General features: G+C 57.2%; 10 protein-coding genes and 1 non-coding gene across 19 annotated transcripts in view; 5 read left to right on the forward strand and 6 right to left on the reverse strand.

The window, feature by feature from the left end:
• The first annotated feature begins 7 nt into the window (after positions 1–7).
• On the forward strand, positions 8–11,319 carry LOC121167996 (PRKR-interacting protein 1). Of its 2 annotated transcripts, XR_005885667.1 has the most exons (7): positions 8–166; positions 545–623; positions 1,576–1,676; positions 3,005–3,090; positions 5,657–5,724; positions 8,303–8,415; positions 10,207–10,275. XR_005885667.1 is itself a non-coding variant. In XM_040997743.1 (6 exons), exons 1-6 carry the CDS (start codon positions 41–43, stop codon positions 10,308–10,310), a joined length of 564 nt encoding a protein of 187 aa, XP_040853677.1. In that variant the 5' UTR covers positions 8–40; the 3' UTR covers positions 10,311–11,319. The 2 variants fall into 2 exon arrangements, 1 of the variants encoding a protein (XP_040853677.1); XM_040997743.1 differs by lacking the exon at positions 8,303–8,415 and having other exon boundaries at positions 10,207–11,319.
• LOC121168016 lies at positions 1,146–1,276 on the forward strand. The gene has a single exon (XR_005885668.1). It is a non-coding gene; the product is annotated as a small nucleolar RNA SNORA68 (small nucleolar RNA).
• A 1,668-nt stretch (positions 11,320–12,987) lies between the features above and the next one.
• LOC121167984 (protein orai-2) lies at positions 12,988–26,754 on the forward strand. Of its 2 annotated transcripts, none has more exons than XM_040997720.1 (3): positions 12,988–12,996; positions 19,758–20,000; positions 25,047–26,754. In XM_040997720.1, exons 2-3 carry the CDS (start codon positions 19,776–19,778, stop codon positions 25,584–25,586), a joined length of 765 nt encoding a protein of 254 aa, XP_040853654.1. In that variant the 5' UTR covers positions 12,988–12,996; positions 19,758–19,775; the 3' UTR covers positions 25,587–26,754. The 2 variants fall into 2 exon arrangements, with proteins under 2 accessions (XP_040853654.1, XP_040853653.1); XM_040997719.1 differs by lacking the exon at positions 12,988–12,996 and adding an exon at positions 16,865–16,941 and having other exon boundaries at positions 19,763–20,000.
• Positions 26,755–27,072: 318 nt separating this feature from the next.
• On the reverse strand, positions 27,073–30,313 carry LOC121167985 (alpha-ketoglutarate-dependent dioxygenase alkB homolog 4). Its single transcript, XM_040997721.1, has 3 exons — positions 30,242–30,313; positions 28,965–29,162; positions 27,073–28,530 (listed from the first exon to the last, which is right to left on the reverse strand). Exons 2-3 carry the CDS (start codon positions 29,022–29,024, stop codon positions 27,943–27,945), a joined length of 648 nt encoding a protein of 215 aa, XP_040853655.1. The 5' UTR covers positions 29,025–29,162; positions 30,242–30,313; the 3' UTR covers positions 27,073–27,942.
• Positions 30,314–30,452: 139 nt separating this feature from the next.
• Positions 30,453–35,748, forward strand: LOC121167997 (leucine-rich repeat and WD repeat-containing protein 1-like). Of its 2 annotated transcripts, none has more exons than XM_040997744.1 (15): positions 30,453–30,599; positions 31,004–31,238; positions 31,359–31,475; positions 31,634–31,774; positions 31,946–32,044; positions 32,231–32,350; positions 32,502–32,616; positions 33,008–33,117; positions 33,277–33,484; positions 33,726–33,798; positions 33,887–34,027; positions 34,894–34,985; positions 35,074–35,229; positions 35,302–35,414; positions 35,496–35,748. In XM_040997744.1, exons 1-15 carry the CDS (start codon positions 30,520–30,522, stop codon positions 35,634–35,636), a joined length of 1,941 nt encoding a protein of 646 aa, XP_040853678.1. In that variant the 5' UTR covers positions 30,453–30,519; the 3' UTR covers positions 35,637–35,748. The 2 variants fall into 2 exon arrangements, with proteins under 2 accessions (XP_040853678.1, XP_040853679.1); XM_040997745.1 differs by having other exon boundaries at positions 33,017–33,117.
• A 101-nt stretch (positions 35,749–35,849) lies between these two features.
• Positions 35,850–38,987, reverse strand: LOC121167998 (DNA-directed RNA polymerase II subunit RPB11-a). 3 transcript variants are annotated; one of them, XM_040997746.1, is made up of 4 exons: positions 38,704–38,911; positions 37,590–37,679; positions 36,345–36,549; positions 35,865–36,091 (listed from the first exon to the last, which is right to left on the reverse strand). In XM_040997746.1, the coding sequence occupies exons 1-4, from the start codon at positions 38,754–38,756 to the stop codon at positions 36,056–36,058; spliced, it is 384 nt and encodes a 127-aa protein (XP_040853680.1). In that variant the 5' UTR covers positions 38,757–38,911; the 3' UTR covers positions 35,865–36,055. The 3 variants fall into 3 exon arrangements, with proteins under 3 accessions (XP_040853683.1, XP_040853680.1, XP_040853681.1); XM_040997747.1 differs by having other exon boundaries at positions 35,870–36,091; positions 36,375–36,549; positions 38,704–38,878; XM_040997749.1 differs by lacking the exon at positions 37,590–37,679 and having other exon boundaries at positions 35,850–36,091; positions 36,375–36,549; positions 38,704–38,987.
• Positions 38,988–40,204: 1,217 nt separating this feature from the next.
• LOC121167999 (ras GTPase-activating protein 4-like) lies at positions 40,205–59,485 on the reverse strand. 3 transcript variants are annotated; one of them, XM_040997750.1, is made up of 21 exons: positions 59,349–59,485; positions 54,893–54,949; positions 53,709–53,822; positions 53,323–53,384; positions 52,597–52,729; positions 50,798–50,879; positions 50,286–50,417; positions 49,867–49,964; positions 48,831–48,948; positions 48,573–48,723; positions 48,244–48,308; positions 47,873–47,985; positions 47,569–47,761; positions 47,330–47,467; positions 46,822–46,966; positions 46,434–46,603; positions 45,379–45,516; positions 44,971–45,106; positions 43,506–43,626; positions 40,801–40,844; positions 40,205–40,706 (listed from the first exon to the last, which is right to left on the reverse strand). In XM_040997750.1, the coding sequence occupies exons 1-21, from the start codon at positions 59,411–59,413 to the stop codon at positions 40,585–40,587; spliced, it is 2,397 nt and encodes a 798-aa protein (XP_040853684.1). In that variant the 5' UTR covers positions 59,414–59,485; the 3' UTR covers positions 40,205–40,584. The 3 variants fall into 3 exon arrangements, with proteins under 3 accessions (XP_040853684.1, XP_040853685.1, XP_040853686.1); XM_040997751.1 differs by having other exon boundaries at positions 40,795–40,844; XM_040997752.1 differs by lacking the exon at positions 45,379–45,516 and having other exon boundaries at positions 40,795–40,844.
• Positions 59,486–71,410: 11,925 nt separating this feature from the next.
• On the reverse strand, positions 71,411–73,950 carry LOC121167993 (uroplakin-3b-like). The gene is made up of 6 exons (XM_040997736.1): positions 73,851–73,950; positions 73,518–73,667; positions 73,039–73,264; positions 72,355–72,434; positions 71,809–71,938; positions 71,411–71,671 (listed from the first exon to the last, which is right to left on the reverse strand). Exons 1-6 carry the CDS (start codon positions 73,948–73,950, stop codon positions 71,512–71,514), a joined length of 846 nt encoding a protein of 281 aa, XP_040853670.1. The 3' UTR covers positions 71,411–71,511.
• Positions 73,951–75,320: 1,370 nt separating this feature from the next.
• Positions 75,321–107,057, reverse strand: LOC121167986 (probable E3 ubiquitin-protein ligase DTX2). 2 transcript variants are annotated; one of them, XM_040997722.1, is made up of 10 exons: positions 106,932–107,057; positions 95,949–96,304; positions 92,899–93,541; positions 86,817–86,917; positions 82,510–82,650; positions 79,916–79,989; positions 79,097–79,255; positions 78,242–78,403; positions 77,150–77,239; positions 75,321–76,743 (listed from the first exon to the last, which is right to left on the reverse strand). In XM_040997722.1, the coding sequence occupies exons 2-10, from the start codon at positions 96,214–96,216 to the stop codon at positions 76,516–76,518; spliced, it is 1,866 nt and encodes a 621-aa protein (XP_040853656.1). In that variant the 5' UTR covers positions 96,217–96,304; positions 106,932–107,057; the 3' UTR covers positions 75,321–76,515. The 2 variants fall into 2 exon arrangements, with proteins under 2 accessions (XP_040853656.1, XP_040853657.1); XM_040997723.1 differs by lacking the exon at positions 82,510–82,650.
• Positions 107,058–115,023: 7,966 nt separating this feature from the next.
• Positions 115,024–121,770, reverse strand: LOC121168005 (zona pellucida sperm-binding protein 3-like). The gene is made up of 8 exons (XM_040997762.1): positions 121,459–121,770; positions 120,481–120,599; positions 119,008–119,111; positions 118,742–118,919; positions 118,526–118,643; positions 115,748–115,839; positions 115,508–115,644; positions 115,024–115,244 (listed from the first exon to the last, which is right to left on the reverse strand). Exons 1-8 carry the CDS (start codon positions 121,768–121,770, stop codon positions 115,024–115,026), a joined length of 1,281 nt encoding a protein of 426 aa, XP_040853696.1.
• A 10,116-nt stretch (positions 121,771–131,886) lies between these two features.
• The window catches only part of LOC121168006 (scavenger receptor cysteine-rich domain-containing group B protein-like), a 5,511-nt gene continuing 3,190 nt past the window's right edge, over positions 131,887–134,207 (forward strand). Inside the window, exons 1-5 of the mRNA XM_040997763.1 lie at positions 131,887–132,010; positions 132,705–132,740; positions 132,944–133,249; positions 133,450–133,530; positions 133,932–134,207. The exon at positions 133,932–134,207 is cut by the window's right edge and continues 39 nt beyond it. Coding sequence (XP_040853697.1) covers positions 131,887–132,010; positions 132,705–132,740; positions 132,944–133,249; positions 133,450–133,530; positions 133,932–134,207 — 823 coding nt within the window. The remainder of the gene's footprint in view (positions 132,011–132,704; positions 132,741–132,943; positions 133,250–133,449; positions 133,531–133,931) is intronic.

A 134,207-nucleotide genomic window follows, 5' to 3' on the forward strand; every position in this document is an offset into this window, starting at 1 on the left:
TAGCGTTCCTCCGGCTGAGGACTGCGAGGGAAGCGGCGTCATGGCGAGCTCGGCCGCGTCCTCCGTGCGCCCGCCGAGGCCCAAGAAAGAGCCCCAGACGCTGGTCATCCCTAAGAACGCGGCGGAGGAGCAGAAGCTCAAGCTGGAGCGACTCATGAAGAACCCGGTAAGACGAGGGGCGCCCGCCGTCTCCCGCCCCACTCCGCTGCGGCGGGCAGTGTCGGGAATCGGCGCCCGAGCTCTCGGGGCGACCCTGGGGAGCCGTGGAGGGGCCCCCGGGGACTGGGGGGACGTGGGGACCCCTGGGAGCCGGTGGGACGTGGGGGCCCCTGGGAGCTGGGGAGGAGGACGCGGGGACCCCCGGGAGCCGGGGGGCGTGGGAACCCCTGACAGAGGGGGACGACACTGGCACCCCACGTGGGCTCGTGGTCCACCTGCCCGCACGCTGCTGGCTTGGTGCTTGGTCATTATAGACGCCCCCCTGGGTGCACAGGGTGACCCCTCACCACTGCTCTTCTGTCCCCCCACCCCCACCGGGTCGCAGGACAAAGCTGTGCCAATTCCGGAAAAGATGAGCGAGTGGGCGCCGCGGCCACCCCCGGAATTTGTCCGAGACGTGATGGGTAATGTCCGTGTGTGTGTACATAAAAGCTCTTAGAGATAATAAGAGTTACATTCAATAATTTGTTAGGTAGGCTAAGGGGGAAAAAATGTTTACCCTTTTGATATGTAAGAAGGGTGTGGTTGCTGGAGGTGGAGGGTTAGCCTGTTGAGTGCCTGCCCACCCCCCCCCAGTTATTGTTAATGGTGGGTGGCTGTTTTTCCCTAATGGGGAATCCTTTATACTGCCTATTCTCCTTGCGTGACAAATCAAGACATGGTCATTGTCAAAGAGGTAAACGCAGAGACTAGTAGAAATGTGGACCCACCAAGCCCACTTGTGAAGTGTCTGATGAGTTACATCCCAATGTGCAGTGTCGTCCTGGGTGAAGGAGAATTCAGTTAGGACAGACCCGCCACAGCCCCTTCTGTGATGGGCGGCTCTGTAGCTGGGTGGGGTTGCTGTCTGAGGGTGCCCCGGGGCAGGGGGAAGGTCCTGGGCTGGGGTACAGGGCTTCTGACCCGGGAGCCACAGCATGCCCCTGCTGCACCTGAACCCCAAGAATCGCTGTTGCCTGTAACAGTGGTTTAAACACAGGTGCCACAGTGAGCGGACTGTGCTGCCTTCTGGGGCTGTGGCGGTGCCCCTGGAAGTGAACGTGGAGGTCCTACATTCCCCTGGCCCCCTGAGGGGGACCTGAGTTGACAGGCCATGCCCCTCTGACCGATGGCACCTGTGACCACTCCAGCCTCATCCTGGAGGTGGAGACTGCCCAGGGTGTGCTTTCAGACAGACCCGGCACTCCCAGGTTCCCACAGCAGCTGTCCACTCAGCCTTCCCGCCCGCAATAGGGTGGGCACCAGGGCTGGCACGCCAGGCTGAGGGGGGAGGCAGACACAGTCCCACCATTCGCAGTGTCGTGCTGGTCTGCCTTTGGGTTCAGGGCATCCTGTGCTGCTCTGTTCTGGCTGTAGGTTCCAGTGCTGGAGCCGGCAGCGGAGAGTTCCACGTGTATAGGCACCTGCGCCGCAGAGAGTACCAGCGGCAGGACTACATGGATGCCATGGCTGAGAAGGTCAGTGGGCCAGGTGGTCAGGCGGGGACCACAGGAACCAGCAAGCTTTGGGAGAGTGTGGTCCCAGTGCAGGGCTCAGGAGAACAGAAACAATCGGCGTGAGAGTCCCCAGGTCACACCCAGCTCACATGAGCGGTCCTGAGGGCCCAGGTCCCCACGGTGCGGCCTGTCCACCAGCATCAGGCCATTGCTGCCCTCTGTTCTCTGCCTGGATCTGGCTAGCCACCTCAGTGCTGCCCGTGGGGTCAGCTGGGTTTGCTGTGAGCAGTTGGGGTACACTCTTGCATTTGCTGCCTTGAGGTTTTGTGCTCTGTAGCTTTGGGGTGACCCTTCCTCATGGCTGGTGTCATGATGGAAGAGCCGGAGACTTGCTTAGCACATTTAACTAAAACCTGGGAAGCTTTTACCTGGCTGGGGGTTAGAATGGCTCTCTGAGGCTCTTAAAAATACTCCCTTCATTTCATTTGTTCCATGTTTCTGGTTAAATTTTGGGGAATATAATTCCCACTTCAGTTGAATTGAGTGGAATCTGTAATTTGAGTGGAAATGGCTGTTGTGGGACCAGTGTGGGGCATAGCAAACTGATCCCGTCTGTGTTGCCAGCATCCCGTGTGGCTGCTGGTTTGTGTCCCAGCTGCTCCATTTCCCATCCTGCTAGGCAAAGGTAGTAGAGGGTGACCCAGGTCTTTGAGTCCCTGTACCCATGTGGGACATCCAGAAGAAACTCCTGCTCCCAGCTTCAGAACAGCACAGCCCTGGCTATTGTGACTGTTTGGGGAGTGAACCAACAGATGGAAGATCTTTTTTTCCCCCATATCACCTTGAAGTAAAAATAAATATATCTTTTTGAAAAAGAGGTCCCAGCACAATAGCCTAGTGGCTAAATCCTGGCCTTGCATGCATTGGGATCCCATATGGGCACCAGTTTGTGTCCCGGCAGCCCCCATTTCTCATCCAGCTCCCTGCTTATGGTTTGGGAAAGCAGTTGAGGACGGCCCAAAGCCTTGGGAACCTGCACCTGCTTGGGAGACCCATAAGAATCTCCTGGCTCCTGGCTTCAGATTGACTCCGTTCCGACCATTGCAGCCACTTGGGGAGTGAACCAGCGGACAGAAGATCTTCCTTGCAGACTCTCTTCCTCTATGTCTGACTTTCCAATAAAAATGAATCTTAAATAAATAAATAAAATAAAGTGGCCTTGTGGGCCTCGTGGTGCCCACAGAACCCACAGTGGTGTGACTTCTAGAACTCCCACAGCCGGCCTGCATGCGGCCTCCTGCAGCCTACCCAGGCCCGAATCTGTCCAAATGATGGGTGTTTGTTTGCAGCAAAGGTTGGATGCAGAATTTCAGAAAAGGCTGGAAAAGAATAAGATCGCTGCCGAGGAGCAGACGGCCAAGCGGCGGAAGAAGCGGTGAGTCACGGCACCCCGGGCCAGGCAGGGACGTGGGTGTGGGTGGCCAGCGAGTGCACCCACTCTGCAGACCCACAGCCTTCTGTCGGGCAGCCCTTCCGGGGAGTCACTGTCCTCCCAGCGCCTGGCGAGAGCAGCTCTCAGCTCCCCTGCGTCTGCCCAACTCTACAAAGCTTAGAAGCCAGGACTTCGGGGAACATGTGGACCTCTGGGTCACCAATGCTTCTGTAGTGTGTTTGAAAAGTACAATAACAGAAAGAGGTAGAGACAAAAAAAGAAATCTTCCATCCACTGGTTCTCTTCCCCAGCTGTCCACCAAGGCTGGGGCTGGGCTGGACAGGACCAACGTTGGGAGCCTAGCGCTCTGGGCAGGCCTGGCCTTGGTGTGCCCGGGCCCCAAGCAGTGGCCTGGAGTGAAGCAGAGCTGTTGGGACTCAGACTGCCTCTCCAGTATGGGACGTTTGTATTGCTGGCTGCAGCTTCGCCCACTGCTGTCAGCCCCTCACATCTGTGTTTTAACATCAGAATTTTTGTTGTTTTGAAGTCTGGTTTATTTGTTTGAAACGCAGAGTTAGAGAGACCGAGAGAGAGAAAGACCATTCATTCACCAATTCTTTCCAAGTGCTATAACCAGACTTCCCGTTTAGCTTGTTCCTTAAATTAGCTTCTGTGACCTCCTCAAGTGACTGCACAGTGTACATGCTATGTTTATGTGTGTCTGTGTAGTGAGGAGAGAGTGAGTGTGTATTTGGTTTTTTGGCTTTTTTAAAATATTGTTTATTTTAAAGATTTATTTTTTATTTTTATTGAAAAGCCAGATAAAAGGAGAGACAGAAAGGAAGATCCTCCATCTGCTGATTCACTTCCCAAGTGGCCGCAACAGTCAGAGCTGAGCTGATCCAAAGCCAGAGGCCCGGAGCCTCTTCTGAGCTCCCAGTGGATGCAGGGTCCCAAGGCTTTGGGCCGTCCACAGCTGTTTTCCCAGGCCACAAGCAGGGAGGTGGATGGGAAGCAGGGCCACTGGTATATGAACCAGTGTCCATATGGGATCCCAGTGCATGCAAGGTGAGCACTTTAGCCACTAAGCTACTGTACTGCACCCGAGAGAGTGTTTAAATGGTCTCAGGTTTTAGAGAGCTGAGCATCTTGGGATGAAGCACGCCTCCAGGGTGTTGGAGATTACCCTAGTCCCCTCAGGACTTCCCCAGATCGGCTTTTGGCTCGTGATGTTGGCCATGCTGGACTGGCAGGGCCGTGAGGAGTGTGTGTTGCTGGCAGGTCTCTGATGCGGAGGAATGGCTGCTCAGTGCGCAGACAAGTCCTGCTCCAAGTCCTGCTGCTCTGCCATCAGCCCAGCTTCCTGCCTGCACACGCTGTGGGAGAAGACAGTTGGTTGGGTCCCTGCCACCTATGGAGGTGGGGGGAGAGCTGGAGAGAGTTCCAGGCTCCTGGCTCCTGAGAATCTGTGAAGAAGGCAGTAGATGTGAGAATGTTTCTGTTGCTGTGTTGCCATACTATTCAAATAAGGAGGGGAAAATAATTGGGGCCTGGTGTGATAGCCTAGTGGCTGAATCCTTGCATACACCTGGGAACAATATGGCACTGGTTTGTATCCTGGTTGCTCCACTTCCCTTCCAGCTCCCTGCTTTTGGCCTGGGAAAGCAGCAGAGGATGACCAAAAAGCCTTGGGACTCTGCACCCACGTGGGAGACCTGGCGGAAGCTCCTGGCTTCAGATTGGCTCAGCTCCGTCCATTGCTGCCATTTGACAAGTGAACCAGCAGACAGATCTTCCTCTCTCTCTCTCTCTCCTTCTCTGTGTATATCTGCCTTTCCAATCAAAATAAAATCTTTAAAATTAAAGAACAAAGGAGCTGACATTGTAGTGTGATGGGTTAAGCCTCTGGCATCCTGTATGGATGTGTTAGAATCCTGGCCTGTTGTGCTTCTGACCCAGCTGCCTGCTAGTGCCCCGGGCAAGCAGTGGGAGATGTCCTGAGTGCTTGGCTTCCTGCACCCACATGGAGACCCGGATGGAGTCCCTGGCTCCTGGCTTTGGATTGGCCCTTCTCTCGCCATGACAACCCTTTGGGGCATGAGCCAACAAATGGAAGATCTGTGTCTCTCTCTCTTTGTAACTGTCTTTGAAAGAAATCAATCTTTTATTATTATTTTTTAAAGATGATAAAATGTTTCTGCTGCAAGTTTTTAGATAGCATGACTGACTTTTTTCTTCGAAGATTTTCGGAAAGCAGTAAGATCCTCTGTCCACTGGCTCACTCCCCAAATGGCTGCAGTGGCCAGAAGTGAGCCAACTCAAAGACAGAGCCACGAGCTTCTTGTGGGTCTCCCACGCGGGTGCAGGGTCCCAAGGCTTTGGGCTGTCCTGTGCTGTTTTCCCAGGCCAGAAGCAGGCAGTTGGATGGGAAGTGGGGCTGCTGGGACGCAAACCAGCACCCCTATGGGATCCCAGCAGATGCAAGGCAAGGATTTGGCCCCTAGGCTGTTGGCTGGGCCTTACGTTTGTATTCTAAGCTACGGTTCATTTGTGTCTTTTACATTGACAGCCAGAAGTTGAAGGAGAAGAAATTATTGGCAAAGAAGATGAAACTTGAACAGAAGAAGCAGAAAGAAGGTGAGCAGCACTGCCTGTCATGGCTGTAGGCTCTGTCCAGTGTTGCCCATGGCCTGGAGGAAATGCCCACTTCCCTGTAGGAGCCTCAGCTCGCCTACAGGCCAGGGTGAGCAGGCCAAAGTGGCCCAGCAAGGACGCTGAACCCACAGGCAGTCCATAGGGGACCCCTATCTCTCTCTGCCCTAGCCACCTGTCCCCACACTGGCCCTTGCCTTCTGGCTAGGAGGGAGGCGCCTGCCGCCGCTGCTGCGTGTGCATCTGGCAGCATCCTTGTGCACAGGGAGCACTGCAGGGCCCTCCCAGTGTTCTTGTATCTCTCTGGTTCTGATGGACTCATCTGCTGAGTCAGCTTGCTCTGGCTTAGTGAGGAGTTGTCAGTTTCCTTTCCATGATGAGAAGCCTGCTGCTTCCGTAGCTGAATAGTAGCTGGTCCAGCGGGCCTGCAGTTCTCTTGGCTTTTACTGCCCCACCCCGGGTGTGAGATGGCTGCCACAACACTTGCCATTGTCATCATGTTCCCTGATTGCAGAGCAGGAATGAGGGAGAAAGTGGTGGTGCTTATTTGGAACCAAAAAGCCAAAGGTTCCCCCAGCAGTACACAGTAGGTGTCACCTTACATGCTGGGACTGTTGGATCTCCCTAGCTGCCCTCCGGATGGCTTCCTGAGTGTGGTCCCAGGGCGCCCTCTGGCGGGTAATGGGGGAGTCAGCCGCTCGCTGGCAGTGAGGTGTGCCATGCTCTGGGAGGTCTGAGTGCACATTGCCACCTTTTGCTACGTTAAGTGATTTTCCAGAAGGGACTGTGGCACTTGTATTGGTAACACTTGGTCAGCCTCATGAGTGGTCAGTGAAGGCTGAGTCCTTAACCATTTTTAATTAGTTATTTATTGATTTGAAAGGCTGGGTGACAGGGAGAGAGACAGATCCGTCTGCTGGTTCACTTCCCAGTAGCTGCAGTGGCTGAGCCACTGAGCCATTCCGGCAGGATTCCAGAACTCCACTTGGGTCTCCCAGGTGGGTGTAGGGCACAAGCACTGGGCCATCCTCCACTGCTTTCCCAGGCCACAAGCAGGGAGCTGGATGGGCAGTGGAGCAGCTGGGACTTGAACCAGCCCCCACAAAGGATGCTAGGGTTTTTTTTTCCTAAAGATTTATTTATTTTTTTTTAATTGGAAAGTCAGATATATATATAGAAAGAGAGGAGGAGAGACAGAAAGGAAGATCTTCCATCTGGTGATTCACTCCCCAAGTGACTGCAACGGCTGGCGTTGTGGCAATCCGAAGCCAGGAGGCAGGAACTTCTTCCAGGCCTCCCACACGGGTGCAGGGTCCAAGGGTTTGCACCTTTCCCTTAGTCGGGTCACCTGTGATCTGGATGTCCTAAGGCTCCTGTGAGTTGAGCTGTCCTTTTCCTTGGGTCAGGCCTCCTCTGCAGTGTCCTCACACTGGAATTCTCTGTTTCTCCCATGGTTAGACTGGGGCTGCGTGTTCTGGGAGGAGGCCCACCACTTCTCCAGCAGGAGTGTACCCTGGGAGGGCTGGCCAGGCAGCAGGATTCTTGGCTGTGAACACCCCTGTCCCCCCCGGCTTGCCAGCCTGAGGTCCCTGTGTCAGGTCCAGTCCAGTCCCCACCTCGGCCACCAGAAGCTCTTCCTGTGGACTCTTGCCTCCTTTGACAACGCCCCATCCCTGGGTGGATTTTTTTCTTTTCTCTGCTTCTCATTCTCTAGCACTCACAGACATCCTATTTTCTGTCCCAGACCTAGAAATGGCCATTTGTCTAAGAAACACTGGTTCCATTTGCAGGATGGATGATATTCGAAACCAGGATCTGTGCACTGGGGGTGCTGCTGGGTGTTGGTGTGTGGGGCTCCCGGCTGCCTGCACAGCCAAGCCTGTGTGTCCTGAGGGGGGATACATAGCCATCCGTCTCTGTTCACCAGCAGCGCCTCTGCAGCCCTGAGCCATCAGCTCAGCGATCACACTAGTCTTCCTGTCTCCCTGGTGTCTGTCTCCTGCATGAGGAATGCTGCCCCGCCGTCCATCTCCAGTGGGAGCTGTCCAGGTCTCGTACACAGGGACACTGCCCTGTGGGAAGGGACCTCGGCAAGCAGAGAGCAGCGCTGTGTGCGGCTCCCAGGGATGCAGCCCTGCAGGCTCTCTGCTCCTGGGGCCCCCGCCCTGCAGGCTCCACTCATGTGCAGAAGGTGCCCACACAGGGGCACACGTCTGTGATGTGCGTGGGTTCCTTTTGTCTCCAGTATCCTGTCCTGGGCCCCCTGACACCCTCGGGAAGTTTCCCTCATGTTACAGTTAGAGTTGGATTGTTGACACTGTGGGTGTCGTCACACTGCAGGATCACGGCATCACCCAGCATGGTGTCCTGGCCTGGGAGCATCTGTTGTGTTCCTCCCACTCTGCCTGACTCCATGCTGTCTCTGGTTTGGCCTTTTCCACAGGGTTGCTGGGTGAGGGGTATGGGGTGTGCTGCCTCTTCCAGGCTGGCTTCTTGCACTTGGCAGGACCCACTTGAGGTTCGCCCATGACTTTGAGTACCTCCGTCTTGTTTGTTGCTGAAGATTTGCATGTCATGGTGGCCAGTCACCTGCTTGAGGACGTCTGAGTTCCTGCAGGTCCTGGCAGTTAGGAATAAAGCTGCAGCAAACCTTGGCATGCACCATCCGAGTTTCAGGTGAATGAGCAGATGCCTGTGAGCCCGCCTGTGTGATGAAGTGCATGGTGTTCAGCTCTACGGGAGGCTGTCTGGCGGTGCCGTGTTTGGGCGCCAGCCAGCAGCAGGTCAAAGTCCTTGCTGTGCCAAGTCAGTGCCAGCATCTGGTGCTGCCCAGCCTTCTGAAAACAGTGCGGGCCATGCTAACCTGTGTGCTTGATGTCTCGTTCCGGCTGTGATTAGATTGGTGATTTTTACATCCGCTGCATTAAGCACAGTAGCTGGCTAGTTAATGATTTATTGCCGTTCACTTAGTTACTACATGAAAGAATGAGTTGGGTGACTTGTTACATTGCCAGGTGACCTGAACTTGTGCAGGTTCTAGTTTGCTGCTTTCCAGCTGCTGTTTCTGGACCCTTGGGCATGCTTCTCAGTGCGGATAACACCATGCTGTGTAAAGGGAGGGCTTGGCCACCACCGGAATGCCTTGGGTGGCCTGCCCCGTTCCCCCTGCCATGGCCAGCCAGGTTTGCCAGCGTGTTACCATCACTTGCAGAGCTTGGGCCTCTGCCCTTGTCCAGCTGTATCCGTGTGTGTGTGCGCACGCACCTCTTGCTTCACCCATGTATGTGCTGTCAATGTTGGGACAGAATCCAACTTCAGACCTAAACAGGTTTTTGCAAGTTTCAGCCTTGAAGCCCAGCTTCTAGAGTAGAGGCCCCCAGCTAGGGTGTGAGGACTGAGCTGCGGAGTGGGCTGCCTGGTGCCCTGGCCTTCAGGATGGAGGGCAGGATGCCCATCTGGTACCTTGCATGCCAGATTCCTTGCTTCCTTGGGCACTTATGGCAGACAAGGTGGGCCAGGGCCTGAGGGTTCCAGTCCTCTGAGCTTGACTCCTGGTCCTTGCCTTGACAATCATGGACCACGCTTGACTCAGCCGTCTGTCACACAGGCCCGTAACACTGATGTGGCCGTCAGGGACTCTTGCTAGAGCCAAGCAGATGCTGTGTGGGAAGACAGCACAGTGCAAGTCAGGAGCTAGCTCATCACCTGAGCTCTGCAAATGGCTCGTTCTGTTTGACATGGCGGTGCAGGGAAGAAGGGCTTCGCATCCTGAGACATCCCAGCTCTGTCCCCAGAAGGGACCCACCGTGAAACTCTCATCTGGGCCTGTGGTGATCGTGGGAGCCAAGCTCTGGCTGTGATGTTGGCGTTAGTCCTGTATGGTGACTTTGGAGGCTGCCGTGCCCGCAGGAGTTACCTGGAGTGGCTGAGCCCAGGCCACCTGCCTTGCCTCTTCCCAGCTCTTGCCCACTGCTCTGCTGGCATGGAGAAGTGAGAGAGAAGAGGAGAGCAGGATAAGTTGTCTTTGCTCTGCCTTTGCCCGTCTGCCAATCGCAGCAGGGAAAATACTGCACGTGGGTGTCAGGAAGGGGTCCCGGGCCTGTGGCTGGCAGGCTTGCTGAGGGCAGATTCCCTCTGCGTGTGATTCTGGAGGTCCTTTGCTGACTGCAGTGGGCACTGTAAGCCCAGTGCTCCCTGTTGCCTGGCCAGGGTCACAAGCTGTAGGGCCTGGTGTGGGAGGGGCCTGTTTGCTGCCACCCTGGCGGTGAGCATGAGGCCCACCTGTGCTGACCCCACTTCAGGGTACGGTGAGAGGCACTGTGGCCGGGGGGGGGGCCACTGCGGCTCCCCACCTGCGTGTGGGTACGGTAGTTCCTTGTTTTCCCCGTTAGCTCTCCCTTGTTTAAAAACACCCTTGATTCCGCCAGCAGATTGTACGTCTGTAATCTGAATGTCATGTGGTTACAGGAGCCGGTCAGGCCCCGGAGCCGCAGTCCAGTAGCTCTGAGGAGGCGTCTGGAACAGAGGAGGATGAAGAGGAAGAGCAGCCCAGCTTCATCATGGGGCGGTGATGACACAGCTGTCTGGAGCACGGCTCATGCGTGACCGGGGCGCAGAGCATCCTGGTGTGCCCAGCAGGGAGAGGAGGCCTTCCTTCAGCCCTCCTCCTAAGGACTCCCTGGGTGGGGAGCCCTGTGGCCTCCTGGGCGGGGCTCAGCCGTGTTCCTGTGGAAAGGAGAGAGGCTTTACGTGCTGCTGGCACAGTTCTCCCAGTAAACCACCATGACCCTGGGGTGGCACCCACTTGCGGAGCGCTTACATAGTAAAGCACAGAAAACCGCTGGGTTTCGTTGAGACATGCAAAATGTGCATTACAGAGGCTGTGGGATGACAGTGCAGACGGGCTGCAGGACGCAGCAGGCCCCGTCCTGGGGCGGGTGCTGAGCGCTTGTGTGGCTCTCCTGCCCTCAGCTCCCAGAACAGGCGGGGTGGGCCAAGACTCCAGCACGGGGACTGGTGACGCGAGCTGCTGGAAAAGTGAGGGGTAATGAGGAAAATAAGGGGGAAGCTGCTGCAGTGGGGCTGAGCTAGGGTGTGGAGCTCAGGGCAGTGCTGGCCACAGGCTGCATTTTTACTCAGAAGTGTAGAGATCTAAACAGGAAAGTGCACAGAGACGTGGCCTTCTCCCTGGATCTCCCAGAAGCTGCGGTCTGAGAGAAAGGGCTGGCACTGCTGCAGGCTCAGGCTGCCTCAGCACCCTGGGGTCTACCCTGAACCCTGGTGCTTTTAGACCTTTGGGGCACAGGGGGCTAGAGTCTGTGCTCCATTTTTGAACCATTTATCTCTGAGTACCTAGGTATGTTTTGTGGACTTACCAGGAACTGAAGGTGGTTTTGAGTGAAAGGAACCCGAGGCGTGTTTGCTGGTGTAGTCAGGTGCCCTCCCCTATCTCCCGCAAACTCTGGATCTGCCCGGCATCTGTGACCACACCTGGCCCTTGTGGTTCAGGTCACAGGCATTGCTCTTTGCCCAAAGCCGGGATGGGATGAAGCATCAGTCTAATAAACAAGCACCCCCCTGGCCGCGTGTTCGAAGCCTGTGTCTTCTCAGCGGGGCTGGCGGGCTGCCTTTGGTCAGGGCTGTGCCCTGGCTTAATCCTGTCTCTGCTGGCTCTGGATTCCACAGACACTCCCTGCTACCCGTGCTATTGGAGGTGCCAGAGCTTGGATCCTGAAGCCCCATCCCTGCGTGTGACCTGATAGACCCACGCACCATCTCCTCCTCCCTGGCCAGTTTTTGGCCACAGACTAAGAGGGAGCTGGGCTCAGTATGCGCAGGTGGAAACTGTACTTGGGGTTGCCGTTGCAGATCCCGGAAGCCAACGCCAGGGCAGGCAAAGCCCCCTGGCGGTTTCCGAGTCCTATGAGCCCTAGGTTGGGTGACTCAGTCTTGCTCAGGGTATCATTTGGTGAAGAATAGATGCTGTCATGGAGAGGGGAGCGGGTGATGGTTAGTGCTCCCACCACCCCACAGAAAGGGCTTCAATTAGGGGAGAGACGTGAAGTCACACCCTGGCTGGTTGCTAGCTCGGGGGGAGAGCCGTTCGGAGCTGGCCACGGAGATGTGTGTGGCATCATTGGCTGTCCAGGACACTCCGTGAGACTGTGACCATTTCTCTGCTCAGCTCATTAGGAGCTAGGCAGGCTTGGGAAGGAACACAAGCCCACATGCCCGAATTCTGAGCAACACATGAGGTAGGCCTTCATTCCTTTCTTCTCATCCCCTGCAAACACGGGCCGAGCTCCTGGTGTGCAGCCCCGAGCCTGGCTTACTGTGGGAGAGGACGTGGCCTGAGGTGGGTGTGGGCATGGGAAGCCTTGCTCAGTAGCTTCGGCCATTGCTTGGGGTTCCCCCATTCTGTGTTGGCAATGCCAAGGACAGATCCTGCCTCAGCTTCTAACCTGGTGGCCTGCTCATGTGTGCCATGCAAGAGGAGGCAGCAGGCAACGGCTCAGGTGCTTGGGTCCCCACCTCTCAGCGAGGAGATCTGGATGAAATTCCTGGCTCCTGCCTGCCTCCCGGAACAGCCCTGGCTGCTGTGGGCATTTGAAGGAGTCAACGAACAGATGGGAGCTCTCCCTCTCCATCTCAATGCCTCTCAAACAAAAAAATAAAGGAGTGCTCTGCCCCTCCACCAGCTTTCCTATAGGCTCTGCCAGGCAGAGCTCTGGGGAAATGGCCAGTATGCCCAGCCAGCAGGTGGCAGAGTTGGGATTTGACCCAGCCAGTGGCTGCAGTGTCCATCTGCTGTGTGAGCTGTCTGGAAACTGCAGCCCACACCTGAGGGGCAAAGGGGGCCAGGGTAGGGGTAGATTTGGTGTGTGTGGGGGTTGTTGCTGAATTGGCCACTGACTGCTGCTAGTGCCCGAGCACGCAGGAGAGCTGTGGTGCACCTTGTGGAGGACGCAGTGCTCGGCCAGCTCTGCTGTGAGCTCAGGGCAGCCAAGTCAGCCAGGTGTGTCAGCTGATGTGTCTGAAGAGAGACATGTGGTACGAGGCTCACAGGGACCCCACGCCACCCTTTCCCAGGAGCCTAGCTCCATGCCGGTGGTGACTTTGTGGGGCACAGCACCTGGACAGGAAGCATGCAGGAATTAGAAGTGCTCCCAAAGCTGAGTGCTCGACTCTTACTGCCCCATTATTGTGCTGTTTGGTGCCTGCACTTTAGCTTCACAAAGGCATGGGGACACACACAGGGCTGCGGCATCCCCTGGCATCCCCTGGGTCTTGGCAGTGGCCTTCCAATCCTCGAGAACCATTTCTAAAGGCAGCTTTCCTATGGCGTCTCCCCTTGACGGTCCCTGTCGCCCAGAGTCCAGGGAAGGCAGAAGCTCTCGGCCAAGGCCATGCCCCTGCCTGCCCGTTCCTGTCAGCCAGCAGCCACCAGGAAGTAGCCCGTATCCCATCTGGGTACCCCACCCGCATCTCTTCTTTCCATCCCAGCTCTTTCCAGCATCCTCTCCACTTCCATGCCTTCAGCTTTTTGTTGTTGTTCTTTTCTTTTTAAAGATTTATTTTACAGAGAAAGGAGAGACAGAAAAAGAACCATTACATCCACTAGTTCACTTTCCAAGTGGCCATAAATGGCAAGAGCTGATCCAAAATCAGGAGCTTCTTCTGGGTCTCCCACATGGGTGCAGGGTCCCAAGGCTTTGGGCCGTCCTCGACTGCTTTCCCAGGCCACAGGCAGGGAGCTGGATGGGCAGTGGGGCAGCTGGGACAGGAGCTGGCGCTGCAGGTAGAGGCTTGGCTTACTGTACCACCCCCTTCCACTTTATCCAACCCGATTTTTGCCTTGAGTGTCCACTGAAAACTTCTAGTCCTGCCAAGTCCAGTGTCACTGTTCACGTCCTGCCCCCCTTCACTGGCTTCTGTGCTTGGGCTCTTTTTGGGGTGAGTGGTACATAGTCTCCTGTGCTCCACTGCATGCAGCACCATGCCATGACTTGGAACACCACCCGCCCTGGCTCCTGATTGTCTGCGGGGTCTGGACTGCCCCATGCAGCTGCCTGCTTGACAGCCTGCCCTGTAGTTCCAGTGGGAACCTTGGGTTCAGGATGGGAAGACATGAACTTGAGCTGCAGGCCTGTTTTTTTCTGCATCTTCCCACCTTGCTCCTCTGGGCTGCCATCCTCACTGTTGCCTAGCCCATCCCCCTCCCTCAGAGCTATCTGTGAGCAGGTGGCCACTGATGCTCATTCGTGTGGCCTTTGCCTCAGCACCCCAGACCTGCATTCCCAGTGTCCTCCAGCTGGATGGTGCCTTCACTCCCCCATCCCACCCTGCTCAGGCCTACCCCCAGTCTGTCCTACACACAGCAGTGACCCTGTGAGGGCCAAGTCCCCAGTGACTTGCCCCACCCTTGGAACAAAGTAGCAGCTACAGTGGCCTGCGCCCTCCCTGGTGCCAGACCACCTTCATTCCTGGGTTACAGCTTGGATGCCCTGCCTTCAGGGAGCCTTCCCTCTGCCCCTGGGGTCCTGGCACCTGTCACACAGTCGCCACCTCATGCCACCCCAGCACCCACACCCTGCACAGAGCCTTAACTCCATGAAGATTGGACCTTGCTCATATTCCCTGGTACCTGCGCAGAGCCACTCTGCCACTGTCTCCCTGTGGTTGCGAATTCGGGTGACTAAGTGCCCACGGGGAAGTTCTAACAGTGTTTACAGCTCATTGTAAACACCCTCCATACCCACCGCCCAGGACGCACCGTGGTGATGCTACGTTTACTTCTCTGTTTTCAGGAGCAGGTGTGCGGGAGGGAGAGGACCCCCGGATTCCTCAGCGGGAGCTAGGCTAGCCCTGTCCGGTTCCTGGCCAGCTCTTTCTCTGCCTCCCCTCCGGTAGGTACTGTGTGTTTACTGTCCAGCAGACTTGGCTCCGGTGAGCTACAATCACACATGTTAACAGATTGCAGTAAAGCATGTGCTTTGGAAAACCGGCCTGCCACAGGCCCTGGGAGGCTGCTTGTGTAAAAGGTACTGGGCAGGTCTAAGTGCTGAACCCGTGGGAATCCCAAAGCCAGCACTGGTGGCCAGGGATGGTGGGGAGCAGGACTCAGTGGGGTGCACTCCATACATTGCCTGGACACTGATCCAGGCTTTGGGTGTGGGCAGGGTAGGGCCATGTGAGTAGCAGGATGGTGAGCTGCCACCAGCACAGCTGAAAGGGAGCAGCTGGGCATGGTGATGGCCTTGGTGAGGGGGCACTAGATTGATGTCGCCAGCCAGGTGGATGATGGGACATTGCCTCAGGGCGGGCTGACACACCCTTTGGGCTGAGCTGTGTGGTTGGGCTGATGGCAATGGACCACAGGCATGAAGGGGTAATGGAGCCAGGCTGTGCTCTGGAAGGATGAGTCAGAAGTAGGAGTCTCTTCAGGAGGTCTGGCTGTCAGGGGTAAGGGGGTCTCTGCAGAGTTGAGGAGGAGGAGTGGGGGAAAAGGGGCCAGAGGTGGGCTTTTCCCAGATGGGCTGCCGCTGGGGGATGGCAAGGGCTCAGTCCTGGGAGTGCAGGGCTGAGGGGATTGGCCTGGGGCAAAGAGGAAGCAGGGCAGCGAGGTGACTGCGCTCAGCAGACTTTCCACACATTGGTGGGGTTCAGAGGGTGCATAGCTGTGGCCTCCAGGGACGCCCTGCCTCCAGGGAGTCTTCACTCTACCCCTGGGGCCAGTCGGCATGCACGCTGACTACCCTGACCACTGTCCCATCTCCCTCCATCACAGCATGCCACAGTAGGAAACAGTTCATGTTAAGCATGTTTGGTTGGCACACTGGCTCTGGGCACTGTCTGGGCTTGTGGAACAATTGGCAGGGGCTGGAGGAGACACGCGCCAGCGCAGAGAGCCTTCTGAGCCGCCGGGTGGGAGACGGGAGCCAGCAAGCATTCTAGCCTGAGTCAGTGACCGGGGGGAGCACACACAGTGCTTCCTGCCCGTCCCTGGGCCGCCTTGCCGGGAGCCTGAGCTTTGGAAGGTAACAGCCTTCTGACAGACTCTGCCCCTGCAGCAGGAGTTAGGCTCCCATGGGGTGACCCGAAGGGGGGGAGGAGGGCCCCTGGATGAAAAGGTCCCCTTGGGTTCTTCCAGGTGTCAGAACCTGGACTGGCAGACACGAGCAGACTTGTTCTTCCACTTGATAAGTGTGTCACAGTCCGACGCTGTTGGGACAGATGGAAAAATGCTATGTAGGGCACACGGCAGCCTACCAGGCACTCAGGGAGGGCTCCATGGGGCCGTCTGGCACCGGCAGACTGACATGAACCCACAGCACTGCTGGGGGAATTATTCGTGTGCACTTCCTGTTGGAGTAGCTCACTGGTAAAACCGCAGAGTTCATCAAGGGTGACAGGTGCCTCGCAGCAGCAGCAACGGAAAAGGTACTGGGCTCCTCTGCCCAACCTGAGCTGCAAAGGAGTGGGGGGTGGGTGCTAGATGACACCCTTCGCCTCGCCAGCCACTTCCATACACACTGCGGCCGGGAGATGTGGTACGCCCTGGGCAAACTCGGGCGTGGTCAGCCAGGGCCTCTCCTTCCAGCCCTTTACCGGTTCTGACCCCCTCACGCCCTGCTCCACCTACGCACCTCCCACGTGGCCAAGAAGAGATGCTGGCATCCTCCGAGGCGAACCCCAGGAACCCCAGAGCTGTGCCGCACTCAGACCCACCTCAGGCGGAGCTGCCATGGCCCTGCTCTGCTGGCTGCTTGTCAGGGAAAACCCAGCTTGGGGTCTGTGGTGGCAGCCCGGGCTCAGGACTCAGGCTTGCCTCGTCCCCCCATGCACCACTGCGGAACCGGAATTGCTGTGCATCCGGGGGCGATGCACACTGCCAGGCCCGAGGAGGGTCCCAGTGAGGGGCAGGGACCCCCTCTTTAGGACCACAGATACCTTCCCTCCCCTCCTGGAGGTCACGTGGCCCGCCGCACCCCACGAGGCGGGTCACGTGGTGGCGCGCGCCGTTGCCTTGGCAGCCACTGCAGCGGCCTGGCCTGCGGGGGCGGGGCCGGCGCAGGCGGGGCCCGGGGGGACCCTGCGGGCCGGGCGGAAGGAGGGAGGGGGCCGCGCTCAGCGCCCCGGCCACAAGGCCACACGGCCGCGGAGCCACCCCACGGCCGCCTGCAGGGAGCCAGGGCCGCTCCGGTGAGTGCTAGCAGAGGGTGCGCGCCCACCCTCGGAGCGGAGGATTCGGGGAGGGGAAGCGCGGGGGTTGAAGGAAACAATCCACACGCAGTTAAGGTGGAATTGGAGCAAGGACCCTTGGCTGAGGGGATGGTGACTTCTCTCAGGAGCCGCCTCAAGATGGGCGGAAGGAGAAGAGGCTGGCTGCTGGGCAGGGTGATGGGGGTTGGACCAGGTAATCCTTGGTGGGGGATCCCTGGCGGGATGCCACCGAGAGGACTGGAGGCTGGGGGGTCCACCTGCGGTCCCTAGGGCTGCCTCAGAGGTGCGGGCGGACCCCCCCCCGCCCCCCGCCCCCCCTCCCCCCTGTGTGATGAGCCACTCGCTGTTGCCTGTGCCCCAGATGTTTAGAGGAAGTCAGACTCGGAAACCTGCCGGTGGAAACCCTCGGCAGGCCTGTATGTGTGGGCCGGCGCCCTGCCCGGCAGGCCACACACAGTGGCCCCGGGGCAGCCGGCTGGCCAGGGGCACATCTTTGGCACAGGTGCCACCTGGCAGAGATGTGGGTTCCATGGTGCCCTTCAGGCCCCAGCATTAGCTGCAGTGTGGGGGTCAGCCACTGCTCCCCAATAGGGCTCGGACCCAGGCCCCGCCCCGGCTGTGAATCCCATCCTGGAGGAAGTGGCTTCTTTATCTTCATTCCTGCCACCCCATCCCATCCTTAGACATCTACTGGGCCCTGGCCACTATGGGAGGCTGTCCTCAGACCTCCAGTTTCAGGTTGGCACCTGGCCTGGCTCCCTGCTGGTCTCTGAGCCACTCTCTCTGTCACCCCATGCATCCCCCGACTGTGGAAGCCACGGGTCCTTCTCTGCATTGGCCTGTGTCCCTTGGCCCAGCAAAACCCATTCTGCTCCCATGCACTCTTTCCTCATGCCTGCCTGGCACTGTGACCCTGTCTCTGAGGGGCTTCTATACACAGCTCCCCATGCCCTCTGGAATGCCATGGTGGCCATCCTACACCTGTGCCTGCAACTAGCTGCCTTTCTGCCCCTTGGGTTCCTCCACGTGGGTAGCCGCAGGCCTTTGAGGGTGATCTCGGCTCACCTAGTCTTCCCCAACTCTGTCCCTTATAGTACCTGCCCCCCTTCTGCCCTGGCCCATCACTGCAGCGCTCAGCTCCCCAGCTGCCAGTTGCCCCTTTGTCACTGTCCTCACTGGGCAGCGTCCATCTCAGGTGCCCCGTCCTGGGAGCCAGATGCCATGGAGACCCAGAAGGAGCCTCTGTCTGCCACATGCTGCCTCAGGTCTCTGTGATCCCTGCAGGCCCAGCTCCATCACACACCCAGGGAGAAGAGGGAGAATTAAGTGTCTTTCCTCCTTGGTGATGTTTCCAGTCATTTGGCACTAACCAGCTGACAGATTAGCTGTGTTTCTGTGACGTTTCTCCAAGGGCGGTTCCCGTGATGCAGTGTTTGCTGGCTGCAGGCGTGGGTGGGGAGATGCATCCAGGCACCCAAGTTGGCAGCCCTGGCGACTCTGTGGCCTGGCTGAGAGATCAGATAGTGCGTTGAGCTTCCCACCTACAGCATCCAGCGTCCTGTCTGGCCCTTCCAGAGTGGGCACCTCCCAGCTGCTGTCTTTAGCTACCCACTCACCCCCAGCCTTACTCCTTGGCACCAGAAACACCCAGTTAATCAGAAGCAGTGCCTCAAGTGGGCTCCCAGGGGACCCCTGAGGCCAAATGAACTGCAAGGTGCCTGTGCCTTTGGGCAGCTCTGTGGGTTAATTAGTCCTGAAGTGTGGCCACCCAGGCTGGCTCTGGGGGTCATAGGATGTGGCCCATCCCCACATGCATTGGTGGAGATGTAGGTCTGAATTCTCCCAAGTCCTGCTGACAATTGGTCAGTGCCGTTATCCACCCAGGTGTCTGCCAGCAGAGGACCCAGGAACCCCAAGCCCTTAGTCCCCTCAAGTGGACACATGCCAGTTGGTGGGTTTCCTTTCTGATTTTCTTTCTTTTTTTTTTTAAGATTTATTTATTTATTTATTGGAAAGTCAGATATACAGAGAGGAGGAGAGACAGAGAGGAAGATCTTCCATCCAATGATTCACTCCCCAAGTGAGCACAACAGCTGATGCTATGCTGGTCCAAAGCCAGGAGCCAGGAACTTCTTCCGGGTATCCCACACGGGTGCAGGGTCCCAAGGCTTTGGGCCATCCTCCACTGCTTTCCCAGGCCACAAGTAGGGAGCTGGATGGGAAGTGGAGCTGCCGGGATTAGAACCGGCACCCATATGGGATCCCGGTGTGTTCAAGGTGAGGACTTTAGCCGCTAAGCCATGCCGCCGGGCCCTCCTTTCTCATTTTCAACAGGTTTCCACTGCAGCTGACAAGGGGCTGGGCCTGAGTTGCATAAACTCAAGTGCTTAGCAGGAACTGTGCAGATTAGAATCTATGGGGCTGGAGCAGCTCTTTGCAAACGCCTGGGGCACGACCTGGGCCAGTGGTCCTGTGGGAAGCACTGCCCCCTTTCTGGAGAAGATCAGCATGAAATTTGGGGCTATGCTGTGAGTCATATGTTGGTTTTGTACCGTGAAGATCATCCCTCCAGCCCGCTCCTCCTGCAGGCAGGGCGGGCCTGAGGATTCCACTACACTCCCGCAGCCTCCCTGAGCAGCAGGTGGCAGATGCAAGATGGGCACAGGGAGAGCTTGGGGCCCACGGAAGGGAGCCATGCCACCTGTGACCCAGCCGTGTGCATAGCAGACCCCGCCTGCCCAAGGCCAGGTGGGCTGGATCCCCCTTCAGGCTGTCTGAACATGTCTCCCTCCCCTCACAGCCTGGCTCCCACCATGAGCGCTGAGCTCAGCGTGCCTGCGGACCCCTCCACCCCGGCCTGCTCTGAGCCCGGCCACAAGGGCATGGATTACCGGGACTGGGTCCGCCGCAGCTACCTGGAACTGGTCACCTCCAACCACCACTCAGTGCAGGCACTGTCCTGGAGGAAGCTGTACCTGAGCAGGGCCAAGTTGAAGGCCTCCAGCCGGACCTCAGCCCTCCTCTCTGGCTTTGCCATGGTGAGTACAGGAGCTGCCCTGCCAGCCATGCCAGCCCCATGACTGGTGTGCACTTCAGGGATGATCTTAGAAGACAGCTTTGTTCCTAAGAGGCTGGTGGGAGGGACCCCCGGGGCTCCAAGGCCCAGCGAGCCTCACTCTGCTCGGCCAGGAGCATGGGAGGGCCTACAGCTACCTGATCTCAGGGACACCCCATGTTTGGAATTTTGAGGGGTTTGAGCAGGAAATGAGGGGTCAGCTGGGATTAGTGGCCCTGCAGGGTGGCAGACTGGCATACCTGGCTGGCCCCCTAACTCCTGCCTTCCCTCTATGCTGTCCCCCAGGACAAGAGGCAGTGTGGGCCAGGGTTTATCTCCACATCCCTGGGTAGGAGGTGCAGGTGTCAGGACCGCCACTCCACCCTGGGATGGCGTGTTCAGAGGGGCCACACGGGCTTGCCTCTGCACCCTCATAGCACAGGTAGTGCAATTTAGGGACAGAGGCCACACCCTTGGGGCCCTCAGATCCTGCTGCGTCACCGGGATTGGCCGCCCTCAGAAAAATGAGGTTCTCTGTGGTCAGAGGGCAAGCCAGGACCGGCCGCATAAGCTGGAGGGCGGTGCATTTGCCTTTAGGTCTGTAGTTGAAAGCAAAGGCTTTTTTGTTTTAAATGTGATTACCACTGCATATAATCATGTGGTGCGTGACTTTGGTTCCACCTGTGGTCTGCACCATGTTCAAACGAACAGGGTGGGAGTTGAGCCCAGCAGCTAAGGCCCTAGTCCACGCCTGTGTCCCCTCCCAGAATCCTCAGGGGAGCCAAGGCCTGGTCCCAGCGTGGTCTTCTGACTGCAGCTCCCTGGCAGCAGCCATGACCAACCACACGGGAAGCCTCCCCCCCCCCCCCGCCTCAGAGGTCCTGCTTCCTGGGGCCCTCTGGCCCAGCCCTGCCCATCGTGGGCATGTGGGAGTGAACCAGGGGCTAGGGGCCCGCACTATCTCAGGTAAATAAATAAAATGGAACCTAAAAACCACAACAATGTTTTCCCCAGCAGCCTATTATATATATATTTAAATGTTTTTATTTTATTGGAAAGGCAGATTGTCAAAGAGAAGGAGAGACAGAACAAGATCTTCCTTCCATCCTTTGGTTCACTCCCCAAATGGCTTCAGTAGTCTGAGATGATCTGAAGCCAGGAGGCAGGAACTTCCTCTGGGTCTCCCACACAGATGCAGGGTCCTGAGGCTCTGGGCTGTCCTCAGCTGCTTTCTCAGGCCACAAGCAGGGAGCTGGAAGGAAAGTGGAGCAACCAGGACACAAACTGGTGCCCACATGGGATCCTGGTGCTTGAAAGGTGAGGATTTAGCTGCTGAGCCGTTGCACTGCACCCTGTCCAGGCTTATTCTTTCTTTTTTTTTCAATTGGAAAGGCAGATATACAGCAGAGAGGAGGAGAGAAACAGAAGATCTTCCATCCGATGGTTTGCTACCCAAGCGGCCGCAACAGCTGGAACTGAGCCAATCTGAAGCCAGGAGCCTCTTCCAGGTCTTCCACACGGGTGCAGGGTCCCAAGGCTTTGGGCTGTCCCCCACTGTTTTCATAGGCCACAAACAGGGAGCTGGATGGGAAGTGGAGCTTCCAGGATTAGAACCAGCATCCATAGGGATCCCGGTGTGTTCAAGGTGAGGACTTTAGCCAACATGCTATCGTGCCAGGCCCTCTTTTCTTTCCCGTGTTACTGGTGTATCCTTGGCACCAGCAGCTTGGAGAAGTCCCAGACCTCTTGCCCTCTTCTAGAAGCCAGCATATCTGCACCTGCTGTGTGAACAGTCCTTTGCCAACTCAGGTGTCATTCAGTCTGTGAATGGGGAACATTAGTGACAGATGCACATCATCAGACTGCTGCAGGCAAGGCTGCCAGCTGCAGCACCAGCATCCAACACAGGTCTCCTGTTCAAGTCTCGGCTGCTCCACTTCTCATCCAGCTCCCTGCTAATAACCTGGGAAAGCAACAGAGGCTGGCCCAAGGGCTTGGGGCCCTGTACCCCCATGGGAGACCTGGAAAAAGTTCCTGGCTCCTGGCTTCGGCCTGCTCCAACCTCAGCTTTTGCTGCCATTTGGGGAGAGAGCCAGCAGATGGATGGGAGATCCATCTCCAACTCTGTCTTTCAAATAAATGGTAAATACGTATTGACAAAAGGAAACCACTGCTGCGTGCTTGCAGGACTTTGGTCAGAGCATAGCCAGCCAGCTTGCCCTGCCGGGCCCCTCTTTGTGTCAGCTGGACAGTGAGTGTGGGCGCCAGCCCAGGGCACCACCCACCCCAGATCCTTCCCTTGCCACAGCAGCACAGTTCCTCCAGGGCCACCGGTCTGCGTGGGCACAGGCACACCCACCATCTGGCTGTGTGCCTCTACAGGCTCTCGCGTCCCTGCCTCTTGCCTTGTAATCCCAAAGTGCTGAGTAGCTGACAGCACCTTGCCTCGGGCCCCATCCATGGTGTGCCAGCCGGCACTGCAGGGCCCCGTGGGATCCGTGGAAGGACACCCACCCTTAGCCAGTGTCAGGCAGCTGCTCTTTGCTTTCTGCTGTTTTAGAGATTGAAATATTTATATGAAAGAGCAGAAGGGAGGAGCTTAGATAGTGAATGTGCTGGTTCCTCTTACAGATAGCTGCAGCAACAACCAGGGCTGGGCCATGTCCAGCTCCCCGACGTGGGTGGCAGCGGCCCAGACATGCGGGCTCTCATCTGCTGCCTCCCCAGGCAGAGGACAGGGAGCTGGATTGGAAGCAGATCTGCCAGGACTGAAACCAGTGCCATGTTATGGGGAGGCCGGCATCACAACGGGCAGCCTAGCCCACTGTGCTGCGAACATGACGCACCTGTGTGTTCTTGGCTTTTCTCTAAGGCCCCAGCCCTTATGGCTGCTGAGCTGTTTCTGGGGCTCTGGTCCCCCAAGAACACGATGTGCTTTGCCATTCACCAGTTTGGTCAGCAGCCCAGGCAAGGTGCGGGGCTGGGTCCCTCCCTCCCAGGAGGGTAATTGCTGAAGGAAGTTGTGAAGGAGTCACTTTGTCACTGACTCCTATTTTTTTAAGTAGATGGCAGCTTGTTCTATTCTAAATTTTTATGTATTTGAAAGGCAGAAAGAGACCAGAGCTCTCTCATCTGCTGTTTCACTCCCTAAATGCCTGCAACATCCAGGGCTACACCCTGCACAGGGAGGGGCGGTGGGCCAACAGGGAGCAGCAAGGCTTCTGCTGGGAGCCCGGGACCCACTCCAAGCCCCCTGAGAGTGGGACAAGGACCAAGTGCCTGGCCCCAGGTACACACTGGCAGAGAGCTGGCAGGCAGGTGCAGGCAGAATAGGGACTTGAACACAGGTACTCCGAGTTGGGGACACAGCAGCCTACACAGCGTTAACTGCTACGTTCAACACACACCCCTTCCTCAGTTTTTGTACAAAATCAGGGATGGGGCCCAATACGATAGCATATTGGCTAAAGTCCTTGCCTTGAACACACTGGGATCCCATATGGGCACCAGTTGTAATCCCAATAGCCCCGCTTCCCATCCAGCTCCCTGCTTGTGGCTTGGGAAAGCAGTGGGGGACAGCCCAAAGCCTTGGGACCCTGCACCCGTGTGGGAGACTCAGAAGAAATTCCTGGCTCCTGGCTTCAGATTGACTCAGCTCTAGCCATTGTGGCCACTTGTGGAGTGAATCAGTGGACAGAGATTCTTCCTTTGTCTCTCCTCCTCTCTGTATATCTGCCTTTCCAATAAAAATAAATATTCTTTTTTAAAAACCAGGGATGGGTCAGATCTGTTAGGCAAAAAAACAGTGGTAGAAATCCTCTACCTTCTTTTACAAAACAAAACAAAAAACTATTTAAGGATTAGAGAGAAAGAGAAATGAGAGAAGTTCTGTGTGCTGGTTCGCTCCCTACATGCCTGCAGTGGCCAGTATGGGACCGTGGGTGAAGTGGGAGCCAGGAGCACAGGTCAGGTTTGCCAGGTGGGTGGCAGGGACCCAAGGACTGGAGCCACTCCTGGCCTCCCGGGACCTGCTGGCGGGGGCCAGGGTCGGAGGTCAGAGGTAGTCCCATTCTCCCGCGTGGCCATGGCCCGATGCAGTGCGAGGCTGAGCAGCCGGCCTCTCCTGCGCCCTTGCTCGACCATTCTGGATCCTACCTTACGAGCACTAGGCAGTGGCTGCTGGAACATTCATGGGCCTGGTGTAGGCCCTCGTGGGGACAATCCCCGGTGCCAGGGTGGGGTGGTGGATTGGGAGGGCGCCATTGGGTTGATGAGAGGGTGGGATGTGGAGAGCCTGGGAGGGCTGGACGGAAATGTCTCATCTGCTGCAGCAGCCAGAGGCTGGGCTGAGGCCAGGAACCCCGAACTCCATCCTGGTCTCCGTGTGGGGAGACCACATCCCTGAGCCGTTAACCTGTTGCCCCCTAGGATGCACTCTGGGAGTACAGTGCAGAGTGGGACCAGAAGCACCCAGAAAGGAATGGTCTCCCATGTGAGTGCAGGGTCTCAAACCCTTGGGCCATCCTCTGCTGCGTCCGCAGCCCATTAGCAGGGAGCTGGATCACACGTGGAGTAGCCAGAACTCAAACCAGTACCCATTCAGTATACTGGCACTGCAGGCCGAAGTTTAACCTATTGCATCACAATGCTCACCCCTGAAACATTTGAACAGCCAGGGACTGGCAAGGTGGTACAATAGGCAAAGCTGGCAGCCCTCATCCCAATATCCCATGAGAATGCCAGGTTTGAGTCTTGCTGCTTCCCTGCCCCAGCTCCCTGCTTATGTGCCTGGAAGGTAGCAGGTCCCCTAGCACCCATGTGGGAGACCAGGTTCGAGCTCTTGTCTCCTGGCTTCGGCCTGGCCCTAACCTGGTTGAAGTGGCCACTTGGAATGTGAACTAGCAGGGGGACATTCTGTTTCTTTCCTCCCTCCCTGTTGCTATGCCTTTCAAATAAACACATCTTCTTAAAAAAAAAAAAGTAGTACCCTCTTGAGGCTTCAGCCCAGCCCAGCCCCTCTGTCCTGCAGGTGGCCATGGTGGAGGTGCAGCTGGAGACACAGTACCAGTACCCACGGCCGCTGCTCATCGCCTTCAGCGCCTGCACCACGGTGCTGGTGGCTGTGCACCTGTTCGCGCTGCTCATCAGCACCTGCATCCTGCCCAACGTGGAGGCCGTGAGTAACATCCACAACCTCAATTCCATCAGCGAGTCCCCGCACGAACGCATGCACCCCTACATTGAGCTGGCCTGGGGCTTCTCCACCGTGCTCGGCATCCTGCTCTTCCTGGCTGAGGTGGTGCTGCTGTGCTGGATCAAGTTCCTGCCTGTGGACGCGCGGCCCCAGGCCGGCCCCCTGCCGGGCCCCGGTGGCCACACTGGCTGGCAGGCGGCTCTGGTGTCCACCATCATCATGGTGCCTGTGGGCCTCATCTTCGTGGTCTTCACCATGCACTTCTACCGCTCGCTGGTGCGCCACAAGACAGAGCGCCACAACCGCGAGATCGAGGAACTGCACAAGCTCAAGGTGCAGCTGGACGGGCACGAACGCAGCCTGCAGGTGGTGTGACTGCTGGCAGGGCCCCGCCAGGCAGCCCAGGACCACAGCTGGCCTCCCACCCGAATACTGTGATCACCTGGTGCTGCCCTGGCAAAAGTGGAACTCCGGCAAGGTGCGAGACTGTGGCCAGTGCGCTCGGGCTGAATCAGGAGGTTCCAGTTTAGGCAGCTGTAGTTTGAGCCTCGCTCCCAGGTAGGTTTCCTGGCAGCATTGGTCAGGCAAGGGCATTGCAAAGACCCAGGAGCAGGGCTTGAGTGCAGAGGAGCTGCCCCAGCCAGGCTTGGCAGCTGATGGGCAGCGTGTCCAGTGGAACTACAGCAACATGACGGGACACAGGAACAACACGGCATGGTGCTACCCTCCCAGCCCTGGGAAGAGCCAGGTAACCTGGCTGATGGCATGAAGCCAGAGCCTGTATGGCATACGTCAGTGTGGCAAAGCAGCCCGAGGGACTGTCCCCAGGGCCAGGCAGGCATGTCTGGGCATCCACCATCAGATGTCCACCAGACACCTTGGCCACAGGGTGGGAAGGGTCCCACGGTGCAGTGGCTCTGTCTTGACCACACACAGTAGCGCCTGGACTGTGTCAGCCATGGCAAGGACCTGGGGGACCTGTGTGGAGGACCTGGGGCAGTGGGTCAGGGCCCAGGGTCTGTCTTGTGTGACCAGGTCCAGCTCTGCCTTCCCATGCCATGTCCCCTGCAGATATCTGCCAGCCACATGCTGGCTCCTTGCACGTACCTTCCTGATAAGGTGCATCTGAGTTAACGAGCTTGCCCTGCCAAGGCCTGGGCACAGCCAGAGCCTGGTGGGAGATGCGGGAGCCACCTGGCAAGTGGAGGTGGGGAGGAGCAGAGGGCAGCAAACCACAGCCTTCATAGTTGCTTCCTGGAGTCTAGCCTGGGTTAACAGTGTGCCAAGGTGCAGCAGGCCGAGGAAGGCCACAAGGAAAAGCTGCTGGCACTGTCAGAGCGTGCACCCTGCTACACTCACACGCCCTAGAAGGCATGGGTTTGTCTTTTAGAAACGGCCAAGTCAGAAGGCCGGCAGTGGACAGACCATGGAGGACCATCTGTGGCCACTGCCTGCACCAGCCATTCACACGACCCCTGTTGATCCCACAGGGTGGGCCTCTGAAACACCGGCCCTGGATGGAGCTGAATAAATTAGTGAAAGATACTTGGGGTTCTTTATGCTACTGGGACGCCACCAGGGCAGGGCAGGGCACGTGTGGCAGCCACTGGCCCTCCCCCTGGTGCGTGAGCCCATCACCTGTCGCTGCCCTGGTGGGGTGACGCAGGCTTCTCCCCAGCAGGGGCAGGTGGGCTCAGATGGGCTGTGAGCTGCCAGCATCAGCCCCCCCCACCGAGGGAATGGAGACACCCCTGGTGCAGGGCACAGCCAACAACACAGAACTGGAGCAGTAGCCACATGTGGGCAGTCCATCCGACACACTCAGAAGGTCCTGGAGGCCTCCGGGAGGGAAGGCACTCAAGCTCGGGTCCCTGTGGTCATGGGGCCAGTGTCCAGGCTGTCTACATGGCAGCCACCTCTAGGGCCACAAGGAAGCCCCTGCTGTGCCAGAGAGGAGCTGTCCGGCACGTCCAGCCTAGAGATTCCCAGGGGTCAGTGCACAAAGCAGCAGTTCCCATGGTATGGAGTGTGGGGTGCAGGGATACGGGGTGGCCTAGAGGCCTGGGGCTGCTACAGACCACAGTGACTCCCTCCACGTGTCCTGCAGGTCGCCGAGGGGCCAGTCGGCCCTACCTTGGCACAGCATTTCAACTGCTCACCAACCCTCCCCCATCCCGTACCCTATGCAGCAGGGAGAGACCCAGAGCCCTGGGAGCGGCCTGCCTCTGTCCTTAGGGTCCCACAGAGAGGTGGTGTCTGTCACCCAGCCACCAGAAACCCAGGCATCCTTCCCATCGGCAGCCCCCCAGATGCTCCCCACATCAAAGCCCCAAAGCTGGGTTGCAGCAACCCCCAGCCAGATCCCAGCGGCAGAGACCAGGCCCTGATCCCCCAGGGGGTGGTGAGCCCACCCTGGGGGCAGCCACAGGGAGGGCTGGCCAGCCACATCCCTTCAACCTCCCAGGCCTGCCCAGGCAAGCACCCCACAAAGTGGACAGCCTCGCAGTTTCCTGGGAGGGGAGGTTTCTTTTTCACAGCAAGCCGGTGAGGAGGGCGGCCCGACCCAGGCTAAGCTCCACAGTGTCAGCTCCTACAGCAGCTCGTGCGGCAGCAGGGGCGAATCCTGGATCAGGGCACGGAAGGGGCAGAGGAAGTGGAACCAACACTCTGTGAACTCAGGTGAGCACGGCCCTCCCAAACAGCGCTGATGCGGTAGCAGGGTGGCAGCGGCTCACACAGGCCTGCCCTGGAAGGACAGCGCGAGGCCCAGCAGTTCCTGGCCCAGTTCCTGCTGCCGCCCACCGGGCCGGAACTCGGCAGCCAGCTCCCTGAAGGTGGCACACACGCGGCGGGCCTCAATGTGCCTGCGGTGGATGGCGTGCTGCCACTGGTGCCGCGCAGCGCCCGTGAGCACCAGCAGGGAGCGGCGGGGCAGGGCCACGGCCACCTCCACCTCCTGGCACGGCACCGAGCGGCTGGGGGCAATGAGGCTGTCGGTGGGCGCCTCGGGGCCGGCGGCCGGGGCCGGGCCAAGCAGCAGGCTGCCGGGCGCCTCGCGGCACAGGGACAGCACGGTGGCCGAGAGCAGGTTGAGGCTCACCAGGCGCTCGCCCCAGAGCCAGGCGTCGTCCAGGTGCGGGTCTATGGCCGAGCCCCGCTCGGGGCAGTAGTCCAGGTTGCACTGCTCCACCGGCCGGAAGCTCTCCAGGCCCGGGTACAGGCCCATCCTGCGCACCACCTCGCGGCTGTAGTCCGGGAGGCCGCAGAAACCCGCAGGCTTGAGCTTCTGCTTCCGGAAGTTGACCTTGGGGCCGTAGTCCTGCAAGGGGGCGGGGGACAGAAAGGGGGCAGGCGGCTGAGTGTGGCAGAAGTCCCTGAATGGAGGGAGAAGGGCAGGGCTCAGCAAGGGACAGAGGTGGCCCAGGTGACCCAGACCGCGGGGCGAGTGGCCCTCCTGAGGAAGCCGCTGCACTGCAGGGTGGGCAGAAGCCCAGGCAGGCAGAGGTGGGGACAGCTGCTTGGGTCCCAGGACCCTGGAGCTCACTCCTGCTGCAGCAGCACCCCTAGCCTCGGCCCCCTGCCCCTTCCAGTGCTGACTGTGGCCCTTGCCCAGCCGTGGTATGAGTTGGCAGTGTGTGATAATGTGAGGGGCAGCCCAGTGTGTCTCAGGACCAGCCACGAGGGGCAGCAGGAGTGAGGGGCAGAGGTTCTCAGCACCCCCCAACACACACCACCCCCCGCCCCAGAGCGCACCTGTTTCCTGCGTCCCGACTGGGAGAGCTTCCAGGGGTCCCGGTCCATCAGCCGAACCATCTCGGCCTCCTCATCCCGGGTCACGAAGTCTTCAATGAGCGTCACCCCGGGGAAGGGGAAGGCCCAGCCCTCGAAGTCCGAGTCGGTGGCCCCCACGGCCCAGCCGGTGTCTGGGCAGTACAGGAACTGCTGTGTTCTCTGCAGGTGGGAGGTGGGAGTGGGGGGTCACAGGCCGTCTCCCCTCCTCCGGGTCTGGAAGCCCGGACAGTCCTGCCTCTCCATCCCGAGCCAAGTGCCTCCTGAAGGCCAGAGGCGGGCAGCCAGCCAGCCGGCCATGTGCTCGCTGTTGCCATGGCAGCACAGCCTCAGGAAGGCAGAAGGGGAGAGCAGCATCCTCTGCCTGCGCCGAGATGGCTCTTCCGGTTAGTGGTCCGCGCCCATCGCCTCCAGCGTTTGCTTCCAGGGAGCCCCAGGCTGCCCCCTCACCCCAAACCCCACCAGCCTCACGCCCCTCCAAGGATGTCTGGGGGAACCCTACTCTGTCAGATGGATGCTCGCTGGAGCCCCCCCATCCTGCCCAGGAGCCCCCTCTGCTCTGTCACCTGCACCGCCCCTCCCCACAGGCCGCACAGGTTCTCCCCGACTGGGAAGGGAAGAAGCTATGCCTGGCCCTGGACCCCGACTCACTCCGACCCCCGCCGAGGCCTTGAACCGCTCGCTGCGTCTTTTGGGCCCCAGCTCCTGTGCCACGACCCAAGGACCCAAGGTTCTCATGTTGCACCCGAGAGTCACAATGCTGGTCCTCCCTAAAGCTGACCACCCATGCCCCGCATGGAGCCCAGGACACCGCGCCTGGCCACGCCTCCTTGCTCGCACACCTGGGCTGACTTCCCTCTTCCTGACCTCGACACAGCGTCCTCCATGCTCCGGGGGTGTCTAGAGCCCAGGCTGGGGGCTGGGGGCTCACGGTGGCAGTCGCGCCACTTGTGCCCTGCTCATGGGGTGCAGTATTGTCCACCGGCTTCCCAGCCTCCCTTCCTTCATAAAGATCCACATTTGACCTCCAGGCGCGCTCTCCGTCCAGCGGTCAGGCTCTTGCCCCTCACCCGGGACATCACGGCGCCTTCCCCCGGGCGCGCGCACCTGTCCCCAGTCGGGCTTCCATCCCGGATAAATGGTGGCGGCCTCAGCCTCCCCATTACGCAGGGCGGGTTTGAGGGGCGCGGCTCCTCTCCCAGCCCCTACCTGCGGGAAGAGCTGCCAGGGCGGGAACCCACCGCGCTGCCGTTCGCAGATCAGACAGGTCCGGATGCCCTTGCAGCCGCATTCCCGCAGCGGCTCGGGGGCTTCGGCCGCCGCCGCCGCCGCGGTCGCCATCGCGCTGGCCAGGACGCAGGCGCGGAGCCCCGGGGGCCGCCGGGAGTTGTAGTCCGCGCGCTGGGGACACGAGGCTCTCGGCCGCGCTTCCTTCCGGTCGCGGCTGCCTGCGCCGCCTTAGGGAACTCGGTCGGCAACGCCTCCCGGGCTCTGGCTTTCTGGCTACCCCGGGAGCGTCATGGCGCCCCTCTCGACGCGCCTTCTCTTGCAGCGTGGAAGACCCAAGAGCGACCGACTGGGGAGGATCCGGAGCCTGGAGTGAGAAGGGGACCGAGGGCGGGTGGAGGCTGGTCGGGCCGAGGCTGTGGCCGCCGGAGGCGGGCCGGGTCCCCTGCTTGCCCTGGGTCGGGGTCTGCGAGCCGGAGGCGCCGGTTAGCTCCCCTGCTCCCGGGCGGAGGCGCTGGGCGGCCGTTCCCGCCAAACGGTTCCCGCGGCAGGGATGCGCGCGGCCGCAGCCCCGGAGAAAGCGGGCTGCGAGGGTTACTGTTTTGGTTGGAGCCACCTGTTGGGGCTCGCTAGAGCCCCTCGGGACATGGCGGGGAGACCCGTCCTGGAGCAGGGGGACAGCCCCGGGGAGCGCCATGTCGGCTGCGAGCTTAACGTACTGGGTGGGGAAGCTGTGCGCGCCCGAGCCAACGCCGCCTGCCCCCCGCCTTCCGCAGCCTGTCCGGGCTGCAGCTGCTCACCGAGCACCTAGACCCCAGGCTGCTGAGCCGCCTGCAGCAGCTGCAGGAGCTCGATCTGACCGACAACCAGCTGGAGACGCTGCCGCCCGAGCTGGGCCTGGTGCACCTGCGCGTGCTGCGCTGCGCCAACAACCAGCTGACCGACATCACGGCCTTCTGCCAGTTCCCGCTTCTGGAGGAGCTCTACGTGGAGGGCAACCCTTTCCTGACGGTGTGTAGAGGGGAAAAGCCCCCGGGGGGGACGCCCCCTCCCACCTCTCCCTATCCCCCCACCCCCGGCTGAGCAGGCTGCAGCCTCCTGAGAACGCCCTTCTGTCCGCCGCCCACCCAGGTCAGTGACAACTTCAAAGTGTGCTTTCTCCTGCCCACACTTCGCAAGCTCAATGGCAAGGACACCTCCTCGACTTGCACTCAGGTGCAGAGCCTGAACCGCGAGCTGACCAACAGGGTGAGGCTGGGGACCCTGGTGGGTGGCAGGCGGCCGTGTGCACGCTGCAGCTAACAGGGCTGCGGGCAGGGGGCAGCTGCCAGTAGGCAGTGGATAAAGTGGCCACACCTGGGAGGGCCCAGCCCGGTTCTGCCTTCATTTGGTCCCTCCCGCCCCAGGTCACAGCTCACTGGGAGAAGTTCAAGGAGACCCTGGGCCCAGGCAAGGAGACCAAGAAGGTACAGGCTGACTTTGTGAAGTCTGCGGTCAGGGATGTCCGCTACGGGCCCCAGTCCCTCAGCGCCTTCACCCAGTGGCGGGTACGTCCTCCCTTCTCCGAGCTGGCCCCTGGCCCAGTCTCCTTGCTGGCTCGCATGGCGTGCGGCTGCCCCACACAGGGCTGTGGGCACTGGGGTGGGACAGGGAAGACGGCCCTGTTGGTTGGTGTGTGGCTTTGGGAGCTTCTTGGTGACCTCCCCCTCCAACACCAGGTGCGGATCATCTCCGAGGACCTGGTGGCCGCCTGGGGGGCACAGGGGGACAGCGTCCCAGAAAAGCCCCCACAAGCTGCAGCTGCTGGCAAGGCCAAGGTACATGTGTCCAGCACACGGGAGGTCTCCAGAACCCCGGCCCTTCCTGCCGTGGAGAGATACGGAAAGGGGGTCAGCTCTGTCCCCCTGCAACCTTGAGCCATCCTTCGGCTCCTGCACCCATGGGAGAGCACAGGCCACCCTGCCACAGGCAGGCACTCCTGGGTCACCAGGCCCCCTCCGTAGGCCAAGCTGACGGCCTTGAAGCGGCCAGATGACGTCCCAGCAGGCCCGCCTACCCCCAAGCGGGTACGCGCCTCCCAGTCTGCCCAGAGGGAGGGAAGCCCCGCAGGTTCGGACAGCGAGGTATGCTGGACAAGGGATCAGAGTCGGGAGCAGGGTGGGGCACAGGAGCCAGGGCCTGGTGGGGATGGAGGATGGAGAGCGAGACAGTGGGGGAGGAGGGAGGAGGAAGGCCCTGGAGGGGGACAGTCCCTGATGCCCTCTGCCCCTGCAGCCTGCCCTGAAGCTGGAGCCGCTGCACTTCCTGCAGTGCCACAGCAAGAACAACAGTCCTGGAGACCTGCAGACCCAGCTGTGGGCCTGCGCCTTCGAGCCGGCCCCAGAGGACGGTGCGTCCAGGGCGCGAGTGGTGCTGGGATGTATGCTTTTTATTATTGCTGACTGTCCCGATGCTGCCAGCAACCCCTGCTGAGGCCAGGCCAGGGACCCTGCAGCTCTCCTGCAGGAAATGTAGGGCCCAGTCACATGGGCTGCCACCCCAGGGTGTGCCTTAGCAGGAAGCTGGCCTCAGGATCAGAGCTGGGACTTGAACCCAGGTGCCCCAACTATGGGTTTCTTTAACTGTCAGACCCGGACACCTGTCCCAGAACACGGTTCTTTTGACTAGGAGGGTATACTGCCCAGTGAGGGGACAGAATTGAGAACGTGGCCTCAGGCCAGGAGGGCATCGGAGGCGGGAGCTGCCAGAGGTTTCCGCTCAGCTTGAGCCCCTCGCCACAGGGCCCTCAGGGGCCATGTCCCAGACCGTGGCCACCTGCGGCGGGGAGGCCGTGTGCGTGATGGACTGCCAGACGGGCATCGTGCTGCACAAGTACAAGGTGCCAGGCGAGGTGAGCGCCAGGCCCAGCCCTGCAGAGCAGACGGGTGCCCTGGAATGGAGGGTGCGGGCTGGGTCACAGCAGGCCCCTCTGCTTCCAGCCTTAGAATGTGTGTGGTCCTCCCCGTGGCCGAGCCCCTGTGACCCTCCCCTGTTGTGCCCTGCTCCCCAGGAGTTCTTCTCAGTGGCCTGGACAACCTTGACAGTGGTCACACAGGCAGGCCATAAGAAGCGCTGGAGTGTGCTGGCGGCCGCGGGCCTGCGGGGCCTGGTGCGGCTGCTACACGTGCGTGCCGGCTTTTGCTGCGGGGTCATCCGGGCCCACAAGAAGGCCATCGCTACACTCTGCTTCAGCCCAACTCACGAGAGCCACCTCTTCAGTAAGGCCCGCTCTGCCCTGGTGCCCCGCCCATCTCCCCTGCAGGCTGGGCAGGGCTTCGGCCTGTTCTGGGGTCACCCAGTTCTGTCAGTGATCTGGGCAGACACCCCCGACCCTCCAGGGTGGTTACCCCACAAGGTAGCTTGTGGTACTGGCAGTGGTACCAGTGTGGGGCTGCAGCAGGCCTTGGGGCTGACTGCCAGACAGCGGAGGGCCACCTATCCTTTTGTCTCCTCCCTCAGCCGCTTCCTATGACAAACGGATTATCCTCTGGGACATCGGGGCTCTTGACGATAACCAAGACTTCCAGGCGAGGTGACGCTGGGGGCAGCAGGGTTGGGGAAAGGAGCACCCCCTCCCCTGCAGACGCACAGCTTAACACTGTCCCCTGCCCTGGCCACAGGCAGCTGCTCACACTGGACGCCACCTCCATTCCCCTGCGCCTGTGCCCTGTCGCTTCGTGCCCGGATAACCACCTGCTGGCCGGCTGTGAAGGAGGCTGTTGCTGCTGGGACGTGCGGTTAGACCAGCCCCAGAAGCGGCGGTGAGGATTGCAGGGGGAGGGGGAGAGAGCCAGGCAAAGGTGGGCCCATCAGGCCATACAACCACCTCACTTATTTTTTAAAGATTTTTTTTTTTATTGGAAAGTCATATAAAGAGAGGAGGAAAGGCAGAAATAACTTCATCCACTGGCTTACTCCCCAGTGGCTGCAATGGCTGAGGCAGAGCTGATCCAAAACCAGGAGCTTCCTCCATGGTCTCCCACGCGGGTGCAGGGTCTCAGGTCCTTGGGCCGTCTTCGACTGCTTTCCCAGGCCAGAAGCAGGGAGCTGAATGGGAAGTGGGGCAGCCAGTGGTCATGGGTTACTGACACCTTAGATGGAAGTTTAACCTATTAGGCCATAGTGCTAGTTCAGGTCCCCCTGTAGAGCAGCAGCGTGACCCCATGTCCTGGCATAATGTCCCCATCTGCATAGCACAGGCCATGACCAACATCTGAGAATTGGGAGGTTCGCAGAGCCTTGGGTGCCTCTGTCCCCTGAAATCCTGGAAACCCCGCCTGGCAGGCAGAGTCTCTAGGGGAAGGATAACGCGGGGTCGGGTGAGGTGGGGGGCTGTCCCCTTTGAGCAGGGGGACTTGTGGTGCAGAGTTTTGTGCCCGACCGTTGCCTCCCTGCCTGGGGTCAGCAAGTCTGCCAGGTACAAAAGGGCACAGCCTGTGTCCAGGACTGGTGGGCAGGACCCCAGTTGCTGGCAGGCAGCAGGCCCACAGGGGCAACGTGGCCTCTGCTTGCTCCCTGTCCACCCGCCAGCCCCACGCAGCTGTAACCTGACACATGCTCAGCTCTCCCCCAGGCCTGGGTTGAGAGGACTGGGCACCAACGTCTCCCTCTGCGGCCCCTTCCCCAGCGCCTGCGAGGTGGAGTTCGTGTTCTCCAAGGGCGCAGAGGCCTCAAGCCGGAGAGTAGATGGGCTGGCCTTCGTGAATGAAGATGTCGTGGGTGAGTGGGCTGGGTGCGTGCCTCCCTGGGAGGTGGGGGCTTGGCTTGTGGGGCCAGCCAGCCTGGGCACGCCTGTCCTTCCTCTCAGTCTCCAAGGGGAACAGCCTGGGCACCATCTGCCTATGGAGTTGGAGCCAGACGTGGAGCACCAGGGGCAGCCGCTCGGCAGTGCCCGTGGTGGTCCTGGCCTGGCTGCAGTGGTCATCAACCAGCCTGGCCTACTTCTCACTCAGCACCTGCCCAGGTGAGCCTGCCCCCCCCCCCCATGGCTGGGTGCCCTGCTCTGGCCTCGCTGATGTGCCCTGTGTCACTGCAGAGAAGGGGCTGGTGTTCTGTGGGGACGAGGAGGGCAGTGTGTGGCTCTATGACATCGGGCACCTCCTGAAGCAGCCGCCTGCACAGCCAGCAGCCCCGCAAGCCCCGAGCCAGGTACGGTGCAGCCGCCTCTGCACGGCCCCGGCTGGGAGGAGGGGACACCGCAGTGCACTCAGCCCCGTCTCTCCCGGCCAGATCCTCAAGTGGCCCCAGCCCTGGGCGCAGGGGCAGGCAGTGAGCAAGACCATGGTGAACGCGGTGGTGGCCGACCCCACCTTCAGCTACCTCACAGCTCTGACGGACTCCAACATCGTGGCCATCTGGAGGAGGTGCTAGTCTCCACAGCGCACCAGCCACAGCCATACAACCTAACTTATTGAGCATTTGGGCCAACTGGGGGGGGGGGTCTTTTTATGCCTATTTTTGTTATTAAATTCTTCCCTGTGGAGAGGCCTGAGGGAGGCCTGTAGCTCTGTGTACCCCATTCCTCAGTGTACCCTGAGCCACTAGGCTTCCCAGCAGCCCCAGCAATGGTCTTGGCCACAGCCGGAGTGGCTGAACTAGCTCATTGCCCAGGGCATCACCACTGAGCCCACACCGCGTCTTCCTGCCACACTTTATTAGGAAGGAGAAACAGAACCTGCGTACTAGGCACGTGAAAGCCAGGCAAGGGGCTCACCAGACAGGAGCACGGGTGCCACGGCTCGCCCCATGGGCCGGAGGAGGACAGGACGCCCTGAAGCCCCTTCTGGCTGCTATTCAATGCCTTCCTGTTTGTCTTTGATGGCCACCTGTGGGGAGAAAACAGGCACAGTCAGCCAGGGGACTGGCCAATGACACCCTGCAGGATAGAGTGGGGCCGACATGGCTGCTGCCCACATGGGGGCTGGAGTGTTGTGGGCCTGCGACACACCCGTGGACTTGGCTGTGCCTCGAGCTGACCAAGGCCCCTGCCATGCAGACGTGACCCACCCAGGCCCAGACGGAAGCCTGGAGGCAACAGCACAGGGTGGGCAGGCGCCATCACCCAACCCTGGGGTACACTTCCCTGGCCTGGCTGGGCCATGCCCTCACCCGGAAGCGCTCCTCCAGCAGGGAGAGCTCGCTGATGAGGTCGGTGACAGCGTTGGTGAAAGCCTCCTGCGGGCTGTAGTCGGGCGTGGTCTGCACACGGATGATGATCTTGTGCTCCAGTGGGTGGGGGACCTTGTAGCCGGCGAACAGCACCTGCGGGTCCTTCAGCAGCTGCCTGAGATGCAGGAGGATGGGCTGACGGGGTGGCCTTGGGGCACCCTGGTAGTCCCTGGGCAGCCCACAGCATAGCCAGCTCCTGCACTGCTGGGCTTGCATGCCACATTTAGTCACAGGTGCACACACTCCCTGCCCCACACTCCCAGTCAAGGTGAGCAGCTCCAGGGAGGCCCTGCCCCGCACAGGCCCGGGGCCACAGGGGCAGCACTGGGCCTAGACTGGCCACTGACTCAGCTTGGGATGGGCAGGGGCTGCGCCATGGCCTTTGGCTTCACTCTGAGGGCTGGCTACAGGCTCCAGCTGACAAGCCTGTGTACAGGGCTCAAGTCCCTGGGCTGGCCAGAGCAGCAAGCACAGCCTGGCCTGCCTGCTGGTCCAAGGCTTAGCAGGGACAGCAACACTCTGCCCAGGGATTTTGCACACCTCATCCAAAGCCTCTGCCTCCTCCCGCATTCTGTGAACAAGAGATCCTCACATACAACTGCAGTGCCAGGGCCAGTGTGACACGTAGCAGGCATCTCACGTGGGCGCTGGTTCACATCCTTGCTTCCCCACGTCCCACCCAGCTCCCTCCTTGTGGTCCCAAAGCCTTGGGACCCTGCATCCACAACAGGAGACCCAGAAGAAGCTCCTGGCTCTTCATCAGCTCAGCTCCCGCCACTGTGACCATTTAGGGAGCAAGCAGACATCTTTCCTCTGTAAATACACCTTTCCAATAAAGATAAAATCTCCAGCGTCCCCAGGCCACACAGCACTGTTGGATGAGGGGGCGGGCCATCCTGGCCCAGGCTGCATTCCGTGCTACCTCAATGAAGGGTCAGCGTTGTGATCCCCCCGGCAGGAGCTCGGTAATACCCAGGCCCTGCTGGTGAGGCCTCCACAGCAGCCGGACAGGTCCCCATGAGGGACCCTGCTGGTCAGCGGGCCACTTGTCGGCTGACAGCCGTGACCATGGACAGCTGGACGGAAGGAGCCACCCCCTGTAGGGTCACCCTTGCCGCGACGCCCTGCCCACTGGGCAGGCAGCCCAGCACTTACGACTTGATGATGTTCCCCAGCGTGTGGTCCTCCTTATTGATGGTGAAAAGGCAGGCGTTGGGGACCTTGGTGTCCTTGTTGATGGTGATCCTAGGGGTAAGCGGGTGATGCTGAGGGGCAGGTGCAGCCCCCAGCCCTCCTGCAGACCCTCTGTGCATCGAGGCAGCCTCCCTCCATCCCATCGCTGCCCTAGGTTGACCCCTGCTCCTAAGGCAGGATTTCTCAACACAGCTTTAGCCCTGAAAATCCTTTCCTTGCAGGAAAAAAGGTTCTTGACATATTTTAACAGTTTGAAATTTTGTCTGCTTTCATTTGTCAAAAAGCCGAAATGGAGGGCCCAGAACGCCATGGAGGCCTAGTGCCTAAATTCTCGCCCTGTTTGCATTCTGCAATGCCATGTGGGCACTGGTTCACGTTCTGGGTCCTGCTTCCCATCCAGCTCCCTGCTTGTGGCCTGGGAAAGCAGTCGAGGACGGCCCAAAGCCTTGGGACCCTGCACCTGCATGAAATAAACTCCTAATTCCTGATTTCAAACCAGCCCAGCTGCAGCCACTTGGGGAATGAACCAGCAGATGGAATTCATCTGTCTCTCTGTAACTGTTTGCAACAAAAAATAAGACACTCGCAGCTGCAGGTCTCACGACTGGCTCTGCCACACAGTGAGCCGAGCTGTGGCCAGCAGCGCTGACATCCCGGCCACTTTCCATCCAGCCCCCTTGCAGCCCGCGCAGGGACAGCAGCAGCAGGCGGCCCCACGAGGGAGACCTGACGCTCCTGGCGCGGCCCCGGCCCGTTGGGGCCACTTGGGGAGTGAACCCCACAGCAGGAGGCAGATCCCTCTAACTACGCCACACCTCCCGCTCGCAAGTGCTCGACATCCCCCAAAAAAGTGGCATCTACCCCCTGACCTCCTCCGACACCCTTCCCGAAGCTTCTCAAACCTCCCTCCCCGCCGGCACCGGGACACCAGCTCCCCCCAACTCCCGACTGCCGGCCACGGGCCCGCCCTAGCCCCTCGGCTCGGCCGAACCTTCCTGCCCCCGACACCCGCACGCCCCTCCACGCACGCCGCGCGCACACTGCCTCCCGCCGCCCCCGGGCGGCCCCCGCTTACTTCTTCTCCCCCTCAAAGAGCAAGAAGGACTCGAAGGCTGGAGGGGCGTTCATCCTGCCGCCGCAGCCCCCTACACGGCCACTTCCGCCACCGCCGCCGCCTCCAGACGCAACAACGCAACCGCTTCCGGGTCACGCCGCTTCCAGGCCCGGACGCTTCAGGACCGGTTCACTGCCCCCTGGCGACGCGGAGGAGCTTGCGCAAGCGGCTAGCGCGGACTCTGCGCATGCGCCCCGTGGAAGCCACGCCCCCGCTCCTGCTGGTCGGCTCGCGGGGCGTGGCTTGCTGGGTTCCTGCAACCCGGTTGTTTGCAGGGACGTGAGGCTCAAGACACAGCGACGCGTGTGGACGGCCCTTTCCGGGCATCCGGCCCGACAGCTGCAAGTCCCTGGCCAGGTTGGCACCGGCGCCACGTGATCGAAGTCTCCACCACCGCCGCCTCCCTGGACCTGCCCACACTTGCCATATAACCCCAGAACCGCCCACGATCCTGGGCTCTCAAAGTTGTGCACCCGCAGACTCTCCAGAGACCCGTGTTGTGGTGCCATGTGTTCAGACCTCTGGGAAGCGGCGAGCCATGTGGGCACCACCAGCTCCTGTCCTGGCTGCTCCACTTCCCACGCAGCTCCCTGCTAACGCGCCGGGGAGGGCAGAGGAGCATGTGATCCCCGGTTCCTGGCTCCTGCTGATTGCAGTCATGTGGGCAGTGACCCAGCAGATGGAGGTTTTCTGTCTCTCCATAACTCTGATTTTCAAATAAATAAATCATTAAAGAGAGAGAGAGAGGTGGATGGACTCACAGGTGAAGAGTGAGTGAATGGGTTAGGAGGGGGCCTGAGGCCAGTGAGTGCTGCAGGGGGACGGGGGAGAGACGAGGTCAGCTGGAGCCCCTGGACCTGCTCTGTCCCACTGAGGCACAAAGTCCCCCCAACACACACACACCCCAGACCTGGGCTGTCTGCAGCAGCAGAGGGCATAGCCCGGGCACCGGGGGGCCTTGCCTTTATCTCCTGCTGTGTGATCCAGTGACAGAGTCCTACCCCAGGAGGCTGTGGGAGCTCCAGCTGGACAAGAGGCAGGGCTCGGTGGGCTGCCTCCTCCATGAGGCCCTGAGGGACTGACCAAGGGCAGCCGAGCAGCCCAGCTCCCAGGACTCTGTGAGTCTCTGGACCCCAAGCAGAGGGCTGGGCTGCATCCCAGCTTGGCCATTGATGGGAGCAGTTTGGGAACATTGGGTGATGGGGACATTACACACATCTCTGGGGACCAGGGAGGCCTTGGGGATGTGGGGCCAGTCAGGGTGACTCCATGGGCAAGCCAGGGGCTGGAGGGCCTGAGGGGAGGGTTGGTGGGTAGTCAGTAACTTCTCCGTGTGGACCCAGCTCCATGCGGGCCTCAGCCTGGGCAAGGGTGGAGGTGACCCCACTCCTTGGCTGACAACTCCCCCAGTTTCCTCCAGGGCCCACTCTTCCTGGAGCCCCAGCCCCAAGAGCCACGAGCCTGGGAAGTCACGACAGGTTTATTGTCAGAGCACCACAACCCCCCGCCCAGGGGGTGGCCAGGCAGTGGTAGTGGGGCTGGTCTCCGGGGTCCAACAGGGCAGCCCACCTAGGGTGGACCATCCAGGGGTGGAGGTTTCTAGCTGGGCTTGTCATTCTGGCAGAGTCTGGGCCACGGGACCTCACAGGAGAGCCAGAAGGATACAGTCCCCTACAGACGCCACGTCAGAGGTCGCTCCTGCCTTCCGGAATGCCTGGCCCCTGGTTCTCCCTCAAACTCACCAGGCCCAGGAGAGGCCCCGGCCCTGCACCATGGTGACTGGGACTAGGGTGACAGCGACAGCATTGGCATCCAGGCACCCGGCGAGGGGTGGAGCTGGTCTCACGTCGGCAGCCCTGGCAGGTGCCTGGGCACCCCAGGTGGAGGGCTGGTCAGGCTGCGGCCATGTGCCTCCTGCAGGTCCTGCAGCACCTGAAGCAGCTGAGCCAGGGGGGCCTCGGGGACTGGAAGCAGTTGACGGACCATGAGGACGGACACCCCCAAGGGGCAAGGAGGGGAGTACTGGGGCTGAGAGTGTCCCCAAACCCAGACGCCTACCTTCACCTGCCTCTGGGCCCCGGCTCAGCTCCCGGTACTTCTCCCTGTGGAGCAGGACATGGTGAGGGCTGTGGGAGGGCTAGCGTGGGCCGCGTGGGCCGCCTGAGCCACCAGGCCGACTCCCACAACGTGGACACAGGACTGACCTCCCACTTTGAGCCACCGCCTAAGCGTGGGTTGACCAGAAGGTCCACTATGACCTTTTTTTTTTTATAAGACATATTTATTTTTATTGGAAAGGCAGATTTACAGAGAGGAGAGACAGAAACATCTTTCATTCACTGGCTTGCTCCCCACATGGCAGCAACAGCCGGAGCTGAGCTGGTCTGAAGCCAGGAGCCTCTTGAGGGTCTTGAGCCTCTGCAGGGTCCCAAGATTTGGGCCATCTTCCATGGACACTAGAAGGGAGCTGGCGGGGTGGGGAAGCAGAGCATCCAGGACACAAACAGGTGCCCATATGGGATGCCCGTACTACAAGGCGGGGTATTAGCTTGCTACACCACTGTACCAGCCCCAACATTTTTTTAAGGCTTTATTTTTTTTTTATTATTATTATTGCAAAGTCAGATATACAGAAAGGAAAATCTTCCATCCTTTGATTCACTCCCCAAGCAGCAGCAACAGCCAGAGCTGAACCCATCCGAAGCCAGGAGCAAGGAGCTTCTTCCAGGTCTCCCACGTGAGGGTTCCAAGGCTTTGGGCCACCCTCCACTGCTTTCCCAGGCCACAAGCAGGGAGCTGGATGGGAAGTGGGGCCACCAGGAAAAGAACCGGCATCCATGTGGGATCCCAGCATGTGCAAGGTGAGGACTTTAGCCGCTAGGTTATCGCACCAGGCACTCAACTTTTTTTTTAAGTGCAATTCTTAAAAGGGTTTGCTCAGGTAGGAAGTGTGGTGATACTCATCCTAGGCTGGGTGGTTCCTTCCTTACGGCTCCCCCTGACTCACCCCTCGGCTGCCTGCCTGCTCCACCCTGCAAGGGGTGTGCCCCTCTGGGAAGCCCCAGGCAGCTCCTCCTGCAGCAGTGGGTGCCTTCCAGGCCCTGGGGGACAGGCCTTCTAGCAACTGGAGCAGCCACTGGTCACCTTCTCTCCATGCTGCCACCCTTCCCTGCCATACCCACTGTGAGACCCAGCCAAGCCTCAGACCTGCTTTCACTTGCCCAGCACTGACCTGCAGCCCTGGGAAGCATGCATACAGTCCCACACCGCCCCCTGGTGGAGCTCAGGGTGGCCAAGAGGCAGGCAGCAGGGGCCTGCGCAGCGAGGTCACATGGAAAGCCACCATCTACTCTGCCTACATCCCATATGGTCACTGGTTCGAGTCCCAGCTGCTCCACTTCTGATCCCACTCCCTGCTAACATACCTGGGAAAGCAGTCGAGGACGGCCCAAAGCCTTGGAACCCTGCACCCATGTGGGAGACCCGAAAAAAGCTCCTGGCATGACAGGCTCAGCTCCTATCCTTGCAGCTATTTGAGGAGTGAATCACAGCAGATGGAAGATCTGTCTCTTCTCTCTGTAAATCTTTCTAATAAAAAATAAATCTTTAAAAAAAATGTTTACTTAATTTGCCAAAAGGCAGAGAGACAGAAGGACAGAGAGAGCGCTCCCATCTGCGGATTTACACCCCAGACGGCCACAGTGGCCCAGTTGGAGCCCAGTGACACTCCAACTGGTGCACAAATGAGATGCCAACCTCACAGGTGGAAGTTTTACACACAACATGCACGCTGGCATTTGTTTCTTAAAGTTGTACTAGGGGCAGCCCTTAACCAGCCACTTGGGATTCCTGCATCCCACGCTGCAGTGCCCGGGATGAAGTCCCAACTTGGCTTGCAATCAAGCTTCCGGCTAACGTGCCTGGGAGATGGCCCACAATGCCCGGTGCCTGAGTCCTTGCCACGCATGTGAGGCCTACGTGGAGTTCTGGGCTCATGATTCTGACCTGGTCCAGCTCTGGCTGCTGTGGACACTCTGAGAAGGAACCAGCAAATGGAAACATCTTTTTCTACCTATCTGTATCACTCTACCTTGCAAATCAGTCACCGAATCAATCTTTGCAAATAAAGTTGTTTTTTTTTTTTAATGCCTCCCATTTTTTTCTAATCTGCAGCCACAAAAGTAATCAACATGGCTGAGGACTTTGGCGTGCCAGCTAAGGACCAGGCTTAGGCTCTGAGGGTACGCATGGGAGCACGGTAAGCCTACCCGGAAGGCCAGATCCTCACGGGAGCCAGCCTCATGCTGCAGGATGGTGGTGCAGGTGCCCTCCCTGGAAAGGACAAGAGGCTGCTGGTCGGTGAGGAAGTTGGCACAATGACTCAACTGGCTAACCCTCCACCTGCCAGCACTGGCATTCCATAAGTACATGTCCCAGCTGCTCCACTTCCACTCTAGCTCCCTGCTGATGGTCTAGGAGAGCAGTGGACGATGGCCCTCCACCTTGGTCCCTGCACCCACGTGGGAGATCTGGAAGAAGCTCCTGGCTTCAGATCAGCTCAGCTTCTGGCTGTTGCCGCCATTTTGGGGTGAACCAGCAGACACAAGATCTTTCTCTCTAGCTCTCCTTCTCTGTAAAACTGCCTTTCCAATAAAAGAGGGTGCTGGACCTGGCGGAGAGAGAGGTGCCAGCCACTGAGAGGCAGTTCCAGCTGGAATCTTGGTTGCAGTCCCTGACCTGGCACATGCCATCCTCCTGCTCACCGTAGGGTCGGCTCCACGCCCAGGAGCTGCCGGTAGATAAGCTGTGCTTCCAGGTCATGGTCCAGAGGGTCGTTCCACTCCTGTAGGGTCACCCGTGGCCGAGTCTTGTCACAGCCCACATCTGGGGAGAGGGGCCAGAGGGCAGAGTTATGGATGGACGCTATGGGACAAGCTCATGTGACTTTTTCATTAGTACAGATGGACTCAGGGACCCTCCATGGGGCTGCTCGCGGGCCCGCAAGCCCCACCCACTGCCTAGCAGTGTATCGGGACGGGCAGGGCAGGCTGATGGCCTCTCCCATGCTGGGCTCCGATGGCTGAGGATCAGCTTGGCCTAGAGGGACAGGGCGCCCAGTCTGAGTCTGTTCTGTAAAGCACATTTGAGGGAGGGTTGTGAAAGTTCTAGAACTAGAACTGACATTGTGGCACAAAGGGTTAAGCCATGGCTTGTGATGCCGACATGTCACACAGGCACCAGTTCAAGTCCCAGGTTCTCCACTTCTTATCTAGCTCCCTGCTAATGTTCCTAGGAAAGCAGCGGAGGACAGCTCATGCTCAGGCCCCTGCACCTTAGTGGGAGGCCTGGTTGCAGGTATAGGCTCCTGGCTGTGGAATGGTCCAGACCTGGCCATGGTGGACATTTGGAGAATGAATCAGCAGACAGAAATTTGATTTTTCCCTTTCTCTGTCACTCTGCCTTTCAAAAAATAAACCTTTTATTTTTAATACAGGTATGCATCCATGTTCCATCCCCTCGCTCACTCCCCAGATGGCTGCAATAGCTAGGGCTGGGCCAGTCCAAAGCCAAAAGCCAGAAGCTTCCTCCAGATCTCTTCCTCCCTTGGGTGCAGGGTCCCAAGGCTTTGAGCAACCCTCTACTGCTTTCTCAGGTCATAAGCAGAGAGCTGGATGAGAAGTGGAGCACCCTGGTCTTGAACCAGTGCTCACACGGGATGCTGGTGGCTTTACCCACTATGCCAACCCCTAAATAAATGTTACAAAAAAAAAATTCTGGAACTATACTGTCTGACATGTCATTAGCCAAGTGAGGCTATTGCAATCAGGTAAAATCAAACAACACACTACAGATTTGAAGCCCAACTCTTCCACTATACCCAACTGCACGTCAGAGCTCAGCAGCCACACATGCTAGGGGGCTGGGGTACATGGGCCATGGGGACATGCACCACGCCCTGTCATCACCAATAGTCCTTCTAGAATCTTCTCTGTCACCCTTCCTACAGCTCCAGCAGCAGGTGGTGAGTACAGAAGTGCACAAGCCCAGGGGCTCTCCTTGGCCCTGATCAACCCAGCCGGAGGAGCAGGTGTTGAACTCAGTGAGCCACCCTTGGGGACGGGGTCCTCATTCCATGGCAGGACACACACACAGGATCTCAATGAGCATCCAGGCTGTGGCAGGTGCACCATGTCATAGCCGGGGGGTGCCTGGGGCCCTGACTTGTACCTGACTTGCGCTTCTGGTGGCAGCAGCTCCACTTGTCCCCACGGAAGATGCCAGGGTGGTAGGAGCTCAACAGGCCGGGGTTGTTGACACTCACTTTCCGCAGTGCCGACAGCCACTGGTTCAGCTCATTCACACACTGCAGGGCACATGGGGGAGGGGGCCGCAAACTGCTCACATGCCACCTCCTCCACGAAGCCCCCTGCCCTTGCAGTTCCTACACTGACACAAAAGCGCTGCAGCCAGCCGACCCCTCAGCCCGTCCCTGGGTACTCCAGCCCCTGCTGTCTGTGAACACGGCGACACGTGGTAACACCCAGGGAGCTTCCCATCAGGGAGTGCAGCCATCCTGACCCCGCCTCCTCCACTGTGCCTGGTGTCCCCGGGGCTGAGCCGCTGCAGGCTGCGCACCTTGCACTGTAGGTAGACGGTCTGTGGCCGGCCCGCGTCGTCCGTATGGATCACCTGCATGACGTGCGAGCTGCCAAAGCTCTTCTCCTCCACCTTCTCGGCAGCTCGGATGTTGGCCAGCTTGATGAGGATGCTCTTCTGTGGCGGGCAGTGGGAGAGAGGACTGCTCTAGATGCCCGCACATGGCTGGGTAGGCAGGGGAGTCTGCCTGCTGTGGGAGTGCCCACAGCCAGCCAGGACAGAGCACCCCAGGGTGTGACTAGCTTGCCTGGCTTCCTGGTGGCTGGCAGCAGGCCACCCTGAGCTTTAGGGACAGAGCCAGGACACACAGCCAACTCTCTGTGGCTCCTGGTCCTGCCAACTATGGGCCACACCGTGCACCTTTGGGTCATCTTCCACAATACCTTATTCTTCAGGCATTTAAAGTCCAACCCAAGCTGCTCCCCTCTCCCAACTCCACCCCCCAACACGACCTACTCAGGTGGGAGAGAGAGGTGTCTACGCAAACAGCCTGTGTGGGGCAGGTGTCCGGCAGGAACTGATGTCACTGCTTAGGACTCCTACATTCCACAGTGGAGGGCTAGGTCTGAGTCCAGCTCCACTCATTTCTTTTTTATGATTGTTTTATTTTGAAAAGTTATAGAAAAACAGGGACATAGAAAGAAAGAGAGCTTCCATCTGCTGGCTCACTCCCTAAATGGCCACCACGACGGGGTCCCAGAACAGGCTGTCGTCACGGGTCCACACAGCCAGGATCCCCACAGTCCTGGGGTCAGTGTGCACAGGGACTGTGCTGGAGACCAGCTGGGACCCTCTGTTGGGAAGCCAAGCAGCTAGGACGGTGGGGGGGGGGCACCCACGGCAGGCCGGGGCCAGAGCCCAGGACCTCCAGGATTCCCAGAGGCACCCCTCAGCCCCCTTCCTCCACGCAGAAGCCAGAACTGAGCCCCGCAGACCCTGCTCTTGCTTGTAGCTGACCCGCAGGACGCCGGCAAGGTCGGGCCACTCCGCGGAAGGGAACAGGGGTCTGCGCGTGCGGAGAACGGCCCACCCACCTTGGAGCTGGGCGTCTTGGCGAAGCTCAGGGCCTCAGTGGTGAGAGAGAAGTAGAGCTTCTTGAAGGAGGAGGAGGCCAGCGGGCCCTTGCCCTTGGTCCTGTGGAGGAAGAGCGGCCCCTCCTTGACCGGCGGCGCCTGCAAGCTCAGCGACTGCAGCTGGTCCAGCTCTGCGGGGAGGCGGAGTGAGCGCGCCCGGGGGCGGGGCCTCGGTGGGCGGGGCCACAGGCTCGCGGGGCGGGGCAAACGGACCTGGAGACTTGTGAGGGGCGGGGCCACATGCTTAGGGGCGGGGCAAAGGGACCTGGAGACTGGGTGAGGGGCGGGGCCCTTCAGGGCGCAGGGCAAAGGGGAAGCCGATGCTGGGGCAGAGCCAGACCATGCTCACCCTCCTTCTCCTCGATGTCCACCAGCTTGGTGATGAAGTCCTTCAGCTGTGCCACGCCATGGCGCACTGTGGGCTGCAGAGGCTCCATCCACGTCTCTTTGGCTCTGGAAGCCAACGTGTCCATATTGCCCACATTCTGAACAGCCTGGAAGTGGGCGGGTGGGAGGGGAGAGACAGTGACCGCAGAAAGGACTAAAGGCTGTGCGGGGAAGGGCCCAGATCACCGGACCCCGCTCCTCCCTCCACAGCTGCAGCCATGGTGGTGCTTGTGGCCCCAGCCCAGTCTCGTAGGGAAGCAGGGGTAAAGGGACCACAGCCTCCTTGACCACTGGGGTCTAAATGATACCCCTTCTCTGCAGGTGTCAATGTCAGACTGGGCTGCTCAGACCCTGGCCACGCAGGAGTCCCGCGCCCGCAAGCTGTGTGGTCTGGGTCCTCCAGCCTCCTCGTGGATCAGGAGCTCAGAACTGGAGAACACAGTACCGGCCCAAGGTGGGCCACCCCGCACCTTGGCCAGCAGGAGCAAGGTGCGGCTGGTGCGGGCGTCCGCGTGGCGCTCCCGCAGGTGGAACAGCTTGGGCGACATGATGGCCGGAGAGAAGAAACGCAGACACAGGAAGCTGGTGACGGCGACGAACGGCACGTTCTGGAGGGTACAGCGGGCACTGGGGTCCTCCCCTGGGCCCCACGCCGCGGCCCTCCCGGTGCCCCCATCCGCCCCGGCCTGGCAGCGGGCAGAGCGCACACCTCGTGCTGTGCGTCCGGGAAGCGCTCTCGGACGCGCCGGAAGAGTTGGCGGAAGGTGGCACGGATCACGGCGGGGCAGGTGCGAACCGAGCGGCAGAGCGCAGCCAGCAGCGTCCCTAGGTGGGCGCGCAGAGTCTGTGCGCTCTGCTCCAACACCTCGGCCTCGGTGGGCGGGCGATGCAGCCCGGAGCACCTGCAGCAGGACCAGGGGCGGGGAGGGGAGGAGCAGATAGTTAGAAAGTGGATGAAAGACACACCCACCACTACCACCACCTCCGCGCCACCTGGGGTACCCCAGCCTCACCCCACGTCCTTCACTTCCACCTTGCTGGGGTCTAGCTCCACGTATTTCTTCTCCTCGAACACTCTGTCAATGACGGGGCCCAGCACGCCGTGCAGATACCGCATCCCCGCCACCTGGGGGCCACCACCAGCCGCGTTCGTCCTGTTCCACTCTGCCCACGCCCCTTCCCCCACCCCAGGGTGCGTCCATGTCAGCTGCAAGAGGGGCAGCCCAACAAGCTGCTCTTCTAGTAATGAATGCATGAGTGAGTGAATGGACGGATGGATGGATGGCATTCCTGGCCTTCAAGGGCCGCGGGGGCTGTGGGCAGGATCCAGCTTTGTCTCTTGGCCTCTCTGTAGACTGAGGGTCGATTTCTCTTGTGACCTCACCTTCAGAAAAGACTCCATGGACTTGGAGGCCAGGGAGTTGCTCCGGAATAGGGTGTTGGCCTCACCTACAAGCAGGTGTCCCAGTGGGCAGGGGGGACGAGGCAGGAGGACCATGTAGGGAGCAGGAGGTAGGGCCTCGGAAGTGACCGCTGGGCAAGCGCCACCTGCCGAGTTCCTGTCCACCTCTGCCCCTGACTCCTCATGTTACCTCCCTGGTTGCCCCATGGGTCACTCACAGAAGAATCCCTTCTCCCTGCCCCCCCCCCCCGACCTCTGGCCCTGGGGCCAGCCTCACCCCCACCATCCCCCAGCCCCAGCCCAGGCCTCACTGGTGCGGCCCAGCTCCAGCTGGAAGAGCAGGTCCAGGAAGTCTTTGGCCAGGCCCTGCCCCAGGAAGAGCCTCAGAAGGTTGGTGGCCACATCCTGGCGATACTCAGCACTGGTAGTCTCCTCTAGGATGGGCAGCAGGTGCCCTGGGCCCTGCAGAAGGCAGAGGAGAGGTTAGAAGGACAGAGAGGACCTGCTATTGTCACTGGACGCCTCCTGCCCACTCACCCCACTTCCCTGGGCGGGGGGGATCCCCTCACCTGGGCGCCCAGCTTCACCTCCTGGCACAGCAGCTGCACCAGGGGCTGGTAACAGCCAGAGGGCAGCACGGTCTCATCCCGCAACCGCACCTCCAGCTGCAGGGAGCCTAGGGTACCCCTGCAATGGGAGATCTGTGACTTCTCCACCAGTGGCCCAGGCAGACCGCTCAGCCTGGAATGTCTGTGTGCCCAACCCCCAACTGCCCTGCCTCCCAAGCGCCTGTAGACCCCACACCTGACCCACACGGGCAGGCCAGGTTCAGCACCTTCCTGTGGACACTGTATTGAAAAATAAGCAGAGATCTTGCAGCCCTAGTCTGATAAACCGCTTGCCAAGGATGTTGGGGCGGGGACTGCTCAGCTGGCTTCCTCGCTCTGACTGAACCTGAACCTTCTCAAAATGGAGCAGCTCAGCATCCTGCCCAGCATAGCAGAAGCTAGTCAAATGGGCCCTGGGACACACCTGTCCACCTGGCCTGCACCTGCTCAAGATGGGGCATCTGGGGATCTTTGCAGGGAGGCAAGCTGAGGCATCCTAGGGGCCAAAGGACTCCCCCAGACAGGTCTGCCGGCATGCTGAAATCCCAGCACAGGGCATGCAGTCAACGTGGGGTATTTTTAGCAAGCGTGCATGGGAAGTTCTGAATGCTTATCTGTACACTAGCTTAAGTTCAGCTTCCAGTGACCGTCCTGTTTTACCTGGAGTCTCTGTCCCCTGGAGGGAGGAATCTAGGGCTGTTCCACTAATGTCTCCGGGAACTTGAACCCTGCTCTGCAGTCTGTGGGGAAGTCCTTAAAGGGAATGGGGAAAGAGTCTCTTTGTGAAGCTTCCAGAAGGCAGAAAGTTTCTGAGCTCTAAGGCCAGAGCTAAAGGCAGGACTGTGAGAAGGAGGAAGCTAGTTCAGCCTGGATGAGAAGGGCCCCCGTGGCTGTGTCCTCTGCCCCTTGCCTCCTACTCAGCCTGCAGTCCTGCCTACCCAAAGTCAACTCAACCCCCAGTTCTCCCAGCCCCTGCTGCCCGCCAGTCAATACTCACTCGTGCGGCCGCCGTCGCCTCTTGGGCTGGTCGGGCTGCAGGCGGAACCAGCCCTCCTCCTGACCCGAGGCTCGCAATCTCTGCATGTCGACCACCACCTAGGGGCAGGGTGGGCAGGCAGGGGGCTGCATGCACAGACCTTCTTTGCCATGTCTGTTTTTAGGGGTGAGGGGCACCTGCCAAGGGTCTCTGGTCTTGGGGAGTCCCAGGCTTCCTGAGTGGTCCTTTCTGGGGAAGCTGATGGAGAGGGTGACCTGAGATGCAGGTCAGGTGAGTAGCAGGTGCAGCAGAGGTGGGGGAAGTTGGGGTAGTGATGATGGCAGGTGCAGTCTTGGGGAGGGGCCAGGGGAGAGAACAGCTACAGTCTTGATGGGGAAGCAGGGAAATCAGCAGGTGCACCCTGGGGAAACCATACTTACTTTGCCCAGGAAGTCATTGCGGCTGACCAGGTCCCAGTCCCAGGCCTCCACACACAGCCCCTCTGCTGCCCCTTCCTCCAGCTCGAACTCAAAGGCCTCATTCCAGCGTGGGTAGCATGACTTCTTCACAATCTACCAGGAGATGAATAGATAGGGCTCGGGCCAGCTCCCCATCCCTCCACCCCTGCATCAGAAAGACCCAGGGATGGGAAGGAACTTGTCCAAGGGTACCCCAAAAAAGGCAATGACTACACTGAGAACCCTGAGTTTAGTGTTCCCACACCAGCCCAGCTGGACCATCGGAGGTCCCCCTAGCCTAACTGTTCCCTGTAGGGTAAAAGAGTGGAGTGGGTGGCCGTGGGCTCCCCACTCTATACCTCCAGCATGACCAGAGGCGTTGGGGCCTGCTGTGTCCCCTCACACAGACAGCGCCAATCTGACCTCCTAGGTGCTGATGAAGCTGGGGTCAGGGGCATCCCTGAGGAGCTCATTCCCTCCCGTCAGATTCTCACCGAGGTCTCCTGGGTCCGGCCGTTGTAGCGCACTTGGACAAAGGGGTCAGACGCACCGTTCCTGTCCCTGGGAGCTAGGTCCCTGGTGGTGACAGGGATCAAGGTTATTGGGGAGGGGAGCAGGTGATTGTTCCCAGAGCAGTCACCCCTTCCCACCCAGGGTCCCCACATGGGCCACCCTAAGGACAAGGCTACGACATGTACAGACCAAATAGCTGAACAGGGCAATCTCTCTCGAATGGGATTCTTTACCAGGGAAATGCGGAAGTCAACCCCTGCCCCACGGAGGTATGGAAGACCCTCTCTTTCTGAAGCCCTGATCACAGCGTCCCCCCCCCAAAGCCCCCCCCGCCCACCCAGTTCAGAGCCCTGGGATACAACGAAGCCATCCTTCCTCTGGCTGCTGTGAATGCTGGCTGCTGGCACCCAGTCCCACATTTCCGACACTAACTCTCTAACGCTGGTTATCTTTCTCCCATCTTCCCCTGATGGAGGTAGGGCAGGTGTCTGCCACATGGCTAAAGTGCCACTTACTGGACATCCTGTTGAACCAGCCCCGGTACCAGTCCCAAATCTACTTCTGACCGAACTCCCTGCTAATGGGCCTGGAGGGCATCAGGCGATGGCTTGAGCCCTGGGCTCCCTGCCACACAGGTGGGAGAGACCTGGATGGAGCTCCTAGCTCCTGGCTTTGGCTTGGTCCAACCCCTGGGCCGCTGCGGGTTCTAAGGAATGAACCAGCACGCAGGCCATCCATATCTATCTCTGGGCCTTCAAGTAAAATGAAAATAAATCAGAGTCATCCAGTTTTGCAAGGCTGTCAGACAGAACCCCCAAGGCTGGGTCTGTCTGAAAATGGACTCTCTCTGGCTATGACCAAGGGGATTCTTGACGCTCTGTCACTGACATCCAAGGGGCAATGAGTCCCATCCCTCCTTGGAGAGGCCTGGACGCTGCTCCCCCTCTACTGGGACTTGTTAAGTGGCAGGTTGGGCCTGGTCTCCCTGTCCCCAGCAGCCTCAGGGGAGGCCAGGGAATCCATGGCTGGTGGGGATGGCTCACTTTGATGTCTACCATTTCTGCCCCTCCTCCCCCAGCACCACCAGCCTGTGCCCAGACAGCTTGGTGCCATGCATGGCCAAGGAGCACAGGGCGTAACTGCCCCAGGGAGCACAGTGTGAAGACTGCAGGGGGCAGCCCCATACCAGGCCTCTGCCCCTGCCACAGCTTCCTCCCAGGCAGGTGAGTGGTATGGTGGAGCTGTGGGTGGTAGTGGAGGGGGTCTGTGATATGCTGGCTCTCTAGGGGCCGGTGGAAGGGGCCCTCCTTGCTCAGGGCTTGGGCTCCGAGTCAGAAAGGAAAATGAGTTCCCCACACGCACAGTGGTGTGACTCACACCCAGACTCAAATGGGAGTGGATGAGTGGATCGTGGGGCTAAAAATACTCTGGGGGTGGCCCTGACACAGGTGACAGGCGGGGGAGCCTTCCAAGCCACTGTTCCTGTCACCACCTGCCTGTTGGGAGATCCCCAACAACTCCATCCACCTCCGCATGCCCCAGGATGAATTCCCATGGGAGTTAGCACGGGGTGGGAAAGGGAGGAAGAAGGGGGCAGGGCATGGCCTATCCTTGAAACAGCATCCCTCCCCTCCCCCAAGGGGACACGACCACCCAAGGGGATCACCTAGGAGACTCTCCAAGTGAGAGAGTGGCCATGGGAGGGACCTGGGAAATGGAGGGGAGGACAGGGAAGGCGATCTGGCCGGCACGGGACCCCCTGCCCATTCCCCAGCCTCACCTGGCCTCCAGCACGGCGCAGCGCAGCAGCTGCTGGGTCCCAGGCCCTGGCACCACCTCCAACCGCAGGTGGATCTCGCCCTGCACCTCTTCATCAGGGTCAACCTCGGTCAGGTGCGCCCACCCGCTGAAACCTGTAGGGCTGCAGCTCAGCCTGGTGGGTACCCTCACCCAAGCCCCGCAAGAAGCAACCAGAACCAGAACCCCATGAGTCAGGGCCAGGTGGCTTCATGAGTCAGCAGTGCCTGTCCCTCACACCGCCCTGGCCTCACAGACAGGAGCAGGTGCACACCAGGGGAAGCTGATAAGCGGACACAGCAAGGCATGGGCAATGGGACTGGAGCATTCAAGAACTCCTTGGTCTGAACTTCTTTTAAAGAAGTCCAGTGAGGGTGGGGCCTGCACTGTGTTACCCAGCAAGCCTGGAGCAGGTGCATACCTCCCAGCAGTTTATATTCTGGGACTTGTTAAGTGGGGGTTAGGGTAGAGGAGCTCCCCAGGTTGCACCAGAACAATGCTATAGACCTGGGACTTGGCACTGGGACCCTGGGTGGAAGGGACTTCACAGGGTACAAAGGAGAGGCTCCCCCACTGCACTGCACAGTGGGACATAAGGAGAGCCCTCCCAGGAGGGAGAAGCAGTCTTGATGTGGGAGCACACGGGGCGGGAGGATATACTCGCACTCTCTCTCACATATACACACACTCTCACACTTGGAGCTCTTACCCTTAGGATGGGAGGCTAGGGTGTCCCGGGTGAGACACACCTTGCCGATGACGTCATCTTGGCTGCAAGGTAGAGACAGCCAGAGTCAGGCAGGGGCTTGGTGCCGGTTCTCTCCAAGCTCGGGGCTCCCCGGGGGGGAACAGGAAAGTTGATACCCCAGTCCCTCGCACCTGCACCTGGCACCCACCCTGCTGTGGACCCTGCATCCTGCACACTCATGGGCATGGGCCGTTTCCACATGGGGACCCACCTATCTGCTCCATGCACACTCATGCACATGCGTGATGTGCCACGTGCACACCCACGCCCTCTCCCCGGCCCCCACAGTGACACACAGGGGCCTGAGTGCACCCACTCCCTACCCCCAAAGAGCAGGGTGCACCCACCTGAGGGCGTCCTCATCCATGACGTAGAAGGCAACAGCATGGAAACTAGGTGGCAGGTGTACCTGATATTCCTCACCCCAAAAAGGGCACAGGGTCTTCCACACGGTGGCTGTCCTATAGGAGCAGCCTTCTCAGTAGCTGCCTGGGGCCACCCCAGGTCCCAGGCCGGGCCAGGGCTAGGCGGGGCTGTGTGACTGCAGCCTACCTTCCCACTGCCCCAGCCACCTCCCTCCTCCCACCTCTGAGTACCAACATCTGGCTCTGCCATCAGATGCCCTGCTCTTGTCTCAACCCACCCACCACCCATCATGACTCCCTTACCCATCTTTGCTGGGTGGGACACAGGTATCACACACTAGAGGGAAACAAGACCACTACTGGGCACAGCTGGCTTTGGGTCACAGGTCACACAATAGGGTAGAGGTGGAGAAGGGACCACAAGCTTGGTTTCCCCAGCCTCATCCAGCTCTGGGCAAACCCCAGCAGGCCAGAACTGTGAGGGTGGGGAAGCTGAGGCCCACCCCGAGCACTCAGGTGAAGGGTCAGTCTCATGACCTTGGTGTCCCTGCCTGCCTTGGGTCAGTTAGAACCAGCATGGCCTCTTGAGCCAGTGACAACCTATAAAGGGTGTGGACCCTGTATGCAGGTGGGGCATGACTTGGGAGGTCAGTGGCCTTGGTAAGGGGCAGGTCCTGGGCACTCAGCTGGGCACAGCAGCACTGTGGCTTTGGCTTTGAGCTTGGATGAGGGAGGGCAAGGGAAAGAGGGAGGCCCCAGCCAAGACCAGGTCAGGCGGAGGAGCCCAAACTGGGGGGTCCTGTGTCTTTGGGCCGTCCCCTTGGCCAATGGAGTTAGTGGCTACAACAGCCAGCTTGTTCCCTGGAGTTAAATGGGCCGGAAAAGGGCTGTGATGCCAGCTGCCGTGACTAACGAACATCTGCCTCTGTCAGGCAGATGTAAATGCTGGAGAGGGCACAGAGGCAGGGGAGAGGCCCTTGGCCCAGAGCCCAGGCCTGAGGAAGCTACTCCCCACATGGGTGGTAGAGTGCCAGGTTAGTCTCCCTCGCCTCCTGGTGCGGTGGAGCAGGGCACCCAGCATGAGGGCTCCAAACCCTTGCCCATCTCCATCCATACCCCCTCAGGGGGCGAGAAGGCTGCCTCCAGCATCCCCAGAGCAGGGGTACCTGATGAGGGGTTCGCTGTCCACCTTCACGATGCAATAGGGGTCACTGCTCCCGGTGCTGCAGAACACAGGGAAAGGGTGGGGTCAGCAGGGGGCAGGGCCTCCAGCGCAGCTCCCAGCCCCTGACTGGCGGTTGGGGGGGTTCCTACAGATCCCAGGGAAAAGCAGGAAGGGCCTTGAGCATCCTGGGCTGCAGATCAACGGCTCCCCAAGGCCCCAAACGTGCCCCAGCATCAGCCTAGGAAGGAACGGAGCAAGAAGGGCATGGACCCCATACCACCACTACACTGTTCCTGCCCTCTCCCACCCCACCCTATCACAGCCCAGCCCCTTTCTGCTTCCCTGCTGCCCATGCTTCCCTCAGTCCCCTCCTTTCTAACAACCCTCTCCTGGGGCTGCCACTTGCAAAGCTGCCATCTGCGATGTCACCATCCCATATGGGTGCCAGGTCAAGTCCCGGCTGCTCCACTTCCATTCCAGATCCCTGCTAATGAGTTTGGGAAAGTAATAGAAGATGGCCTGAGTGCTGGGGCCCCCTGCCACTCATGTAGGAGACCCGGATGGAGTTCTTGGCTCCTGGCTTCAGCCTGGCCCAGCCCCAGCCGTTACAGCCATTTAGGGAGTGAACCAGTAGATGGAAGATATCTCTGTGCACGTTACTCTACAACTCTGCCTTTCCAATAAATGTCTTTTAAAAAAATTTATTTTTATTGGAAAGGTAGATCAGATTTATGGAGAGAAGGAGAGACAGAGGGAAAGACCTTCCATCCACTGGTTCACTCCCCAAATGGCCTCACAGCCAAAGCTGAGCCGATCCAAAGCCAGGGGCCAGGAGCTCTTCTGTCTCCCATGTGGGTACAGGGTCCCTCTGCTTTCCCAGACCATAGATAGTGAAACTGGAGCAGCTAGGACACAACCAGCACCCATATAGGATCCCAGCGCCTGCAAGGTAAGGATTTAGTCATTCAGCCATCGCGCTGAGCCCATAAATAAATCTCAAAAAGAGGAGGTTCCTCCAGCCTGTGTCCTCCCCACTGTTTCTTCCATCTGAGTAACCTGAGGGTGGGGGGCACCTAACTGTCCAGCAGGGCCTGGCACGAGACAATCTCGTGAGTGCTTACTGAATGCATTAATGGAAGGAAGGCTAAGCGATGCCACACATCTCCGGTTGCTGGGCTAGTGACCTGGGAGAAGGACAGGTACATAATGGATGTTTCTAGAGCTGCCCTTTTCTGGCCCGCCATCCACACACAAAGAAAGGAAGTATATTTACATGTTGGAGGCTGGGAAATTCCAAACTCCACTTCCCTTCTCGAAAGAGGCCCTTCTTCCTTGCACAGGAAGTCATGGGGCCAGCAGGTTCCAAGGCCCTCCTAAGACCCAGCAAGCAATGTCTGTCCTGACTTGTTTTTTTCCACCCGCAGAGTGGGAACTGTCATGCTGGCTCCCAGGTTGGCTGCCTTGGGTGTCTGAGATGACATGGAGTGTGTGTGTGTGGGATCATTATTCCAGAGAGCCTGCAACTCATCACCCCAAAGCCAGGGGACCTCAGGACCCCTCTGCAGCCCGTGTACACGGCACAGCTGCGGGACCCGTGAGCCACGCATGCGTGCTTGTTCCAGGAGTCTTCAACAAGTTCATGGCAGCAGGGCAGGGGGCGTACAGCAGGGATTTGGCACAGCCAGTAGGTAACTGCATGGAATACCCACATCCCACATCAAGTGGAGTGCTTGGGTTCGAGTCCCACCTCTGGCCAAGGCACATCCCAGGAGGCAGCAGGTGATGGCTCCCGTATCTGAGCCCTTGTGCTACCCGTGGGGGAGACCTGGATGGAGTTCTCACAGCCTGGATACTATGGGCATTTAGGAGAGTGAACCAGCAGATGGAGGAGCACCTGCCTTCGCTCTCAATAAAGAAATAAAATATATATATATTTAAAGCACAAAAGCTCAGATGTGCAATGCAAGGGCACCCAAGTGGGAGGAACAGAGAGATGGGAAGCATCAAGAACGGGCTGAGGCCGACTGGAGGGAAGCTGGGTCCACTCGCGCTGCCCATGGTGCCCTGTTAGGCACCCTCTGACCCACAGCGGCTTGTGGCTGGGCCCCTCTTCTGCTTCTCCTTCGCCAAGACAAGTCGCTGCGGGCCCAGGACTGGCCACCAAAGGGCCTCTATATTTAGGGCCTTGGCAATCCCCAAGCTGTGGAAGACGAAGGATGAGGACAAACCCTTAAATAGCCCTAGACCGTGTCTCCTGGGTCACAGGGCGTGGGACCAAGCCGACTCAGGTACCCCTGCGCTGGGGGCTGCTGGGGAAGAGGCCAGCTGGCAGGCAGGTGTGGGTAGGTTCTAGAAGCTTCTTCCTAGGCTGGGAGGGCAGTTCTGTTCAGGGAACAGAAAAGCCAGGCAGGAGTGGACAAGTGGACGCGGCCACTGTGTGCCCCTGACATTCTCTCCAGAACGATCTTAGACAAGAGGAGCACCCCTTTGGCACCCTGAGGATAGGTAGCAAGCTCCCAGTCCCTGGGAGAGTGCAAGACACTGCTGGAGGGTGTTGTGCTCAGGAGACAGGTTGGAGGCTAGCTCACCCCCCCCCCCCCCCCCGGCATCCAGTGAGGCCACCTGGGGTTCCCTAAGTCCCTGCCATGCCCATCCCCAGCAGATGTCCATGCTACGCTCGGGGCCAGAGCAGTGCACCCCCCAGGTCCCCCCACCAGACTATCTGTCCAGCACTGTGGTCAGGCAAGGCTTTGCGGCCTGTGTCCACTGTGGTCAGAGCAGATTGGAACCCTGACTCCTGGGCACCTGCTGTACAAGCCTCAGTTGCCCAACATGTCAACCTTACACAGTGCAAGGGAAAATGGCCCAGGTCCCTCAGCGAGTCCCAGACTTTTTCCCCCACCATCAGCCTAGTTACTCACCTTCCACCCCACCCACCCATAACAATCCCATCCTAACTTGGTAGGGGGTGGAGGAGGGATGTTTTCCCCTGAGGGATGTTTCCTTGAGAAGGCCTGGTCTGCCAGGGGGCAGGGCCAGGTGTTGCAGGGGCTGGGGCAGAGTGGGACAAGCCAGCTGTGCATGGTGGGGGCAGGGACAAGAGGAGGAAAGAGATGCAGGAAGCAGGAGTGACTGGGAGCCCCTCCCCTGCCCATCCTGGGCCAGCTGCTGCCAGGAGCGCGGAGAAGAGACAGACGGAGGGGCCGCAGCCAGAGCAGGCAGAGATGACCTACTTACTAGTCAGTGTCCATGGGAGGGGGATGGCAAGCTCAGAGGTGGGCCCCAGGACTGAGACCCCTCCTACAGCACATCTGTCTTTCCAGAGACCTCATTCCCAGCTGCTGCCACCTCCCTTCCTCCCCTTGCCCTGCTTTACACAAACCCACCTTGAGATTCCCCCCCACTCCTCTCTCACCATTGCCATGGCAACCAAGAGCTCAGGTCTCATCAGGCCCAGGGGGGCCTTGAACTGGAACTGCTCCTGGTGCTGGGCATGCTGGGAAACTCACAGGGCCCCCCCCACCCTGGATCCCGGAGCCTGCTGAGGTGGCCCAGCGAGGACTTTGGACCCCAGGCCCTCTGCCAGGCTGTCAGCAGCCCCACTCTCTCTCTATAGAGGGATTTCAACCCCCAGGTGAGCCAAAGGAAACTCAGGCCTCAAGATGACGCCCCCTCACAGCTGCCACCGAGCTAAGCTGGGCGGGCTCTGTCTCGCCGGCCACTGAGGAAGGGTCCTTGTGAGATTGCACCCTCCCTAAATCTGGCCAGGGGAAGCCCTAGATTTCAGCACCCCTCAAGAGTCTAGCACTTTAAAACCTCTCTGAAACTCGATTTACCCATCTGTGAAATGGAACCAGGAGGACCACCTGACTGGGTGGACAAAAAGCCAGGTAGACAAAAAGCAAGACTCAGAAAGCAACAGTGACCTCCTTCTGCCCCTGCTCACCCCACCCCTGCAGCCAGTAGGGGCAGCACCTCCTGACCCTAACCCATCAGCCTGCTGCAGACCCCAGGTCTCAGACCTCCTTCTGCCCATGTGCACGGCAGGATACACCCCCCGACACTGCCCCTGGGCTCCAGAACCTGGTCAGGTGCACACACCCGTAGACCGGTTGAAGAGGACCCTACCCCTTTTAACTAGGGGGTATTCCACCCCCTGCAGCCACAGTTCCCCGTGGGTTTCCGCAGTCCCACCAAAGCTCCTTCTCATCTGGAGCCCCTCTTTCACGCTCAGCGCCCCCTCTGCCCAACCCTCACAGATATTCCTGTCTGTTCCTCCTGTCAGCCCTTCCAGCACGGCAGCCTCTTCTGTCTTGGTCCTCCTGCGCCAGTTGGCCGTGGGGAACCTCAGAAAGGTCAAGTGTAGGCAGGGGACGAGGAGGGGAGAGGGGGGCGCAGCGCCCTTCCCCGCAAAGTTGGGGTTCCCACCCCACTCCAGCTGCCCGGAGCGTGCTTACATGTCCTTGGCGGGTAGGTTCTTCGCCTCCACGATGCGGATGGACAGCGAGCTGCGCTTGGCCATCGCGTGTACAGGCCGCGGGGAACCCCACGCCACACGGTGCTGGGCAGCAGCATGCAGTGGTCGGCGGGCAGACGCGGGGACACTCCCGCCCCACGTGCAGGGGAGTCGGGGGCAACACTGCACCCAGGCAGGCCAATCAGCGGCCGGGGGGGTGCTCCCGGGACGGGGCGGGACCGCAGCCCTCATTGGCTGCCCAGGGCGGGGGACGGGCCGGGGCCTTGGCCGAGGCGCAGGCGGGCGCCCCCGGAGGCCAGAGCCCCGGGGCGGGCTGGCCCGGCTGGCCCGGCTGGCCGAGCGCACTGGGGCGCTGGGGCGCGGGACGAGGCGTGCGAATGGAGCTGAAGGCCAGGATCGCCAGGGCCACGCGAGCCTGTTGCGCGGGAGCTCTGCGTAGGAGTGCGTTGCATGAATGAGCGATCGTACCGGCTGAGTAGTGTTTGTGGTAGGACTGCCTGGCTGCGCAGAGAGGAGGCGAGAGAGGCAGAAAGATCCGTATTTGGAAAGTGGCTGAGGAGGAGGTGAAAGGGGTGCACCAGCTTGCAGGAAGAGGAGACTGGAGTCCTGTGGCTGGCACAGCCGCCCCATCCCTTCACCTCGCCTCCTTACTGTTGGAGTCATTGTCCCCAAGCCCGACTGTAGACCCCCGGCTTCCTCTGTGGAAGGAGACAGTGAACCCACTGAGGGACACTGAGCTAGATCCATCTGCATCCCTTAAGGCCGTGGGTTCAAGTCCTTGCTGCTCCACTTTAATTTTTTTTTTTTTAAGATCTATTTTTATTGCAAAGTCAGATATACAGAGAGGAGGAGAGACAGATCCGATGATTCACTCCCCAAGTGACCGCAATGGAGCTGAGCTGACCCAAAGCCAGGAGTCAGGAGCTTCACCCAGGTTTGCCACACACGTGCAGGGTCCCAAGGCTTTGGGTCATCCTTGATTGCTTTCCCAGGCCATGAATGGAGCAGCCAAGACACCAATGGACACCCCTATGGGATGTTGGTACTCACAAGGTGAGGATTTAGCTGTTGAGCCAGTGCGCCAGGCTCTTAAAGATTATTTATTTCAAAATGTACGGTAATGGAGTGTGAGAGAGACACAGAGAGAAATCTTTCATCTGCTGGCTCACTCTCCACATGATCACAGCAGCTGGGGCTGGTCCAGGCCAAAACCAGGGGCCAGGAGTTCCTTCCAGGTCTCCTGCATGGGTGAGGGAACCCAAGCCCCTTTGAACCATCTTCCATGCTTTCCCAGGTGCAGTAGTGGGGAGCTAGCTGTGTCATGGAGCCACTAGAGACCATCTGAGATGCTCACAGCACCCCACAGTGCTGGCCCATTGCTACATTTTTTTCCCCTATAAAAATATTTGGGGGCCCGGCGGCATGGCCTAGCGGCTAAAGTCCTCGCCTTGAACACGCCAGGATCCCATATGAGCGTCGGTTCTAATCCCGGCAGCTCCACTTCCCATACAGCTCCCTGCCTGTGGCCTGGGAGGGCAATCGAGGACAACCCAGGGTCTTGGGACTCTGCACCCATGTGGGAGACCCGGAAGAAGTTCCTGGATCCTGTCTTCGGATTGGCATAGCATCGGCCAGTTGTGCTCACTTGGGGAGTGAATCATCAGATGGAAGATCTTTCTCTCTCTTTCTCCTCCTCTCTATATATCTGACTTTGCAATAAAAATAAATCTTTTTTTTTTAATTGGAAAGGCGGATATACAAAGAGGAGAGACAGAGAGGAAGATCTTCCGTCCGATGAGCCAGTGCATTTCAGCGCCTGTCTCAAGGACGTTTTTTTATACCCGTGGCCCCATGAGGCTAAGCTGAACGAATCCCCCCGTCCCACCACTAGACTCCAGCAGTGGCTCCTGGCACCTGTACTGCCCAGGGTTGGGGTGGGAGTGGGTGCGGAACAAATTGGCCTTGCAGCCCCTAGGTAAGAGGGGATTCGGGACTGTGCCACTGCAGCTGTAACTGGAACATAGACCTGTTGGGGTTTCTGGCGCCACAGCCTCCCCCGAGGCCCAGACAGGGTCCTGGCCGGGCTGGCAGGAACCAGGAGTCCTGGTGGGGATGGGGAGGTTCCTGTTTGTCAGCCCCATTCCTGCTCATATCCTGTTAATTTCTCAACCCTCCTGGACCAGGCACCCTTGCTGCCACCTCCTCACCCCTGCCTGCCCAGGGTCTCCCCTTCACATGGCTCCATGCACTTCTCCTCAGACCTATGCCTGGACCCCCTCCCCCCCATGGCCCTCAGGCAACCCCTACCAGGGCTTAAATCTCATCTCTCACTAGCAGGCACCAATCTTGCTTGCCTTTGATTTTTTTTTTTTTTTTACATGAGTGGAGAGGTTTCTCCTCTCATCCCCAGGCCCACTTTCTTGATTTCCAGTACCCAAAGTTAACCATGGAGTAAAAAATTCTAGAAGATTCTAGAAAGTTCTAGAAGGCAATCATTCCGAAATCCTCAGCTATGTGCTATGCTGAGGAATGTGATGAAGCCTTGTGCTTCCCCCTCCCCTGCCCTACGATTTCCTGGATACACATTCACCACTCCACTGGATCTCCCATCTTCTGGTTCACTCCCCAAATGCCCACACGGTCAGAGCCAGGCCAGGCCGATGCCAGGAGCTCCATCCAGGTCTCCCATAGGGGTGCCGGGGCCTAAGCACTTGGATCATCCGACACTTTTCTAGGAGCACTGACAGGGAGCTGCTTTAGAAGCAGAGCGACCAGGACCCAAACTGGTGCTCACATAGGATGCCAGCGCTGCAGGCAGAAGCTTAACTACAGAGCTTGGGAGCAGGTGACAGGGGCCTAGCATATAGCTTCCTCCCGGCTTCTGTCACTCACAGTAATGCCTAGGAGAGCCACACTCCGGTGTGCTCCAGCCGCCATCCCACTCTTGCTGGGGGACTCTCGGGACCAACAGATCTCCCCTCCAGCGGCCAACAGCAGAACCTCCTTGTCCCGGCTTCCCAGGACAGAATGGCTCTCCCAACCCTGTTCCCTGCCCACAGGGCCCACCTGGCACAGCTAAAGGACCCAAGATGGCGGGGGGGGGGGGAGGGAGGGAGAAACAGCCTGTGTAGCAGCGGCTTAAGTCATCACCTTCAACACTGCCATCCCACGGGGGTGCTGCAGCCTGGCCACCTTAAAGTGGACACATGATGTGCCTAGCACAAGACCTGGGGAAGACTCCACAGGGAGCCAGGGTTAGCATGGCCCCAAGAAAGGTGGGACTGGGGAGAGCAGTGCAGAAACAGAGGTCTTCTCTTCGGGGACGAGTCCAATCTCAGCTTGAGCCTAGGTCAGTGGGTAGCCCTTCCATGATGGGTCTGCATGGGACTCAGGACTTGTTTGCCCATTGTCTTAGCTGCTGACAAAGCAGGCCCCTTCTCCCACAGCAACCCAGAGCCTTCCCCCCTTCCCCATGCCGTTATGGGGTGAGCAGGGTCTCCAGCCCCACTGAGGGTTCCTGGATTCATTCCAGGTCCCTGGGAGTGGCCTGGTGGCCAATACTCTCAGGCTGGGCTGGGGTTCGGTTCCATAACCACCTCCACCCTTGGCCCTCAGCCCAGCCCCGGTTCCTCTTTTCCCAGAAGTCAGTCCCCCATGGAGCACTTCCATGCTTGCCCTAATTAACCTCTGGAACTTTCCAGAGAGGTGGTGAGGTGAGAGTGAGAATGCCAGCCTCCTCTTCCTCCCACAATGGAAACTTAGGGGCAAGGGAAGGGGCCAGCCAGGCTGCTCCTGGGAGTAGAAGATCTGGAGGTGGGAGGCAGTGGGCAGGGGTGTCTTGGCAGGGACTCTGGCCATCTCTGTCCCCAGGGAGGTTTCTGGACACCCCTACCTCCCACATCAGCCTCCATGCCCTCCCCAGCCGGCAACTCTTGCTTCCCCGCTTCCCCTCCTCCCCTCCTCCCAACGAGGGGTCAGATGCAGGTGCAACACCTTCCAGGTCCTGCCCACATCCCTCCCTCTGAGACTGACCTTCCCATGCCCCACCCTCCCTCTCTACCTGAGGAAGAGGAAATGAACCTCTTCCTCAGTGAGCAGAAGCTGATGGTGACTTTGGGCATGGGCTGCGGCGTGCAAGCATCTGGGGACAGTGTGGGCTGAGTCTCCATGTCTCTCCTGGCCACTGCCACTGTGAGACCCCCATTTCAGGTCTTCCCGGTTCACAGCAAGACATCAGGGGTCCCAGGTACCAGGCCAAAGGGTTGGGGGGTGCAGGTGGTGGGAGGGTATCATTGGACCCTCATCTATGTGTCAGGAGAACCTTGGGTCTGAGCATCCCAGCCTGGATTCACGGATGGACACTGAGTGGGAATGGAACCCCCAAGACACTCGCCCTCCTGTCTCAAGCCACACGTCTGTGATTTCACGCTCTAGAAATGCCAAGTCCTCCGGTCCACATCCAAGGGTCTGAGAGAGAAGCCCCCCTGCACCCCAGCCGACTCCAGATTCCTAAGTGGGGACCAATGCCCCTGGGATGGGGGAGGCCCAGTTGGGCACTGGAGAAGAGAGCTGTCGGGGGCGGGGTGACCCTCCTTCCACCTGCCTGGTTTAGAGGGGGCGGTCTGTGAACAGTACACACATCTCACACCTGCTTCTTTCCCTTCTCCTTTCTGTACCTGGCCACTCCTTCCCCGTGGGGGGCCCACATCCGGGGCAGAAGCTGCCGGGAGAGCCCCCGCCTGGGCAGAGGCCACCTCAGGAAATGAGGTGTGTTCTCATGGTTGTTCAGAGTCAAAAATAGAGAGGCCGAAGGAGAACAGAGTGAGAGGGAGAGAGATCATCTGTGCACTTATCGATTGGGCCACCGGTGGCCCTGGGAGTGTCCCCAGTGTAGGCTCCAGGGGCAGCGGGAAGGAACCAGTGTCCCTCTCCAGGCCCAGCTGAGACCCCCAACACATACCTGAACCAGCCTGAACAGGGGTGGGGGGTGGCACCCTTGCAGGAGAGACCATGGGACCCTCTGATCACATGAGGGGCAGCTGGGGAGGCATGGGAGCAGGGTTGCTAGTATAAGCAGGTGGGATGAGTGGCCAGGCAGAGGGGGCTCTGTGTCTCCTGTGGATGAACTGCAGGTCCAGGGAGTGACTTAGTTTCCCCCACCCACCTCATGCTGTGACAAGGGAGGGACAGGGGTGCCATGGGCTTGGCTGCACAGGCACATTGCATGGGGCTAGGGAACACCAAGGACATCCTGACCCATACCACCTGCCAGGCCTAAAACTCCAACTTGCAAGTGAGTTCCACCCAGGAGGGCTTTAGGGAGGAGATGCCCTCAAAGGGGGTATAAGAGCTACTCAAGGAGCCCTGGCCACCAAGACCCTGCAGAGTGCCCTATGTCTGTCCCACCCCAGCACAAAGCAGGCTCTGTATGAGGACAAGGCTCTGGGGCCTGCCTAACCAGTGCTGAGTGCTGCCTGGGGACCAGTAAGGTAGAGGGCAGTCTGTGCTCCCATGCTTAGGCCAGAAGGTCGCTGCCCACGGAGCTCACACACTGCCCTGCCCTCCACATGCAGCAGACTGCACAGTAGGGGAACAGAGTGACTGTCTCCCACCTCTGGCATCCTGAAATCCTTCTCCCCTTTCAGTTCGTCCCTAGCCAGCCTCTCAGCCCCAGGCTACTGTTTGCTGGCTCTGAAACCTCTTTCCTTTCCCACCCGTGCCACCCCCACCCCTGCCTCCCTGCCAGCTGTCAGGTGCAGCCATGTCAGCCAGCCCTGGGGTTCCAGCCCCCACTGGAGCCCCCAAGGCTCTCATCACCATCTGGTACCTGCCAGGATGTGGGTGGAGGCTGAGCTGGATGTGTGGGCTCTGGGTAATAAAACCCTCAGCACCTCCTTTCCAGGCCACACCCTAAAGGTGAGGCCTTCCAACAGCCTGCATCCCATCTGCTCCAGCTGACCCCAGCCCACACACCCCAGGCCTTTCCAACTCCCATCAGGGACCAGACTGCCCTGTGCTCTAGGGAGCCTTGGAGATATACCCCTTTCTCTGCCAGGTCCCAATCCTTGAGGGTGGCCTAAAGTCTTGGAGGCAGCAGCCTAACCCACTTGCAATCCAAGAGTCTGGCACTAGGGGGAGCATGCTCTGCGAGAGGGCAGGGTTGGGTGCACCTGCTCCTCAGCCTGGCCCGTCTGGCTGCCTTCCAAGCAGAGGAAGCACTGTGCCCCACTAGCTCAGAACCCGGAGGTCCTGGAACCGCTAAGGATTCCTGGTGGAGGATGCTGGCCAGTGGAACCAGCCATGATAATCACGGTGTCCTGGGATGTCTGGGCTGATTTTGTTTGACTCAGGAAATCCTGTGGACCAGATCAACCATGTTCCCACACTCCCCACCCTGGGGCCGGGGAGGTGCTCCTTGCTGACTGTGGGATGGGAATGACTGAGTCTCAGGAGTCACCACTCATCCCCTGGCATTAGCCCTGCTTCCCCAGCTCCGTGCTCTGCTGCATCCAGATTTTACTGGACCACTCTGTCTACCATGGGCTCCCTCCCTCCTGCTGGCTCTCAACCCTGGGCAGGAGGCTCAGCACTGGAGGGTGAGGGGGTTGGCATGGGACCCCCAGAGTTCTGAAACACAAGCCTCACTGTTCCCTGGAATACTAGATCCTGGGGAGGGAAGCCTGGGGGTAGAGTAGCCATGGGAGCTAAAGAGTACACCTTGGGGCCAGTGCTGTGGCTTAGTGAGTTAAACTACCACCTGCTATGCCAGCATCCAATATGGGCACTAGTTCAAGTCTCAGATGCTCCCCTTCTGACAAGCTCCCTTCTAAGGCATCTGAGAAACAGCAGAAGATGACCCAATGCTTGGGTCCCTGCCCCCCAGTGGGAGATCCAGATGGAGGTCTAGGCTCCCCCCCAGCTTCAACCCAGCTCCCAGCTACTGAAATCATTTGGGGGAAGGGTGAACCATCACATGGAAGATCTCTCTGGAAATCTGACTTTCAAATAAATGAATACAGATTTTAAAAGAGAGCACATCCTTTGGGCCCAGTGGAGGAGAACCTGTTGTGTGACCTTGGGTGCACACCTCCCCCTCTCTGGGCCTCAGCATCCTCATATGGGAAATGGGTGGGGGTGTGGATCTCCACAGAATAGGAGGGAATCCAGTCCTGAGTGAGGGGAACCGGGCCCAGGCTTGGCCCCGCCTGAGGCTCACTGTGGGCTATGCAGCCCATGGGTACTGCAGTGGGAGTGGGAGCCCCTACTCTTCGCCACCTCCTCCCACTGGCAGAGCTAGGCCCCATGCTCACCTGTAGGGTGAGCCCCTGGTGGTCCAGCCTGGTGGTCCAGCCTGGCTTTCGGGATGGCGTGTCTGACCAGCCATCACGGTGAGGTAGGAGCCCTCACCGTGTACCCTCCAAGTACCAGCGACCATTATGGGCATCAGTTCCTGGGATATACATCTCATCCTGCTCCCTGCTTGTGGCTTGCTTTCAAAAGCAGTGGAGGATGGCCCAGAGCCTTGGGAACCTGCACCCGTGTGGGAGACCAGGAAGAAGATCCTGGTTTCAGATCAGTTCAGTTCTATCTGTTGCACTCATTTGGGGAGTGAACCAGCTGGATCGAAGATGTTTCTTTCTGTCTCTCCTCTCTCTGTTTGGCCCCTCAAACTGTGTGCTCTAGGGTTAATGACAAGCAAGAACTAAAAGCCAGTGCATGTCCAGGGCAAATATGACCTCTTCTGGAATATTTCCAGACTGTGGATATTGATGCTGGCGGCCATCACCCAGGCAAGTCTCAGGTTCAGGCCCTCCCAATCCTGGTTTCTGGCTGGCTGAGGCGTAGGGCCACCTGCTCATGGAGCCCAAGCATGAGAGGCAGAAGGGAGGGCATGAGCTGTTCATATGGGGCTCATTGTCAAGAGGCGGACAATAAGGTCAAGCTGGAGCATGCCAATTCGTTGTCATGGAAACATTGGTAACTACTAAGGAACCAGCCACATGCGCTGTGTCCTTGCACTGCGAGTGCAGTCACGCGCCACACAGCGGTCTCTGGGCCCCATGCACACACCACAGGGAGTCCCTATGGCACCCTGGAGCTGGCAGATGGCGTCCTGAGTCCTATGACATCCCAGTGGTGGGGACATCAAAGAACAAGGTGCAGTCTATTTGTAGGTGGCATAGGCATGCCAGCGCCACTGCCAATTGCTGTGGGCATCGGGAGACAATGACATTCTACGTTGGGGAGGCCTGGGATCAGCTCAGTGTCCTGCTGATGTGCCTGGGAGGCAGCAGGTGACAGTGGAGGTACCCAAGTCCCTGCCACCCACACGGGAGATCCAGAAGAAGCGCCCGGCTCTTGACTGGCCTGGCCTGGCCTGGCCCAGCCCAGCCCCCACTGTTGGGAGCAATGTTCTGGCAGATGGAAGATTAATCTCTCTCAATCTGCCTTTCAAATAAATAAACAGGTCTTTTACATCAAGTACAAGATGTACAATTGCCTATGGTACAGAGCACTTTACAACAATAATACGCAATCATTACCGGCTTCTGCATGGACAATCTATATCCTGTCCTTCGACGTTATCATTTCTTTATCTGCGACATTGGCTGGTCGCTCTCTATATGTCCACCCAGAGATGCGCAAGGCTGACCCCACTCTCAGCTCCAGCCCTGGGGGTCCCAGCCCTCTCCTCTAGGAATGGGAGAGGCCAGGGTGACTAAGGGTCAACCCCCATGCCCCTTCCCGCTGCATGGGAGATGGTTGTCAAGGGTGACACAGTCTCTCCTGTGGATAACTCAGACTTGTGTCACCCACAGGAGGTGGGCTGGAGCACACAAGCCAAGAGGGAGCTCATTGTTGAAAAAAGGATTTGTTTGTTTTTATTGGAAAGGCAGATTTACAGAGAAAAAAGATCTTCCATCTGGTTGGTGCCCTCCCCAAATTGCTACAACAGCTGGAGCTGAGGCAATCTGAAGCCAGGAGCCTCTTCTGGGTCTCCCACACAGGTACAGAGTCCCAAGGCTTTGGACCGTCCTCTACTGCTTTTCTAGGCCACAAGTAGGGAGCTGGATGGGAAGCGGAGCATCTGGGACATGAACTGGTGACCATAAGGGATGCTTGCAGGTGTAGGATTAGTTTCTTGAGCCATTGTGCTGGCCATAGGAGCTCGTTTTTCGAAAGAGGGAAATGAGGTCAAGAAGGACTGTGGGGGTGAGATTCCTCCCCCAGAGCAGGTGAGGCTCAAGGGATGGACCCTGGGCTCTGCTCCCCACCAGCAGATGGGGACCCCCAGGCTGAGACAAGAAAGGGGGATGAGAAAGGTAGGGCAGGGGACAGGTCAAGGCTTGGAGAGCTGAGGAAGTGGGGCGGGGCTGGGGTCTGACCTGTGCTCCTCCAAGTCTGTATGAAGGTCTCTGTCCATTCAGGCCAGCAGGCATGGGACCTGGGCCCGCTCCAAGGCTAGGCGTACTTGTTGCTCCCAGCTGGGAAGCCCTCTCTTGCCTCATTGTCCATGTTCTCCATCGCAGATGCCTGTCCAGCCTCGCCTGGGCCCAGAGCAGCCTCCATTCTGTCACAGCCACCACTGGGCAGCATGACCATTGGACACTGGGGTCCTGTCAGTTCTAGTGGAAGCCTCCACCCTTGCCAGGTGGCCTCAGGACCAGCTTCTCTGGGGCACATGGTAAGGTGTTCCTGTCTCCCATAAGGACATTGGTGGCACTGGGTCGGCCATGATTTAAAGCAGGACCCTGTGTGCACGCAGGCCTTTGGCTCAGCAGTTAAGGCACACTTAAGCTATCAGAGAGCCAAAATGTGAATCCTGGCCCCGTCTGATCCAGCTCCCTGCTCATGCTCACCCTGGGGGGCAGCAGGGAATGGGCAAGTGGTGGGGCCCCTCCCACTTGGGAGACCGGCAGCTGCCACCTGTAACCTTGGCACAGCTCTGGCTGTTGTGGGCATTGGGGAAGGGAACCAGCATTTGGAAGATCTCCCTCTCTGTTCCACAACGTACTTGTTGGCAGCTACAGGGCCATTATGTGGGTTTCATGGCACTTTCTCCTTGTCCAGTCCTGGCAGGGGGGGTAGGGGTGGCAATTCTTCACCAAGCAGCCTTCTCTTCGTGCTCTTCCCCAGGGGGCTTGTGTGGATCCCTTTGCAGGGGACAGCAGCCTGGGCCAGGCACGGACCCCAGGGAGGTCCTGGGACACTGTGCAATGTGGCAGGGGGTAGGTAGGTAAGCCATGCACAGCAGGGCCTGTCTCCTAGGGGATGTTGGCTGAGCCAGGGCAGTTTCTAGCTCCAGGAGACAATGACAATCTGCAGGCCTTGCTGGTCACTGAGGTAACACCGTGAAGGCAAGCGGGGGTGGTTTCCCCACTTTCAGAGAACAGAAAGCGCCTCATGCTACCTCCTCCTCTCCCACTCCTTTGGTCGGCCCTGGTTCAAGCCTGGCTCTTCCCACAGCTCCAGCACCAGTGTAGGACAGGACCCGTTAGCCCTGGTCTCCAGGCAGCCCCTCTCCCCAGGTAACTCCATTCTCCCTTCAAGATTCAGCAATAGGGCACAGCAGCTAAGACAATACTAGACATTCCTTCAACCCATAGCCGGTAGCCTAGGGTTCAAGTCCAATTCCAGCTTCCTGCGAATGTGCACACTTTGGGCAGCTTATGCAGCTGGATCCTCTGCTGCCTATGTGGGAACTCCCAGGAGGTTGTTCCTGGCTCCTGAAGTGACTGCCCCAGGCCCAGCTACTGGGGGCTTTTGAAGGGGACTGAACTAGCCCACAGAAAATCTGTGTCTTTAAAATTAAAATTTTAAATTAACTCTTGGGAAATGTCACTGAGGAGGACTTGTCTTTGGGGACTGCTGGCTGCTAAGGTGCCCCCATCCTGGGCTGACTGTCTGGACCACTCTTCTGAGCCACGCCCACATAGACACGCCCTTCCAGACCACGCCCCACCAAACCACGCCCACATAGACACACTCTTTCCATGCCATGCCCCTGCCAGGGCAAGTCCCTTTCTGGACCACGCCCCACAATGCCTTTCCAGGTCTACACCATTCTAGACCACACCTTAATACCACGCCCCTACCAGGCCACGCCTCTGAATAACATCCCAGCTGAACCACACCCCTTCTGGGCCACGCCCCTTCCTGAACCACGCCTCTCTCGCCACGCCCCTTCCTGACCCGGCCTCCCGGCCACGCCCCCTGACGTCCCGGCCTGGACCTCCCCCCTCCTCAGAGCCCAGGCCGTCCGAGCCTCTGACCAAAGGGCGGAGCCAGACCGTGTTTATTTACGCCCACCGGGGGTCGCGTGGCCAGCCGGAGGACTACAGAGACCAGACACTGACTACGGCGCAAGCGCTGGCTGACGGAGCGAGCGCGCCTGCGTGGGAGAGCGTCGGGCTGGTGGTGCGCCGGCGCCCCCGCGTGGCCACGGTGAGAACTGCCGGCCTGGAGCACACACAGGGGGTGCTGGATGGGGTGCGCCTCTTTCCTGGGAATGGGAGGTGCTCAGCTCAGCCAGAGATCATCCCTGAGGACTGTGAGCAGGAGGACGTTCGCCTGGGGTTCTAGGGCAGTGAGCTGTCCAGGGCTAGGACTGAATGTGCCTAGAGGTTCCGATGTACCACTGCATACAGCAGGTGCGTAACGTAGTACTATGGCTAAGTGCATGAGCCCTCTGTGCGTGCAAGGGTGTTGGAAGTGGGAATAGTTTGTGTAACAGGGGGTCTTCATGTACCCTCAACTGCCTGACTCTGCCATGCCCCCAGAAAGGACCCAAGTCCATGAACCACAGAGATATCCTGGAAGGTCTCACCCTAGCCCCAACCATTAGCCCACTAACCAGGCCAGTCTGAGGATAGGATAGGCTTGGGCTTCTGCTGTCCCCGAGACAGCCCCGTGCATGGACCAGAACAAGGCCCTCAGCTTTCGGTCAGGGTGACCCGTCACTTGCAGAGCTGAACTGAGGTAGGGATGAGGGTGGGCCTGGTCTTAGCCATTACTGTCAGCCTGACCAGAGAGAGCCAGGGGCAGAGCTGCTGTGGGCAGGCTAAAGGTAAGGGTAGGTGGAATGTGCTGACCCTGGAGCTTGGGGCAGGGGGACAGGGCCAGAGCCATGCCCAGTGATGGGGTTAGGGGCTGAGGCTGGGGAGGGGGTCGAGGCCTGGCTCGCAGCCCACGGGCAGGGTGGCGGCCTCGCTGGGTGGGATGTGATGAGTGGTGTAGCGCGTGCCTCGGAAGGAGCCAATCCGCAGCTGTTCGGGTGCCTCCTCGGGCCACCACAGGCTGGAGCTGGAGTGGCAGGGGAAGCAAGAGAAAGAGGGCGCCATGTCTCCAGGCAGGGCCCAGACCAGATGTGCAGGAGCCCCGGGGAAGGCTGGGAAGGGGCTGTGTGGCTGGCTGCTGGGGAGTTGAGGGGACGCACTTACAAGCGCATGGTGGAGGCCGCCAGGAAGGCCAGGAGCAGGAGGCCGGTCAGGGCACAGAGGACCGAGGTGATGACTATCATGCTGCCGCTGCGTCGCCCAGGCCATGTGTCGATGGTGCCTGGGGCCACCCCTGCACACAGGGCCACCACTGCACGCCTCGCCACAACACCCTCCCCAGGCCCACACCTCAGGGCTCCATGCAGTAGGCATTCAAGGCTTTCAACTGATGAGACACCCCCAAATCCCCTCCCCAGCCTGCCTCTCTGGGCCTTGTACATGTAGTGTCCCTGTCTGCATGACTCATGCTTGCCCCTTGCAGCCCTGGCTTCCTTGTGCCCTTCCCCCAACTTGGCAAGGGTGGCTGATGGGTGAGGGGGCTGTTGGCCTGGGGCATGATATACACTGGGGGCTGACCAGAACCCTGCTCCTCCCCACCTCCCGGCAGGTGCTTCCAGGCCTCCCCACCTCCCATCAGCCCCATGGGAAGAGGGAGTGGGGCCAAATTGCTCCACCTGTATATCAAAGCACCCCACCTCCCAGAGTTACCTTGGTGCAAGGTGATGGGGTCGGACCACCTGGTCTCAGCCCTGGGGGAGCCGCTGGCATCAATCAGGAGGAACTTGACGCTGGGGACAGGAGGCAGTGGAGGACGAGGGGTGAGGCTCAGGCCAGAGCATGGCATGGGGGGACCAGGAGACAGAGGTGACGGGTGAGGGTGGAGGAAGGCACTCCCCTGTGCACCCCACATCATGCATGGCCTGCCCCCCCTCATGCTGTGGAGGTGGAGTCTGCCCTGACCCAGACCAGCCCCTGGGCATCCCTGTGCCCCATTTTCCTCATCTGAGGAAGGGATGAGCAGCTACTTCCTGCTTCCCCTGCTTGGGTCTAAGCACAACTCAGTTTAGTGTCCTGCTGGGATTCAGCCCAAAGCCTCTAGGCTAAGAGGCGGGTTCTCCCTGGGCCCACCTCCGCCCCTTGGATCTCTGGGACGGCCGCACATCCTGCCACACACTGGACTAGGTAGTGAGGGAGCTATCCCTTGTGCCCAAGGAAACGGGAGGAAAAGGAGGGGCGGATCCTGGGGGATGGGGAGGCAGTGAAGGGGTGGGGCCAAGAAGGGCATGGGTGTGGTCATAAGAAACCCCTCCTCCCTCCAGGACCCCTCCCTCCCTCCCCGGCCCCCCATCCCCCGCAATGCTGGAGCCCTCCATTCGCTGGGGTGCAACCAACCTGTAAGGCCCAGGGCCAGGGAGAGGGGCATTGCAGTAGGGTTGCTGCTGGCAGTGAAAGTCATTGCCCACTCGCAGCAGGGGGATGTTTCTGCTGTCCCCTGCGGGGTCCTGACAAGGCAGCTGGCGCAGAGACAGGGGCAGTGTCATGTAGTGGCCCTGGGTGTGCAGCTGTGGGGAGGCGGGGATCTCAGCCAGTGTCTGCGGGTTCCGGAAGTCCCTGGAGACTGGAGGCGGGGTGGAGGGACTGACCATGGCGTGTCAGGGGAGACGGGCTTTGCTGTTGCAGATGGGGGAGAGGGGTCCCCACTTCCCTCCGCCCACCTCACCTCAGTGACAGTGCAGATCCAATGCAAACCTCGTGGAGTTGAAATCCACCTTCAACCCCCGACCCACCCCCGACCCGTGTGGAAGGGCCCCAGTGTGTGAGGGCAGAAGCTCCCAGCGCCCGTCCACGCCCACCCCCTGCCCGCATCGCACCATTGCTGAGGGCTACCACGAGCCAGACTGTGCCAGCTGTATCAGCAAGGGAGTCGAAGACGCACCGCGGCTGCTCCAGTGAGAACGTGGTGGTCGTCACCTTCCCTTCCAGGTCCCAGGCAGTTATCTGAGGTGTGTAGGGGAGCAGTTCTGCAGCCGTCAGGGGTATGTTGGTGAGCAACAGCAGGTACAGATGGGGCATGGGGCCCCCTGCCACCCCCATGGGCTGCCTGCTACAATTGCAGGGAGGTGGGGGGCTGGCCAGCAAGTGTCCCAGCCCCCGCTTGTCTGTCTGAACTGGCCCATCCTGGACTCCCATCCTTCTCTACTCACCCAGGCTGAGGCAGGGTGGCAGGCAGCTCAGCATGACCACCGGCATCAACAGCCAAAAACAAGGCCACCTCCTGGGGAGCCCCATGGCCACTGACTCCATTGCAGCCCTCCCACCAGACTTCAGGCCCGGAGGAGCTGGTTATTCAGGCTGCCAAGGAGGCCAGGTGTGCCTGCTCCTCCCTCCCCAAAGTACAGCCCACTGAGGGAGGGAACTGGGTGGGCTCTGGCAATAAGCAGGGCTGGGGGAGGGGGGCCTGGGCAGTGGACAGGCCTCAGCACCAAGGCTGAGGGACGTGACTCATAGGCCAGCCTGGAGCTCCCCCTCAGGCCTGGCCCCCTCCCTAGCCCTGGGGAGGACCCAGCCTCTGGAAACCAGAGGCTGCAGCTTCATGCCTGAGATTCCAGTGCCCTGTGTGCCAGGAGCCTCCCTCCAGACTTGCACCCCCACCCAGGGAACGCCCTGGGAGCAGAGGGCAGAGCAGCCGCACCCTTGCCTTGCCCAGCTCTCAGCAGACCCGGGCCCCACTGCCCGTGCCCCCCCCACTCCAGTCCCAGACTGCAGCTGTAGTTCCCCAGGAAGAACTTGAACCCCAAGAAAGGACCCGAGTCCCAGACACTGCCTTTACCTACAGGTGTTCATTACACACATTCCCTAAAAGCACACAGCCCAGTGGATTTTAGGGTGTTAGTCCCCCTACCCTTATAGTCCTGAATGAGATGGATCAATCCAGAAATGGACGACTCATCTACCTTTAACACAATCATGCAGTCCTGCTCTCAGCCAGCACATCCCCTCTAGACGCCACCCTCTTGTGTCACCAAGCAGCCCCCACAGTTACTGGCCTGACCCTGGAGACACTGTAGGGTTTCTATTTAGAATTTGTAAGTTAAGGGCATCTTCCCCCTTACAAGCCTCAGGATCCCATATGGGTGCTGCTCTTCCCATCCATCTCCCTGCTTGTGGCCTGGGAAAGCATAATAGAATGGCCTTGGGCTCCTGCATCCATGTGGGAGACCCAGCTCTGGGCTTCGGACTGATTCAGTTTCAGCCACTGTGGCCATTTGAGGAGTGAAATCTCATTTGAGCAGATGGAAGATCTGTCTCTCCTCTGTAAATGTGCCTTTCCAATACGAAATCTTCCAGGCACTGGAGGGCAATGAGGAGTGTCACGGATCTGGTCCCTCTCCATTCATGAGGCTGTGTGACCATCCCACGTCGTCACCCTAGCACTACTATCTTGGACTTGCTTGCAAAAACACTTCAGACATCAGGTCACTTAGTACATGCCTACAGGGGCTCACGCCAGCCATGGCACATGCTTTTTGTCCCTTTTCAAGGCTGATGAGTGTTCCACCCACGTGGATATACCTTATGGGAGCCGATCAGTTCTGCGGTGGCCACTCTCTTGTCTCTGTGAACCGGCGCTTTACAGAACACTCCTGCTGGGCACACAGACATCCCCAGGAGTGCACAGAGGAGCTGGCTGCTTCCCCAAGGGACTGCATCTCAGGTTCCCAGCCTAGCAGGACAAAGGTGGGACAAGCGTAGCATCCTCTCGTACCCAGGGTCAGTTTTAGGGTTTGTGACCACAGCGTCCCACACTGGTAGCTGTGCTGATTCAACGTGCGGGTCCCCAAGACCCAGCCTGGGCACCTCTGCCTGAGCTTCCCAACTGTCTCTGCCTTGGAGACATTAGGCACGTTCCGGATTCCAGCCCCACACTGGGAATGTCACATGGCACGTTTCTCCATCACTCCCCATCCCTGTGAGCCACTGCACAGAAGGAAGATGTTCATCTTTCTGCCAACTCGTTGGAAAATAGACTTTATTGCATTTTTCATAGAGAAAGGGGGCTCACAAAGGCCCAAGTGCCTTTGATCCACAACAGGCAGGCAGCGGGGTCCTGCTCGGGGCATCTGACCAGCCTGAGGGGTCACGTGGTAGGAGGAGGAGACGTGGGCTGGCCTGGCCACCAGCCCTGGCTCCACCACCAGCCAGAGCCTTGGGCCAGCACCGCCTGTTTCCACCATCTGGAAAACTCGGAAGCACATCTGCTCAACTGGACAAGGATAGCCCCAGGTCCTGTGAGAGGAAGGCCAACACACAGTGTTCCGCTGAGAAACCAGAGCCAGCGGCTATCCTTGTAGCCCAACAGGGCCTGCTGTGGGAGTGCCCACTGCGGAGAGCTGTCCAGGTGTGGAAGTGGGGTTCTGGGTGGACTGACATGAGTACTGGCCTCCAGCAGCCATACACACGTGCATACGTGCACACATACACACACGCGCTCTCTGCTAGCAATCATGCCAGGGCCTGCTGACTTTGGCTATTGGGCATTTATTGCAAACAAAATCTGAGGTAAAGGAAGCTGACCCAGGACCTGTGCCCACCCCTGGCCGGGGGTAGGGCAGTCTCTGTTCCCCCGGTGCCCAGCCCTGGGCCTTACAAGCCCCAGAAAGCTTCCGAGGACAGAGGACCTTGTGCACTGAGGTAGCTGCAGAAGCCCACCCCCCACACACCCCCAACCTCCTGGGCTGCCTGATTCCCACAAAGAACCCTGACCCGAGGGGTGGAGGGCAGTGGGAGAGGCAGACCCAAGTCTGGCTTCGGGGAGGGAGCAGCCGGGGCCCCTCACATCCCAGCCTGCCTGGCCAGGGCAGCAACATCTCACTGCTGCTCCAGGCAGTCCTCAGTCACGCCCTGGGCAGCCAACTCAGCCATCACGTTGTGCAGGTAGTTGGGGTCCGGGTAACCATGGCCCGTCACGTTGCGGTCCATCTCTGTCTTGTGGTGGATCTCATTCCACACCACCGTGTCGCTCTCACCAGTGGTGCTGGACGTCCCCACCGTGAAGATGAGCCGCCTCTTCCAGGCCACCTTCAGAAGCTCCAGGACCTGCCCAGGGCGGGACGGGGCTGGCTCGGAACCTGTACCCACTCCCTCCCGTGTTGCCTGGGCCCCCACCATCTGGCCCGGTTCCCTTGGTCACCAGCAGCCAGAACTTGGAGCCCTCCTGGCCTTCTGCCTCTTCCTACACTGGACCCCTTCACGGCAGCCATGGGAGCTCTTGACTGGGCAGGTGCCTCTCCTGCAGCTGCAATCCCAATGCGTACTCTCCCTGGCCCTTCCTGTAGGCAACTCGTGGCCATCCTGCCTGGCCCAAGAGCTTGCTGGGGGCGGGCCTCTCCTGCTCACACAAGCCCCAGTGGAGCTAGTTACCTCCCCCTGCCCTTGGCCCTTGGGGAGCAGTGGCCATGAGTGCGGCCACCAGGGTCCTTCTGGCCGCAGAGCTGGCCCTTACCTTGCGGCCCTGGGCGTTGTCTGGAAGGTAGCACTGGCGGGGGAAGCCTCGGGCGGTGAATGGCTTTCCGGGGTTGGGGTGCTCGGGTCCCTGCGGAGGACACAGGACGAGGGGTGTGCTCTGTGGAGGCCCTCTCAGCCAGTCCTGCCTCATGGCCAGGGACTGTTCCTGCTCCCAAAGGACCAAACGAAGTCCACCCTGCCACCCATGGTTGTACGCCACTCGGCCTCCCTGTGACACCAGGAACCCTGATGACCCTACTGGTCAGAAAGGAAGCCCCTTCCTCCTTGAGCCCCTGACATACAACACACCCTCCGCTTGCCCTAACAAGTGGCTGAAACAGGCGCCTGGTGAGGCAATGGGACAGGCAGGCAGGTGAAGAATGGAGCACCATGCCCCCCTCCACACACAGCTCACCATCCCCTCGCTCCAGGGTGCTAACACTGCTGGGAATCCTGGGTCTCCAATGTCACTCTGGACTCAGGGAAGGGTGGGAAACCTCCACCCATGCCAGAGGTTTGGGGGGCAGGTCAGGGAGAAGCCCTGTCCACTGTCCCACTCCTGCATCTCCCCATCTGCTCCAGGCTTGGAGATCAGTCATGGCTCAAGGCCGAGCTAAAGGGCCAAGGTTCCCACCTGGGACTCTACTGCGCCCCTGGCCCTGCCACTCCCAGCCCCAACTTCAACCCAGCCACTAAACAAGGGTCCATCTGACCCCACTCCTCAAACCCTTCCTTACTGTGCTCCAGCACTTGTGGGGGGCGGTCCCTCATCGGCACCCGCCCCCCTAGCCAGGCTTCCCAACCCCCTCATCCCCATAATGTTCCTGCTCCTCTGCCCTGACCAGGCCAAGAACATCTCTTCCAGGAAAACCATTCTTTGCTCCACAGCCTCCAGGTTCGCTCCTGAACCTCCTGAGTCTGTCCAGGCCCGTGTGGGCACTAGGTGCCTGAGCTTGGGCATCCTTACTCCTGCCAGGGGGCAGGATGGGCTGCTCCAAAAGGAGCCAGTGAGAGAAGGTCCTAGATGTCACCCTTCCTAGGAAGGGTCCGGGGTGGGAGGAGGGGGCTTCTCTCACGCGGGGATCCCCACCTGGATGCCGTGAGGAATGTTGTAGACGATGAGGATGGTCCCGCAGTCCTCATGGCCTGGCAGAGACACCTGGAACTTGAACACCTCCATCTGGCCCCGGGGCTGCGTCCCGGTCTTCTCCCCATAGATGGTCTTGCAGGACGGGCATTGCAGGCTTCCGTCCTAGAACGAGGTGGGGCCCAGAGTTGAGCTGGGGGGCCCCTGCCCTGACGTTGGTGGGGAGGGGCCATTGGCAATGGAGCTCCCAGGGCTTCTCCAAAAGCCAGTTTTGCGGTACCCAAGGTCAGGTCTAGGGGAGTGTCCACAGCCCACAACTGCTAAGATCAAACCGAAGACACGGCCCCTGTCCACGGGCTGGCTGTATGAGATGACAGGACGCTGGGAAGACAGGCCTAGCCAGACCACACGGCCAGCATATGCCTTGGTTCTCTTCCTCCTTCTGGTTAGTGCACACTCCAACTCAACTCCACTAAAGAAAAGCAGCTAGGAGACAGAGTGTGGGCCCTGGCTCTGCACCTCCATCAGGTGACTCGGGCCTGCCCCTTCCCGGAGCCTGGTCTCCGTAAGTACAGGGCTGGCTACAGAGGTCCCTGGAGGGAAACGATAACACCATGTGTGTGTGAAACGTGTAGGTGACCAAGCATGACAAGTGCACTGCTCCTGGGAAGGACCCAGTGGAACCTTCAGAGGGGGCTAAGAGGCCTGGGCCCTCGGTGGTCCTTCTGCCAATGGCTCATCCCACACTGCTGCCCACAGCCCAGCAGCTGTCCCTTCCCTGGCCTTGACTGCCTTGGACCATGGGCTCATTTTGTGTGCGTTTGTGTTTATCCGTGTCCCTACTTCCACCCCAGGCACCTTGTTGCCATTGCAGTACATAGCCAGCAGGCACAGCAGGTGGAAGGCATGGCTGCACTTGGCGAGGCGGCCCACAGCCCTGGGTCCCATTGTCCTGCTGTCGGTCACGTCACTGTAGCCGGATGCCAAGGACAGCTTCTCCATGCAGATGATGCAGTCCTGAGGCGAGAGCAGCACGGTCAGCTCCAGGCCAGGTGCCACAGGCTGGGAACTGGCACCTGCACCCTGGAAGAGCTTCCCAGAAACACAGGCCTGATGTGGCAGTGAGTGGGTGGACCCAGAAACCCAGGTTAGATCAGGGAGATGGGACAAGGACAGAACTGGATCCTCTGGGTAAATGGAGCCCAGGAGAGAAGGGCAAGGGTGGACTCTGCAGGGCTCTGCCTGCCAGGCTCAGGAACTGGGGCTCCATTGGGGAATCAAGGGACCCTTGTGAGGCATCCATTGGTCCAGGTCTTTCCCGGCACTGCACTTGCAGCATAGAGTAGAAGCACAGCACTGGGCTGTGTGTGGACTGAGCTGTGGCTGACCCCCATGGCACCTTCAGGACCTGCTGCCACCCTGAGACAAGTGCACCTAGGGCCCCCCACAATGTGGCTTGACAGACAAGATCCCCGAGGTCCCATGGGGACAGTGGCCAGGACCCAGCAGACCTTCGTCATCACAGAAACCCTCAAAGGGTGCTCCTAATGGCTAGTGGGGCAGGACTGTCACCTGGACATGCCTCTCTGGCTTCTGATGGGGGTGGGTGGACATACCCTATCCTCATCTCCCAACAAAAATGATGGCGGTGGCAGCAGGATGCCAAGGGACACAAACCTCATCGGGGGGCGTGCTCAGCTCCTCAGCGTACCTTCGGATCACTTGCTCTGGCTCTGGCTTTGGAGTCACCCCTGGAAGAGACGAGAATGCAAGTGGGGCTCCGAGGACCAGGGAGTGGAGAGGGCAGCGACGTCTCAGAAGGCAGGGCAGGGGAAGGGGTCCAAGCTGCCAGGAGGAAACGTCGGAAGGTGGGTGAGCGAGACAGGAGAGAACATTCCAGAGCCCTATGGAGCCACCCAGGGGAGGCAGCATAGGAGGGGCAGAAGAGCAGCGCGTCCCAGATTATGGCGCTGCAGTCAGGCAGGAAGGCAGGCCTGGGATCTAAGAGTCGCATGGCAGTGGCAAGGACAAGGTCTGATGGAGTTAGTTCTGGTGGCATCATTTCCTTCAAGTGTCATCCCTCTCATGGGGGCAGGGCCAGAGGAGAGGGCAGGGTGAAAGTACCCACAGCCTAGTCCATGTGGTACTGAACTGGTCGGCTACAGCACAGAGCCACAAGGACAGTGCCTGGGAACATGACAGGGTCGGGGTGGGGGTGGGTCTCAGTAACACCCCCATAGGGTTCCTTGAGCCAAGAGACCTGGGGAAGGACCAGGATGTGGCAGGGAGTATCCCTGGCTGTCCTACCCCTCTCCTGAGCACAGAGAAGGGAGGGGGAATGCTGTGCTTCAGGCTGACAACTGCTCCGGGGTGGGCGCTGTGGCACAGTGGGTTCAACTACTCCTTGGGATGCTGCCCTACCAACACCCACTTGTGATTCAGCTTCCTGCCAATACTCCTGTGAAGGTGGTGGCTGATGCCCAGTTAGTGCCCTGGCTTCCTGCCACTTGAAAGCAACCCCTGGCTCCTGGCTTTGCCCCACTCTGGCTACTGCAAGCATCTGGGGAGGGAGCTGACGGATAAGATCTCTGTCTCTCCCTGTTTCTCCATCTTTCAAAAATAAGTCAGCCATAAGTCAATTGTTAAAAAGAAGAAAAGAGAAACCACGCCACCTAGTGAGAGACTACCAGCATAGCCCTGGCCTTCCTAGCTGGCAGCAGCAACAGCAACCAAGAGTGGTGGCCAAGCCCAAACAGGTGCCAGCAGGGACGCCAGTACGAAGTGACCCAGACAGTGCCCCCTAACATCCTGGTCAGGGCCTCATCTCAGAGACTTGAAGGGGCTCTGGTGTGGACAGAGCTGTTGGCTAAGCAAGAAAAGGTGGGGGGTGAGGGGGCAGCTCCACACGCAAGGCACAGCACAGGCTAAAGCCAGGCGACATGACTTTCCATTCCAGCCCCTGGACTGTTGCCAAGGACTCCGTTCCCTCAGCTGGGAGGGAGAAGCCAAGGCAGGGGAGTGACCCACCCAGCGATGGGCACCCATGGGCACAGGAGTGGTAACTCCCCCAAAGTTTCCTCAACATACCCCCTCCCCAACCTCAATGTACTCCTAACGCACATGTACTTGAAGTAGGTGTGGAACACAGAATGAAGCAAACGAGTTTATTTTGGTGTAAAAAAAAGTTTCAAATTCATGCATAAAACAATGGGAGGGAATCTTCCGAATGTTTATGGAAAATGTATACTGTGAAAAACTATTCCAGATTTCCATTTTTTTTTTTTTTTGCACCAAAATAAACTTGCCTTTTCATTCCAGTTTTCCAGGAACTTACTGAAGTATCAGGGATACATAAACCACCTAACACTACCCCTGACACCCTTGTGCTACCACAGGCCTGCGAGACCCACACCTGCACCACGGGCCCCCTTTTTCACAAAGGCCTAGTGGCTCCCAGCCAAACCTGGGGCAGCCCAGCGACCAGGAGCAGCTGCCAGCCACCTCCGTATTCCATCCTCCCCAAGCCTGGTAGCTTCTGCTCCAGGAGCCACATTTCTCATAAGGGACCACCCAGAGCACCCTAAGGAGATTGTCCCTGCCTCTGAGGCCACAGGGTGTGGGTGGATTGCGCAGAGACTGGGGCCTGGGAAGAGGGTCTGAACCAAACGCAACCAGAGCAGCCACCGTCACCCTGCATGAGGTACCTGGCTACTATCCCTCACCAACACACCAAAACAGAAGGGACAGGAACCAAAACAGAAGGAATGGCTCCGAAACAAAGAAAGCTGTGTGAGATCCCACAGGCTGAGAGAGCTGGGGCCAAGATGCAGGCCCCAGTTCCCAGCACACCCGATGCAGGCTTGGGTGGCCAGCAGTCCACAATTCCATGGCCTGGCTTCACAAAGGTGATGGGCTGGGCACTGCAGGACCCTCTACACCAACCTGCTCAGAACTGCTAGCACCTCCCAAGGCCCTGTGACCCATCGGCAGGGCAGAAGTCAGCAGGGGACTCCTCTCAGGTGGCCAGCCTGGGCCTTGCCCACATCTGTGGGTTGACAAGTCACAGGGCCCTCTCACAGCACCTGGGCTAAGAGATGTTCCCAAGGGCCACCTCTGCCATTGAGAGAGGGGACAGGCAAGTGAGGGGGGAGGAGTAGGCATCGCAGAGAACCCCGGAGGTGAGAGGAGAGCATTGACGCGGGACAGTGAGAGGCAGCAAGACTTGGAGGCGGCTGAGCAAAGGCCAGAGCGCGTGTGCGAGCAGGAACTACCTTTCACGGCCATTTTCCTCAATCTCTTAACTGAGCTGTGACTTTTAGAGGCCAGACGGGAGGCGGGAGGGCTGGTGGGCTGGGGTGCGTGGCTAAGACACACAGGGAGTCCAATGGCTGACATCAGCACACTCGTCATGCCTACACGGAACGTGAGACCAGACATGCAAGGGGGGAGAAAGGTTAGAAGGAGGCACTAGGCCCACGGCAGTCACACCCGTGCCGAGCCCCAGGTGGCAGCGCTGGCAACAGTCATCAGGACCAGCACGTCTCTCCAGGGGACGACCTGACCACTGCAGGCAGGCAGCCAGGGCCCACCCATGCTGACAAGACAGAGCTCTGGGGCCCATCAGCACCAGCAGGCGCCCAGCCCATGTCTGGAGCATGCAGCGGGGACCAGGGCAATGGGGACCAGGGCAATGGCTTCAGGAGAGCAGAGGGCTGCTCGCTCGCCCAGGAGTCTTGGCGGTTATAAGTGCACTCTCCCCGGGCATGGCACAGGGCAGCACGGGAGAGGCAAGCTCTGAAAACTGCTCAGGCAGGCTTCCAGGGGCTCCTCCCCGTGCCCCCAGAGACACACACACGGCCCAGAGTGTGCTGTCTGCTTTCCATGTCCCATCCAACCTACCCAGGTGCTACAGCCTTCAGGGACCTCACTGGAGTGGGCACACGGGCTGCTGTCCTGTGAGCCTGCTCCCACACTCAGCTTCCTTCTCTGGTGCCCAAGGGGAAGGTAACAGAAGCAGGCGCCAGTGTTGATAGAGATGGCCACTGTCCGCAGGACTCACTGTGCCCGATGCCTGTGGGCAGGCTGGAAACCTACCCCCACTCCCGCCTGTGCAGCCCTCTCTGTACCTCCTGTACCCCAGGGTGCTCTCCTGCTGGGTGGCCTGCCCACTGTCCCACCTCCCTAGTGCGCTCTGTCACTGAGTGTGCCAGGCTTAGCTGCACCTCCCCAAGGGAAAGCACTGAGCTCTCTGCCTCTGGGGCTGGGCATCGGGCAGAGATCGTGGCGCTCCAGGGCCCCAGTCCCCTCCAGCACAGTTGGGGCAGACAGGGAAGTTTCAGAGAGGGGAAGGGCAGCCAGGCCAGCAGCAGACGCCTTTAAAAGAAGAACAAAAGACTCTTAAACCTGACCAGTGTGCCACCAGCCTGGGTGGCACAGCTGAGCTGTGCCAAGGCCACCATGGTGGCCACTTAACGGTAGACACTCGGGGGCTCATCAGAAGACTGAAGTTCAAGCCAGGCCTTGGCTGCCGCCCTGCATTCTGGTTGGACCTCCAACCAGCAGTCACCACCTCCGACACCCCCAGGCAGTTCCTTGGGAACAGAGAGTCAGGTGGGCAGAACCACAAGCAGGCACAGGAGACAGAAAAGGGGTGAGCTGAGAGCAGATGTGTCTTCCTGAGGTGAGCCCTGGGCCTCTTACTGACCTTGGCCTCATGTGTCACCCTGGGGCTCCCTGACCAGCCCAGCTAAGGGCCAGAGACCACCCTCAGCTCTCTCCCCAGCTCCTATCTGCCTAGTCCGCTTTCTCTATATCTGGATAGCTGAAATCCCTCCTGCATTGGTTCTGGATGATTGACATGAGGACCCAGCCCTACAGGACAGTGCCCGGCCCAGAGGAAGCCCTCAGGCGGCCTGTGGAGCTTGTCTGCTGAAGAACTAAATGACCCATAAGGTGCCCCCTTCAGCCACCACCACTGTTTCCGGCACACAGCCCACCCCTAAGCTGCAGTCACAGGGGCCACAGAGGCCTCACCGTGGCCTGGACAGGAAGCAGCCCCCATACCCCTCACTGCACAGAATCAACACACAAGAGAATAGGATAGGGGGATTCCTTAGTGCAAGGGCTCAGGGACACCCCCCACGTAACTGGACAACTCCGACAGCCACCGCTGGCCCCCAGCCTCCCCTGACATGGCCTGTCAGAGGGAGAAGGCCCCATTTAGATTCATGTCCAAAATCTGCCAACTCCCTCATGCTGACCTCAGAGCAAGGAGTGCCTGGGTGTACCACACAAAACAACCCAGCTGGAAAGTCACCTAACCGTGTCCCCCTCCAAGGGCTTGCCTCTGCACCAAGTGCTGCCTTCCTGGAGCCATGAGCACAGCCCAGAGCGGGAAGGGGGGCTCCTCCTGCACCCCAAAGAGAGGGGAGTTCCTCCTTTTCCCCAGTGTCCTAAATATGGGTCCCACTAAGGGTGCCAATCACCAACCTGAGAGCCAAGGCTAATGGCTGTCTGGTCCAGGGCTCTTATCTCTCAGGTAGAGAACAAGACACTTTGGGCATCTGTCTCCCTCGTGAGAGAAGGGCAGGGGCTACAAGCCCTGGTTAGGGGCCAGCATCGGGGCAGCAGTTCAGATGCCGCTGGCAACACCGGCCTGTTCCCGGACTGGGGTGCCTGTGTGGAGGTTCCGGTTCCCCTTCTCATTCAGCTTCCTGCTGAGGTGTACCCTGGGAGGAAGGGGTTCCTGCCACCGGGTGGGAGACCTAGAATGAATCCCTGGCTGCTGGCTCCAGCCTGGGCCAGCATGACCTGGTGCAAGACATTGAGAAGTGAACACAGAAAAATAAAAAAATCCCAAACAGCAGAAGAAAACCTAGGCCTGCCGAGCTCCACTTAGAGGTGGTGATGACATCTGTATGGTGGCCTCAGGTTGCCCCCCTTGTCCCTGGTCAGCCCTGTACGGAGGCTGCCAAAGCCCCCAGAGCCTGGAGCAGGCGAGGGTACGGCCAGCTGCACACATACATCCACACATGGGACCTTCTGACCCACCGGAACACCCAAGGCCACCCAGCCAGCACGTCCTGGGTTTGGTCACTCTTCTCTTGGCCTCAGCACAGGCTGGTGCCCGAAACAGGTTCCATGCAACCTCCCGGGCAGGATCTCTCTGTCCTGGACTCTGCCCAGTCAACTCTAGCTCTTGCCCTCCCGACCTACAGCTGCCTTCTGTGGACAGTGAGCTACTCTGCCTTTGCTGCCCATGGTCTTTGTGGGCCCTCACTCTCCTGTAGGGGTCAGAGGGCACTGTCCCTCCACAGAGAGCCACACGCCAGCCATCTCGAGCCAGCTCCATGGCTTACAGCATAGTCACCGCCCATGCCCCTGCACTGAGACCAGAAACTCAGAGATAAGATGAATTTCCTCAAACAGAAAGGGGGAATAAAACCCCCTACCTCAAGGGAATCACCCAGGGATGCGAGCGCTTGTGCGCTCTCTCTCTCTCTCACACACACACACAGAGCAGTCTCACAGTCCTGTGTCCCATTAGCTGGGGATTCCCCTTGCGAACATTCAAAGCTGAACCTCTACCCAGGAATTCTGGGAGGGAACTGGCAGATACCAGATTTCTTTTTCTCTCTCTGGCTGTCCTCTCTTACTCTTACATTTTTAAAATCTTGAGGGGAAAAAAAAAAGATGGACAGAGAATAAAACCTCTAGAACGGGTAGGGACTTCTTTCCTGACAACAGCCACTGGCAGTTTACAACATCACTCATGGCCATACAGAATCATCAACGTCAGCCTGCCTGGAGCTGGTGGTTTGAGTCTCAGCCACTTCACTTCCTGCCCAGCTCCCTGCTAATGCACCTGAGAAAGCAGCAGAAGACAGCTCAAGGTCTTGGGACGTTAGACCTACGTGAGAGATCCAGAAGAAGCCCATGGCTTTGGACTGGCCTAGCTCTGACCACTGAGATCACTCGGGGAGTGAACCCGCAAACAGAAGATCTCTCTCTCCTTTTGTCTCTATAATTCTCCCTCTCAAATAAGTAAATCTTTACAATACCTAGAAGTGTTGCAAATCTAAGCAAGCCCAGAGATTACTTTTGTTTTTAAAATCAACCTGCTATGCATTTGTTTGGCTCCAAGCCTAGCCTACAGCTGCCTTGGCATGACCACTCCAAGTGATGTTGCAGACCCCGCATGACCTGCAGGCCAGACGTTCCCCACCCCACTGGACACAAGATACTTATTCAAGATGCCATGTAACTACAGCCAAACAACCTTACCAGGTCCCTGGAGGGCCCTTTCATGGAAACACTTCAACCATTCAGGACAGGAATGGTTGACTAACCAATACTGAACTTGATGTAAAAGTTGAACATGCAAAAGGTGCACCCCAGGACATCTGCCATCAGGCCTGATCCCCAACCTCAACCCCAGAGCTCAGCTGCTGGGCTCTCACTAGCAGGAGGCACTGCTTCCACAGGAGCCCCTTCCAGGTTCTCCGTGGACGTGGGGGGTAACAAGGAAACTGCCCCTGTTTCTGTCCCCAATCACATGGGGTGGGAACAGAGCACCTACCTGCGAGTGCTTGCTGGACCCGGCTGGCCTTTGGCATCTGCACAGGCACCGTGGCAGGGACACTGCTGGGGTTGCTTGAGGGGCCACTGGGAAGAGAGGCACTTGGAGAGGAAAGAGAACAAAGCTGAATGGACATGGTGACTCAGCAGAGACCCAGAGGAAGGGAGGGAGGCACATGAGCCCTGATAGTGGGGTACAGATGAGGCCCCCCCGTGCTGCTGCTTTCCCAAGCTGCCTCCGCAGGCGTAGGGGAGCCTTAGTGGAGACCGGTGTTGTGGCATAGCAAGTCAAGTGCCAGTCTGAGTCCTGACTGTTCCACTTCCGATCTAGCTCCCTGCTAACAGCTCCAGAAAAGGCAGCTGAAGATGATCAAGCACCTGGGCTCCTGACATCCACATGGGAGACCGCCTAGCTTCAGCTTGGCTCGGTCATGGGGGCCATCTGGGGATTGAACCAATGGACGGCTGGATCTCTCTCCTCCTCTGACGTTCAAATTAAAAACAATCTTTAGATTTATTTATTTTTATTGGAAAGGCAGATACACAGAGGAGGAGAGACAGAGAGGAAGATCTTCCAACCGCAGCAGTTGGAGCTGAGCCAATCCAAAGCCAGGAGCTCCTCCAGGTCTCCCATGCGGATACATGGTCTCAAGGCTTTAGACCTCCTTGACTGCTTTCCCAGGCCACAAGCAGGGAGCTGGATGGGAAGGGGGGGGCGCTGGGATTAGAACTGGCGCCCATATGGTAACCTGGCACGTGCAAGGCAAGGACTTTAATCATTACGCTATCATGTTGGGTCCCCAAAAATGTTTTGTTTAAGGGGGGAAAAAAAACCCTTAGTGAACAGTACTGTGTAGCAATACTGTGGCAATGGTTAGCATTTTGGTGATGACAATTACATCATGCAGAAATTCCCAACAGAGGTCAGAGGTCACGTGAGATAAGCATAGTGTAGAACGTGAATGTCTTTGTAACTTTCCAGTCAGTCAATCACAAGGTCCCACACAACAAAGGCTTTTCGTTTAAAAGTTCCTGCCTCAAACCAGGCTGGACCGCAACACTCATTGGTTCAGGGCTGGAAACAGAACGACCCGGCAATTGCAACCACCAGCTGATTGGGGTGATGGACTGTGCCAGGCCTTACTTGCTAGTACATACAAGAATCTGGTCTGGGAACACCTCAAAGTTTCTTTGGGGATCTCCCCAATTGAACTGCTAGACTCAGAACCCTAACCATGAAAAGACAGAGGACAGAACAAGTCAATCAACCACCTCAGCCATATGTTGGCAGTGAAAAACTGGGCAAACAGAGACTCTAAGATGGACTATGTCAATCAGTGGATTCTTCAATGACCTCATCGTACTTGGAGTGGCGAGACTGGCAGCAATCCATAACCGCTGAACTATCAAAACCATTTGAACAAGACCCATGGAGCATGCCCCACATCAGGGACCTGGAGTGGGTGGGAGACTGGGTGGGGCTTTTCTCTTAATATCCCCCTTTACCTCAAATACATGAAGGAAACAATGTGGAAATAATAGTCTTACCCACTTTCCTGTAGCCCTTGAACCTTTTTACCCTAATTAACTATGTAAAGGTTGTAAAAAATAAATAAAATAATAAAATAAAAAGGCCCTGCCTCTCCTGGGAGTGGGTTCAAGTCATTCGCGTGGCTATGTAACACAGCCAGGAAAGGGCCCTGCACTGATCCACAAAGCGGAAGCCCAGAGGTGGCTGGCTCCGCCCATCCCTCCTCGCCCCCTCCAAAACAACAGGAAGGTTAGGAAACTCTGGCTGGCCAACTCCCTGTGCTTGAGCTCCCCAGGACAGGGCGGATCTTAGGACAGGAGGGACGGCTCCAGTGCCCGAGGCCATCCTGGCAGCAGTCAGCACTGGCCCAGCATCCTGCTCAGCTGATCCAGAGGCCTCCCAGGGCTGCCCCACCGCTGCTGCTGGCTACAAGGAGGGGAAAGGGGAGTTCCCACCCACCAGTTTCTCACACCAACTGCCAGAGCCTCAGAAAGGGTTGCCTAGAACACAGCAGGGGCTCCAAGATGCACCTGAACCAAGAAAGTTCTTTCAGGGCCCAGGACGTAGCCTAGTGGCCAACATCCTTGTCTTGCATATGCCAGGATCCCCTATGGGTGCTGCTTATAATCCTGGTGGCCCTGCTTCCCATCCAGCTCCCTGCTTATGGCCTGGGAAAGCAGTCAAGGACAGGCCCAAAGTCTTGGGACCCTGCACTCGCGTGGGAGACCTGGAAGAGGAGCTGGGCTCCTGGCTTCAGATCAGCGTAGCTCTGGCCATTGTGGGAGTGAATCAATAGACAAAAGATCTTCTTCTCTGTCTCTCCTCCTCTTTATATATCTGCCTTTCCAATAAAAATAAAACAAATCTCTTCTTTAAAAAATGGCCACAAAATAAAATAGCCATAAGAGTTAACATTATACTTTGTTCTATATTTTTTTTTTCCCATTTGATTTTCAGGGTTATTTTTTTTCTCCAAGCCAAGATTGCATGCCTGGCTGGGAAGCCACAGAGCAGACGCTGGCGTGTGGTGGGCATGGCACCGCAGGGGAGGGCGGGGATGTGAATCCATGGCCCCTTAAGGACCAAGCCCAGCAAGAGGAAAAGACACACAGGGAGAAGGGCCAGACTGAGGTTCCTCGGGCAAGGACCAGAGCCCAACGCGCGTGTACACCAAGAATTCCCATGTGCCATTCACCCAGGGACAGCCCTGGGTCTTTCAAGGGTAGGCAGGACCTCAAGGGTCATACCCCCATGAGTGCAGCCAAGACTGCCTAAAAGACCCACAACTCTGCCTGACAGCCTGTGGGGCAAGGAGCACAGGAGAGGCTGCAACCTGCATGTTGCCCACCTCACGTTCCCTTCTTCCTGACCTCCTAGTTGTCTATGGGATGAGGGAGGCACAGGCACTTGGAGCTGGGGTGAAAACATAGCTCCAGTTCCCACACTGGAGGGTCTAGGCTCAAGTCCCAGCTGTGTCCATGCCCAGCTTCCAGCTAGCCAACCCCCCGGGAGCAAAGATACTGCTGCAGTACTTGGGCACTTATCACCCTGCGGCAGGAGACTTAGACGGCATTCCCAGCAGCTCATAGTGGGTAAAGCCACCACATGTAACACCAGCATCCCCTATGGGTGCCAATTCCTGTCCTCATCCACCTCGCTTCTGGCCCAGCTCCTTACTAATGGCCTGGGGAAAGCAGTGCAAGATGGTCCAAGTGCCTGGAGTTCCGCAACCCATCCGAGTGAGACCCTGGAACAAACTCCTGGCATTACCCTGGCTCAGCCCCAGCAGTGTGTCCATCTGGAAAGTGAACCAATGGATGGAAAATCTTTCTTTCAAAGAATCAATCTTTTAGAAATATTAGTAATGTATCAAAACATAAATGACTGCTAAAAGCCCCCACGATGGTGCAGGGACAATGCCAGTGGGCTTCCTGTTTTCTTAGGGGCAAAGGAGAGAAGAGGGGGTCCTCAAGAACTGCGAGAAACCACTGTCAGCTCAGAACCAAAGGAAAATTCTGGATCCTCTCAAAACAGCTCCTGAATCTCGAGACAAGAAGAGAGCAACCACAGAAGGCAGGAGCTGACCTCGGGGCCACAACACGACAGCAGCAAGGCCCCGCTCAGAACCTGTGACTGCAGCCACACAGGCAGAGGACAACCTGCAGCCCAGACGGCCTGGCCAGCCTTGGGAGAGGTGACAGCAGCAGTATCAGATGTGCGATCATCCCCAGGAGAGACCAAGTGCCCTCAAAAATGCTCACTGAAGGGGGAAGACACAGTGTGCACAACGCATGTTCTGGCGCTTAAAGAGAGACCTGGGCTAAAAGGAGGCTCAATCGCACAACTCAGTTACAAATGATACAGACTCTTGCAGGATTTAGTGCCAACTCCCGGGGTACTGGGAAACCAGCCGGGCCACGGTTTCACCCCGATTGAGCAAGAGCCAACTGGGGAACACATAAGCCTAAGAGCACAGCCAGATGCACGGGCTCCCTCCCCGCCGTGAGGGACTTTCCCAGGCCCCACCCACTGGCACCCATGTGCCGTCTTCAGACCTGCCCTGCCCGCCCTGCTCCCTCCACATTTGGACAACTTTCACCCAGTGCTGTTGACACTGGCTTTGGCTCAGGGAACTGTACTGCGGCCTCCCTGGGGTAAGGCAGGGCACCAAGGGGGCCACGTGTTTTCAGTCCCCCAGTGCCTGCTGGGTGAACAGGCCAAGCTCTTGGCCAAGTTCCTCTGCCCCACCCCGGGAGGGGGCGCCGAGGAGGGCCGGCCAGAACCAGCTGCTTTTTCATGGCTGCAGAGGTCAGCGCAGGTGAACAGCCAACCTTCTAGTTCTGGGAAGGCCAGACATGAGCTGGCCCCTTGGAGAGACGTCTGCCAACCAGCACAGCCGGCTGGCCAGCTTCCCTCCTGGCTTGTGGCAAAGGCAGGGCAAGCAGCAACATGCGCGACCTGCCCAGCACCACAGGGCAGAGGGTCTGGGCCAACCGCCTCCTTCCTCTAACTTGCCTGGCCTGCACCAGCTCTGTGCAGGCCCTGGGGCTGGGGAGGGGTGAGCCAGAGAGTGAGTGAGTGAGTGAATGAGGTGTGTGTGTGTGTGTACAGAGATGATGCAGGGATGATCAGAGGGAGAAAACAGCCAAGCCCCATTAAGCAGTCCAGTTCAATCCCATAAGCTCATCCCTAATGCTATCTAGAAACAGGCCTCCGGGCCGGCGCCATGGCAAAGCAAGCTAAACCTCTGCCTGTGGCGCTGGAAGCCCATGGGGCGCCAGTTCGAATTGCAGCTGCTCCACTGCCAATCCAGCTCTCTAACAACGCTTAGGGAAGCATTGGGTCCTGGCAGGCCCTGGGGGACCCCAAAGAGGCTCTTGGCTTTGGATCACCTTGGCACCGGCCTTTGCAGCCATTCAGAGTGAACCAGCAGATGATCTCTCGCCTTCCCTTTAACACTTTTAAACTAAATTTTTTTTTTTAATTAAAGAAAGAGATGGACCTGGCGCGAGAGCGTAGTGGTTAAAGTCCTTGCCTTGTACATGTCGGGTTACCAATATGGGAGCCGGTTGTAATCCTAGCGGCCCCACTTCCCATCCAGCCCCTGCTTGTGGCCTGGGAAAACAGTCAAGGAGGAGGCCCAAACCTCGGGACCCTGCACTCACGTGGGAGACCTGGAGGAGGTTCCTGGCTCCTGGCTTTGGATTGGCTCAGATCCAGCCGTTGCGGCCACTTGGGGAGTGAATCATCAAATGGAAGACCTTCCTCTCTGTCTCTCCTCTCTGTATATCCGCCTTTCCAATAAAAATAAAATAAATCTTAAAAAAAAAAAGAGTAGATGAAAAAAAAAAAAAAAGGTTGGGGTCCAGTGCGGTACCCTAGCGGCTAAATCCTCACCTTGTACACACCAGGATCCCATATGCATGCCAGTACTAATCCTCCTGGCCCCGCTTTCCATCCAGCTCCCTGCTTGTGGCCTGGGAAAGCAGTCAAGGAGGTCTAAAGCCTTGGGACCCTGCACCCGCATGGGAGACCCAGAAGAAGCTCCTGGTTCCTGGCTTCAGACTGGCGTAGCTCCGACCACTGCAGCTGCTTGGGGAGTGAATCAACGGATGGAAGATCTTCCTCTCTGTCTCCCATTCTCTCTGACTTCCCAACAAAAATAAATCTTTTTTTTTTTCTTTTAAGATTTATTTAATTTTATTATAAAAGCGGATATACAGAGAGGAGGAAAGACAGAGAGGAAGATCTTCCGACCGATGATTCACTCCTCAAGTGACAGCAATGGCCAGAGCTGAGCCAATCCAAAGCCAGGAGCTCTTCCAGGTCTCCCATGAGAGTGCAGGGTCCCAAGGCTTTGGGCTGTCCTCGACTGCTTTCCCAGGCGACAAGCAGGGAGCTGGATGGGAAACAGGGGCGCTGGGATTAGAATCGGCTCCCATATGGGATCCCAGTGCGTTCAAGGCAAGGACTTTAACCACTATGCTATTGTGCCGGGGCAATAAAAAGGAAGGAAGGAAGGAAGAGAACGAGTAGCGTGAATACAAGTTACCTGGCTCCACTGGCAGAGGAGGAGGATCCTGGGGGTAGCATCTGCGGTCCCAGGTGGGAGAGGCTGGAGTGGAAGTAGAAGGGCTGGCTGCCCGTGGCCGGAACTGCTGTGCTCCAGGGGTTGGTTGTGTTCAGCCTTGGTGCGGACCGGGCTCCGGAAAGGGCAGGCTTGTTGTAGGGGGCAAAGGCCTGGTGGCCCCCAAAGACGAAAGCAGTCCTGTGGGGCACCTGGGGGAGTGGGTAGGCGGGGAGGCTGGTCATAGAGTGACGGTAGCGGGCTGACACGGGGCCAGTTCCACTGCCATGCAGGCACTGTTGGCAAGAGCAGGCGACTCCCGCAGGGCTGGGCGCAGAAATGAGAGTGGTCACCGGGTAGGGCATGCCAGCCTGGCGCCGCACACTCCGGCAGAAGCTGGAGGTCTTGTTGGTTTGTGTGTGGGTGGTGTAGTTGACGGTGTAGTTGTACCCCAGGGGGGCCAAGTCCACAAGTTGGGTGCCCCTGGCCACCTGCTGCTCCAGGTAGTCACAGACACTGGCCTCATAGGCCGTCCAAGAGCCGTCGTCACCCAGCCACTCCCACACGATGCCTTGGCCCGGCGCCGAGTGCTGCGGGAACAGGTGCCTCCGCACAGCGCGCATCGTGCCTGTCGGAAGAAGGAACAGGATGCATGAACAGCTGATCTGCTGGCCTCTTCCTGCCCCCAATCCTGGCACAGGGACTCCAGGCTCCCAGGGGGCCAGAAAGCAGAGGGGATTCATAGTCCCTGGCAGGAGGAAGGTGCCAGAAGCACCAGGTCAATCGTGGCTCAGGCCTGATGAGGCTTTCAAAGTTGTTTTCAGGGGCTGGTGTGTTGGCTCAACAGGTTAATCCTCTACCTCCAAGTGCCGGGAATCCATATGGGCACCAATTCAAGTCCCAGCTGCTCCACTTCCTATCCAGCTCCTTGTTTGTGGCCTGGGGAAGTAGTAAAGAAGGGCCCAAAGCCTTGGGACCCTGCACCCACATGACCCGGAAGAAGCTCCTGGCTTCATATCAGCTCAGCTCCGGCCGTTGTGGCCATTTGGAGAGTGAACCAGCAGATAGAAAATCTTTCTCTGTGTCTCTCTCTCCTCTCTGTAAATCTGACTTTCCAGTAAAAATAAGTAAGTCTTTAAAAAAAAAAGAAAAGAAATGAAGGAAACTAAATCACCCCTAACGCACAGCAAGCATGCCCACCTTCCTGCCTGCTTCCACAGGCACGCAGCCATTCTGGAGACGCACCTGCTGCTTACACACAGGACGCTTCAGAAATGCAGTTAAGAGGTAAGTATAGGGGCAGGGCACTGGCACAGATGTGCCTGCATGCATTACCACAGCACCTGTGTGAGACCGGTTGCTGATCCTGCCTCCTGCTGATGTGTCCTGTCTGGGAGGCAGCAGAGGAAGGCTCAAGGGCCTGTCTGAGACCCTGCCACCAGGTGGGACCCTCACCTACAGCTCTAGCCCCACCCTGTCTTTGGAGTGAACCAGTAGATGGAAGATCTCTCTCTCACTCTCCTGTCCCAGCAGATAAAAATAAGTAAACATCCAGAGAGAACGCTTGGTGCAGAAACTTCTGGAATCCAGGAGCAGGTTTTGCCCACACATGTTCCCTGATCTTTGGAAGTATCTCCCTGCCAGGCTCTGAACACCGTCTTGTTCAGCTCAGCCTATCACCTACATGGATGAGCCCTTCCTGCCGACCCCTCCAGCTGCAGCTATCCAGAAACAGCCTCTTGAACTCACTCAGCGGACTGCAAGGGCATGAACTTGATGCTAAAGACACCACTTGGGGTGTCTACAACCCCATCAGAGTGCCCGCGTTCAGGACTTGGCTAGGTTCCTGCTGCCAGTTTTCGGCTAAGGTGCCTGGAAAACAGCAGGGCATAGGTCAACTCAACGAAGCCCCTGCCATCCCCATGCCCAATCTGGACTGAGTCTCTGGCCCCTGGCTCCAGTCAGGTCCGGCTCCAGCTGCTCAATGAGGCAGTGAACCAGCGAATGAGAGCTCTCTCTCCTCTCCAAGTAAACAGATAAAATTTTCAAAAACTAAAAATAAACCAGACCTAGAGATTGAGGAGAGAAGGGGACCAAGGAAACTTTCCATTTAGGCTGCTCCATTGGAAGTGCTCCAAGAGAAGTAGCCAGCAGGGGTTCCCCGCAACCACCTTCCAACAGCTCTCCCCATCTCAGCCAGGGTTGTGGATGCCACTCCTCCACCCCATAAGTCTCCTCCAAAGACTGGAACATACCCCTGGACGCTGGTTTCAGGGTCTGGGTCACTGTGGATGGACAACAGAGCGGGCCTGCTGCCACTGCTGCTGTTTCGGCAGGAGTGACCCTCTGTGTCGGTCACTTTCTGCTGAGCTGCGGGCTGCTCAGGGTATCTCTGGTTGAACATCTAGCCAGCGGATGACAGCACCCCTGCCTACCTTGCTGTGACAACCTCCAAACTGCAAAGGCCCCGACCATAACCTCTGACTAAGAGCCTGTGTGTGGACTCAGGAGAGGGGCTGCTCCACAAGGTCGTGTGGCCCCATTCTCATTACTATGGATTGGGCCGACACCTTGGCCTAGCACACTAAGCCTCCACCTGGTATCCATTGTGGGCGCTGGTTCATGCCCCAGCTGCTCCACTTTTGACACAGCTCCCCGCTAATGCACCTGGGAAAGCAACCAAGGGTTGTTCAAGTGGCTGGGTCCATGGTACCCTTGTGGAGACCTGGAAGAAGCTCCTGGCTCCTGGCCAGAATGGCCCAATTCTGGCCATTGTGGCCATTAAGGGAATGAATCAGTGAATAGATGATTTCTCTCTCGGAAACTCAGCCTTTCAAACCAGAGAGGCTGGCATGAAACCCCACAGCTCCCTCTCCCACGTGCTGCTTCTCTCAGCACCCTCCTTCCTGCCAGGAGTATGCCTCACAGGCAAACATGAGGCAGCATGACACACCTCAGCAATGCGACCCCTGACAAGCAGACCACCTCACGCAAAGCAGGTGCTCAGATGAGCAGCAAAGGCAGCAGCATCTTACCCGTGTCCTGCCGGAATTGGGTCCAGTTTGGGAGATCAATGATGTACGGGGCCAGCGACGGGTCAGCCTGGCCCAGGGGGATGCTGTGGGCCAGACTGCCCAGTCCAAAGCGCTGGCCTTTCTGCTGGACAAACTGCTGCTCAATGAAGCTGCAGACAGCGGCGCTGTAGGGGTGCCAGGTGCCCAGCCCGTCCTGCCATTCCCACACAGCCACAGCCACGGGGCTGGGATACACCTGTGCCAGGGAAGGGCTTGGGGCCATGGCCATTTTCCCTTGGACTCCTCTGCTTTCCTAAATGGCTTCAGACCACTCTGGGCTGGAGTCTTGGGGTCATTGCTCAGTGCTTTCAGCAGACCTGGAAACCATAAAAACATAGCAGTTACCAACATGCACCATGAGAACCGCCTTCCTCCGCCCCAGTTCAAGGGGGGGAAATTAAACCTCTTCCATAATTGCTCTCAACCCTCACCCCTTGGGAGTGCCACAAACCAAGTGCCTGCTTCTGCCATTTTGCCCCAAGAGTCAGGAAGAACTCAAAGTCAACTCCACAGTCCCTGCCCACCTCTGCGCATGCTCAGAAGGGGAACTGGTGTCAATCCCGGGTGCCCAGACCTAGCCCAGCTTCTCGGCTGCTGCCACCCAATCACTTCTGCGTTGTGCCTGTTTCTGAGTCACCCCAAGTCCCTGGGCAACAAGGCTGTGACGAACCCTCATCCCTGAGGAGAGTTCACAGTTTCCAACCAGGCAAGTATAAGAGGTATGGATGAACACTCACTATGCTACAAATGAGAAAATTCTGGGTCTCCAACAGGATTAGGGGCTTTCCGACTCCCTGAGGGCTGGCTGGCAATGCTGAGACTGGGAGCACATTGCTCTCAAGGGCCTTTTGCTGGGGGGGGGGGGGGCGAGACACATTCTGGCTCCTTCCGCTGTGTCTCCCGGCTGCCCTGGAGGCAGCCCCAGGCAAGAAGCAGACGTCAGACACAATAAAGTCCAGTCCACCTTGGCCTCCAGCTCCCGGAGCCTTGTCTTCCAGCTGTCTGCCACATAGGATCCCACTGCTCCTGCCACTCCAGTCACTTGCCTTGCAAATCCTGTGCCTCCCTCAGGCTCAATCTGCGACTCCCAGGAGGCTCCCCAGCCAGCCACACAGGCCAGGGGCCCACATCCCTCTGCTGTACTCCTGCCGCTGTCCTTTACGCTGCCCTACTCCGTAAACGGTTCAACAAGGACGACAAAGCCACCTCCGCCCCAGAGGCACTGGCGTCCACACACCATGAACTCACCGCACACTCACACCTTTGAGCTCTCAAAGCTTGCTTCCTCACCTTTGGCAAACAGAGCTGCCAGCATCTAGCCTAGCACTTTCCCTGGGGAGTCAGACACATAGGTACGTGTGCTGATCATCTGCTCCACCCCAGGTGTACAGCAGCTCCGCCATACCAACCCACTAGCAAGTCAAGTGCAATGATAGCCACTGCATGCAGCCCAGAACACAGGCCGTGAGTCAGGTCCCAAGAGTACACCTGTGGGTATGTGCTAGGCCAGCCTAAGCCACAGAGGCCTCTGCTGAAAGCTCAGATCCTGCTTGCCAGAGGAGTTCTTGGGGTGGGGGCAGTTAGCCCAAATGCCTTGGAATGGGCAGGCTGAGCCAAAGCCCACTCTCAGAAGGCTCTGCAATGGCGGTGAGATACTAAGCAGAATAGAGTTGCAGAGCCAACTCCTCCTGAGGAGTCTCTCACTTCTCGGGCAGCTGGGGCCTCCTGTATCATGGCCCACGGGGTGTGCTCCAGCACGTCTGTACATCCCCCAGTGAGTCAACACACACACACAACTTGGCACAACTGCAGGAACACGCAAATACCAGCCCAAGCTTACGGGAATGCATGCAGCTCCCACATGGGGGGGAGGGCTGAAGGGAGGCGGGACCCATTACAGTCTGGACCCTGCTGGGGCACCAGAGATCCATCAGGCAGATGACATGCAGGCAGGCAGGCCTCTGGGAGGCAAGTCCCTGTCCCCACTCAAAACCAAGCCCTCAAACTTGGGACCTTAGTTACCCACATCCAATCCAGCAAGTTCTAGAACATTCTGAGAACCCTCTCACACCTGCCGGGCATTTATCCTGCAGATACATATCACCACGCAATCACCCACCTTGCCCCATCCTGCTCCCAGGCCCTCCATCTCAACCCCTCACACAGCTCGCTCCAGCCTCATGTGGCTCCACTAGCCGGGCAGGGCTGCCCTGACTGGTTTCCCTATTTGCTCCCCAGCAGGAGCAGGAACCTCCACAGAGGCCATGGAGGACTACAGGCAAGGTTCTCAACTGTCCAATCACCCAGGAGGTCAGAAGCCCCAGCAGTCAAAGGAAGGGGCAGGGCTGAGTCTGCCCAGAAACGCCCACGGGCATCCGACTGGAACCCAGTCATTATGCTCCATGAGGCAGCCACAGCACTCCTGAGGTGCAGATCAAAAACCTAATTTGTCTCAGTTCTTAATCACAGGGGCTGTTTGGGGTGTTCTTAATTATGAGTAGTAGCAGTATAATTGGCTGCGGAAAAAGCTTCAATTTCAAGGCAACCTAAACACCTTACAATACAAGAATTCTTAAACAAATTACGACACATCCGGGCCCATTGCGATGGCACAATTCACTAATTCTCCACCTCGAATCACCTGGATCCCATATGAGCACTGCTTTGTGTCCCAGCGGCTCATTTCTATGCATATTCCTGCTTGTGGCCTGGGGAAGGAGGAGAGGATGGCTGAAAGCCTTGGGACCCTGTACCCACAAGGGAGACCTGGAAGAAGCTCCTGGCTCCAAACAAAACAAAAACTACGGTACTTCCTAATGTTAGGAGTCAGTCTTAAAAAGTTCAGGTCCCAGCTCAGTGGCCTAGAGGCTAAAGTCCTTGCCTTCAATGTACTGTGATCCCTTATGAGCACCAGTTCTAACCCCAGTGAGTCTGTTTCCCATTCCGCTCCCTGCTTGTGGCCTTGGAGGGTGGTCAGGGATGTCCCAAAGCCTTAGGACCCTGCGCCAGCATGGGAGCCTGAGGAAGACCCTGGCTCCTGGCTTCAGATCAGCTCAGCTCTGGCTATTGCAGCCACTGGGAGTGGGGGGGTGAATCAATGGACCAAGAATCTTCCTCTCTGTCTCATTTTTTTTTAATATATATTTTTATTGGAAAGGCGATATACAGAGACAGAGGAAGATCTTCCTTCAGATGGTTCACTCCCCAAGCGGCCGTAACCGTTGGAGCCAATCGGAAACCAGGAGCCTCCTCCGGGTCTCCCACATGGGTGCAGGGTCCCAAAGATTTGGACCATCCTCAACTGCTTTCCCAGGCCACAAGCAGAGAGCTGGATGGGAAGCGGGACTGCCGGGATTAGAACTGGCGCCCATATGGGATCCCGATGCGTTCAAGGCAAGGACCTTAACCACTACACTATCATGCCAGGCGCTCTGATTTTTCAATAAAAATAGATAACTTTTAAGTTCAAACTGTGTCAGTACTGTGGCTTAAGCCACCACCTGAGACACCAGCAACACATATGGGTGCTGGTTAAAGTACAGGCTGGTCTACTTCCGACCCAGATGGAGCGCCTGGCCCGGCCCTGGTAGTTGTGGCCACTGGGGAAAGGACCGAGCAAACAGTGGATCTCTCCTTGCCCCTGTCCCACCTGGTAACTCTGTCTTTCAAACAAAAACCTTTCAAAAGTAAAGTAAAACTAAATGAATAGAGCCTTAGGATAAGGCTCCAAACAGGTTGAAACAGAGGCTGTGCAAGTGCAGGCACCCCGAGCTCGGAGCTGTGGGGTGTGCCACTGACCCAGCTCCCATCATACAACCTACGCTCCTGTCTGGTACATTGCCAGCCAGGTCAGCCAAGCCTCAGCTGCCGCAAAGGAGTGAAAGCCACGGGCATGACTATTTACAGAGACTGACAGGGAAAGCAGTCAAGGCTGGCCAGCTGCCTAGGCTGTTGCCACTCACTTGGGAGACCCACATGAAGCTCCCAGAGTCAGCCTGACCAAGCCCTGGCTATTGGAGACAATCTGGAGGGTGAACCAGAGATGGAAGATTTTTGACTCTCCTTGTAACTCTAAATAAATAAATTTTATTCGAGAGATTAGAACCATCGGAATAAATAAATCTTATTTTTTTTAAGATTTATTTTTATTACTATTTTTTTTTTATTGGAAAGGTGGATATACAGAGAGGAGAGACAGAGAGGAAGATCTTCCGTCCAATGATTCACTCCCCAAGTGAGCGCAACGGCCGATGCTATGCCGGTCCGAAGCCAGGAGCCTCTTCCAGGTCTCCCACGCGGGTGCAGGGTCCCAAAGCTTTGGGCCGTCCTCGACTGCCTTCCCGGGCCACAGGCAGGGAGCTGGAAGGGAAGCGGGGCTGCCGGGATAGAACCGGCGCCCATATGGGATCCCGGGCGTGCAAGGTGAGGACCTTAACCACTTGTGCCACCGCGCCGGGCCCGGAATAAATAAATCTTTAAAACATAAAAAGGGCCCAACATGTTAGCCTAGTAACTAAATTCTACCCTTGCACTTGCCAGGATCCCATATGGGAGCTGGTTCATGTCTCAGATGCTCCACTTCCCATCCAGCTTCCTGCCTGTGGCCTGGAAAAGCAGTTGGGGACGGCCCAAAGCCTTGGGACCCTGCACCCACACGGGAGACCTGGAAGAGGCTCTGGGCTCCTAGCTTCAGATTGGTTCATCTCTGATCACTGTGGCCACTTGGGGAATGAATCAAAGGACAAAAGATCTTCCTCTGTCTCTCCTCTTCTTTGTATATCTGCCTTTCCAATAAAAATAAATCTTAACAAGTGAGCATGGGGGGGCCTGGCGGCATGGCCTAAAGTCCTCGCATTGAACGCGCCGGGATCCCATATGGGCGCCGGTTCTAATCCCGGCAGCTCCACCTTCCATCCAGCTCCCTATTGTGGCCTGGGAAAACAGTCGAGGACGGCCCAAAGCCTTGGGACCCTGCACCCGCGTGGGAGATCTGGTGGAAGTTCCTGGTTCCAGGCTTTGGATTGGTGTGCAGCACCGGCTGTTGTGGTCACTTGGGGAGTGAATCATCAGATGGAAGATTTTTTCTCTCTCTCCTCCTCTCTGTAGATCTGACTTCCCAATAAATAAATAAATCTTAAAAAAAAAATTCAACCTGCCTCATTCCTGGAGCTCTGTGTGGGACAGGGACCTGCAGAGCCACAGCTCCCAGCTGACCCATCACCACAGTCAGGGCCTTCCCAGGCTGCTTACAGACAAGGTGGCTTCTCCAAAGACAGGGAAAGCTTAGTTCTGAGCACACACTGATCAAAGCAATGCCTAGGGCCCAGCATGATGGCTCAATGGCCAAACCGCCACCTTGCAAGCACCAGGATGCCACACGGGTGCCGGTTCCATCCAGCTCCCTGCTTGTAGCCCCTGGGAAAGCAGCAGAAGACAGCCCAAAGCCTTGGGACCCTACATCCGCATGGGAGATCCAGAAGAAGCTCTTGGCTTCAGATCAATTCAGCTCCAGCCATTGTAGCCACTTGGGAAGTGAACCAGCAGACGGAAGCTCTGTCTCTAATGCTACATGCCGTTCACGATGCAGATCCCAGCAACATAAAACTTTGTACAAACCACCTCCTCCGGAACCAGGAACCTGCTACCCAGTCAGAGGACAAAGTCCTGGCTCAAGGGCCTACCAAAAGGCCAAAATGAAGGAACAGGGGACGCCATGGCAGGTGCAATGACTGCGATGGGGGCTAGGTATGCACCAGGCGCAGTCTGGCAACCTTTGTAAGTACTCTCACTTCATCCTGGAATCCAGAGAGACAGCGAACACGCACATTTTATAACCGCAGAGAAGTGAGAGCTGAGGAGGATTAACTTACCCAAAAGTACCCAGGGTCGGAGCAAACCAGATCTCTTTCCAGACTCTTTGTCCTCCTGCAGCCAGACAGAAGGGACCCTTGGATCACCAACCCCGGACAAAAGGGGCTCAACGAGCATTTTCTGGTTCTTTATTAAAAAAAATAGGCCCCAGCACAGCATGATAGCATAGTGGCTAAAGTCCTTGCCGTGCACACGCTGGAATCCCATACAGACACCGGTTCTAATCTCGGCAGCCCCACTTCCCATCCAGCTCCCTGCTTGTGGCCTGGGAAAGCAGTTGAAGACAGCCCAAAGCTTTGGGATCCTACACCCGTGTGGGAGATCCGGAGGAGTCTCCAGGCTCCTGGCTGCAAATTGGCTCAGCTCTGGCCATTCCGGCGGCATGAGGAATGAATCAGCTGACGGAAAATTTTCCTCTCTGTATATCTGTCAAGTAAGTAAATCTTTAAAAAAAGAAAAAAAAACTGAGCAGATGATTACAAATTGAAAAAGCCACCATGAGAAGGAAAAAAAAGGAAAAAGGAAAAAGGCCTGATTTCCAATTTCGCTTGAAAACCAGAAAGGTCAGAAAGGCGGAGACATTGAGGCAGACCACCTGGACTCTGGTGGTGGTGACCACGCAGGTGGGCAGGCTCCGTGGTGAGCATTCCATTCTGCTGCTGGTCAGGCAACAGCAATGCATAACTGTGAGTAAATATGTGCGCTCCAGGAAAACCAAGGAACACCTTGGTGGGTGGGGCTTGGCCCCCAGGGCCTTGGCGCACATCCCCACCCTCCCGCCTACGACGGAGCAACACCTCTCTGAACCCACTTCTTCAACAAGAGCAGCTTGCTGTCTCCCGCAGGCCATAGCCTCGGCCACGCCCTGCCGCCTCTGCCCAGCACAGCAAGCATTTCAAACTTTCTCTGCCCTGGGTTATCAGACCCTGGCCTGGCTTCCCCCTCTCCACGCTCCCAGGGGCTCGTGTCTGTACCCACAGTTTCAATAACCTCTCCCATCCATCATGGGAATGGTCTCTCTACCACGGCCAGCCTGCCTGGGCCCCTGAACCCTCAGCTGTGGGGCCCCTGGCACAGCCTACAATGACCAGGCTGATTTATTACGTCCTTTACCCCTATCTCAGCCTACCTACTCACCTCCTAACTCCCAGTTTAATACCCTCTGCCCCATGTCATGTTTCCTACCTTCACCATCGCCCTGCAGGGAGAGCCGACTGCTTCTATTGGATGTACCCAGGGGACCGCTGAGAATAATGACCTTAACTGGGCCCAGTGGGAAGGATCAACGGACTAATCCTCCCCTAGCAAGCACCAGAATCCCATATGGGCACTGGTTCACATCCTGGCTGCACCCTTTTCCAGCTCCCTGCCTGTGGCCTGGGAAAGCAGCAGAGAATAGCCCAAAGTCTTCGGACTCTGAACCCGCGTGGGAGACCCAGAGGAGGCTCCTGGCTCCTGGCTTTGGATCAGCTCAGTTCTGGTTGTTGTGTCCACTTGGGGAGTAAGCCAGCCAATGGAAGATCTTTGCCTCCCACTCCATAAATATGCCATTCCAATAAAAATAAATCTTTAAAAAAAAAAGACCTAACTGTCCACTCCACCAGGACAAACGCTGCTGAGTGGCAAGGATTATGTTCCAGAGAAGACATTGCAAGGGTGGGTGTTCCAGCTGAGATGCTGAGATCCCAGTTGGGACACCGGCTGTGTCTGAGGGCCCGGGCTCCATACCTGCCTTGGCTCCTAAGGTCAGCTTCCTAAGGATGCAGACCCCTCCCCGAGAGGAGCCAACTCACGTGGCTGGATGCCAGCTCCAGCCTGGCCCAGTCTCACCTAGAGCAGGCACTTAGGGAGTGAACCAGCGGATGGCTTTTCAAGTAAGACGCACACACAAAGCTAACTACAAATGAAGGCATTTTATCATGTTATACTTTTAAAATGACTAACCAAGAAAAAGATACCAAAACACCTTAAGAAATGCCGGGGGCCGGATCTTCGGGTCAATGCCTAATCCTCCACCTCAAAAAGCCAGCATCTCATATGGGCACCAGTTCATGTCCCAGCTGCTCCACTTCCCATCCAACTCCCTGCTAAGGATCTGGGAAAAGCAGTGAGAGACAGCCCAAGTGTTTACACCCCCGTCACTCACAGGCTAGACCTGGTGGAAGCTCCTGGCTTTGGCCTGGCAGCACTGGCCACTAGGGTCCCTGGAGCCATTGAGGTCACCGGGGTGTGAACTAGGAGATGGACACTCTAATTTTTGCACTATAAATTCACCAAAAACACAAAACAAACAAAATCACCAGCATGGCAAGACATATGGAAGCCAAGTACTGTTGTGCCACTCTCCAATCTGGAAGAGTCACAGCTGGTGTCCTGGTAACAGAAACCTACCAACGAGGATGCTCACCGCTACAGACCAACCAGCCTCCAGTGGGAGTCCAAACAGATGCACCTGACAACACGAGATGCAGATAAGCCTTGGCAAAGCATTCTTTCTTTCCCCACTTAGACGACCACCCTCCGCTGTCCTCCAGGCCCATGAGCAGGGAGCTGGACAAGAAACAGAGCAGCTTCGAGCGGAGGGATGCCGGTGTCACAGGACAACAGCTTAACCCACTGTCATTTCCTCACTGACATTTCCCCACAGATCTGACACTTGTCCAAAAAAAAAAAACAAAAAAACAAAAAAAAACACTATTTTCATGCCCTGAGGGCCCAGCACAGCTCCTAGCACAGAGAATCCAGGAGGGGCTTTCCTCCTAGCCCAGGGCCTGGCCTCCTGCTGGCTTCCTTACTGGCCTGCAGTATGTGTGAAGGACACAGATCTTACTCTCAAAGGCTCCCATTCCCCTGCCCCACACCTCCCTAGGGTTCCAGGGTAGCCTAGACAAATACCTGACTCGTTTTGGTACCCCACAGCTCTTGGTAGCCTGCTCTCTCCTCACTGCCTGAGCTGCCACCTGCTGGGACCTGTCACTCCAGCTCAGACACAGAAGCCTGTCCTTCACTAACCCACCATAACCCTTCAGCTGGGTTATGAACAAACTCCAGGCCAAAGTTGTCATCCACATCCAGGAGAAGGCACGCCGCAGGATGGCAAATGCTGGAACCTTCCCCCCTCCCCCCAACCTGGACCTTGGTGTAACAAAACCCCGGGGGCTGGTAACCGATGGGGTAAACCGGTTGACTGGGCTCAGGGTTCCTTCCGGTGGCCAGAGGGGCCCATGCGGCAAGCTGGCAACATCCTAGTGAGGGTGCCCTGGCTGCTGTATCCAGATGCGGCACAGCAGCAGAAAAAGAAGTGAGCCGGTGCTCCTACAGGGGCCTGGCTGGACAGCCATCTGCTTCTGGGAAAACAAACTGCTGGCAGAAGTGCATTCGTAAGGGTGGAGTCCCCCTCAGATCCTAATCTACTGCTGGGTCTCCTCTACCCCACCTACACCCCACGTTGCTCCAGCTTCAGGGCTTTGCAGAGGCTGGCTCCCCTGCAATTGCCCCCCCAAGTCTCAAGTTCAACTCCTTTACAACTTAACTACCACCTTTTTGACCCACTCTTTCCTGCCCCACTCCTGCAGAAGAGGGCGTTAGGGGCACTGGGCTGAGGAGGGTTGTTGGCCCCAGGATTCTCCCAGTTCCTGTAATACTGCCGTGTGGGCACACTTTGCTGTCTTTTCCACCCAATACTGGGCCCCAGAAAAGTAGGGGTATCACCTGGCAACTCGGGCAACGCCCAGTTCAAATGCAGCAATCACTACACTCCTCCCTCCCCCAAAGCAGCTCTTTCAGCGAAAGCATCCTAAGACAGGTTCCGCAGGAGCGGCAGCTGAGGCAGGAGGCCACGGGACGTTTATCTGAGGCAGCTGGCATCCACCAAGTAATTCCAAGGCACTAGCTTTCATCACACCCTCCACAGCTTGGTCCACCTGGCTGGGGGGCGAAGGGGAGGGGAGAACATCCCAAGCAAGTAAACAAGCAAGCGGCAAAGTCCAGTCCCCCCTGCCCAACTCAGGGGCTCTCAGCTTCTCTCTCCGGAGAGCTGCCCCACCCCCAGACCCTGCAGGACAGCCAGCACGGAAGCTTAGGGAGGAAGGATTAATGTGAGTTCCCATCTTAATGCCCAAACGCAAACAACAACAACAACAACAAAGCAGGAAGGCTTGCTGGTAGATTCCGGAGGGGGACAATCAGCTTTGCAACGGAGTGAAGAAAGCAGGGGGCGAGCGGGCGCGCAGGTGTTAGGGCTGGGGGCTGATCCAGATTCGCCAAACAGCCTGGGCAGAGCAGAAGGCACCAGGAGCCTGCCCAAAGTCCAGCGGATGATTTTAAACATCCAAACATTTCACGGAAAAGCTGGGGGGGGAGGAAAAAGGCGGTGTGGGCACCCAGGAAATAAACACACCAGAATAAAATTGTGGCCAGACAGGAGGCGGTCGGTTAACAGGACAGCTTCCATGTGCCCCATTTTTTTGTGGGGGGAGAGGGGGAGTCACAAAAAGACCACGCTAGCGGCGAGGCTAGGATGGCGAGCGGATATTTTTTGAGTTTCAAGTTGGAGAGGGGGCTCGACGGGGCGGACCACACACACTTACCTCATCTCCCCCAACCCCGGCACTATGGACGCGGGAGCCCCGCGAAACGGCAGCTTCCGCGAAGGCGGACCCCCTACTTAAAAGAGGAGGGGGCTCCCGGTCCCACGAGGCCTTTCTTCACCCTCAAAAGTGGACAGGCGAAGAACCCCCGCCCCCTCCAGACCCTGAGGGAAGGGGTGCCGTCTGCAACTCACGGCCCAAACTCCTGAGCGCCCCACCCCCAACACCCACTCAGCACACAGTCCTGCCCTGGGCCGCCCCCAGTACCCCCAAATCCCCTCTGCTCCCGATCCCCAAAACACCGGGCGCCCCAGCCACTCCGTCCCAATCCCCCGGGGGGGATCCTGGGGCCCAGCCTTCCCTCAGTCCCACGCCCGCCCCCTTCCGGTCCTCGGCTCGGCTCAGTCTCCCTCCCTCCGCCGCCTCACGCCCTCAGGATCCCTAGTCCCGGCAACGAGCAGAATGGCCGGTCCGCTTCTCTCACCGAGGCGGAGCAGGGACACAAGCGGCGGACACCGACGCCAACGAGCTAGAGCTCTGGTCTCGTCTGGGCAGCGCTCTGGTTTGGAGCTCCTAGAGACAAGCAGCAGCCGGAGTAAAACTCGGCGTCGCAGCTTCCGAGAGCCGCACTGCGCGTGCCCTGAGCGCTAGGCCTGCTGGGAAATGTAGTTCGGCATGGGCTAGGAGGCGGGACCGAGGGAGCGGGAGAGGCACCTGTGCAGGTGTGTGCAGTCTTTATTCACTAGTGAAGTTACTTCTTCGTTCATTGCTGACTCGCTTTTTAATTTTTTTATTTTCTTAAAAAAATTTATCTTTATTTTACTTGAAAGTCAAAATTACAGAGAGTTGGGGAGAAAACAGAGATCTTCCATTAACTGGTTCACTACCCAAATGGCAGCAATAAGTCAGAGTGGGCTGGTCCGAAGCCAGGAATTTCTTCTGGGTCTCCGGCATGGGTGCAGGGGTCCACGGACTTGGGCTATCCTCCGCTGCTTTCCCAGGCACATTAGCAGGAAACAGTATCGAAACTAGAGCAACTGAAAAAAGTGCCCATCTGGGAGCCAGTATCTCAGTTGTCTGTGGGCTTAATGCTCTAAGCCACAATGCTGTGAACCCCAATAGATTTTTTTTTAAGAGCTGCAGACTCATTTAATGTATGGACACTCCGGGTTGGGCAAGCAGGATTTTTTATTTCTTTTGTTTTTAGATTTTCTTAAGTGCTTCGTTTTTCTTTAGTGACAGATTGGAAAATGATATCTACATACTCTAGAAACTCAGAACTCGAGTCGGAACCTAGGCTGTGGGGAACAGAAAAAAAAAATCTCAACGTAGAGATAGGAAGGTGCTGGAGCTCTGGGTACAGCCTCCTGGGTGCCCCCATTCTCCGCCCTCCTGGCTGGAAAGGCCCAAATTGGACATCAGTGTGGGAGTCTTGGCTGACTGCGTGACCCTCCGAGGGACAGGGTTGCAGGCGACTTTCTCTGTACTGCTCTGGTATCCTTTGAACCCATGTCGATAAATGTCTTCCCTTTTTATAACCTGACGATACAGGCTATATTTATTGGGGAGCAAAAAAATAAAATAAAAAGGAGATCTGATTGTGCTAAGTGAAATAGGGCAGCAGCCAGGGAAAGAATGGACTTTTGTGTTTCAGAGAGGAGAAAGGAAGTGGTGTGTCTGTGGAACCTGTGACCTTCCCAGGAAGTCCCTAGGGTACCTGATGTTGCCCCCCACACCCCCAGAACTTTGCATAGCAGAGGGTCCAAGATAACTTCAGGAAGCCACTTACCCTGCGACCCCAGGTGGCCTTAGGAAATAAGCAGAAGACTCAGCCAAGTTCTATTGTTAAGTTTTTTTAAAAAAAAAAAAAAAAAAAAGACTTTTCAGGATTAAGGGCAGAATAGAACATGTGCTTCCTGCAGTTTTGAAAATCATCCCATGTGATGCCAGGGTTGGGATGGCAGGATGGAGGTTCTTTGGTTTTGGCCTGGCCTGGTCCCTGCCATTGCAGCAGCCATTTGGGCAGTGACCCAGGGTTAGGAAGGGTGTTTTCCTGTCTCTCCTATCACTCCGTGTTTCAAATAAAAATGAAGACATCATCTGCAATGAAACAGTTCCATACAATGCACAGGTACAGGGGGCAGCAAGTGTCCGGGACAACATCCACGAGACCCCAGGCACTCAGGACATAGCGTGATGGTTATTGTTAACCTTTTTCTTTTCTTTTTTTTTTTTTAATTTATTTGTTGGGGTCCAGCACAGTAGCCTAAATCTCTTTGCTGAAGTACTCACCTCACATGTGCCAGGATCACATATGGGCACCAGTTCTTGTCCCAGTTGCTCCACTTCCCATCCAGCTTCCTGTTTGTGGCCTGGGAAAGCAGTGGAGGATGGCCCAAAGCCTTGGGACCCTGCACCCATGTGGGGGACCTGGAAGAGGTTCTGAACTCTTGGATGCAGATTGGCTCTGCTCCAGCCATTGTGGCCACTTCAGTTGTGAACCAGCAGATGGAAGCTCTTTTCATCTCTCCTCCTCTCTGTAAATCTGTGTTTTCAATAAAGATACTTATTTATTTATTAATATTTAATATAGTAAATAAATAAAATAAATATTTATTAATGTTTATAATTGCTTTCCCGGGCCATAAACAAGGAATTGGATGGGAAGTGGAACAGTCAAGACATAAACTGGCGCCTATATAGGATGCTGGTGCTTGCAGAAAGGTAAGCCAGTTGTGCCATCATGTCAGCGCCGCTGTCAACATCTTTGATGAATGCTTCCTCTGAAAGGCAAAGGCAGACACAGAGAAAACTTGCATCTGTCGGTTTACTCCCCAAATGGCCCACAAGAGCGGAAGGCTAGACTGCACACTGCAGGTTTAGGCAAAAACTCCTCCCTAGTCCTTCCACACGGCTGGCAGGGACATGAGGACAAGCCATCATATCTGCTGCATCCCAGGATACAGGTGAGCAGTGGCAGACTCAAACCCAGGCACTCTGAGATGCCAATGTCCCCACTTAACCTGCTTAAGCTGCTCCACTTAAGCACTGGACCCAGGACCAAGCCCAGCTGGGGATTGTTGGTTTGTTTATTACACATTTCTGAGCAGCTCTTAATCCCTGGCCTGCAGGCCCCGCCCTCCACTCAGGCATTGAAATGGCCAGCCTGGAGGGGGACACCTTGTGCTGTAATGTCCCAGTCTCCTGGGGCTTGTGCTGCTTGCCCTAGGGCCTGGTGTGCTGGGACAAGCTAAGAATGAATGATGTAGCCCAGAAAAGAATGTGACCACAGGCCAGAAGAGAAAGGGCATGGACTCAGAAAACTCAGACGGAATGTTAATGCACTTGAACCAAATGACTTCCAAAGTGCCGTGGCTGGAGGCAGCAAAGAATGGCGAATTTCACACTGGCTAGGAGAGAGAATATTGACTCTTCTCTGTGCAAAGGAATAGTGACCATGCTAGTTCCCCCGGTATCATTACTCAATGCATATATGTTTTGGTGTGTTACACTCAGCATGCATATGCAATAACCTTGCATCCGTGAAAAATGAGAACATATCTTAATAGAATTTTCAGATTTTTAAAAAAGGTTTATTTTCATTTGAAAAAGCAGATTTACAGAAACGAGATACAAAAAGAACTTCCATCCATTGTTCACTCCCCAATGGCCTCAGCGGCCAGAGCTAAGCCAATCCAAAGCCAGAAGCCAAGAGCAGCTTCTGAGTCTCCCATGCGGGTGCAGGGTCCCAAAGCTTTGGCATGTCCTCAACTGTTTTTCCAGGCCACAAGCAGGGAGCTGGATGGGAAGCAGGGCCACTGATACGAACTGGCGCCTTTAGCTGGATTTTTCTGTCTTATCTCCTGTTGCCAGCTGCCTTTCTGAAACCCTGGGGGCCTGCCACGCCCAGCAGACTGCTTCTTCTGACAGCAGGTGGAATGCCGCCCCCACGCAGGATCGCTGATCAAAGGCCAGCTCCATTTTTCTTGTAATTGTGCCCTGTGACTAGGAAGCTCAGAGTTCAGTCTTCCCTGCAACCAGCCCACAGCACCCGCAGTGGACACAGCAGTCAACAGGGAGGGGCGTTGGGGCTTAGCAGGGAAGTCAGCATGCTTCAGCTGAGCACCTGGGTGAAGTCAGCCTCACCCCTCCAGATCCAGCTTCCTGTGGATGCATGGAACAGGAACCCATTTGGGATCTTTGTGCTTGGAGGTAGAGAATTAACTAGTTATGCTATCACATCAGGACCATGGCCAGGTTCTTGAAACAGTGGTGCGCCTGATGGTGGAGGCAGGGGAGGGCTGGGTAAGGCAGAGCAGGGGGAAAAAAACGGATGGGAAGGCTTTTCCTTGTCCTTTTAAAAAATTTTAGTATTGATGTTCTTCACATAGCTGACCAGAATGCAGACCCACAAGGACCATGGAATAGGGTGAGGATGGTCAGGGCATGGGGGAAGATGAGTGGGGCAAACGCTTTCAATTTTCCTTTTTTAAGATTTTTATTTTTTATTGGAAAGATATAGAAGAGGAAAGACAGAAGAAGATCTTCCATTGATTCATTCCCCAAGTTGTCACAATAGCCAGAACTGAGCCAATCCAAAGCCAGGCGCTTCTTCCAGGTCTCCCACGCAGGTGCAGGATCCAAAGGGTTTGGGCAGTCCTAGGCTGCTTTCCCAGACCACAAGCAGGGAGCTGGATGGGAAGCAGGGCCACTGGGATTAGAACCAGCACCCATATGGGATCCTGGCATGTGAAAGGCAAGGACTTCAGCTGCTAGGCTATCTCACTGAGCCCCCACTTTTCCTTTTCTCCTGTATGGGGTGGGGAAGCGGCTGTTCTCAAGAGCCAAACAACATCAACACTGGGTGATGTGGCTGTCCACCGACATCCTTGCTCTTGGTACCCACTTCCCTATGATGCGCTTGCCCATCATGGATGAATGAATGCGTGCTGAGTTCCCCCGCAACTCAACTAGGGCACCGCCCCTACCCAGTAAAGGGCTGAAACCGAGCCGGGCACAGCTTGCTTTTCCCTAAGGCTGACGATGTGGGAGGGCTTCCTCTTTCATCTCGGTAAACAACTCTTGCTCTAGTCTCTGCCCTTCCTCCATCAGTGTCTCCTGCCAACTCTGGCTGCTTCTCTTGTTCAGTATGGGGCGGGGTTCTTATTGACCTGAAAATTTAGCCCTGAAATACAAGAGCTGAAGTGGGCGGGTTTTCATATTCCTAGACCTCCCAGGCCCACTCTCTTAGAGGTTTGGGTGCCTGGTTCAACTTTCGTGGTGGCAAATCAACCTTTTACTCAAATTAGCTGATGGAGCCGTTGGAGTGGTGCACCTGGTCCCACAGCCTGCATAGTTATGTGTACCCCCTCCCACCTGCCAAAAAAAAAAAAAAAGTCCCAGCTTGCGGATTCTCCTTTGTGGAAATCCCCAGACCCACGCAAAAAGTCATTGCCACCTTCCTGACCTTAACCCCTACCCCCTTGCCACTATCAAAATTCCCTAGGGGCCTGGTGCAGTGGCCTATTGGCTAAAGTTCTCGCCTTGAACACATGCCAGGATCCCATATGGACGCTGGTTCTCATCCCAGCTGCCCTACTAGCCATCCAGCTCCCTGCTTGTGGCCTGGGAAAGCAGTGAAGGACTGCCCAACCCCTTGGGACCCTGCACCTGTGTGGGAGACCTGGAAGAAGTTCCAGGCCCCTGGCTTCAGATCGGCACAGCATCAGCCATTGAGGTCACTTGGGGAGTGAATCATCAGATGGAAGATCTTCCTCTCTGTGTCTCCTCCTGACTTTGCAATAAAAATAAATCTTAAAAAAAAAAAAATTCCCTAAAGAACATAGTATCACTCAGAAGATGGCAGAGAGTACAGTAGGCCAATCAGGGGTGTAAATGTGAGTGGAACATACCCCTCTCCACCCCAATTTCAGTTCCTAACAACCTTGACCCGGTAACTGCTTTAGTCACCCAGTAATGAAGCCAGAGCTGCCTGTGGTATTAAACACCCATCTTCTACCACCTTGACATTAGAGGCCCATTGATTTTCAATAAGCAGACACGATTTTGCAGGAATCTATAGCGCTTTATTCAACTAGTTTTATGGGAGAATCCTTTAATATTTTTCATTAAATAGCATTAGAGGTCCAGTGCAGTAGCCTAGTGACTAAGGTCCTCTCCTTGCACTGGCCAGAATCCCATATGGCCACTGGTTCTAATCCCAGCTGCTCCACTTGCCATCCAGCTCCCTGTTTTGTGTCCTGGGAGGGTAGTTGGGGATGGCCCAAAACCTTGGGACCCTGCACCTGCATGGGAAATCCAAAAGAAGCTCCTGGCTCCTGGCTGCGGATCAGCTCAGGCCTGACCTTTGCAGGTACTTAGGGAGTGAACCAGCAGATGGAAGATCTTCCTCTGTCTCTCCTCACTGTATATCTGCCTTTCCAATAGAAATAATCTTTTACAAAAATAGCATTAGGCTTGGCGTGATGGCTCAGTAGCTAAATCCTCACCTTGCATACACCGGGATCCCAAATGGGCACCGGTTCATGTCCTGCTGGTCCACTTCCAATCTGGCTCTCTGCTTGTGGCCTGGAAAAGCAGCAGAGGACAGCTTAAAGCCTTTAGACCCTGCACCTACATAGGAGACCCAGAAGAAGCTTCTGGCTCCTGGCTTCAGATCAGCTCAGTCCAGCTATTATAGCCGTTATACAGAGAGGAAGATCTTCTGTTGATTCACTCCCCAAGTGACTGCAATGGCCAGTGCTGCACCAATCCAAAGCCAGGAGCCACGAACTTCCTCCTGGTCTCCTACACACAGGTGTAGGGTTCCAGGGCTTTGGGCCATCCTCGACTGCTTTCCCAAGCCACAAGCAGGGAGCTGGAGGCGAAGTGGGGCAGCCAGGATTAAAATCGACACCCATATGGGATCTTGACTTATCCAAGGCAAGGATTTTAGCCGCTAAGCCCCCGCGCTGGGCCCCAGTAGGTAGATCTTTCTCACTGTAAATACCTTTCCAGAACAGGTCTTTATATTCTGTTGATTCCCTCCCTCTAGATGCCTGCAAGAAGCATTGTTCAACCTGGAACCCTGGCCTCCATCTGGTTCTCCCACATGAGTGATGTGAGCCCAAGCACCTGAGCCATCATTTACTGCCCCCAGAGCGCATTAGCAGGGAGCTGGAACACAGAGGAGCCAGGTCTTGAACCAGCACCGGGATAGCAGACATTCCAAGCAGGGGCTCCACACTGGCCACACCCCCACTCTCAGCGGTTCCCTCCAGCCAGCCAAGACCCTGCTGAACTTGTCACTTCTTCCTCTTTTCCTCAGGATGTCACAATACCCAGGAGCTTGTGGGCAAGGCACAGAGAGGGCTTCTCAGCGGGAGTTAACGGCTTACCAAAAGAAAAATAGTCCCAGGCATCCCATGGTTCTGCTCAAGCTTGCTATAGCCCTACAGGACCAGGCTCCTCCATTGCAAATGGGGGTGGATAGCAAGAAGACGGGGAGATCCTCCTGGGCACGATGTGAATGAGGCTGTGAAATTGGGGAGATGCTGCCAGAACCTGGGTGGTCCCAGTGTGTCCATCTAAAAGGCCACTATCACCTGCCCAACCAGAAGTGGCAGGAAGCTGGGACTGAAACCTGGGTGTTGGGCTCCAGGCCACACCCCCTGCTGTTCCAGTTACATGGCCAGAGCCCTCAGGAACACCTGCTCTAGTGCAGGACCCACTCTTCTGGATACTGGGCTTGTCCCTTTCAATTCACTTTCCCATAGTCCTCTGACCTGTTCCATCACCACCACCTCCAGGTAGTCCATTCACCCTCAGACACACTGAGGACCTGCCTTCTACTCCCCTACATCAGAAGTGACTTGGAGAGCGTCATAGCTCCCTTCAAGATTTGGTTTGAAAAGCAGAGTTATAGACAGGAAGAGAAACAGATCTTCCATCTTGCTGGTTCACCACCCAAATAGCTATATCAGCCAAGGTCGGGATAAGCTGAAACTAGAAGCCTGAAACTGTTCAGGACTCTGAGGGGTGAGAGGGGCCAGGAGCACTTGGGCTATCCCCTGATGCCTTCCCAGATGCATTAGGAGGGAACTGGATCGCAAGCAGAACAGTTGGGACTCGAACTAGTGTCTGAGGCAGATGCCTTGGCCCAGTACACCTTAACATACAACCCCAATCACTTGGAGGCTTCGAATGCAAAGTTCTCAGGCCCAAGATGTGATCTCAAACTCGGCACTTAGCGGCAAGCTCCTAGGGGCTACCTACGATATGTGAAGTTCCCACGGTGGCACATGCAGTGCCCTCCTGTTGCTAATGTACCCAGAACCCCACAGTCCCACTCCAGGCACATGTCAGAGACCGGTCTCCATACCGCATCAACACATCCGCTTCCCTTCCCTCAGCCAGGGATTGTCACCTGGCAGGTCCCAGCCCCAACTCCAAGCCAGAGGACACAAGAGCGTGGCCTGCTAGATGGTGCCAATTCCCACCTGTGGCTCTGATGGGCCACGCAGCCCCTCTTTCCCAACATGCCCAAAGGAAATTGTTCTCAGAAGTAGTTTTTCCTTTTATTCAGAAGCAGCCATGGGACTGGAGGCTGCCTGGTGGCGCCTCGTGGCGAAACTCAGGAGCACAGCCACACCAACCAGGAGCACCACTGTGGCCAGGCCTAAGCTCAGCACGGTGGCACTGGAATATGCAGGAGAGGCCCACTCCTTCGGGTCTTTGGGGTCACCTGCCTTTCCCAGGAAGATGAGAGGCCCCACAGTGATGTCAGCTTCCTCTGTTGCTGTGAGACAGAACATCCATGGGTCACCTTAGTCCCTCTGCATGAGCCACAGGATATAGCTTGCTCTGCCCCCAACAGCCAGGTCCTTCCCATTCACCTGCTTCCCAGCAGGGTCCCTGGCCAACGGCAGGGCCACCTTGGCTAACACTGGGGTAAGTGCCAAAAACCCCTACCCAGAATGGCATGAGTTTGCATCCCTCCCCAGCCCCTGCTGAGGCTAAGCAAAGGGGAGAGAGGAGGGCAGTGACTGTCCCATGTCCTACCATGCCTGCGGTTTCTCAGAGCAGCCTTGAGCCAATGGGCAGTGGAATGGTTCCACTTCAAAGAGCCTGGAACGCTGCCGCAGTTACCCTCAGTACAGCATTCGCAGATGTCATCTGTGCCTTCTACCGGGGACCACCTGAGAGGGCCAGAGAAATTTAGGAGCGAAGGGGGAGGATACAGACAGGGTACCCCCTTAGAGTCTTCAAATCCAAGTCTCGCTGAGACTCTGGTCTGCTCACCTGCCAGAAGCCTGGTTGAAGGAACAGGCTTTGTTGAGCTGGTCCGGGGCTTGCTGGGCAGGAATGACCTTTAGATGGCAGGTGATGTATACCTGCAAGTGACAGCAGCTATGACAAGACAGTTCTGGGGGCTCTGAGTGGGTGGGCAACTGTTATAGCTCAGCAAGTTAAACTGCTACCTGGGATGCCGGCTTCCCATAGTCAAGGTGGCTGGGTTCAGTCCCCGTGATGCTGTTTAGCATCCAGCTTCGTGTTAATGCATACTCTGGCAGGCAGTGCCACTCACACAGAAGACCTGGAAGAAGTTACTGGTCCCTGGCCTAAGCTTGGCCCAGCCCTGGTTGGTGCATGCATTTGTGGAAGTGAGCCAGCAGATGGATGATCTCTTGCTACGCATTTTCAAATTTAAGATTTGAAAAAACTCATCTCTACTGGCTCATTCCTCAAGCAATCACCATAGCCCCTAGTTGGGGAGAGCAAAGCCAAGAGAACCAGACAAGCAATGAGGCATGCCCATGCGAGGTGGCGGGAAGCCAGTTACTTGAGCCATCACTGCTGTCTCACAGGGTCAGCATTAGCAGCAAGCTGGAATCAGAAACCGAGCTAAAGATCAAACCCAAGCATTTGGATGTGGGGACCCTGAAGTCTAAACCGTTAGGCCAAAAGTTCATCCCTGCCAGGCCTTCAGCCAGGCCATGCTCATTCATGGACCCTTTACAAGCTGCAGAAATGTGGGAAAGCTCTATTAGAAGGTGGGGAGGGAGGGGAAGAGGGTGACAGGTGTTGTGGTACAGTGGTTAACTTGGCTCTTGGGATGCTCCCATCCCATATTGCCATGCCTGGTTCAACTCCTAGCCTCTCAGCTTTCCAGTCTAGCTTCCTGGTAACACGTACCCAGAGAAGGCAGTCCAAGAAGCTGGAGGCCTGCCAACCACGTGGGATACCTGCGTGGAATCTGCAGCCAGGACGATGTCCCAGCTATTACCACTGGCATTTGGGGAGTGGGCCAGGGAGATGGAAGATTTCTGGCAGCTAATGCTAAAGTAGGAAGATTTCAGAGTATAATTCACCCAAAATGACTAAAAGTAACCAGTCTGATTCTATGCCCGTTTGTTATTTCCACCCTGAATTCATAAAGCTAGAGGGACTACACACTGCCAAGTCCCCTTACATGCACCCCCCCCCGGTACCTAAATAGGGTCAAGGCCAGTTTGCCACAAGCAGCTTCCACTGGGCTGTGATGGCTGCTACCTGCCTCCTTGACAAGTTTCTCCCTGGAGGACACAGCCACAGGCTGTCCATGGTTTTCAGCTAACAGAGGGGGAGGACCTAGGACTCTTGGACACCCAGAGGCCTTTGGAGTTCGACTCCTCGGGAGCTTCCATTTCAGCCAGGGGCTTCACCTTGCTGGCGGTTTCCACCAGCAAGGTTCCCTGTGCTCTGTTTCTCATGGGCACAGGTCCCCATCTGGCCTATCTCCAGCGTCATCTGTCTACAACAAGCCCTGGCTGGTGCCTTGGCTTGGACCTCGCCCCAGCCTCCGGGTTAGCCTCCTCATGGAACACTGTTAGGTTAGGTATTACTACAGGAGCTCCACCAGGGGGTGGATTTAATTGCTCTGCAAACCTGCCCAAGCCAGGGGCGAGGACCTCTATCCAGGTCTCCTGAAGGAGTGACAATCTGATTTCCCCAGGCACGTTAGCCAAGAGCTGATCATATCTAGGTCTTGATTCAGCTCTCATATGGGATGCTGGTATTACAGGCAGTGGATGAACTTGCTGTTTTACAATGCTGGCTCCACCTCTCAATTGAGACAGTCACCTGGAAGTTCAGAAGGCGTCTGATGCCTTCCTAAGATGTACTAGGATGGTGCAAGATTGTGATCTAGTGAAATGCTAACAGAACTCAAGGGAGGTGTTCCTGAAAGCTTTCACAGCACGTGTTTGGAGAGCTTTGTATAAGTGTGGGCAACAGGAGAATCCAGGACCCACTCAGCACAGCAAACACTGTAGCACATCACCTTCCCAGGTGACTGGCCAGCGCTGAAAACCCTTCAATACTCACTTCCTATCTGTTCTGCTAAACTTCACAGGCCCCACTCCCATCAAGACAGCTTGTTCATAAATGCCACCCGATTTTCTCCACACTTGGAGTTGTCAGCGTGACCTTCTGTGCCTCTCATCCCTTCCCTGCTCAGGCCCGGAGCACTCCTTCTATCCCTCCTGGTTCTGTAGCTTGGCAATCGTCGAGCATTAAGTAATCTGGCAGCTTGGACAAGGTCCAAACTTCCCCTAGACCCCTGTGGGTCAAGCCCAGCGGCAACTTCCATCTGCAGGTGAAGCTGGCTTCTGGGATCAACCGACTACATTGCCCACACCTGCCAGAGCTGTCAACTCCATTCAACCCAGTATCCTTTGGGGTTCAGACCCTGCTGGCCTTGGCAGAGACTAGGTCACCAGACTTAGTCATTACACCTGCATCTTGAGCCATCACCTCAATTTCCTGTACTCAGGTTCTCCCGGGTTTCCCGATTTCTAGGATCCCTTCCTCCCCTTTTCCTATACAGGTCTTCTACCTGCCTCCTCTGAGAAAAGGCAGGTGCAATACAGAATCTGAAGACCTTGTAGCAAGTACTGATCTGCTTGGCAAGTTCATCAAGTGGCTGCGACAGTGACAGCCGTTGACAACATGCTTCTGGTGAGAGCTATGAATGCCAGCAGGTTACTAAGCCCGACCCAAAGTCCAGCCTGCGCCCAAGCTATCAAAGCAAAGATTTACCGTGTGTCTGGAGTCGTTGGCAAAGTGGAACACGGCCACTGTGAACTGCAGGGTGTCCGGCTTGGATCTGGGGGCCTTGAACTTGGAAGAGCCATCATAGAGCCCGTCCACCAGACAGCTTGGTAAGAGAACAAGGTTGAGGAGGCTGTTAGAAAGCATGGGAAGAAGGCAGGGACAGGGAATGCCAGCCCCAAGAAGCAGCCCCGCTGCCCTCACCCATGGAAGTCCACGATGGTGTGAGATGGGGAAGCGCTGTGGTCAGGCGTGGGTGTGGCCACACAGTGGTCCACCAAGAGCAGCAGGGCCGGGTGGCCACCGGTGTGCACATCGGCCTGCAGGTGGGCCACATCTCCCAGGTGGAAGGTGGGAGAAGTCTTCTCTGCCCTCCAGTTGTCTGACAGGCAAGGCCCAGGATGAGAGGAATAGCTCAATGGCATCCCCACCCCCAGGGAAAGCCCCACCCCCATCCAACCCCAGCTCACCCTCCATGAGGCGCAGAGAGAAGACCAGCCTCTCTTCCGAGAGCACGGTGGTCCGGAAGGGCACCCAGGTGGGCTGGATGGCCCGGCTACTCACGTTACCTTGCCTGGGTGAGGAGAGGAATATAGCTGCCCCAGAGCCTGCCCATCCAGGCCCATGTGCTGATTCTCAGTCTCCCAACTGGCAGCCCCACAGACACCCCACCCAGGCCTGAGCTAGCCCCTCAACTTCCGCACCTGAGCAACCCATGGCTATGACATTGGCAGATGGAGGCCTCCAAGACTGGAAACCTCCCTTCTTAATGCCAACCTCTGACCCTTCAACTTGAGCCCAGTTGGTAAGTCCAGAGCAGCAAGGCCCTGCCTGGACTGCAACCCCCTCCCCCTCAACCTCTCGGAATTCTCTAGTCGGGGGCAGGGGTCAAGGCTAAGGAAGTCCGTTGGAGAGAACACAGAGGGGCTGCTCATCTTGGAAAGCCAGTGAGAGAACTTGAGCCTGTCCCAGAGATGGGGGAGTCCCTGGCCCATGGAAGTGGGTCCAGATGGCTGCAGCTGTCCAAACCCCTGACCCAAGGTCAGCGGGCAGGGGGCTGCTTCTCCTGGTGATGCACTCAATAAGGTACTGATAAGTTGAGAGGCCTCGCCTGGGCCAGGGCCAGGACTTCAGGCAGAGCTACACTGGAGCATGGGGGTGGGGAAAGGGTGTCAGGAGGGACTGCTTCAGTACCAGGAGGGCTTTGCCCCCCTGACCAGTGTGGGCTGGCTGAACTTCCCCTCTTGGGTCCCCAGTCCTGTGTGGTCAGACCCCTAATTCTTCCAGCTCCTGCTAGCCAACCTCCTAGATCCCTGCTGCCTCCACCTGCCCCTCTGTCTCCCATATTAGCTCCCAGATGACCCCTTGGAGGAAAGTGCTATTCTCACCTGTCCTATGGCTTCTTCAGGGCAGGGTAACCAATGAGGTCTGACCTCAAATACTTATTCATCTCAGCTAGGCCCCTGGAGCCTGCCTGCCCCACTTGCTTGACTGCCCCAGACGGCCCCGGATGTGTAGCCCACATAACTGTCAGGTAGCTGTGTGTGGGATTTCAGCCCCTCCCAGGAGCCACCATCATCATCTAACACTCCCCCACCAGTCATGCAGAGTCCACAGGCATATACTTCACACTGGTCAGGGGCAGGGTAAAGCAAGGCCTTACATCAAGAACAGCTTACAGGCCCAAGTTGGATTAGGTGGTGGAAGTTGCCAGAGCACAGCTGGGCTCCAAGGAGGGACACCTGTGCCCCAGATACATTTCCACAACTAATAGATTCAGTAGCATTCTCCCGTTCCCCTATCCACCTGGAGCAGAGGCCAAGAGCCCCAGCCGCAAGCCCTTCTGTTCTACCTGCTCACAGCCCTGATGCAAGCGGCCATGTCAAGGCCTCAGCACCAGGGTTGGGGCTGGCTGGCTGCCAGTCTGGCCAGCCTTCACTAACCTGGGGTAGCGGCACTCGATGGGGACCTCAGCACGGTTGGTCCTTAGGATGGACAGATTTCCCATGGGCCGGGGGTTGTGGAGCAGGAACGTGCTGTACACTAGGGCGTCATCAGTCATCTGAAGGGAAAGGGAGGAACAAGGCATCCTGGGGTGTCATGCAACACTGGAGGGGGCCTTAAGGACAGTCAGGTGTGTTGGGTAAGGTGGAAAGTTCAGAGACAGGTGTGGTCTTTGCAACATAAAGGTACTTGCCTGAGGTCTGGATCCTCCCCACGCCACCGGAACACACCCCCGTCCCCTGGGCAGCAGCCACAGTATCACGAACTTGAATTTCCTGCTCCGCTGTCCCTATTCATCGCCTCTTGCCTTATTGGCACACTGACATCACAGGAAGGGACGCGGGAGACAGGTGTTGCTGTGGCAGTGGGCATCTTCCAGGTGGTCTATGCCAGACGGGGAGCAGCACCTGGGGTCCCTACCCTCAGCCTGCAGCCCTCAGCCTGCCTCGGGGAGCCTCTGGCAGAAGGGGAAGGGTTTCAGGTTAAGGTTTGAAAAGCATTAGGTCCTACAAGGGCCATGATTTGGTGTCTTCATCGTCTGGTCAAGAGGCACAGCCCAGGGAGTAAGTGGTTGCTGGGCTCAGCTCTGTTTTGATGTCACCTGGAGCTGCAGGAGAGCCCTACCCGCCACCCTGACCCCAGGCCTGGCTTCCGCACTCATTTGGTTTCGGTAACCAGGTGCGGCCTGGGCATTACAATCTCCCCAAGCCTCCTTCCCCTCCACACTGGCTACGAGTTTTTACATTCCTCCAACAGATGGGAGTCTTAAGTTTCCAGGAGCTGAGGAGGAAGACATGTCTGGACTTCACCTGACCTACATGAATCCACAACCGCAGTCTGGCAACTGACTGCTGCCACTTTCCCAGTGTACCACCTGTCCACCCAAACCAGGGACACTCCCAACCCTCAAGCCTCACCTGCACGCTATTGCCACATTCATGCAGCCCAACCTCAAACTTGACCACAGCATCCATGCCCGCAGAGGCCAGGGGCTCACAGCCCGCAGGGCCCAGGCTGAGGTCAGATGCTTGGATGAGCTTCCCGGTGCCAAATAGGTCCTTGCTGACGGTGACCACGAGCTGGGCCTCCCGACACTCTACCACCACAGGGGACTCCAAGGATGAGGGTGGGTGGGTTGTACCATGCAGGAACCACAGCGGCTGTGGGTAGCACAGCTTCACACATCCCCAGAGCAGGAAGCAGAGGACAAGCCTATAGCTCAGCCCCATGGTGTTGTAGGAGTGGTGGGCAGGGCGGCCGAGGTCAAACCTTCTTATACCTCTGGGGGAGGGCGCGCACCTGTCTCCCTTCCCCAGCAACCTGGGGATGGGCTGGGGGAAGGGGGTACTTCTTGCAGACTGATTGGTCCCAAGCAGGGGGCATTGGAGACACCTGGGAGCTCTCAGCATCTTGCCACAAACCCATGGAGTGGGAATGACCCAAGTGATTCACATGCACAACCCACCACTGCTCCCCCCCACTCATCCAGCCCCAAGCTAGGCTGGTCTGTGGAGAATTATGGGAGATTGGATTCAAGTGGGAGGTGAGGAGAATGACCAGGCTCAATTGGACGCATTTTCCCCTCTGGTTCAAATTTCTTGTGGTCATTCCTTAAGGGTCATATTCAAAACTTTTTTTTACCTGTCCCCCTTGCGATTAGTAGACTTTTAAAAAACATTAATTTGTTTTCATTGGAAAGGCAAATCAGATTTATGAAGAACAGCCAGAGAGAAAGATTTTCTGTCTACTGGTTCACTCCCCAAGTAACCACAACAGGAGCCTCTTCTGGGTCTCCCACAGGGTCTAGGGTCCCAAGGCTCTGGGCCGTCCTCTACTGCTTTTCCAGACCATAAGCAGGGAGTTTGAAGAGAAGTGGAGTAGCTGCAATACTAACTGATACCTATATGGGATCCCGGCACATACAAGGCAAGGATTTAGCCATTGAGCCATGACGCTGGGCCCCTATTATTCTTTTTTAAATTTGGTCAGGTGGAAATCCCTAGCTCTTTCCATCCACTGGTTTCCTATCCAAAGACCCACAGTGTTCAAGGCTGGGCCCGGCTGAAGCTGGGAGAACAGAATGCCATGAGATCTGCCCTGTCCCAGCGGCAGGGACCCATGTGCTCCCACTGCCACCTGCTTTCCAGGGTGGACTTTAGCAGGAGGAAGAACTGGAAACCAAGCCAGAGCTTGATCCCAGATGATCTGTCAAAGGCTGTAGGAGATCCACACAGAGGCCTGAACTGCTGCCTGATGATGCCCAGCCGTAGCTTATCTTCCACTCCATTTTCCATAAACTTTTTTTTTTTCAGTTTTTTTATCTTTTAAGATTTTTATTTATTTTTATTGCAAAGTCAAATATACAGAGAGGAGGAGAGATAGAGAGGAAGATGAGTCCGATGAGTCACTCCCCAAGTGGCCACAATGGCCAGAGCCGTGCTGATCCGAAGCTAGGAGCCTGGAGCTTCATCTGGGTCTCCCACGTGGGGGTGTAGAGTCCCAAGGCTTTGGGCCGTCCTTGACTGCTTTCCCAGACTGCAAGTAGGGAGCTGGATGGGAAGTGGGGCTGCAGGATTAGAACCGATGTCCATATGGGACCCCAGGGCATACAAGGCAAGGACTTTAGACACTAGGCCATTGTGCCGGACACTTCCACAATTTTTTGAGTCACCTTCCTACTTAGGCAAATCCTCATGACACCCTTGATTTAAACTGATGCCTTCCATTCCCGTTTGGCTACCCATGGTCATGTTAACATGAACACTGACTTTAGCTTTTTTTCTTTAAGGTTTATTTATTTTTATTAGAAAATCAGATTTACAGAGTGAAGGAGATACACAGAAAGGTCTGCCATTCACTGGTTCACTCCCCAAGTGGCTGCAATGGCCTGAGCTGAGCCGATCTGAAGCCAGGAGCTTCTTTTGGGTCTCCAACACAGGTGCAGGGTTCCAAGGCTTTGGGCTGTCCTTGACTGCTCTCCCAGGCCACAAGCAGGGAGCTGGATGGGAAGTGGAGCAGCCGGGATTAGAACTGGCACCTATGTGGGATCACGATGGATGCAGGGTGAGGATTTAGTCACTAGGTTATTTCACAGGGCTGAACTTTAGCTTTTAGCACACAGGTTTCCATTTAAGGACTCTTGGCAGTAACTTTCATTGAGCCCATCTGAAGCTTGAATTGCTCAATGTATAGGCTTCAACAGATGTCAGAGTGGGGGCCAATCCATTCAAGTGGAGGCAGCTGCTGTGATAAAGGAGCCTTTTAAAGGGTCTACTTGGGGGAATCAGGTTCAACTGGTTAATCCTCCACCTGCAATCACAGGCAACCTGTATGGGTGCCAATTCATGTCCCGACTACTCTACATCCCAGTTGGCTATCTGTTTATAGAATGGGAAAGCAGCAGAGGATGGTCCAAAGCCTTGGGACTCTGTACCACCATGGGAGACCCAGAAGAAGCTCCTGGCTTCAAATTAGCCCAGCACTGGACACTGTGGCTGCTTGTGGAGTGAACCAACAGATGGAAGATCCCTCTTGCTCTCTCTCCACTTCATAAAAAAAATCTGCCTTTTCTTTTTTTTTTAAGATTTATTTTGATTGGAAAGGCAGATATACAGAGAAGAGAGACAGAGAGGAAGGTCTTCCGTCCGATAATTCACTCCCCAAGTGAGCGCAACGGCCGATACTATGCCGATCCAAAGCCAGGAGCCTCTTCCGGGTCTCCCATGTGGGTGCAGGGTCCCAAAGCCTTGGGCCGTCCTCGACTGCTTTCCCGGGCCACAGGCAGGGAGCTGGATGGGAAGCGGGGCTGCCAGGATTAGAACCGGCGCCCATATGGGATCCCGGGCGTGCAAGGCGAGGACCTTAACCACTGCGCCATCGCGCCGGGCCCAAAAAATCTGCCTTTTCTATAAAAATAACTAAATAATAATAATAAAAAAAGTTACTGGCTGAGTCTGGGGAGCACCCCTAGAGCACCTAGCTGCAGAAACGCCAAGGCCCCTGGCAACATGCAATAGTGCAGGTGGCTAGAGCAGGAGGGCAGAGAGAGGTCAGGATCCTAAAGGTGCCAGGCAACCAGGTGGGACAGAGCAGGCTGTAGCAGGGTATGAAGTAGGTGCGTGATCCAGCCAGTTCTGGTTGGGAAGGTGGGTCTGAGATGAGAGGCGGGAGTATACTGCAGGAGTCCTATCAACAGGAAAGGGATTAGACAAGTGTTGCCTCCTTCAGCCCTGGGCAGGTGGGTGGGGGGAAAATACACAGACCAGTGCTGTTCGATGCCTAGGAGCTGGAGCGTGCATTCACTGGCAAGTATTTGCTTCTGGAGCAATGGAACCATGCATTGCAAGCTACTCAATATTCCCCTAGAATTTGCTGTGAATACTCTGGTTCATTTTGTGCCAAACAAATAAAGGGAAGGGAAAGACGGATATCAGGCTGGTGGAACAGGGGCAAGGGCAGACAGCAGAGAACCTGGTGAGAGCCCAGATTCAGAGCCCGCTGGAGGAGGTCAGAGTTGCCCTCCCTCAGAGACTTTGGAAGAAAAAACAGGAAGACGTCAGTGAGCATGGGTGTGAGAATCTGGGAGTCTGTGCGCATGCATCCGCGGTGGGGAGTGTGCATCCCCCTCTGTGTGAGAGAATACTAACAACTTCCACCAGGGAGAGCACAGATCTAGCACCTGCCCAGTCTAAATTCCAGGGGTTGGGCCCAGCAGCGTGGCCTAGTGGCTAAAGTCCTCGCTTTGAACACGAGCCAGGATCCCATATGGTCATCAGTTCTAATCCCGGCAGCTCCACTTCCCGTGCAGCTCCCTGCTTGTGGTCTGGGAAAGCAGTTGAGGAAGGTCCAATGCTTTGGGATCCTGCACCCTAATGGGAGACCTGGAGGAAGTTCCTGGCTCCTGGGTTTGAATCGGCACAGCACTGGCCGTTGCAGTCACTTGAGGAGTGAATCATCGGACGGATTTTCCTCTCTATATCTCCTGCTCTCTGTATATGACTTTGTAATCAAAAATAAATAAATGTTTCAAAAATAAATAAATTTGGGCCCAGCGCAGTGGCACAGTGGTTAAGGTCCTCGCCTTGCACGCCCGGGATCTCATATGGGCACCGGTTCTAATCCCGGCAGCCCCGCTTCCCTTCCAGCTCCCTGCCTGTGGCCCGGGAAAGCAGTCGAGGACGGCCCAAGGCTTTGGGACCCTGCACCCACGTGGGAGACCCGGAAGAGGCTCCTGGCTTTGGATCGGCATAGTATCGGCCATTGTGCTCACTTGGGGAGTGAATCATTGGATGGAAGATCTTCCTCTCTGTCTCTCTTCTCTGTATATCCGCCTTTCCAATAAAAAATAATAAAAATAAATCTTTAAAAAAAATAAATAAATAAATAAATAAATTCCAGGTGTTGCATTTTCCTAAGATGTGCTGTTGCCCCCTGGTGGCCTTAAGGCACCATGCATGCTGAAATCAGCATTTCCCTTACAATTTCCTAAAACACAAATCTCTTTTTGTCTTCTTCCTTCCTTTTTCTTCCTTCTGCACTTCCTTCTTTCCTTCTTTCCTCCCCCCTATTTTTTAATTTTCCTCTTTAAGATTTATTTATTTATTTATTTATGGCCTGGCATGATGGCTAAAGGGCTAAGTCCTGACTTCGCAAGTGCCAGGATTCCCATATGGGCACCAGTTCATGTCCTGGCTGCTCCACTTCCCATCCAGCTCCCTGCTTGTGGCCTGGGAAAGCAGTCAAGCATGGCCCAAAGCCTTGGGACCCTGCACCCTGCATGGGAGACCCTGAAGAGTCTCCTGGCTTTGGATCAGCTCATCTCCATTTCTCTATCTCTCATTCTTTCTGTAAATCTGCCTTTCTCAAAAAAAAATATTTTTTTTTAAAAAAAGGACTTACTTATTTATTTGAAAGAGTTGACGAGAGTGAGATCTTCCCCAAGTGGCCACAAATGGCCAGGACTGGACCAAGCTGAATCCAGGAGGTAGGAACTCCATCCTAGTCACCCACATAAGTACAGGAGCCTAAGGACCTGAGCCATCCTCTGCTACTTTCCCAGGCCATTGGCAGAAAGCTAGACCGGAACTGGAGCAGGCCAGAACTTAACTTGGCGCTGCAAGTAGAGGCTTTGCCTGCTACACCGTTTTATATTTTTTATTTTCAATTATTTTTTTTAAAGATTTATTTAAAAGGCAGCGAGCAGAGACAGAGATCCGTTCAGATCTCCCTCATGGGTGGCAGGGACTCTTGTGCCTGGACCATCTCCCACTGTGCTCTCCTAGGTGCATTAGCAGCGAACTGAATTGGAAGTGGAGGAGCTGGGATGTAAAGCAGTTTTTCCCATACGGACTGCTGGCAAAGCAAACACCAGGTTCACCTATGGACGGTACTGCTTCCCCCAATGGGTGGCCTCAGAAATGCTGTGTCAACTACTGGCTCACGATACCACTGTAGTCACGGCTTCAAAGCTGACGTCAGCACAAGTGGGGTAACCTCAGGATGCCTCCCCGTGTGAAAGGGTGGGGAGAACTCCAAGCCACTTTTAAGGGATCCCGGTCAAAGCTTATATCCTGATTCTGATGGTGTTGGGACCTCAGTCAAGCAATGTGAAAAGGGGTGTCATGTTAAATGCCTGAAATGAAGACTAGAGCTCAACTCCACTTGGATCCTGATGTGGCTCCTGCGCCCCGGGGTTCCACCCAGGACAGCCCACGCTCCCCACCTGGGATCTGGGATGGGAGCCACAGGCTGGGCCAGGTGGTAACGTTGTATCAATGTTTCCGTTTCTGAATTTGAAAATGGCACTGAGGCTTGTTGTGGGCTCCTTGCGCTCCCACAGCGTGTACCGAGGACGAGTGGCATGACATCCATGGTCTCGAAGGAGACATGTCTATTCTCATGGGATCTCCCTTAGGAGCCATGGGCCCCCGCCCATCCTGGAGGGCCACATCTGTGGATTCAACTGACGAAGGATGGAAAATCTTTTTGTTTTAAATGTTTGCATTTGTGGGTTCGACATTACGGTACCATTGGGTTAAAGACAGCTGAGGGTGGGAGAGGAGAAAACTGAATTAGGAGGAAGACTGGGGGACAGTAGGAAAGCAGGCCCCAATGGCATCTAAGGCACAGGGCAGAGCCTCTACTCTACCTCCCACTCTGAGAGTTTGAGCTTCCTTGCAAAGCACACACACCCGCTTGAATGCAGCCACAAGCCACAGAAAAAAAAACCACCTGAAGCTCACTTGTTGTCACTCCCGATTTCGAAAGCCCCCACGGGAGGACAATGTCAGCAGTTCCCCCACTGAATGGGGTGGTGAAAGCCCACCCACGTGGGGAGACCATCCCAGACACTTTACCTCCTGCTCTCCACATTCCCAAACACCTCCCACCTCCCCTAGCTGAAATATGGCTTAGGACACCAGGGGCTGAATAAGGGCCAGCAAAACTCTGGGAGGCAAAGAAGGGGTGGAGCCCTGTTCAGGTCATCCGGAAACCTGAGTCCCTGGAGAAGGCAGAGGAGGCGAAGGGGCTGCCTGGCCCTGCCCGTCCCGCCTCCCTCTCCCCTGTCCCGCCCCCTCCCGCACCACCCTCTTTCCCCTCTTCCAGCTCCTACTCTTGCTCTGGGGCGCCCCCCATCACTGGGACTGGTTCAGGCCGTGCAGGCCACCTCCACTCTCCCCTCACCTCCCTCTGCCCCAGGGGTCGGGCGGGGACAGGCTGGGGCCAGCAGCCAGCTCCATGGACAAGGTCTCTGATTTTGTTTACTCCACAGCAACCTCGGAGAGAAAAGAAGCCGAACCGGTGCTGATTCGCCTTTGGAGGACCCTTCTGTGGTCTAAGTTTCCGAGGACAGAAAAGGGGACTCAACTGTGCCCCAAGTGCGGGAGGAGGGCCAGGCCAAGTCCGGAACATTCCCCCAGGTAGGATTCCTTCGCTCTGGCGGACGCATGCGTGGGTGCATTGCGTGTGCATGTGTGTGTGTGTGCACTGTGTCTGCATGTGTACGTGTGGCACAAATTTCTTATCCATCAGACGGGGGTCCCTGCTGCTTGATGCCTTCTGTGATTCTGCAGCCTGAAATATCCAGCAGACACTGCCTAGGTCCACACTCGGCGCCAGGGGCTATCACAGAACAACCTCTGGCTGCTACCCTGCGGGGAGGGAGGAGGAGTCCATCCCCGTCATCATGGCTTCCACCACTTTAGCCTAGCAACAACAAGACCTAAGCAGATCCCACAGCCGTTCCTACAGATGAAAACAGTGAGCGTGGTTGAGGCAAGGTTGTGAGGCTGGTCCGGTGCTGGTGGTAGTGGGCGTTGATGCTGCATTACACTGTCTGCCTGCCCCTGGGTGACAGGTGCATTTACAAAGAGCAGAGAGGGATCCCCCCCCCCCCAACAGCCTTGAGGAGCCCCAGCCACTGAGGACTAGGAGGGAAAGAGCCACATCCTGCCCCTGGTACTCAAGGTGGGAAGCAGGAGCAGGTGAGGGGGAAGGGGGCTGAGGGTGCCCCCACATCCCTGCTTCATGTGGTCTCTGAAAACTTGGGGTCAGCAGGTGACAGGGTTAAGAGGTCCTTCTTTCATGCTCCTGGGTTGGGTGGCAGGGATTGAGTTGGAGTAGGGGGCGGGGCGCTCCCCCAGCATCCCTGGAAACACACAGGGTGGTGGCTGATGTCGCTGGGGTGGGAGACAGCGGCCCAGCCAAGATAAGAGGTGATTGGCCCCAAGGAGGCCAAGAGGCAGGGGACAGCCCAGGTAACTATAGCTCTCCCCACCCCCTGCCCCTGGCCCAGCCAAGATGGCGTTGTGGCACTCCCCTCCCTGCAGGCTTCAAACCCCATTTCCCAGATGTCTCCCCAGCCCAGGACAAAAGCTGATTATTCCTCTGGGGGCTGAACTGGGTCCCACATGAATGGGTGTTGAAAACCCCGTGTCCACAAGCAGATAGGTTTTCATGTTCTTCCCAAGCGGACTGAATGCCAGGGCAGAGGGAGAGTCAGGGCAAGCCAGGGGGTGAGAGGCAAGGGGGAGATCCTTCTGAAAAGGGTACCGCATTCCAGGCACCTTGTACTCCAATGTACCCCCACGTGGAACCACCGTGTCCACCGCCAGCCTCCATCTGGGTGGCCACCAGGGGTCAGGTGCCTCTCCCTCCCTCCCCCAAAAGCGCATGGCACCTGGGTTCTGCCAGTGCAGCTGCTCAGATAGTTTTCGTGTTTGTCCTTCTTTATCCCCCTCTTTACCTGGACTCATCTGCCCCCGCAGCCTCCCAGCCAACCTGCCCATCATCCACCCAACTCGGTGTCACCGGCCACATGCCTGCATGGAGTAAGCGAGCAGTGGAGCTCCTAGGTGTTGACTCCACGATGGGAAGAATTTATTCCTTTATTTGGGGAATTAGAATCACAGAGAGAGAAGGAAATCTTCCACCTACTGGTTCACTCCCCCAGATGATCACATCGGCCAGAGTTGAACCAGGTCGAAAGTAGGAACTTCATCCGGGTCTTCCATGTAGGTACAAGAGCCCAAGGTCTTGAGCCATCCTACACTGCTTTTTTTCCCCTGGCCATTAGCAGGGAGCTGGATTGGAAGTGGAGCAATCGGGACTTGAACCAAAGCCCATATGGGATGCTGGTGTCACAGTGCCAGCCCTGATTTCTTTTCAGTGAACTGATTTCGTGTCTTCTGACTTAAGTTCATTTGAAAGAAAATGTTTCTGTGGAAGAGGGGAGAATTTCAAAAATTCCATGACAATGAGTGTTGGGGAAAAAAAAGGCTATGTGTGAATTTCAAACATTTACGGTACCCAAATAAAGACCTTTTGGAAGGACAACGCTGCCCCTGTCTGTCTGTCTATCAATCTTCTCATCTATCTATTTATTAAAAGGTATCTATATTATCTATTTATTAAAAGGTAAAAGTAGAAAGACTGATATCCTACCCACTGCTTCATTCTTCAGAGACTCTAGGTCCAGGAACCAGGACCTCCATCTGGGTTTTCCATGGGAGTGGGAGGAGTCCAGTGACTTAAACCCTGTCCACGGCCTCCCAGGATCTGCAATCCGCAGGAAGCTGAAGTCAGGAGCCAGAGCCAGAAAGGAGACCCAGGACATGTGGTTGTCTCAGCTCACATCTTAGCTGCTAGGCTACATGCCGGCTTCTAAATAAACGTGACTTTAGATTTTATCTTTCCAAGAAATTTTGAAGTCCCCTCATATTGCACTGGAAATCTGAGGCAGACATGGTGGCAGAGCAGGTCAAACTGCCACTGGTAACACAGGAGTCCGTGTCAGAGCAACAACTGGAGTCCTGGCTGCTCTGCTTCTGACCTGGCTCCCTGCTAATGTACCTCAGAGAGAGTCATGGAAGACTCGAGTGCTTGGGGATCAGGATGGAATTCCTAGTTCCTGGCTTTGGCCCGGCCCACCTTACTGGCCACTGTGCCTGCTTGGAGAATGAACCAGTGGATATAAAATGGTTCTTTCCTCTCTCTCTCTGGCCCTCTTCTTCCCCCTCCTTCTCGCCTTCCCACCTCTCTCTCTCACCCTTGCCTTTCAAATCAATCAATAGATAAATCACCAGGTAAACAGAAGCCAGTGGTACAAAAGGTCAAGCTGCTATCTGAGGTACAAACATCTAATATGGACCCTGGTTCGAGTCCCAGCTGCTCTACTTCCAATCTAGCTCTGTGCTAATGTACATAGGCAAAGCAGCAGATGATGGTCCAAGCATTTGTGTCCCTGCTACCCTCATGGTAAACCTGGAAGAACCTCTAAGGCCTGGGAAAGCAATTGAGCACAGCCCAAGCCTTGGGACCCTGCACCTGCATGGGAGACCTGGAGGAAGTTCCAGGCTCCTGGCTTCGGATTGGCTCAGCTTCAGCTGTTGTGGTCACTTGGGGAGTGAATCATTGGATGAAAGATCTTCCTCTTTGTCTCTCCTCTCTATATAGCTGACTTTGCAATACAAATAATCTTATAAAAATGAAAAGCAAAAAGTGTCAAAAATAACCTTAATTTAAAAGAAAGAAGGAAGGAAGGGAGGGAGGGAGGAAAGAAGGAAGAAAGAAAGATAACAGCTACCTAGAGCTCCTTAAAAACTACTCAGGCCTCCTTGACACCAACACTCCTGGCCCTATACCTTCAAGTAGTCCTAACTCCCTTGGGCATCTGAATGCCAAACCCAAGTGGCGTTGCACCTGCGGCCCGCTCCCCTGAGGCAGACAGTAGCAGCAGAACCCACTGTATATTCCAGATGTCCTGGCTGTGACCTCTCCCCGTGCCCCTGATGGGATCATCTGAAAGGCCTCTGGGACGCCGGGTGCACAGACACACACAGACGCGGATGGGACCCCAGCCAAACCAGCCAAGCCCACTGAGCTTGCCACCGGTGCGGAGGTCGGGTGATGGGGCCACCGTTCCTTCATCCTTTCCCCCGGCTCTGTCCTTCCTTCTGCTTCTGCCCCTGGGTGAGTGCTCGCCTTACTTCTACTCCCTGCTACTTGGTTATAACATTATGGTGGGAGGTGGGATGTCAAGGCACTGGCCTTCAGTCTTCGTTCTTTCCAGCTCCTGATAGCACAGACACAAGCAAAGAGTTGGGGCAACAAAGGACTTGGAACCAGAAATGAGAGCTGAAATGGACCCTAAGAGTGGGCAGTTAGGGCATACTGGAAATAGGCAAGCAGGGCCAGGTGCTGGTCAGCAGCTGTGGGAAAAGCTGTCTGTAGAAAAGACAGACCAGACAACCTGGGGACTGCTCTAGACCAGGAGTTGCCAACCCTAACCCCAACCTGCAGTCCTGGGTGGTAGTCCCAGTCAAGGATTGGAACCCATCACCTGCTGCCTCCCAGGGTGCACATGAACAGGAAGCTGGAATGGAGAACGAAGCAGCACTGTCACCCAGGCATGGGCAGACACGGAAATCCCAAATGATGTCAGCCACCGCACCTCCCCCCCCCCACACACACACACATACCAGGCGGATAATGGAAAAGATTCGGGGCAGGAGGGAGGACACAGGAGGCCAGTGAGGCCGACGGGGACCAGAACTGATGGTGCTTTGGCAAAGAAGGAAGGGGGTGTTGCTGAGGACCATGGGGATGGCTGTGTTGCCGGGACCAAGGTAGAGGGGAGCTTACATTCTTTCTGGCTCTGTTTCAGCCGCTGCCCTGCAGCCCACACCACTGACCTTCCCAGGTAAGTGCCTCCCCCTAGATACACAGACAAGACCTTGGGGGGTAGTGGGTGCAAGGCAGCCCCTCTGGCGATCTCAGATGCCTCCCCCGCTGCTGGGGGTGGGGGAGCTTGCCAGAGTTGTGCCCTCCCCACTCCCCCCTTCCCCCTGTGCCACAGAAGGGTCCCACGGACTTTAACAATCACAAGCACAACCCTCTTGGCAGAGCTGAGGCTGGTGGGCGGCCCCAGCCGGTGCCAGGGTCGCCTGGAGGTCCTACATGGCGGCTCCTGGGGCAGCGTGTGCGACGATGACTGGGATGTGGTGGACGCCAACGTGGTGTGTCGTCAGCTGGGCTGCGGCTTGGCCCTGCCGGTGCCGGGGCCGCTGGCCTTTGGCCAGGGCCAGGGCCCCATCCTGCTAGACAACGTGGACTGCCGCGGCCAGGAGGCGGCACTGAGCGAGTGCGGCAGCCGGGGCTGGGGCATCCACAACTGCTTCCACTATGAGGATGTGGCGGTCCTGTGTGATGGTGAGCCGCTGATGCAGGGGTGTTGGGGGAGGTAGGCAGGGCTGTGAGCTAGATCAGGGGAGGGACTGTCCAGGAGCCAGGCTGCATTTCCCAATAATCCCCAAGGGGGTGAACAAAGAGAGCGAACACGTGAGGGTGGAGGACGGACACATCCCCACCTCCACCCCGTGTTTTCTCTTACATCCTTATTTCCTTCCCAGAATTCTTGCCTTCCCGTTCCACCATAATGAGGAAAATGTTAACCAGCCCAGCGCCACCCATCACTTCGCAGAACTGGAGAGGTAAGTAGGGGTGCAGCCGGGAGGAGGTGGGGACCAGGACCAAGCAAGGTCCTAGTAGAGGTGAATGGCACAGCCTTCTCTAGTGGGGAGTAGGGTTGGAGATGCAGGCAGGCACTAGAATGAGGGGATGGCCTGAGGAGGCAGGGGTGGGAGGAGTAGGGGATGGAGTCAGCAGGGATCCTATCAGATCCACCAGAAAAGGCTTCCTGAGGAAGGGTCCTGCAAGGTTTCCATGAGTTAGTTGGGAGATGGCTTTAAGCCAGCCCCCCCCCCCACCTCGCCTCTCCCTCCCGGGACCCTAAGCCTGCCCAGGGCCTCCTGGGCGGAGGAATTAGAGAACCTGCAGGTGCACCTTGATAATGCATGTGAAAGGGCTCAGCCCCGCCTATCCCGCTCCCCAGGTGAGGGCAGCCTGCGCCTGGTGGGTGGCTCGAGGTCGTGCGAGGGCCGCGTGGAAATACTGCACGCCGGCTTGTGGGGCACTGTGTGCGACGACGACTGGGGGCTATCGGACGCCACCGTGGTCTGCCGCCAGCTGGGCTGCGGGGAGGCCTTGGCCGCCACCACCAACGCCTTCTTCGGCTACGGCACGGGGCACATCCTCCTGGACAACGTGCACTGCGAAGGCAGCGAGACCCGCCTGGCAACCTGTTCCAGCCTCGGCTGGGGAGTGCACA

The sequence above is a fragment of the Ochotona curzoniae genome, unplaced genomic scaffold, assembly GCF_017591425.1.
Source record: "Ochotona curzoniae isolate NIBS_2020 unplaced genomic scaffold, NIBS_Ocur_1.0 patch437, whole genome shotgun sequence".
Taxonomy (NCBI): Eukaryota; Metazoa; Chordata; class Mammalia; order Lagomorpha; family Ochotonidae; genus Ochotona; species Ochotona curzoniae.

Bases quoted from the DNA above. Each gene is read 5' to 3' on its own strand.
- LOC121167986 (XM_040997722.1), bottom strand. From the start codon at position 96,216: ATGGCCATGGCCCCAAGCCCTTCCCTGGCACAGGTGTATCCCAGCCCC. The intron at 93,542-95,948 runs GTAAGATGCTGC...TTCTTCCGACAG, and splicing joins CCAATTCCGGCAGGACACGG to GCACGATGCGCGCTGTGCGG. The intron at 78,404-79,096 runs GTGCCTGGGGTG...ACCTCGTTCTAG, and splicing joins TGTACTGCAATGGCAACAAG to GACGGAAGCCTGCAATGCCC.
- LOC121167993 (XM_040997736.1), bottom strand. From the start codon at position 73,950: ATGGAGTCAGTGGCCATGGGGCTCCCCAGGAGGTGGCCTTGTTTTTGG. The intron at 72,435-73,038 runs GTTGGTTGCACC...TCCTGTCCCCAG, and splicing joins CCTGGCCCTGGGCCTTACAG to CGTCAAGTTCCTCCTGATTG. The intron at 71,939-72,354 runs GTAACTCTGGGA...CCCTGTGTGCAG, and splicing joins CCCCATCACCTTGCACCAAG to GGGTGGCCCCAGGCACCATC.
- LOC121168005 (XM_040997762.1), bottom strand. From the start codon at position 121,770: ATGGGGCTGAGCTATAGGCTTGTCCTCTGCTTCCTGCTCTGGGGATGT. The intron at 119,112-120,480 runs GTTAGTGAAGGC...CTCCTCACCCAG, and splicing joins ATCGAGTGCCGCTACCCCAG to GCAAGGTAACGTGAGTAGCC. The intron at 118,920-119,007 runs GTGAGCTGGGGT...CTTGCCTGTCAG, and splicing joins CTCTCTGCGCCTCATGGAGG to ACAACTGGAGGGCAGAGAAG.
- LOC121167997 (XM_040997744.1), top strand. From the start codon at position 30,520: ATGGCGCCCCTCTCGACGCGCCTTCTCTTGCAGCGTGGAAGACCCAAG. The intron at 30,600-31,003 runs GTGAGAAGGGGA...CGCCTTCCGCAG, and splicing joins GGGAGGATCCGGAGCCTGGA to CCTGTCCGGGCTGCAGCTGC. The intron at 31,476-31,633 runs GTGAGGCTGGGG...CTCCCGCCCCAG, and splicing joins ACCGCGAGCTGACCAACAGG to GTCACAGCTCACTGGGAGAA.
- LOC121167998 (XM_040997746.1), bottom strand. From the start codon at position 38,756: ATGAACGCCCCTCCAGCCTTCGAGTCCTTCTTGCTCTTTGAGGGGGAG. The intron at 36,550-37,589 runs GTAAGTGCTGGG...CCTGCATCTCAG, and splicing joins CTGGGGAACATCATCAAGTC to GCAGCTGCTGAAGGACCCGC. The intron at 36,092-36,344 runs GTGTACCCCAGG...TTCTCCCCACAG, and splicing joins GGCCCAGCCAGGCCAGGGAA to GTGGCCATCAAAGACAAACA.
- LOC121167999 (XM_040997751.1), bottom strand. From the start codon at position 59,413: ATGGCCAAGCGCAGCTCGCTGTCCATCCGCATCGTGGAGGCGAAGAAC. The intron at 53,385-53,708 runs GTGGGTGCACCC...TCTACCTTGCAG, and splicing joins ATGGATGAGGACGCCCTCAG to CCAAGATGACGTCATCGGCA. The intron at 47,762-47,872 runs GTGAGGCTGGGG...GTCCTGCTGCAG, and splicing joins GTGGAAGTGAAGGACGTGGG to GTGCTCCGGGCTGCATCGCC.
- LOC121167984 (XM_040997720.1), top strand. From the start codon at position 19,776: ATGAGCGCTGAGCTCAGCGTGCCTGCGGACCCCTCCACCCCGGCCTGC. The intron at 20,001-25,046 runs GTGAGTACAGGA...TCTGTCCTGCAG, and splicing joins TCCTCTCTGGCTTTGCCATG to GTGGCCATGGTGGAGGTGCA.
- LOC121167996 (XM_040997743.1), top strand. From the start codon at position 41: ATGGCGAGCTCGGCCGCGTCCTCCGTGCGCCCGCCGAGGCCCAAGAAA. The intron at 167-544 runs GTAAGACGAGGG...ACCGGGTCGCAG, and splicing joins AGCGACTCATGAAGAACCCG to GACAAAGCTGTGCCAATTCC. The intron at 5,725-10,206 runs GTGAGCAGCACT...ATGTGGTTACAG, and splicing joins ACAGAAGAAGCAGAAAGAAG to GAGCCGGTCAGGCCCCGGAG.
- LOC121167985 (XM_040997721.1), bottom strand. From the start codon at position 29,024: ATGGTTCGGCTGATGGACCGGGACCCCTGGAAGCTCTCCCAGTCGGGA. The intron at 28,531-28,964 runs GTGCGCTCTGGG...GCCCCCTTGCAG, and splicing joins AGTCGGGACGCAGGAAACAG to GACTACGGCCCCAAGGTCAA.